At 47.9% G+C, this 126,934-nt stretch overlaps 1 protein-coding gene and 1 long non-coding RNA gene across 7 annotated transcripts; one reads left to right on the forward strand and one right to left on the reverse strand.

The window, feature by feature from the left end:
• The first annotated feature begins 2,177 nt into the window (after nt 1-2,177).
• DYNC2I1 (dynein 2 intermediate chain 1) lies at nt 2,178-82,063 on the forward strand. Of its 6 annotated transcripts, none has more exons than XR_006594729.1 (26): nt 2,178-2,308; nt 9,338-9,391; nt 10,553-10,967; nt 13,818-13,909; nt 15,824-16,132; nt 20,639-20,715; nt 23,102-23,156; nt 25,957-26,019; nt 29,985-30,062; nt 30,627-30,843; nt 31,679-31,781; nt 40,389-40,518; nt 42,771-42,882; nt 43,636-43,721; nt 44,969-45,098; nt 47,245-47,417; nt 48,275-48,437; nt 53,427-53,540; nt 53,636-53,697; nt 54,139-54,190; nt 57,217-57,277; nt 60,430-60,529; nt 60,697-60,828; nt 62,617-62,840; nt 77,700-79,112; nt 79,298-82,063. XR_006594729.1 is itself a non-coding variant. In XM_006929551.5 (26 exons), the coding sequence occupies exons 1-25, from the start codon at nt 2,294-2,296 to the stop codon at nt 65,587-65,589; spliced, it is 3,192 nt and encodes a 1,063-aa protein (XP_006929613.2). In that variant the 5' UTR covers nt 2,180-2,293; the 3' UTR covers nt 65,590-65,600; nt 77,700-77,835. The 6 variants fall into 6 exon arrangements, 5 of the variants coding, with proteins under 5 accessions (XP_019681648.2, XP_006929614.2, XP_006929613.2 ...); XM_006929551.5 differs by lacking the exon at nt 79,298-82,063 and adding an exon at nt 65,415-65,600 and having other exon boundaries at nt 2,180-2,308; nt 77,700-77,835; XM_019826089.3 differs by having other exon boundaries at nt 77,700-82,063.
• On the reverse strand, nt 52,339-54,836 carry LOC105260398. The gene is made up of 3 exons (XR_002154160.3): nt 54,295-54,836; nt 53,392-54,194; nt 52,339-52,922 (listed from the first exon to the last, which is right to left on the reverse strand). It is a non-coding gene; the product is annotated as an uncharacterized LOC105260398 (long non-coding RNA).
• Nucleotides 82,064-126,934: the final 44,871 nt, after the last annotated feature.

The raw sequence follows: 126,934 nt of genomic DNA on the forward strand, positions 1-126,934 counted from the left end.
CTCCCGCTATAGCCCCTTATTCGGCAAATGCGGTGGGGAGAGTGTGAGAGAGGAGACAACATTTGCCAAGCCTGTGAATATGGTGCATCTGGGGAGCTCTCGGTCATTCTGTTTGCTGATGAAGGAGTGTAGTCTGGAAAGACAGCCAAGGTGGAGATGGAAGCAGGGAGTGAGCTGCAAAGGGAGCTGTGGGGAAATAAGGGGCAGAGTCCACACAGGATTATCGTGAGTCTGGTTTCACTTGGGGGGTGACGGAGAAGGGCTTAAGGGCCACATCCAGGTTGGTCGCGCGGTGTGCACGACTTTGTCTAATGCTGTGGCTGTGCTTTATCCTGATGTTCAACAGAATCTGAAGCTGTTCCAGAATCAGCTGTGTTCTTGGCTTACAAAGAGTGACACAGTGGTTAAGAGAATGGACTCTGGCATCTGACTATCCACCAGCCTGGCTTTGTGAATTCGGTCAAGTCAGTTAACCTTTGTGGCCTTCAGTCTCCTCATCGGACAAACGGTAACATGCCTACCTCACGGGGATGCCACGAGAATTAAGTGAATGGTGAAATGGAAAGTTTTAGTTTGGTGCCTCACTCAGAGCAATTCCTAAATATATCATTGGTACCACTGAGACTGCCTTTCCCACCTTCCTTTTGTGTTATGTTCTTCCTAAGTGCTAATGAGTGAAAATGAAAAAGGTAGTAGTGATATGCCCAGACCAGAGTACAATTAAATAGAAAAGGCTTTTGGGATCTGTTATAAATTTCTCTAAGGCAAAAAGCCTGGTAAATGGCTGGAACAAAGTAGATAGATCCATAAAACTGTAAGCTGGTTCCTAACAGTATGTGGTTCAATAATACGACATCTGCTAAACAAATTTTGTATTTACGGGAAAGCATGATATCACAAGCACAGACTATTAATAACATGCTCACTGAGGTACTTCTTAACACATGATTTGAGAGCGTTGTGTGCATGAAAACATGAGTGGAATCTTTTCTTTCTTTTTTAAAAAATGTTTTATTTATTATTTCTGAGAGACAGAGACAGAGCATGAGCAGGGGAGGGGCAGAGAGGGAGGGAGACACAGAATCCAAACCAGGCTCCAGGCTCTGAGCTGTCAGCACAGAGCCCAATGTGGGGCTTGAACTCACAAACTGTGAGATCATGACCCGTCAGCCACTTAACCCACTGAGCCACTCAGGTGCCCCAAGTGGAATCCTTTCTTAGTTACATTTGCATACTAAACAAATCCAAAACAGTTTGTGAAAACACAGCTAAACATCAGTTATAACCTGCATCACTGGAATTGGACCATCCCTCTTCAGTCTTGAATGTTTAAGATCGGCTTTTATAGTAAGTTTCAAAGAAAATAAGTCTGATAAAATAAGTCTGAGATGAAGAATATTTGTCTTAATGTTTCAGTTCTTGTCCCTTGTCTTTTATAAAAAATCATTCTTTCAACAATTACATTTTCAAATACTTTATGATTCCGAGTATCTTACAGGGTGTGTAATATCAAATGATATATATGGGAAAATAATTTCTAAGGTGCAAAACCTTCATACACAGATGAAAAGCTCTTCTCTAATCTGTACATTTGCTAAGTCGAATTTCGGGGTGCTTAATTTTCTTGCTTTTAAGAGGTGGGACGTGAGATTGCTTCCTGATGCAGTTTCAGGACCCGAGAATACCGCCCTCCAGGCACCTGGTCGGTGGGCTCTGAGGATAAAAGACCCCAGAAGATTGAGTTTAGCCGGTTAAGCCGCAGTCGGCTCAGCAGCCATGCCTCAGTTTCCTCGTTGTAGCTCCGGATGTCCAGTGACCCGGCTCAGCTCCAGTCCTCCCAGCCTGGCCGGAGGGTCAGCCCAGTTTAGTCCCCGCGCCAAGGCCCGCGCCCCCCCACCCAACCGGACGCTGACCAGGCAGGGGACCCCGGCTTCGGCCCCTTCCTTAACGCATCACGGGGCGAGGCCCGGGTTGCAGGGGCGGGGGGTGGGGTGGGGAGTGGACGTCAGACGGGCCAGCGATCGCTCGGCCCTCTGCTGCTTCTGCCTGTCAGTTGCTAGGCGCCGGGGAGGCACAGGCGCTCCGGGAACGGCCGCGGGGCGTTCTGGGATAGCGGTGGCCCGGCGCTCTTCTGCTCGTGCCTGCCAAGGGCTAGGGGCCGGAAGAGCGCAAGCACGCTAGGAGCAGGCGCGCGGCATGCCGGGACAGCGGTCGTTCGGCGCTCGGTTGCTCGCGCCTGCCAGTTGCTAGGAGCCGGGGACGCCGGCCCCGCAGCCGCGGCCTGCGAGCGGCGATGGAGCCCGGGAAGGTGGGTGCGAGCGGGAGGCTCGCGGGGCAGGTCCCGGGGTCGCCCGTGGGCCCGGAGCGCAGGGTTGTCGGCGTCCCGGCCTCCCTCCCGCCGCGGTCGCGTCGCGTGTTGGGTGTTGTAGGAGTTGGTCCAGGGGGGGCTGTGGCAGGGTGTGCCCGTCGTCGGGAGCCAGGTGGTGGCGTGGACGGATGGAAGTACAGAGCGGTGGACTCTTGAGTGATGGGACGGTGTTGCTCTGCGGGGGTTCATCCCCTCTTCCTCTGACCTGCGTCGCGCCCAGCTTCCGAGGGCGGGAATGCAGTGAAGTGGCTGGAGTTTGAATTCTGGCTTCTCTACTTCCTTGCATGATGTCTAGAAAATGACTTAACAGGTCTTATTTTGTAGTTCATAAAGTTGGGACGTTAATAATAGCAACTTCATAGGTGTTTATGAGGAGCCAATGGGATTTTGTAATAAAAGTGCTTAGAAAGGTGCTTAAAACAGTGTTACTAACACTCGGTAAATTTTATTTTTCTCGTGTATTGATTCCTGAACAGTAAAAGATGAGGGTTTTAGTTTGCATGCATTTCCTACTTTTCCTTCTTTCTCTTATTTTTTTGCCTTTATCATTTACTTCTGCAATGTTAACTAATATGCTTAAAAAATTTTTTTTAATGTTTATCTTTATTTTTGAGACAGAGAGAGAGAGAGAGAGACAGCAAAAGCGGGGGAGAGGCAGAGAGAGAGGGAGACACAGAATCGGAAGCAGGCTCCAGGCTCTGAGCTGTCAGCACAGAGCCCGACGCAGGGCTCGAACTCGTCAGCTGGGAGATCATGACCTGAGCTGAAGTCGGAGGCTCAACCGACTGAGCCACCCAGGCACACCTTAACTAGTATTCTTTATATCTATTTTGTGTTATGTCAACTTTAGATAGTATCTTTTAACTTTCCATTGGTTAGGATTAGGAAGTTAGTATCCTATGCTACCCTCCATCTATTTTAAAGTCCACCAAATTCCTGACCCCTGTCATCTTCCATACCATTCTCTTATATTTTCATAAGTCATTCTTAACCTACATTCTCTGATTTGTTTGTAGGTTGATTTTGAAATAGAAAACCAATCCACACTGTAATACATGATTAATACATGAGTAGTATTTACTGTAGAACTTAGTAATGTGAATGCACCAACAGAGAAAATACAGTCGTGTATCCCTCAACTCCTGCTGCTCAAGGAACTATGTTCCTGGCATCAGAGTCACTAGATCATATTTTCTTACTTTCAATTAATTGTACCACACGTAGTTTACTTCATATTTGGAGCATGTCTTTCTTAAATGGTTCTTTGGTTTTCCTGTAATTTGTATTTGCCTTCTCTTTGGCAAAAAAGAACATATCCCCTTTTTCTTAACCTTACCACTTACATATTTTAGCTTATTAATCAGTCATATTATCTGTTTAATAAAATCTGCTGTAAAAGATTCTTCTCAGAGTTCTCTGACTTCTGTTCTAATCACGGCTAATTTTTTTCTAGACCTTTTTAGAGCTATTGTCTGGGAATTTCTTTTATGTGTAATTCTGGGTTAGGTCTACTGTTTTTTTGGATCCAGTGTCATCAGCTTTCTTGAAATCCCCCTTTCTCCCCTGGAGTAAATCCTCAACTACCTTTTTAAATGAGAGTATGTAGGAAGAAAGTCTTTAGTATACTGATACACTTGTTTGAGACTTTAGCCTAGCATAGAATTCTAGGATCAGAATTAATTTCCCTGGGACTTTGAAGGCATTCTGCTTTCACCTTCTAGCAACCAGTTTGGCTGATGAGATATTTTTGTAAGTAACATTTTCTTTCTTTCCAGAAGATTTAGGATATTTGTGGTGTTCTGAGCATATATGGCAATGTGTTTATTGTGGGTCTTTTTTTCATTCATTATTTTTGACATTTGATTTTCCCTGTCAGAATGAAAACTCAGGTCTACCTTTACTTCTAGGACACTTTTTTCTTTCTTTCTTTTTTAATATTTCATTCATTTTTGAGAGAGAGAATGCGTGTGCTCACGTAAGGGAGGGGCAGAGAGCAAATCCCAAGCAGGCTCCTTGCTGTCAGTGCAGAGCCTGACACGGGGCTTGATATTACAAACCATGAGATGATGACCTGAGTTGAAATTGAGAGCCAGTTGCTTAACTGAGCTACCCAGGTGCCCCCAGGACATTTTTTTCTATTCTGTATTTACTTCTTTCTGTTTTCTCCGTTCTCTCTGGAACTCTGATTTAGCTGTTAGATGTTGAATTCGTGGCACATATTTCCCATCTCCTTGACTTTATGTTTTCTATATTCTGGTTTCTGCAACTTTAATGTTGACTCCATCTACTTAATTGTTAAATCTAATTTAATTAATTAATTAATTTTTAAAGCAAAGAACTTTTAGGGGCGCCTGGGTGGCGCAGTCGGTTAAGCGTCCGACTTCAGCCAGGTCACGATCTCGCGGTCCGTGAGTTCGAGCCCCGCGTCAGGCTCTGGGCTGACGGCTCGGAGCCTGGAGCCTGTTTCCGATTCTGTGTCTCCCTCTCTCTCTGCCCCTCCCCCGTTCATGCTCTGTCTCTCTCTGTCCCAAAAATAAATAAACGTTGAAAAAAAATTTTTTTAAAGCAAAGAACTTATATTACTTGTTACAAGTAAAGGGATAGGGAGCATGGTCGCCCCTTGGGGCAAGTGCAGGAAGCTTTTTTAAATTTTTTAAAACTAAAAAAAAAAAATAAAAAATTTAATTCCCATAGAGTTAACATACAGTGTTATATTAACTTCTAGTGTACAATATAGTGATTTAACAATTTCATAAATTACTGAATGCTCATTAAGACAAGCACACTTCTTAATCCCTGTCACCTGTTTCACCCATCCCCCCCACCCCTCCCTCCTGCTATCAGTTTGTTCTTTGTAAGTTAGAGTGTTTCTTGATTTCTCTCTCTTTTTTCCCCTTTTGCTCATTTGTTTTGTTTCCTAAATTCCACATATGAGTGAAATTATATGGAATTTGTCTTTCCCTGACTGACTTATTTCACTTAGCATAATACTCTGTAGTTCCATTCATGTCCTTGCAAATGGCAAGATTATATTTTTTTTATGGCTGAGTAATATTCTATTGCATACGTATACATTTTTTCTTTTTAAACTTTTTTTAATGTTTCTTTTTGACAGAGAAAGACAGAGAGAGAGAGAGAGAGAGAGAGAGAGAGAGAGAACATGAGCAGGGGAGGAGCAGAGAGAGAGGGAGACACAGAATCCAAAGCAGGCTCCGGGCTCTGAGCTGTCAGCACAGAGCCCAATGTGGGGCTTGAACTCACAAACTGTGAGATCATGACCTGAGCCGAAGTCTGACGCTCAACCTACTGAGCCACCCAGCGCCACCCCCCCCCCCGCCCACCCATGTTCATCAATCAATAGATACTTGGGCTGTTTCCATAATTTGGCTATTTTAAATAATGCTGCTATGAACACTGGGGGGGGGGGCATGTATCCCTTTGTTTTTGTTTTTTTTTTAATTAATATTTCTCTTTTTTTCTTTGGGTCATTTTATTTTTTTTTCTTACAAGATTTTATTTAAATTCAAGGTAGTTAGCATACAGTGCAGAATCGGTTTCAGGAGTAGAATTTAGTGATTCTCACTTACATATAACACCCAGTGCTCATTACAACAAGTGCCCTCCTTAATGCCCATCACCCATTTAGCACATCCCTCACCCACCTCCCTCCGTCAAACCTCAGTTTGTTCCCTAGAGTTAAAAGTCTTTTCTTTCAGGGTCATTTTCTTTGTTTATTTTTCTTGATTCTTCTCTTTCTTATGTCATTTTTTTCTCAAATGCCTGATTGAGTTTTCATATTTTTGAATGAAGCACCAGATTAATTAAAGTTAAGTTTTTTGAATAGTAGGGGTTTGCTTTGCTCGTTCCCTCTGAGTCCTTTCCCAGAATTGTTTGTAAAACCCTTGTTCTTAACCAGTGAGTTAGGATTCCAGAGCATGGAGATTCCTCAGGCTCTTTACTTCCCCAAACATTTAATTGTCAGACATGTATTTCCCTATTAGATCTTTTCTCTCCGCTGGCTTTCTGTGATCTTGGATGACATAGTTCACCTAGTGGATCACATTTTGCATTGCTTTGGATTATTTTGGGGGTTTTCTAATACATATTTGTAAAATAAACATTTCAAAGTAGCAAAAGCAGCTCCTGAATACCCATATTAGGTTCTCATTTGCAAGTTGGTCATTAACTTTTTAGGAAGTTAATCTCCTGATTATTAGAACTTAGTCATGTGATTATTAGAGTGCTGAAGAATTAGCGTATTTTGTTCCATAAAGTCAAGGGAAGGATAAAGCCTTCATGAAGTGATTGGAATAAAATTGTACTGGACTTTTTGATGTTGTTTAATTTTTTTTTAATTTATTTATTTTGAGAGAGAATGCAAGTGGGGAAGGGGCACAGAGAGAAAGAGAGGGAAAGAGAGAATCCCAAGCAGGCTCCACACCATCAGTGCAGAGCCCGATGTGGAGCTGGAACTTACAAACAGCGAGATCATGACCTGAGCTGAAGTCAGACGCTTAACCGACTGAGCCACCCAGGCGTCCTGATGTTGTTTATTGTAACTTTACCATGTACCAAGCTCTTCTTCGGGTTTGTGTCAGTATGTTTATTTGCTGACATCATAGCTATCACTAACATTACAAGTTTTGTGTTCTTTATTTCTGCTAGGATCATACCAGGGTTCAGTATTGTGTAGTTATTCTTAGAAAAATAAAATTTAATGGCATGTTTGCTGACTACCCTGATAAGGGTAGTGACAGTTTTCAGTGACGGTTCTTTAAAAACACTTTAGTTTGCCTTGCTTCCAGTGTTTATGACTTTTATTTATTTCAGTGCCCAATGAAAATTCTAGAAATTTCTAAATTTTTCTGTTACATACCAAGTAATTGGTAATGTGTGAGTTTATTATTGTCATGAAATTTATTAATCATAGCTTGAAATGTGTAAACATATATATGTAGATATATATGTTTATATTTAGGTTATCCTTAGAAGAAAATAAATTTCTACTTTCTTTTAAATGTTGTTATGAATTAGGAATCTCCATGTTCCAGCCATTCACTTAATGGTAACTGCTGTTAACTGTTCAGACAGGTGTGGGGCTATTTCATTCTGTTTTTCGAAAGGCTGCATGTTCTAGGGCAAGTACACTGAGCTCTCTGAGAATGGTCCTCACTAACCCACTTACGAGGTTCTCCTGCATGAAGAGCCCTAACATTTAGCGGCTCTTGGCAGCCTAAGGCCACATCCCTGTGGTGGCCCAGCCCTCCGGGGCTGCTGTCTGGCAAAGCTCAGGGCGGTGGGAAGAATGGTCATTTTGCCAGCACTTGGATAGGCCTGCCTCCCCTTCTCGTACATTTGCAGTTGTGCACCCTTCCTCTGTCCCTTGGAGATGTCCATGTGTGTCTGCAACCCAGGAGTGTTTCTCCCTAGGACCTGAGAGCCATCCAGGAAGGATGAGGCCTCTGTGGGAAGGTAGGCTGCTGACTTGCACAGCTGCCTGCCTGCAGACACAGCCAGCCTGGCTGCATTTACGCAGACCACCCCTGGGTGATTTTCCCTGCCCTGGCTGCTCCTTTCAGTGCTCCCAGCTCCCCCCCCCCCCACCCCCCACCGTGGGAATGGAGCTCGGCTACCCCCTGCTGTCAGTGGTTTTTCTTTGACCCTCTCCCTACACTGCTGATCTGCAATCCACTCCAGAAGGAACTCAGTACATTTTGTGGTTGTAGTATACTTTGGCTAGAATCTTAAAAGTGATTGCTTTGTATTTATTTCTAATTAGCATACTTATGAACTATTGTGAATGATTTTTCTATTTCCCTAATTTTGACACCAAGATTTTTGGTGGCTTATCCATGAATAACTATTCGTTTTTCATTTGTACTACATTAGCTTTGAATCTGAACCTTACAGGGGTGCCTGGGTGGCTCAGTCGGTTAAGCGTCTGACTCTTGGTTTCAGCTCAGGTCACAATCTCACGATTCGTGGGTTTGAGCCCCACATCAGGCTCTACTCTGACCACACAGAGCCTGCCTGAGATTCTCTCTCTCCCTCTCTCTCTGCCCCTCCTCTGCTCTCTCTCTCTCAAAATAAATAAACTTAAAAATAAAAAAAATTAAAAAAAATCTGGACCTTACAAAAATTTTACCTTTTTTTTGTACCCTCAAAGCAGTGTTTCTCAAAGGGAAAATAAAATAATCTGGATAAATCTCTCTTGTTGTCTACAGAAAACATCCTTGAACAATTTGCTTCATGAGTTTCTTTCATTATTCAAGTATGTCTTGCACGTGGCAGGTGAACTGTATATGGGCCTATGGAGGAGTCATGTTGCTGTGTGCTCAGCCCCTGACAGGGGCAGCCTGCCAGACAGGGACACTTCAGGGGAAGCAGGGACACTTCAGGGGAAACTGCTCCATTGGCAGCTAGAAATGTTGGGCAGTGGGACTAGACATTGACACGGGGCACTGGGTGGGATGGGGAAAGGTGGGGAGTGTGTGTTACCTACTCTTATGAAGTACCCAGAAGAACACATACTATAATCGCTTATAGGTACATTTAGACTAGGGAGTAATTTAAAAAATTTTTTTTAATGTTTATTTATTCCTGAGAGACAGAGAGAGAGAGAATGAGTGGGGAAGGGGCAGAGAGAGAGGGAGACACAGAATCTGAAGCAGGCTCCAGGCTCCGAGCTGTCAGCACAGAGCCCGACGCGGGGCTCGAACTCACAAACCGTGAGATCATGACCTGAGCCGAAGTCAGACGCTTATCCGACTGAGCCACCCAGGTGCCCCAGGAGTAATTTTTTTAAAAGTCTGTATTACTAATGCCTTTCCTTCTAGTAGGTAGTGATTTCTTGCACGTCAATGACTAATTGCCATTGACTTACATGGCCTAATAAAAAAGCAGCTCACTAGAGCGACAAAATTAGTTTTTTAAACTTTAAAAATTCTAACTTTATAATTTTCTTTTTAGAGAAGAACGAAAGATGATACTTGGAAAGCAGATGACCTCAGAAAACACCTCTGGGTAACATGTTTTAAAGATTTGGGTTGGGGTCCTTTTGGACCTTGGATGGTTTCTTGGACAGTTTTATTTGGTTTTCAACACAGCCTAACTTTGCTTATGTGTGGCTCATTTCAGAAGCATTCTCGACTCAGAGATAAAGCTGTACGGTTAATAGCTCTGGAACTGTGGGGGGAACGGGGTTGCCCAGCCCAGGGTCCCACCAGCCCCATCAGGTTTCTGTTAGGGTTCAGGGCGTGTGCCGTGTGTGTCTGTGCATGCACGTGTTAGTGTACACTGTGGGTGCGTATGTGTCTGTGTGGTTTCTCTGTGAGAGTGTGTGTGTGTGTGTGGTATGTTTGCATGTGTGTATTTGTGTGTGCACGTGTGTGCGTGTGTGTGTCTGTGTGGTGTGTGTGGAAGGGGCTTGGGCTGTGAAAATTAATTAAAGGAAAAGGGGGTCGGGAGGCCTGCACTGGGGGGGCTCAGGCACCACCCCTCCACTGTCCACAGCAGACCCGACGGGAAGAGATGCACCTTCCACGTGATACTATTTTGCCAGCCCGGCAGGAGGAAGGAAGGTCTCCTTCTCCCCTGGCGACAGCTCAGCTCACGAGCAGCCACCACACTTCGGGCTCCCAGTTCACCCCTCCCGGCTCCCCCTCCCGGCTCCCCCTTTCCTCTGTGAAAGAGCCTCCTCTCCTCTGTTCTGCAGAATCACCTGTGGTTTTGCCACAGCTTAATTGTCCCAGACGGCAATTCTCTGCCGTTCCTGAAGAAACCCATTTTTGCTGGTAAAATAACTGGGGGTTTTATCTTTAAGATTAATGGGTTGAGATCGAGACCTCCTGAGAGTTTTATCAGGGAGAGTGTCCTTGTTCTTCGAGTGGGACCCAGGCTGTTGCTGTCTCAGAGACTTTAAGACACAGCTACAGTATGCCTTTCTTTTTCTTTCTGTTCGGTATAGTATTTCAGATTTGACTTGCCAGCAAAAGTGAATGTCCCTTGTGAACGGGTGCCCGTTGCCAGTCGTAGAAATGCTCCATCACGTTCCGCTTACTGTGGCCTCAGAGACACGTCTTCCAGGCCCGTCTTGCTGGGATGGAAAGCAGGGGAAGCTAGTGTGAAGACACCTCAATGAGCAGGACTCACATTCCGGATTCTGCTTTCTTTCTCTTGGTTTAGGCCGCACACTCAGGTAATCCCAAGGGAGATAAGAAGCACAGAGAAAAGAAGCTTCGTAAGGAGTCAGAAGTGGACTTCCCTGAAGACAAAGAGCAAAAGCATAGGGACCCAGACCGAGACACCAAGCACAGAGAGAGGCCTGCTGAGAGAGACGGTCACGCGTCCAGAGAGAACCCTCGTGGGGACAGAGACCGAGAAAAGCCAAGGGAAAGGAAAAAGGACTCCAGAGACCGGGACAGAGAAAGGCACAAAGAGAAATACCGAGAGCAGGACGCAGACAAGTCTCACAGTCGAGGAAAAGACAGGGACAAGGACAGAGAGCGCAGAGCGAGGACGGAGGAGCTGAGGCAGACGGCCCAGCACAACCTGCTGGGCTGGCAGCTCCCGGAGCCGGCGGAGCGCAGGGCGCGGGCAGGTGCGTGTCTCTGCCGCAGGCGGCCCCGCTTCAAGCCCCCCGTTCGCTGTGTCTTGTCCACATTTCTCCGTAAAAGAGCTTCCTCGGAGCGGTTGCTCACTCATCATTGTGTTCCCTCTCGTGCTTTTCTAGATGGCTGAGCTTGGGCCTTGAAGGCGTAGGCCTCTGGTGTGTGTGTGTCCTTTTCACTGTTTTCTTTTCAATATTTTAAAAACTCATTCAGTCAGTGAAAGGAGTAACACAGTTTCTCATTTGCTAGAGTTTTACTCTTGAAACTCATTAGATCACCCAAGTAAAGCTGAGTCTACATTGTAAATAAACAAATATAGTGCTTTTTATTTATTTATTTATTTTTAATTAATTAATTATTTTTTTAATGTTTATTTATTTTTGAGACAGAGAGAGACAGAGCATGAACAGGGGAGGGTCAGAGAGAGAGGCAGACACAGAATCTGAAGCAGGCTCCAGGCTCCGAGCTGTCAGCACAGAGCCCGACGCGGGGCTCGAACTCACGGACCGTGAGATCATGACCTGAGCCGAAGTCGGACGCTTAACCGACTGAGCCACCCAGGCGCCCCAAAAATAATGCTTTTTGATAAAAATACCTCAAAAGTGTCAGTTTTATTGTAAGTAAGATTTAAATGTTTTTGTCTAAATTCCCAGGATTCTAAGGCGAAGGTGCATGCCCCCCGCCTTAAAATGGAAGTATTGTATTTTTTAAATTAAACTAGCTGACATAAACAAAAAGGAACATATTTATTACTATTTTTTAAAATCTTTTTTTTTTTTAAGTTCATTTATCTATTTTGACAGACGGAGCATGTGCACACGAGCAGGGCAGGGACAGAGAGAGAGAGAATCCTAAGCAGTCTCCGCGCTGTCAGCACAGAGGCTGAGGTGGGGTTCGATCTCACGAACCATGAGATCACGACCTGAGCCAAAATCAACAGACAGACGCTCAACTGACTGAGCCACACAGGCACCCCACAGAAAGGAATATATTTAAAGAACGTGTAGGAATTGTTAGAATCGTCAGGAAGGCTGGAGATCCTGGTTCCGAAAAGGATGGACACCCAGGCCCTTCATTCCTGTTCATGTTGCACGCTGTCGCCTTCTGCTGGGCCACTTCAGGTGTCGGCACACAGCTCAGCAGCGATGCAGCTATCGAGGCATGAGTGCATTTTTGTTGGGTGAGGTCTACCTAGGGGTGTGCTTACGGGTTAGTGGGTTCACCACTCGGTAAGTTTAACAGCAACTATCCTATCCGTTGCTGCTTTTTAGTATTATTATATTGATGCTCTTGGTATTTATTTCTAATAAAATCTTTTTTGTTCTCGCATCACTCTTTTGTGGTTGCTACCTGGCCTTATTTCTTCAAGGCATTATTGATACGAGTAATCATACGATTAGACTGTTTGACATTCCTTCCCCTTCCTTGGCATTTCCGGGCCCTTCCCATCTCCTCTGAGCCTCCTCTTCTGGGAAGTGTGGCCTTGCTCTTTGGGCCACCTCATCTGCTCCCTCCCTCTGACTGCATCCTTTCTCATGATTTTATACACGTGTCATCTGTTCCTGATTTCCAAGTTTTGGTCCCCAGCTAGGTTTCTTCCCTGAGTTCTGGGCTTACACATCCTCGTGTCCTTTGACATCTGATGGATGTTGCAAACATAATGGGTCCTGACCTGAGCTTCTCAAATCCCCACAAACCCTACTTCCCCAAAGCCTTACCCATTGTAGTTGATGCAGCTGCACCCTTCCCTTCCTCGGGTTGGAAAACCCAGGAGTCACTCTGACCCCACTCTGTCCTGCAGGCTCCCATAACCCGGCCCCTCTCTGCATGCCACACCTGTCTCCCTGACCCTGTTTGGATCTCTTGTATTCCAGGCTCCTAGAAAAGCAATCAGTGCTCCATAAGGACTTTCTTTCCATGTTCTCTGTTTAATTTTGTCCTCATCTTTTAAAATGGTGATTCTCTTAATTTTAAGCCTAATGACTGTTTTTTGTTGTCTGTACAGATTCAAAAGTGAAACTCTAGTTTGACCAGCAGGGAGAGACCTCAAACTGTGGGTAGGGGTGGGTTCTCCTCACCACAGGGGCCTCCCCATCCCCCATCCACTGTGCCCTCGGCAGTGGGCTGCAGGAGTTGTGGAGCTGGTGCAGTTCCCGTGGCATCCCTGAGGCAGGCATTTCTTTCTTTGCAGCCAAGCACTTGGTGATGGCCCAGCTTTTCTCCACGGACTGGGCTTTGCTTCCCTGAGTGCTTCTGTCAGTGACCAGGAACTTAGATGGCATGTGTATTTGGGCTGGTGCCCCTCTTGAATTTCCAGCGGGGCTAGTCTCATATTTTCCAGGTTCCCTCCCTGGCAGTTGGCATTGTGACTTCCCTCTTTAGCCCATTTTAAGTTTAGATTCTAGAACTTTCCATTCTTTTTAAAAAATTTCTTACTTATTTTTGAGAGAGAGAGGGTGCATGTGTGTGCATGCAGGAGAGAAGCTGGGAGAGAGGGGGAGAGAGAGGGGGAGGGGGGGAGAGAGAGAGAGAGAGAGAGAATCCCAAACAGGTTTTGTGCTTATCGCAGAGCCCAATGTGGGGCTTGATATCATGAACTGTGGGATCATGACCTGAGCTGAAACCAAGAATCAGATACTCAACTGATTCAGCCACCAGGCACCCCTAGAAATTTCCATTCTTGATACTGGAGGATGTGTTTTAACTGAAGAATCTGCTTTCATAGGTGTTAATATGTAATAAATAAGTAATATGTACAGTAGAGATTGCAGCAAGATATTAGAAGATCATTTTGATGTGCGAAAGTTTGGAAATGTTGAAAATATGTTCCATTTTTGTAGGCAGCAAAGCAAGAGCGGAAGAGAAGGAGAGGAGAGACGAAGGCTCTGAATGGGGGGACGAAGAGAGGGAGAGGCGGTACCGAGAAAGAAAGGTAGGCCCCAAGCCCAGGAGCGGGTGCTCACGCAGGAGCGTTAGAAACAGTTTGGGAAAGTGTCGGAACAGGATTCAAGGTCTGAGGAAGTTTGCCTCCGCTTTTCCCTCACACGCACGTGTTGTTCTTCTGTTCCAAGAGAAGTACGAGGTGATTTTGGAAAATTTAGGAAATCCAAATAGTAAGAAGGAAATAAAAACAAAGTCCACCCAGAAACAATTATTGATAGTATTTAAGTATTTATCCTGATAGAGTAGGTCTATGTGCATATTTGTGTGCATGTGTGTGTATACACACATGGTTTCTTCACGTGGAGTCTTACTCTTATGAACTGTTTAAACGATACATTTGGAGCAGTTTTCTAAGTCCCGTTTCTCTATAATATTATTTTAATGGCTGCATAATATAACAGTCAGTGACATGGGTGTGTCGTAGTTTTCTTGGCACACCCGCTCTTTTTGACGCTCAGGTTGCTTCTGGATTTTTTTTATCGTAAAGACATGCATGGGGTAAAGTCTTTCCGTTTATTCATAGTTATTTTCTTCTGATTAATTTCTGGAAATGAACTTGCTAGGTGAGAGTAATGTAAACTTACTCCATCTGCTCTACATAAAAGCTGTAATTAGCTATATCGTCAGAGTGTAATTCCCCGTGTCCTAGGCAGCCGCTGGACACGATCATAATTTTTAATCTTTGCTAATTTGATCCAGAACAAGGGAGCACTTCTGAGCATTTTATGAAAGGGTTTCCTGCCCTCTTGTCAGTTATTCCCTGTGTGCATTTGCTTCCTTTCCTAACAGAGCATCTTGTTCTGGGAGGACTTTAAAGATGAACTCCCTGCTAGTTACTTATGTTTCCACTTCTGTTTTGAATTTTTTTCATGGAATCTTTGTTTTTATAAGTAAGTTCAAAGTTATGAGGTAGTCAAGTTTGTCTTTATAGTTTTGGTTGTTGATGTAATGCTTGGAGAGCCTTTTCCCCACCAGCATTATGTAAGTAGTGCCTGTGTTTTGTTTTGGGTCCTTATAATATTTTTTACCCCTTAAGTTTTTAATCCCCATAGAGTTGATCATGGTGACGGGTGTGTGGTAGTAATCTAACTTTACGACCGAGGAGTTTGCCCATATGGTTTCTTTAGGAAGGTTGTCCTGGCAGAGTGAGCAAAGTGGGTGGGAGTCGGGTGAAGGGGAGGAGTCGGGGGGCCGCTGAGCGGCCATGGGGGGTGGTGGGAGGGGGACCACAGGGACAGAGCCCTCCGGCTGTAGAGTGAGCGGTGACAACCTGTTGGCCCTGGTGGGAGGAGAAGGGCATTTCTGTTTGGGGTCCTGGTGAGACATCTGATGATGATACTAAAATTGTGAGCTCGAGCCGGAAATATGACCCACCCACAGCCTGTTCTGCAAATAGCCACGCGTCACCATGGGACAGTGTCACCCGTCGTGGTTTGGGGGTTACAGAGGTGACTAGACAGTGGTGCCCAGTTTTGAGAATCTCCCTGTGGGGGAGCAGACACGTGAACTGCCAGGGACAGGGGCTGGCGGGCACATGGTTCTCTGTTCACAGAAGTCACACATCTCACAGCAGGGAGCGTGGGTCGGTGGAGCGCAGGGTGCAGTCAGAGTTGGGGAGGAGGTGACAAGAATGACCAGGAGAGGCTGCAGAGGAGGGGGCACACCTGCCGCGCTGAGGGGTTTGCACGTGGGTTCCACTTCAGGGTGAAGGCCGGTGTGCTCCGTTGCCTCTAGACTGTGGATTGTGCGGCCGACAGCAGGTGTTTCCTTCCAGAAGCACATCTTCAGGGTCAGGATGGAGGAGTGAGCGGCAGCGCGGCTCCCCTGCCTTCATCACAGCAGGTACGAAGGCCAGCGGCCGTGTTCGTGTGCTGACACGGTTTTCCGTGGGTCCCGTTCACAGCTGCGGTATGGTGACAGTCAGGAAAATCCTGTTCAGTACTGGCTTTACAAAGAAGGAGGCGAGCGGAGACACAGGAGGCAGAAAGAAGCAGATCGAGAGCGGAGACATCGAGAAAAAAGCAGCGTGAGGGAAAAAAGAGACAAGCACTCAAGAGAAAAAAGTAACTCGTTCTCTGACAAGGAAGGGGAAGACAGACACAGAGAGAAGCGTCACAGGGAAGGCGCTCGTCTCGACGAAGAGAGGCACCCCGGTGACACGGGTAGAAAAGAGAGGTCGTCAAGAGAGGAGCTGATGAAAAGAGAGTCCAAGGTACCGTTTCTGACGCTTCGTAGCCTTTGTAGCCATCCCCAGGTCACCACTCTTAGAGAGGAGGTAGATCTCCGTGTGGCCAGATGATAAGACCTGTTGCTGAGAAGTAGTAACCTTGGTAAAGACGTGATTCAGTCTGTGCAGTGTGACCAACAGAGACTGCTGACCTACTAGGAAATAGGAAGTCACGTTTTCTGATTATATCGTGAATGTACTTTTAACATCTATTCAGAAATCTATCATAAAACTGAAATTTTGAAACATTAAAAAGGCAGATTTTTAAATGGCAAGTAAGTGAATCATTTAGCAAAATGTTTGAATCGGAATTAATAGTATTAAGTTTGCAAAACAAAGCCAACAGAACACAAAAATAAAACCATTGCTTGCAAAGGGCCTGATGCTGCAGTTACTTCATATTTTCCCATACTAATTGTATTTTTTGTTCTCGTGTGTACACTGTTTGCTGTGCTGTTTTTCCAGACTCTGAAGCAAAGCGATTTCATTCTCCTGCCTCTTGGCAGTGCTCCCTGTCAGGTGGAAGCAAAGTGAGGGGCAGGTGGTATGAGTCTCGGGGCCTCAGGCCTTCAGGGGCACAGACTGTGGTGGCTCAGCCAAAGCCTGGGACTCTGACTGACAGGTGCCCGTCCACGAAAGTGTGTCTGGTGGAGGAGTGCGTGTTAAGGATGTCCCAAAAAACCTTTGCAGTCGCTGCCTGGCCTCGTGGCCATCCCAGCTGGCTCTTTGCTGCGTGCGATAAATCAGCCTGGTGCCTGCGCCTTCTGGTACCTTCGCCAACACCTTCCCTGTCACCTGCAGCCTCCACCCCTCATCAGAACACTGGTCATGTTTCTTAGCAGTTGTATGACAGGAGCAGTTTTGTTAACCATGTGTGTATGTGTGTATCTCAAGTCCCTGAACCTCCCTTGGATCAGCCTCACTGTGTGTTTACATTCATAGCCATGTACTCATGTCAACAAGCTGAGGGAGGCAGTAATTGAGAAGGGACCCTCACCGAGAGGTATTCATCCCTCTTGTGTTTTAAATTGCTTTCCCTAGGGGCACCTGGTGGCTCAGTTGGTTAAGTGTCCGGCTCTTGATTTTGGTTCAGGTCATGATGTCATGGTTCTTGAGTTCAAGCCCCATGTTGGGCTCTGTGTGGACAGTGTGGAGCCTGCTTGGGATTCTCTCTCTCCCTCTCTCTCTCTATTCCTCTCCTGCTCACATTCTCTCTTTCTCTCAAAAATAAATAAATAAACTTTAAAAAACATTAAAAAAATTCTTTCCCTAGATTAAAATCTTTTTAGTGTGTTTTTCTATTTTTTTATTATGAACGTTCTTAAACATACAGCAAAATCGACAAGTTTCCACCACCTAGATCCTACCACTAACATTGTATTGGACTTGCCTATTTTACGTTCCCTAGATCACATTTAGTTCCTAGAAACAACCTGTTTGGCTCCCCACAGAAATGCCTTTTTGAGACTTGTCACAATATACACATCTGGCCTAAGAAATGGCCCCGTGTTAATAAAACCACTGCCTTCAACAATGCTCTTTCCATAGGGATTAACATAATAATTAGCCCCAGGAGAGACTCTTTTGACAAACTTCTTTCTTTTCAATAATTTGTTCATATTTGTGGATTGGCCACTGTGTGATGGCCTTTGTTCTATGTGCTGAGAACACAGCTGTGAACACAAATTTTTATTTTTGTCGTGTTTAAGTTTCATTGGAGGAGCCATACAATAAAGAAATAAATAAGTATACAGTACATTAGAAGCGATTAGTGAGTACTGTGTATTTAATATTTCTCTTTGCCGTGACTTTCAGGCGCTCAAAATATGCTTTTTAAACTTAGTTACTATGTTAGCCTGGTGATTGATGTAATTACCGCTGAGGTGACCATCAAGTACGAGGGCCAGTATTACTAACTGTGTAACAGGTGTAAGCCAGGACCGTTCCCGGGGGTCGTGTTCTCCGTCATTCTCACTTTCTCTGTATGGTTTTTGGTCTGTTATTTTAACTGTGCGTGACTTTTATTGTGTGCCTCTTCCAGTTTCTCTTTTTTGTTTTTAAAGTAGGCTCCACACCTGAGGTAGGGCTTAAACTCACACCCTGAGATTAGGAGTCATGTGCTCAGGGCACCTGGGGAGCTCAGTCTGTTGAGCTTCCAACTTCAGCTCAGGTCAGGATCTCACAGTTGGTGAGTTCGAGCCCCGCACTGGGCTCTCTGCTGTCAGCACAGAGCCTGCTTCGGATCCTCTGTCCCCTACTCCCTTTACCCCTCCCCTGGTCGCTCTCTCCCTCTCAAAAATCAATAAAACATTTTTAAGAAATTAAAAAAAAAAAGGTTCTCTCCCTTTGCCCCTCTCCTCCACTCATGTGCTCTCTCTTTATAAAATTAAAATATAAAAAGAAAAAACGAGTTGTGTGCTCTGCTGACTGAGCCAGCCAGGGGCCCCCATCCTCTAGTTGTTTTTGTTTTTTTAAAGTTTATTTTGAGAGAGAGAAAGAGAGAGCATGAGCATGAGCAAGCAGGGGAGGAGGCAGGATGGGGGTGGGGAAGAGAGAGAGAGAGAGAGAGAGAGAGAGAGAGAGAATCCCAAGCAGGCTTTGCACTGTCAGCTCAGAGCCCGACTCAGGACTCGATCTCATGAATCACGAGATCATGACTTGAGCTGAAGTCAAGAGTTGGACATTCAACCAACTGAACGACCCAGGCGCCCCACTCTTTCAGTTTTCAGGGACGAAGAAGGCATGGTTAAGCATAATAACTATAACAGAGTGTCTTCTAAAGGTAACTGAGCAATATTGACTTATCTACCAGAAGAATCCCGTGGCCCTAGCCCTCTATTAACCACTGCTGAACATGGACATGCTCCTTTCTGCTTTTGGGGTAGTGACTTCAACAGGTCCTTGTGGCATCTGTTGCTAGCCAGAACCCTCCTGACCAGTCCACACAGCTTGGGAACAAAGCACTGAGCTCATGGCTACCTTTTCTTTGTTTTCTTTTTATCTAGATAGCCATTAAATCATAATTTTTTCCTACCTAGAACTACTGATTTCATTTTCTCCCCATTCCAATGTATTTAGTAGACTGATGCCAGACTGTTCTTCCTGTTAAACCTGTAATTATACTTTTCTCTAATTTTGGAAGAAGTTTTAAATACAGGAAGAAGTAAAAAAAAAAAATTTATTCATGATCCCAGACTCAGAGATAATCAATTTAATAGTAAATATGTATATACTTACAATTCTTTTCCTATATGAAAATGAACTTTATAAATGAACTTTATAAAAATGCAAAATTAGAGTCATGCTATTTTTTCTCTTCATTCTGGAAAATAAATTAAAAAAAATTTTTTTAATGTTTATTTTTTTTTGAGAGAGAGAGACAGAGACAGCGCATGAGCGAGGTGGGGGGGGTGGGGGGCAGAGAGGAGGAGACATAGAATCGGAAGCAGGCTCCAGGCGCCAACCTGTCAGCACAGAGCCCGATGTGGGGCTTGAACTCACGAACCGTGAGATCATGACCTGAACCAAAGTTGGACACTTACCGGACCGAACCACCCAGGTGCCCCTGGAAAGTGATTTTTAACAACTGGATACTTAATGGCCATCTGGTATCCTTTCATATGGTCATAACCTTATTTATTAACAAGTAACCTAATATTGAACATTCAGGTTTTTTGATTTCATAAATATTCTGTGACGAACAGATTTAAAACCTTAATACATGTCTTTGTTTTCTATTAATAATTTCCCAGAAGTAGAATTTATAGGTCGAAGAAAGTATTTGAATATTTTTAGCTATTTTTAAGGCTTTTGATACACGTTGTGTATTGCCCTCCAGATTGTCTTCCTTAGTGAGTGATTTAGTCCTGCCTTCCTTCCGCTCTGCACTCTTCAGGGATCAGTCCCCAGGTCTTGTAAGCTTACCCTGCCCTAAGGAGGTATTCCCCTTGTCCCCTGGGGTCTTGTCACCAGCCAGCTCTTCTCCAGACCCCCCACCCTGCAGGTCTTGCTTCCTGCCCGCACTTATTCAACAGATGCCTCTCTCGTTTCAGTGACCTACCTGGATATGTTGGTTTGCAATCTGATGGTTTTAATTTTATTTTTATAGATTCTCTTAATTCAAGAGAAGATTGTTTACATTCTCTTTTTTGTAGGTAGATGGATCTCTGAAGTAGCCACATTATGTTTGAAAGTGCATAATTTTAAGCAGTGCAAGGGACCAGTCAGATTTATCTGAAAGTAATATGAAATTGATAAGTATAAATTTCTTTAACTTACTGAGGTAATGTATCATCACCTTTTAGTACACCTTTTCTTATCTTCCTTACATTAAGTATACAATTTACTGAAGCTAGCTGGTAAAAACATACTTTAAAAGATTAGAGATGCTTTTGTGGAATTTTGAGTCCATGCTTGTTTTACAGAGTTCACTAATTACAGTTAATTTACTACAATCTATTAATGAATGTCATGGAATTTTCTGTTTCATAGGACAGTGAGCGCAGAAATCGGGGTGCAAGTTCAAGGAGAGATCCAACCAGCAGCCAGGAAGGATCATGCGCTCTCTGGTGACTATTATGTGCACTGTGCTTCTTGAAGAATGCTTTAAAATGATTTTTTCTTACCGGTCCTGATTATAGCCAATAAATGAAAGTGAAGTATGGGTATACTCATGTACTCCTGATACAGCCCCTCCAAATTATATCCTAGGTGCCCTGAAGGAGCTAGGAAGCTTGTTATAAATTATTAGTCTTGTTTTGCTTTTTTAACATCTGCTCATACAAACTTGGAAAGTTAGCGCTGACTTTGGAGTGCGAGCGTGTGTGTGGGGGGGAGCCTCTGCCCTGTAGCACAGCTAGAGAGGGCGGGGCCGCTGCAGGTGGGCTCCTGGCACCCTTCCCTGCCAGCAGGTGCCCCCTGGCCAGTGTGTATAAGTCAGAGCACAAATCAAATATGCCTTCTTTGGCTTTGTAGCCTTGGTGAGGGCCAGGGTGCAGGCACCAACCTGCTGGAGTGGCAGGCCTGCCCCCTCTTGGGACGTTGGGTAGTCCTCCAGAACCTTTTCTCCGCTGGTGAGGGTCTAAGGAGGGTACCTATTTTGTGTGGGTGTTGTGAAGGTTACGGATTAGAGTTTGTGTGTAAAGTCTCGTTTTTGTAAGCTCTAGAGTTTTTAAAAGTTTTTATTTAAATTCCAGCTTAACATGCAGTGTTATATTTTATGTTAAATTCCAGTTAACATATAGCGTTATATTAGATTCGGTGTAGAACACAGTGACTCAGCACTTCTGTACATCACCCGGTGCTCATCACAAGTGCATCCTCGTCCCCAACACCTGTTCCCCCATCCTCCCACCCACCTCCCCTCTGGTGACCAGCAGTGCGTTCTCTGCTTTGTCTCCATTTCCTGGTTTGTCTCTCTCTCTTTAGGAGAAAAGAATTTGTTTCTTAAATTGCACATGTGAGTGAAATTGACCTTGCTGACTCCCTAGCTCCATCCGTGTTGTTGCAAATGGCAAGATTTCATTCTTTTTTATGCCCAAGTAATATTCCTGTGTGTGTGTGTGTGTGTGTGTGTGTGTGTGTGTGTGTGTGTGTGTATCACATCTTCCTTATCCATTCATCACTCCGTGGACACTCGGGCTGTTTCCATATCTAGGCTATTGTAGATAATGACGCTATAAACATCAGGGTGCATGTATCCCTTTGAATTAGCATTTTTATATTCTTTGGGTAAAAACCTAGTAGAATCATTGCTGGCTCTTACGGTACTTGTGTATTTAGCTTTCTGAGGAACCTGCACCCTGTTCTCCACAGTGGCTGCACCAATTCTCGTTCCCGCCAAGAGCGCACGAGGGTTCCTTTTGCTCCACGTCCTGCCAAAACTTGTCATTTCTTGTGTTGTTGATTTGAGCCGTTCTGACAGGTGTGAGGTGATAACTCATTGTAGTTTTGATTTGTATTTCCATGATAATCTGTGATGTTGAACATCTTGCCGTGTGTCTGTTGACCATCTGGGTCTTCTTTGGAGAAGTGCCCATTTTTTATTTGGATTATTCATTTTTCAGGTGTTGAGTTTTAGAAGTTCTGTATATATTTTGGATACTAACCCTTCATCCACTATGTCATTTGCAAATATCTTCTCCCATTCCATGGGCGTCCTTTTTAGTTTTATTGTTTCCTTCACTGTGCAGAAGCTTTTTATTTTGATGAAGATTACAGATTAGAGTTTGTGTGTATGCTCTTTTTGTATGTAAGCTCTAGATTTTAATTTGTTCCCTATGACAACCATATTTTGTAATTCTTTTTCACAGATCAGGGAAACTCAGGTTAAAAGTACTTTCCCTAAATTTTGAAGTTTGAGCAAACCTAGCACTTAGTCCTGGGGGTGAAGGTTCCTAGACTTTGTATCGCAGACCAGCTGGGCTGCCTGGGGCTTCTGCTCAGTTCTCTGTTTCTTTAGACCACATGCTGTATTGAATTGGTGAGTCTAGGTTCTGAAAGTGAAGAATCCATTTAAAATTCTGAAAGCCTTAATTTTAGGTCCTAGCTAACATATAGCATGTGATTAAAAAATAGAACTTATTTCGAGTTAAATCTTTCTTTTGGGAATAAAGATATGTTAAACGTAAAGTAATGTTTTTCATTGACTAATAAAATTACAGGAGTTTTCTAGAACTCTCATAAGGATATAGAGTCATACATAGAACTTTGTTAAAACACATAGTTTTTTCCCTCTGCTGAGGATATTTTCTTTCTAGGGTTGCTGCTAGAACAATGAAAATGTAGGAAGACCTTAGTATTCCTTGCTCTAATGAAGCAGGCTTTGGAAGTTTGCCAGTGTATAGCATTTCTTAGTCATATCAGATATTGCTAAGAGCCTTCATTGAAGTGTAAAATGTTTTAGGTTTCATGTCTTTGTTTAAAATTAATTTTGAATTTGGTCCTACTTTCTAGGTATGCAGAGAGTTTAGTAAGAAATAATGGAAAAGATAAAGACTCAAGAAAGAAGGTAAGACATTTATGTTTATTTTATTTTTAAGTTTATTTATTTTGAAAGCGAGAGAATGTGAACAGGGGAGGGGCAGAGAGAGAGAAGGAGAGAGAATCCCAAGCAGGTTCCGTGCTGTTAGCACGGATCCTGACATGGGGCTTGAACCCACAAACCGTGAGATGATGACCTGAGCTGAAATCAAGAGTCAGACGTTTAACTGACTGAGCCCCCCAGGGGCCCTTATGTTGATTTTCTTAGGCGGCAAGATTAGTCACGAGTGTCTGTTTGTGATTCCCCTTGATAGCAGAGCCTGAGACAGGCCTTGCCAGCAGGGGAGTTTTTCCTGAGTGGGTATTTCAGGAGGACATAGTAGACATATTTAGGTTAAAAGACTCAAATAGATAGAGAGTAGAAAACTGGACAAGATAAAGCATCAGACGGCAAGTGTGTCATTGCTCCAGTGCCTGCCCTAGTGTCAGACAGAAGTGACTCGGAGACAGATAACGAAGGACCTGCATGATGGTACAACAATTAGCTCACAGGAAGATGCCACAATTATAAGTGCACGTGCACCTAACAAAAGAGCCTTAAGATACAGAACTAAAGGGAGAAATAGAGAAGCTCTACGGTAGCAGAGCCTTTGGCGCCCCTGGTCACTAGCGGATAGAGCAGCAGTGTTTCACGCAGTACATTAGGCCACTCACAGGAAGGGACAAGCTCCTGGAGACATAAATCACCGCGGCTGCCTCCGGAAGAGTCGGATGTCAGGCGAGTGAGGGAATTGTGTCAGTATTAAAGTCTTCCCGCAGGGAAGCCTGGGCTCAGACCTCGCCTGCAAGCTCTGTCTGCAAGCTCTGTCCTACATTTGGCGTCAGCACCAGCACACCGCCCACGGCCCCGCCCTCCCGCCGCGGTCTCCGTGCTGGTGAGCGGTTCTCAGTCTTTGTGTTGCAGCCCCGCGTCATATTTCCCATCAGAGGAGTCTTCATGGAGATGATCGCTGCGAAGTGCCGGGCTCTGGGCTTTTAATTATCATCCAACCATTTTCTTAGTTTGTTGTTTTGTTATTATAGGTAATGTGGCAAGCAGATTTGGGTTATTATTTATGAAGAACAATTTTTTCTGTCACTTTCTTTGGTAGTTGTCTGAAACCCGTGACACTGAGATAATCATCTTTAACGTTTGTGCCAAATTTTTATGTGTCGCTTTATTCCATGTACATACACGAAACACATGTACTTTTACATAAATTAGATCACACGGCATGTGTTGTTTTGACGTGGGTTTGTTTTATTCATCCAGTTTTGGGGGCTGGTTGGAGCACTCACCACCTCAGGAAAAAAGTTAGCCTTACAGAGACTGCTTCCCCTGTATTCTTTTCTCTGTGTAATCTTTTACAGCCGTGTATGAATGTTTATATTTGGTAACTGGGGACACCTTTTTTCCTCCATGCACACACACCTCCACTCCCCTGCAACATCTTGTTTTTCCTAGTGCATTGTGGAAACCGTTCAGTTCGAGGGGTGCAGACCTCCCTCACGCTTTTTGTGGGTAAATTCTTGAACTGGAGTTGTTGGATGATAATAATATAGATTTTTTTTTAATGTTTTCCTTCTATCTCCCACTTCTTTTCATGAGCTCTAGATTAGCACTGTTCATTAGAGTTATAACGTGAGCCACATTTGTAGTTATAAATTTTGTAGTAGTCACATTAAAGAAGCAAAAAAAATTCATTTCAATAATATGTTATAATCAATATTTCTGAAATATCTTTTCAACATGTAATCAATATAAAAAATTATCAGTAAGATATTTTACATTCTTTTTTTTTTTTTTTTTTGCCAGTGGAGCGAAATGTATGATTTTTTTTTTTTCCTGAAAGATTCTTGAAGGTATTTGACAGCTTGTTTTGGCTTATGAATTGGGTCATATGTTTTGTAGCATCGATGCTGAGTGTATCTTCGTTGAATTCTTCAGCATTATGGAAAGCCTACAATATGCCAGAGTAATTTTCTGGACACACGGAGAAGTCCTTATTCTCTTCATGGTCATACACCATGCCGTCTCCAGTCTTATGCACTGAATAGTTGTGGGTAGTGATGTCTAGGACTTGTGCCTTCCTGGTGCTGTGACCACTACAGGATTGGAAGTCAGTTTCCTCACCGGTGCAGGGTCACTGGCACTGGGAAGTAGGTCCGGTGGTGCCCCCTTATCCGTGGTTCAGATACCCGCGGGGAGCAACGGGCCGGAAGCAGACGACTGTCTTCGGATGTATCATCAGATGTCAGTAGTAGCCCAATGCTGTGTCACACGCCTGCTTACCCCCCCTCCCTTCGCCTCGTCATGTGGGCATTTCACCATCTCACATCATCACAGGGAGGGGTGAATGCAGGACAGTAGGTGTTTTGAGAGAGACACCAGTGTCACATAACTTTTATTACAGGATATCATTATAATTGTTCTGTTTTGTTATTATTGTTGCTAATCTTTTACTGTGCCTAATTTATAAATTAAACTTAAATTAAATCATAGGTGTTGTATGTATAGGAAAAAACGTGGCATGTGTACGGTTTGGGACCATCCACGGTTTTAGGCATCTATTGGGGGTCTTGGAATGCATCCCTGTGGCTGGGGGGGGGACCACAATTATTCCCATTTCTCAGAGGGGAAAACCGAGGCACAGGATTACTTGCCCTCAGTGACCTTGTTTGTGCACCTCGGGGCCAGAACCCAGGTCTTCAGCCACTGAGGGCAGTGCCTTCATGGGGGACCAGGTGTATCAGTGGTTGGCCTGACCGGCTCTGCTATCTTCCACCAGAGCTGCCAAGAGGGCTCCGCGGTGTGGAAGCAGGCTCTGAGGCCAGGAAGTGCAGAAATTGCGGTAAGGAGAGTATGTCTTTTATATTTTGCCAAAGACATGCTTTTACTCATCATACTTTGCTTTCATAGTGCCTTTTTATCAGGGTAATCATTATTCCATTTATTTATTTATTTATTTATTTATTTATTTATTTATTTAATATTTATTTTGAGAGAGAGACATAGCATGAGCGGAGGAGGGGCAGAGAGAGACGGGTGACACAGAATCTGAAGCAGGCTTCAGGCTCCAAGCTATCAGCACACAGCCCGACGCGGAGCTCCAACCCACAGATCGTGAAATCATGACCTGAGCTGACGTTGGACGTTTAACCGACTGAGCCACCCAGGCGCCCCATCATTATTCCTTTTAGACAGCAGAACATTGGTATGAAGGGAAGGAATAGATTTTAATGACACTTAATTTGCATCTGAGAGTCCTGGGTGGTGCCAAAGGCATCTTGTGTATAGGCCTGGAAGGAGGTGACTGGTTCACTGGGCAGGAGCTTGGATGCCGTGGCCTTCCTCTGTCAGGGAGAGGAGAAGGTTTTGCAAAGAGCGTGGCAGGGAGGAGGTTCCAGCTAAGTAAACAGCCAGCCTTTTCGTCTTTGCTCTGTATTCAAATTCAAGAAGGTTGAGGAGGATTGAAGAAGCCAACTAAAAGATGAGATTCGTTATCGGTGAGACAGAGTCAAGGTAACAGATAATTTTCAGAAATATAAGGCAAACCAGGGAGATCAAGGAAATGGCACTATCCTCTTATAAGAGGAGGTCATTGAGAACTGAGCAGTTCTTTCCAGAACTGACCAGTCAGGCATCAGGCACTGTACTGTCCTAGACTCTGGGCCTAAAGTTCTTTCTTGTCCAGCAAGAAAGCGGGACGAAGGATTAAAATGTGAGAGATGGCTGATGTCTGGGAGGAGACAAGAGCTCCGATTAAGGTCCTTGCTCCGTTTTTATTAGGATCAAAAGGCTTACAAACATGTTGATGGACGTGCACAAAGAGACAATAAATCTGGGAACATTAACTCACGGGCATGAGGAAAAGGGGGTTTTGAAGATATATGGTGTTAGAGGTTTGGGTCAATATAAACCAAAATCCTGGCCCAGGGCAGATGGATGTTAACAGCAGACTTGAGGCACCATGTCTGTTTATCTTACCAGCCTAGGGAACAAGACAGACAGAGCTTGCTACCTCAGGGTCAACAAGGCACCTTTCTTTTGCTAATCAGCTCCATTCTGGGCAGCTTCATCCTGCAGTGGCCTATAGCCCTATTTACCTGTTTACTTAATTTGGTCCTTCCTTCCTGTGAGAGCAGCTTTCTGCTATAGTACTAAATTGGGGGGTGAATCCACCCTGCATACCTAATCTTATTTACTTCATATAGCTTTGTATTGGGGCCTTTGCCCTGCCATCTCTATCCTGGGACCTCTGCCCTCTCTATCCTGGGGCCTGGGCCCCATCCCCTCTATCCTGGGGCCTGGGCCCCATCCCCTCTACCCTGGGGCTTTGGCCCTGCCTTCCCTATCCTGGGGCCTGGGCCCTGCCCCCTCTTTTCTGGGGCTTTGGTCCCGCCCTCTCTCTCCTGGGGCTTTGGCCCTGCCCTCTCTATCCTGGGGCCTCTGCCCTCCGCCCTCCCCCAAACCTCTCCCCCCCCCCCCATCCTGGGACTCCTGTACCTATTTACCTAATCCTGTTTACCCAAACTTGGGTGTGAGCATTCTATGGCTTTGTAATTCTTTATGCCTTGTGAACCCATCAGTGCAGGCTCAGGGAATTCCTAAGCTTATTCCCCACACTCTGCTTAATGCCACTGATGAAGGGGCAGTTGGGCTCTGCTGGTGGTACTTTTGTTGTCATCCTCTCTGGCTGGGTTTGAGCTCTGCAGAGAAGTCACACCTCGGCCCTGCCGACCCCTGGAGGAGAGGCTGGCCCACTCTGAGAGTGTGTTGTTTGCTGGGACGTGTGCAGAGCCCCTGTGGGTGTGGTGTCAGGGGTCCTCGGGAGCTGAACGGGATTGGGCAATGTGATGCCCGAGATGTGCTTAAAACTTCTGCACACATTTTTGTTTCTCTTATCAGTTAACAGGTGTCTTATCTGTTGGTGCAATAAATGTAATGTGTCATTCGCTGTAATGTACAGTGACTTTATATGACAGTGTGCCCAAAGGACCTTTTTACGAGTAGTTTTTCCTATAAAGTATCAGCATAAAGTAACTTCTGCACACTTCCCAACCCCCAGGCAGTGAGGTGTCCTTAATAATCCCGTCAGTCCTGTGCACTTTGAGAAGGTCAGACCAGATATTATCCACTTTGAGGAGCAGCTAGAATGTGTGTGGCGTGAAGTGTTGGTTTTCTGGCACTGTTTACTGCACGGCACTTTATTGGGTTCTAGAAGGCACCCGGCCACGTCACTGAATGCCTCCCGAACTCCATCTTCTCTTGGCTGGCCCTGTCGTCCTCCTCCTGGCTGTCTGTGCTGTCGCCTCCTGGCTGGCCCTGCCGTCCTCCTCCGGGCTGGCCGTGCCGTCCTCCTCCTGGCTGGCCCTGCCGTCCTCCTCCGGGCTGGCCCTGCCGTCCTCCTCCGGGCTGGCCCTGCCGTCCTCCTCCGGGCTGGCCCTGCCGTCCTCCTCCGGGCTGGCCCTGCCGTCCTCCTCCGGGCTGGCCCTGCCGTCCTCCTCCGGGCTGGCCCTGCCGTCCTCCTCACACTCAGCACATCTGAGCCATGCTTCCCACCCTCCCCATGGACTCCCTCCCCTACCTCTGTGCCTCTTCTGGTTGAGGTGCCGGCATCCGCCCAGTTTTCACCCGTGAAAACCTGGGGATCATTTCTTTCCCACCGTCGTCCTGCCCCTCTGCACCCAAGCCCAGAGGGCCCCCTTTATTGGCGCGCTTGCTCCCCCTGGGATCAGAGCTGGAGCGCTTCTGGGGAACGTTTGGTGTGGGGGCGCCCTCCAGCAAGGGTGGGGCTACCTAGGTGTGGACGTGGGTGTGCTGTGGTCACATTTCTCTCTCAGAGGGTCTCTGCGCTTGAGTGAACGGGAGGGCGTGCGGCAGGGAGGGTTTGCTGGGCTGAGGATGAGGGGTGGGGGAGGTGCCTTATCTGTGCCTGCGTGACACGGAGGTGCTGTGTTGCGGGTCGGTAGGATGTGGACAAGAGGAGGAATGGCTTCGGGGTGGGAAGGACGAGTTTTCTAAACACCTATTTCATTTTTGCTCCCCTCTTATCCTGGAAACCCGGAATATGTTTCTACTTGGTTTTCCTGGTAGCCTCTTACTGTCCTGAAGATCCAGACCAGGGTGGCTTTAGGGTGATCTAAGCTCACCTCCTAAACCCCCAGAGCCCGACGGGGCACGCCTCCCACTGTAGGACTTGGAGAATCCTCCTGGTGAGCCCCAGGCCTGGAGGGCAAAGCCACGAGGCAGGAGCGCTCTGGTTCTGCGGGGCCAGTGTTGGCACAGCCTGTCTGCCCTCCGTGAAGAGAACAGGGACGCTCTGAGAACGCCCTGTTACACATCTCGTCAGAATTGTACGGTTTCTCAGAAAGGACGAGTTCGTTAACTTTTGTCTCTTTATGGTCATACTGGTTAGCGAGGTATTTCTTAAAGAATTTGCAGTTAGGTTGTGTTAGTTTTATAAATGCATTTTAAAATTGGGGCGCCTGGGTGGCTCAGTCGGTTCAGCGTCCGACTTCGGCTCAGGTCACGATCTCGCGGTTTGTGGGTTCGAGCCCCGCGTCGGGCTCTGTGCTGACGGCTCGGAGCCTGGAGCCTGCTTCAAATTCTGTGTCTCCTTCTCTCTCTGCCTCTCCATCATTCACGCTCTGTCTACCCTTTCTCTCAAAAATAAGTAAACATTAAAACAAATTTAAATACATTTTAAAGTTAGCAATATTAAATGAATCTTAGAAAACATAGTTTCCCAATCTATTTGCAAAATTCAAATTTGCTATTGAATTTTTTTGTTATGTGTTTTGTTTTTGCCTCCAGGAAATTGAAAAGGAAGACACTGATATAGAAAATGCTGGAACTGATGAATATACACCTTGTTTGGAAGATGATTTTGAAGTTTGTATAACAGTTAAAAATTTTCTCAGCTTAAAAATAATTTGTTCTTAAAATTTGCTTAAGTACAGTAACTTAATGGCTTCATTTCTCTCTCTTTGCTACTTTTACTCCACCTGTGTTTCATTTAGGCTTGTTACCAATAACAGGTGCTGGCGCCTGTCAGTGCCACCAGGTGATGGGGTTGAGTGATTTTACAGCTTAACCCATTAAGTGCACTGCATCCAAACGTGTGTGTATGTTTGAATGAATGTACGTGTGAGTGGAGTGTGTATATTTACTTACACACACTCTCACATTCTCAGCACGAAAACGTTTGTGTGCTTCTGTTGTTAAGAGCTGTCCGTGTATGTAAATCTATACAGTGCAGTTCATTTTTAGAGAATAAGGCAGCAGTCCATACAGATTTATAGCTCAGTGGTGTTGAAATCCGTTAACTATAAAAACCTTTCTTAGCCATAATGAGAATTTTGTCTGTTTTAAGTTCTAATGTATGTTTTGTTTCATATGAGTGTTGTTTAAGGTCGGTTTGTCTTAAAGGTTCCAGGGTGTAATTATCGTTTGTAGGACTACGAAGATGACTTTGAGGTTTGTGATGGAGATGACGATGTCTCAAATGAACTGGAACCAAAAGAGAAAATCGAAGAGCTTCCTCTGGCTAGAAAAAAGGAGATACAAGAAATTCAGGAAGCCATTAATGCAGAAAATGAAAGGATTGGCGAGTTGTCCTGCAAACTGTCTCAGAAGCGAGGTCTGACGGAGGGTGAGAGGGAGGCAGAGACAGGTGCGCATCCGTCTCAGGGGACAGTGGGTGCCCGAGCCTGCACGGTCCTTGTGGGTGGAATTCTTCTAATCTTAGGTGGCAGGTGTGTGAGTGTCCCGTGCTCCCACGACGATGCCAGGCGACTGTAACGTGTGATAGGGACTGTCTTCGGGGAAGACAGCTGCACGCGGCCTCTGGTCAGCGCCTGCAGCCTGCGGGTGGCTGTGAGCACGTGTCCGCCTGTGGGTGCTCAGGCAGGAACCGCCAGTCCTGGACGCGGCCCTGCTCCCCTTTCCCCGTCTGCAGCACGTGCGCTTGTTTTCTGAGGCCACTGTCTTTGACCTTCCACAAGGAAAGCGTGTCAGCAGGAGGCTCAGGGTGGGGGCAGCAGAGCCCAGGGCCAGCTCGGGGAGACGGGTTCAGGAATGTGGCCCTCCGAACCGATCTCGAACACTCCTAAGTGAGCCCTTCTTTCTCGGATTTCCTGTGCAAAATTAGAAACGTGTCCAGCTCAAAAATTCTTGGTATCTCCACGTGATAAATATTTTAAAAGTAGGAGTAAATATTTTAAAGTCACTGAAAGAGAATAAGTAATAATTAGTAATTAATACAACTAATTATGATTAGCAGTTAATATGATATAGTCATCCGAGCGAAAGTTAGGCAGAGTGCTTCTTATGCTCCTGTTTTGCATCCTGCTGCAGAGGTAGCAAAACTGAGATGGCAAGTGCAGACGTATAGAATGTTCTCCCAAGTTTGTAGAGAAACCAGTGTCTCTGAAGCCGGGGAAGCTGTCCTGTGTGAAAGAGGTACTTCAGTTGTACAAAATAGCTTTTTTTGTTGTTTTTTTGTTTAGATGCAAACAGTTCCCCTTCCAGAGCCCCTGTTTGTGGAATTTTCATGGATTTTGCGACAGCCTCACGCCGACAGAAGAGTCGGACTCAGGCCCTTAAGCAAAAGTAGGTGTGTTGGGAATTTGTGAAGGGTATTAATGGAATTTTAATGTACTTCAACATAAAAAAAAACAGAGGCCTTCTTTCTTACTTTCACTACGGACTTTAGGTACATTTTTAGATTTGTGCTCCGCTTGTCCACGTTCAGACACCATGTTGCTAGTTAAGTGTGTGCACCTCTGTTTACTCCTGTGGCACCTGGGGGCTTTGCCCTAGGTTGGCTGCCACAGGGTCACAGTCGCGCATTCTCTGAACGCAACGGACCCTTCTGCCTGTCCGGGGGCCGCTCCCACTCGAGGTCCATCGCCTAGTGCGTCAGTTCCTCGGATGAGGAAGCTGAGGAACCTGGGACGGTTGAGGGTACGAAGGGTCGGTGACACGTACTGAGTGTGACTTTCCTTGCGTGCCTCAGGCACCGTGCTCCCTGTGTGGTAACTGCTTGGCTCCGCCCCTGCAGCCCCATTTTGTAGATGAGGAAAGTGAGGCTCCAGGTTGACATCTGGTGAGTGGTGGAGCTGAGTTTTGAACTCAGGACTACAAGACGTCACAGTCCAAGCTTATAATTACCGTACATTTACGAATCTGTACTATCAGAAATTTATGAAAATCAGAGGAGGTAGGCTCAAGTCAAGGGTCTATCATATTAAATATGATTTAGGAGTAAATGTAAAAATTAAATATGTTTTTAAAAACTGTTTAAAATCCATCATACTATCTAGCTCAATACATAGCCTTAGTAGGTGCTCAGTAAACTTTCCTGAATGAACAAATAAATCATGAATAATAAGTTTTCACATCATTTTTGTTGTCCTCATATTTTGGACCTCCTATTGAGGTAAGTAAAACCAGTTTTTGCCACTATGGCTAGGGTTTGTTTTTCCTTTAATCTCATTCAAGTCTTGGATACTCCATCTGGTTTAAAATAATTTTTATTTTTATTTTTATTTATTTATTATTATTATTATTATTTTAATTTTTTAATGTTTATTTATTTATTTATTTTTTGTGTGTGTGTTTAATTTTTTGGAATTAATTTTTTTTTATATATGAAATTTATTGACAAATCGGTTTCCATACAACACCCAGTGCTCATCCCAAAAGGTGCCCTCCTCAATACCCATCACCCACCCTCTCCTCCCTCCCACCCCCCATCAGCCCTCAGTTTGTTCTCAGTTTTTTTTTTTTTTTTCCAACGTTTTTTATTTATTTTTGGGATAGAGAGAGACAGAGTATGAACGGGGGAGGGGCAGAGAGAGAGGGAGACACAGAATCAGAAACAGGCTCCAGGCTCCGAGCCATCAGCCCAGAGCCTGACGCGGGGCTCGAACTCACGGACCGCGAGATCGTGACCTGGCTGAAGTCGGACGCTCAACCGACTGCGCCACCCAGGCGCCCCATGTTCTCAGTTTTTAACAGTCTCTTATGCTTTGGCTCTCTCCCACTCTAACCTCTTTTTTTTTTTTTTGTTTTTTCCTTCCCCTCCCCCATGGGTTCCTGTTAAGTTTCTCAGGATCCACATAAGAGTGAAACCATATGGTATCTGTCTTTCTCTGTATGGCTTATTTCACTTAGCATCATGCTCTCCACTTCCATCCACGTTGCTACAAAAGGCCATATTTCATTTTTTCTCATTGCCACGTAGTATTCCATTGTGTATATAAACCACAATTTCTTTATCCATTCATCAGTTGATGGACATTTAGGCTCTTTCCATAATTTGGCTATTGTTGAGAGTGCTGCTATGAACATTGGGGTACAAGTGGCCCTATGCATCAGTACTCCTGTATCCCTTGGATAAATTCCTAGCAGTGCTATTGCTGGGTCATAGGGTAGGTCTATTTTTAATTTTCTGAGGAACCTCCACACTGCTTTCCAGAGCGGCTGCACCAATTTGCATTCCCACCAACAGTGCAAGAGGGTTCCCGTTTCTCCACATCCTCTCCAGCATCTATAGTCTCCTGATTTGTTCATTTTGGCCACTCTGACTGGCGTGAGGTGATACCTGAGTGTGGCTTTGATTTGTATTTCCCTGATAAGGAGCGACACTGAACATCTTTTCATGTGCCTGTTGGCCATCCGGATGTCTTCTTTAAGAGAAGTGTCTATTCATGTTTTCTGCCCATTTCTTCACTGGGTTATTTGTTTTTCGGGTGTGGAGTTTGGTGAGCTCTTTATAGATTTTGGATACTAGCCCTTTGTCTGATATGACACTTGCGAATATCTTTTCCCATTCCGTTGGTTGCCTTTTAGTTTTGTTGGTTGTTTCCTTTGCTGTGCAGAAGCTTTTTATCTTCATAAGGTCCCAGTAATTCACTTTTGCTTTTAATTCCCTTGCCTTTGGGGATGTGTCGAGTAAGACATTGCTACGGCTCAGGTCAGAGAGGTCTTTTCCTGCTTTCTCCTCTAAGGTTTTGATGGTTCCCTGTCTCACATTTAGGTCCTTTATCCATTTTGAGTTTATTTTTGTGAATGGTGTGAGAAAGTGGTCTAGTTTCAACCTTTTGCATGTTGCTGTCCAGTTCTCCCAGCACGATTTGTTAAAGAGGCTGTCTTTTTTCCATTGGATGTTCTTTCCTGCTTTGTCAAAGATGAGTTGGCCATACGTTTGTGGGTCTAGTTCTGGGGTTTCTATTCTATTCCATTGGTCTATGTGTCTGTTTTTGTGCCAATACCATGCTGTCTTGATGATGACAGCTTTGTAGTAGAGGCTAAAGTCTGGGATTGTGATGCCTCCTGCTTTGGTCTTCTTCTTCAAAATTCCTTGGCTATTCGGGGCCTTTTGTGGTTCCATATGAATTTTAGGATTGCTTGTTCTAGTTTCAAGAAGAATGCTGGTGCAATTTTGATTGGGATTGCATTGAATATGTAGATAGCTTTGGGTAGTATTGACATTTTGACAATATTTATTTTTCCAATCCATGAGCAGGGAATGTCTTTCCATTTCTTTAAATCTTCTTCAATTTCCTTCATAAGCTTTCTATAGTTTTCAGCATACAGATCCTTTACATCTTTGGTTAGATTTATTCCTAGGTATTTTATGCTTCTTGGTGCAATTGTGAATGGGATCAGTTTCTTTATTTGTCTTTCTGTTGCTTCATTGTTAGTGTATAAGAATGCAACTGATTTCTGTACATTGATTTTGTATCCTGCAACTTTGCTGAATTCCTGTATCAGTTCTAGCAGACTTTTGGTGGAGTCTATCAGATTTTCCATGTATAATATCATGTCATCTGCAAAAAGCGAAAGCTTGACTTCATCTTTGCCAATTTTGATGCCTTTGATTTCCTTTTGTTGTCTGATTGCTGATGCTAGAACTTCCAGCACTATGTTAAACAGCAGCGGTGAGAGTGGGCATCCTTGTCGTGTTCCTGATCTCCGGGAAAAAGCTCTCAGTTTTTCCCCGTTGAGGATGATGTTAGCTGTGGGCTTTTCATAAATGACTTTTATGATCTTTAAGTATGTTCCTTCTATCCCGACTTTCTCAAGGGTTTTTATTAAGAAAGCGTGCTGGATTTTGTCAAAGGCCTTTTCTGCATCGATTGACAGGATCATATGGTTCTTCTCTTTTTTTTTGTTAATGTGATGTATCACGTTGATTGATTTGCGAATGTTGAACCAGCCCTGCATCCCAGGAATGAATCCCACTTGATCATGGTGAATAATTCTTTTTATATGCCGTTGAATTCGATTTGCTAGTATCTTATTGAGAATTTTTGCATCCATATTCATCAGGGATATTGGCCTGCAGTTCTCTTTTTTTACTGGGTCTCTGTCTGGTTTAGGAATCAAAGTAATACTGGCTTCATAGAATGAGTCTGGAAGTTTTCCTTCCCTTTCTATTTCTTGGAATAGCTTGAGAAGGATAGGTATTATCTCTGCTTTAAACGTCTGGTAGAACTCCCCTGGGAAGCCATCTGGTCCTGGACTCTTATTTGTTGGGAGATTTTTGATAACCGATTCAATTTCTTCGCTGGTTATGGGTCTGTTCAAGCTTTCTATTTCCTCCTGATTGAGTTTTGGAAGAGTGTGGGTGTTCAGGAATTTGTCCATTTCTTCCAGGTTGTCCAATTTGTTGGCATATAATTTTTCATAGTATTCCCTGATAATTGTTTGTATCTCTGAGGGATTTGTTGTAATAATTCCATTTTCATTCATGATTTTATCTATTTGGGTCATCTCCCTTTTCTTTTTGAGAAGCCTGGCTAGAGGTTTGTCAATTTTGTTTATTTTTTCAAAAAACCAACTCTTGGTTTCGTTGATCTGCTCTACAGTTTTTTTAGATTCTATATTGTTTATTTCTGCTCTGATCTTTATTATTTCTCTTCTTCTGCTGGGTTTAGGCTGCCTTTGCTGTTCTGCTTCTATTTCCTTTAGGTGTGCTGTTAGATTTTGTATTTGGGATTTTTCTTGTTTCTTGAGATAGGGCTGGATTGCAATGTATTTTCCTCTCAGGACTGCCTTTGCTGCGTCCCAAAGCGTTTGGATTGTCGTATTTTCATTTTCGTTTGTTTCCATATATTTTTTAATTTCTTCTCTAATTGCCTGGTTGACCCACTCATTCGTTAGTAGGGTGTTCTTTAACCTCCATGCTTTTGGAGGTTTTCCAGACTTTTTTTCTGTGGTTGATTTCAAGCTTCATATCATTGTGGTCTGAAAGTATGCATGGTATGATCTCAATTCTTGTAAACTTATGAAGGGCTGTTTTGTGACCCAGTGTATGATCTATCTTGGAGAATGTTCCATGTGCACTCGAGAAGAAAGTATATTCTGTTGCTTTGGGATGCAGAGTTCTAAATATATCTGTCAAGTCCATCTGATCCAATGTCTCATTCAGGGCCCTTCTTTCTTTATTGACCGTGTGTCTAGATGATCTATCCATTTCTGTAAATGGAATGTTAAGGTCCCCTGCAATTACCACATTCTTATCAATAAGGTTGCTTATGTTTGTAATTGTTTTATATATTTGGGGCTCCCATATTCGGCGCATAGACATTTATAATTGTTAGCTCTTCTTGATGGATAGACCCTGTAATTATTATATAATGTCCTTCTTCATCTCTTGTTACAGGCTTTAATTTAAAGTCTAGTTTGTCTGATATAAGTATGGCTACTCCAGCTTTCTTTTGACTTCCAGTAGCATGATAAATAGTTCTCCATCCCCTTACTTTCAATCTGAAGGTGTCCTCAGGTCTAAGATGAGTCTCTTGTAGACAGCAAATAGATGGGTCTTGTTTTTTTTATCCATTCTGATACCCTATGTCTTTTGGTTGGCGCATTTAATCCATTTACATTCAGTGTTATTATAGAAAGATACGGGTGTAGAGTCATTGTGATGTCTGTATGTTTTATGCTTGTAGTGATGTCTCTGGGACTTTGTCTCACAGGGTCCCCCTTAGGATCTCTTGTAGGGCTGGTTTAGTGGTGACAAATTCCTTCAGTTTTTGTTTGTTTGGGAAGACCTTTATCTCTGCTTCTATTCTAAATGACAGACTTGCTGGGTAAAGGATTCTCGGCTGCATATTTTTTCTGTCTAGCACCCTGAAAATCTCGTGCCAATTCTTTCTGGCCTGCCAAGTTTCAGTAGAGAGATCAGTCACGAGTCTTATAGGTCTCCCTTTATATGTGAGGGCACGTTTACCCCTTGCTGCTTTCAGAATTTTCTCTTTATCCTTGTATTTTGCCAGTTTCACTATGATATGTCTTTCAGAAGATCGATTCAAGTTACGTCTGAAGGGAGTTCTCTGTGCCTCTTGGATTTCAATGCCTTTTTCCTTCCCCAGTTCAGGGAAGTTCTCAGCTATTATTTCTTCAAGTACCCCTTCAGCACCTTTCCCTCTCTCTTCCTCCTCTGGGATACCAATTATGCGTATATTATTTCTTTTTAGTGTATCACTTAGTTCTCTAATTTTCCCCTCATACTCCTGGATTTTTTTATCTCTCTTTTTCTCAGCTTCCTCTTTTTCCATAACTTTATCTTCCAGTTCACCTATTCTCTCCTCTGCCTCTTCAAGCCGAGCTGTGGTGGTTTCCATTTTGTTATGCATTTCGTTTAAAGCGTTTTTCAGCTCCTCGTGACTGTTCCTTAGTCCCTTGATCTCTGTAGCAAGAGATTCTCTGCTGTCCTGTATACTGTTTTCAAGCCCAGCGATTAATTTTATGACTATTATTCTAAATTCACTTTCTGTTATGTTATTTAAATCCTTTTTGATCAGCTCATTAGCTGTTGTTATTTCCTGGAGATTCTTCTGAGGGGAATTCTTCCGCTTGGTCATTTTGGATAGTCCCTGGCGTGGTGAGGACCTGCAGGGCACTTCCCCTTTGCTGTGGTGTATAACTGGAGTTGGTGTGCGGGGCCGCAGTCAGACCTGATGTGTGCCCCCAGCCCACCGCTGGGGCCACAGTCAGACTGGTGTGTGCCTTCTCTTCCCCTCTCCTAGGGGCGGGATTCACTGTGGGGTGGTGTGGCCCGTCTGGGCTACTTGCACACTGCCAGGCTTGTGATGCTGGGGATCTGGCGTATTAGCTGGGGTGGGTAGGCAAGGTGCACGGGGGCAGGAGGGGCAGGCTTAGATCGCTTCTCCTTAGGTGATCCACTTCAGGAGGGGCCCTGTGGCAGCGGGAGGGAGTCAGATCCGCTGCCGGAGGTTTGGCTCCGCAAGAGCACAGAGTTGGGTGTTTGCGCGGAGGGAGCAAGTTCCCTGGCAGGAACCGGTTCTCTTTGGGATTTTGGCTGGGGGATGGGCGGGGGAGATGGCGCTGGCGAGCGCCTTTGTTCCCCACCAAGCTGAGCTCTGTCGTCAGGGGGCTCAGCAGCTCTCCCTCCGTTTGTCCTCCAGCCTTCCCGCTTTCCGAGCAGAGCTGTTAACTTATGACCTCCCAGACGCTAAGTCGCGCTTGCTGTGGGAACACAGTCAGTCAGGCCCCTCCGCTTTTGCCAGCCAGACTCGGGGGCTCTGCTTGGCCGGCGAGCCGCCCCTCCGCCCCGGCCCCCTCCCGCCAGTCCGTGGAGCGCGCACCGCCTCGCCGCCCTTCCTACCCTCTTCCGTGGGCCTCTCGTCTGCGTTTGGCTCTGGCGACTCCGTTCTGCTAATCCTCTGGCGGTTTTCTGGGTTATTTAGGCAGGTGTAGGTGGAATCTAAGCGATCAGCAGGACGCGCGGTGAGCCCAGCGTCCTCCTACGCCGCCATCTTGCAAACCTCTCAATGTTTATTTATTTTTGAGACAGAGAGAGACAGAGCATGAACAGGGGAGGGTCAGAGAAAGAGGGAGACACAGAATCTGAAACAGGCTCCGGGCTCCAAGCTGTCAGCACGGAGCCCGATGCGGGGCTCGAACCCACAGACCGCGAGATCATGACCTGGGCTGAAGTCGGACACTCAACCGACTGAGCCACCCAGGCGCCCCTAAAATAATTTTTATAAATTCAGAAACAATCAGAACCACACAGTGTTCTTATGTTTAGGCATATATATAAAGGTTGTATATACGTGTGTGTATATATGTGTGTGTGTGTGTGTGTGTGTGTGTATAAAGTTATATATATGTTTAGGCATCTATATAAAGGTAAGATAAAACTATATTTTACGAAGCAAGAAGATGAATATTTCCAAGTTCTGTATAGTGATTGTCACAGGCTCTAGAGTTAGGGGTGTGTCAGGGAGGGGCCCTAAGTGGGTACAGGCTGCCCCTAGTTTTCGTGGTCCTGACATTGGGCAGCATGTCCTGGGACGTTACCATATCGTGATACCTCATGTGTACACATATCACATGCGTTTTTTAAGCTCAGAAATTACACTAAATATGGGGGACTGGAGACAATAATTTGGGAAGATGGTGACAGTGGCCAGAGAATAAGGTTATGCAAAGGTGGCAGTTACTGGCAGAGCCCAAAATGGGTGCACAAGGAAGAAAGGAGCAGATCTCCTTCGCAAGGTGCCCAGGTGGTGGGGGACCATTCACCACCTGCAGACTGAGCAGCACCTGTGTGGAAATCACAGAAAGGAAAGAAAGGAAACTGTGCCCAGGCCAAGCTCGTATTCCACTGGGGGTGAGCAGTGAAGACAGGGACTGGTCCTGGGCATGCCACGATAGGGCGGCTGGAAGGAGGAGGCCAGAGGGAACCATGTGCCAGCAGTGTCTTGGCAGCCTCACCGGGCAGGAGGGGCGACGGGCCGGGTCACGTGATGCGTGGCCACGTCCTGTCTGGTCATCTCGGAAGAGTGGCCTAAAGGACAGCACACACCTGGCCAGCTGTGCTCTGGCCACAGCCCAGGTGACATCACAGAATGTAACCCTTCTGGTTGAGACATCAATTCATGGAGTAAAGTAATTGCTGTCCGTGAAATTTCTAGAGTGCACATATTGTAACTTTATTTTGTGTTCACTCAGGTGCACTGAATTAGAAGAATCAAAATTTGGTTCGTTCTGTTTTCGCACTGTTGATGCACATGACCGTGTTATTTTTAACAACTATTAAATACCTCAGACTCACACGCACACAAAAACTCGGTCTTTGACACTACCTGCATCTGATCATAAGGTTCCTTGCACTCTCTCTGTCCTTCCCTTTGCATACTATTCAATTTAACTTTTGTCTCATTTCCAATTTTGAAGGGCACGTAGTACAAAACTGCTCCGGCTCATTGACTTGGATTTTTCACTCACTTTCTCTCTCTTGGACCTACCACCAGTAAATGAGTATGACATGTATATCAGAAACTTCGGGAGAAAAAACACCAAGCAGGTTAGTATAAGACGTATTCACGGGGTGACGGAATGCAGGTGGCGCACACTAAGGTGTACTTGAGCCGCCCCGTGTCTCGTCTCCGAACGCTAGAGCTTGGGGGTGGTGTGTGGAGGGGGTGGACTTGAGGAAGAAGGGACCCCTTTGTCACGTGGCTCTCACTAACCCGGAGCCCGTGCAGGTGTTCCCAGGGCTCCAGAGCAGGGGTGTATGGCCCACGTGGGACGGGGCACGCTCCCAGACTCGCAGATGGTTTATTTAAAGTCCAGCAGAACGTTACGTCTGTCGCGTTCCACCCGCCCTCCCACGCAGGTCTCTGGGTGCCAGGCCCCCGTCCCTGTCGGCCTTCCTCTCATTTACCTGTGGGGGCTTCATCGCCCGCATCTGTTCTCTAGGGGACTCCTTCCCTCAGGACTTACGCTGTACTTCTCTCTTATTCCGGTGCTCTCTACCCACACTGCACAACTAGTTACGGAGCCGTCCGACCTCCCAGCAAGGTTGTAAAGTGTCTGAAGTCAGGAATCACCTCTTAGGTTTTCGTTCTGTCCCCGATGGCGTCAGCAGTGAGTGGTGCTTGTGTTAGGTTCCTTCTGTCCCCGATGGCGTCAGCAGTGAGCGGTGCTTGTGTTAGGTTCCTTCTGTCCCCGATGGCGTCAGCAGTGAGCGGTGCTTGTGTTAGGTTCCTTCTGTCCCCGATGGCGTCAGCAGTGAGCGGTGCTAGTGTTAGGTTCCTTCTGTCCCCGATGGTGTCAGCAGTGAGCGGTGCTTGTGTTAGGTTATCATTTTGTCCCCGATGGCATCAGCAGTGAGCGGTGCTTGTGTTAGGTTCCTTCTGTCCCCGATGGCGTCAGCAGAGAGCGGGTCTGGGGTGTGGTCGCCATCTGTCACAGGGTGGCGGGAAGAAGGTCACAGGGTGAAGCTCAGAAAGCTGGCTTCACAGATGGCTCCCTTAGGCCTGCAGTGGAGTATTTAGCTTCTTTGCTCATCGTCCTCGTCTCACAGCTATTAGGAACAAAATGATCTTTGCCGAAGCACGTACCTGTTGGAAACCCGAGTTGTGTTTGGTTTTGCAGAGCCAGTAGGTTCTAAGAGATGTTGGTGTGCTAGGTGGCAGTACTTTCTTTTTGTTTTTTTTTTTAAGTTTACTTATTTCTTTTGAGAGAGAACATGCATGCGTGAGCAGGGGAGGGGCAGAGAGAGAGAGGGAGAGAGAGAGAGACACACACACACAGAATCCCAAGCAGGCTCCATGCTGTCGGCACAGAGCCCAGTTCGGGGCTCGATTGCAGGAACCCTGAGATCATGACCTGACCTGAAATCAGGAGTCTGAGACTCAACCACCGGAAGAGCCCCCCAGGTACCCCTAGGGGGCACTGTTTCCAAACCAAAGCTAAATTGTTTTGCCCTGGATAAGGGAGTGTCTGTGTTGTGTGGACAGAGGTCCAAGCCCTTGGATTCCAGCTGGAAGACTTAAGTGGGGGGGACCTGCGCTCGAATAAAGACTAAGGACGGTGGGAAGGAAGCAGCCATCACGGAGCAGTTTCTTGAAAGGAAAGTTCACTCTCCAGGTGGGAGAGCCGTCAGCTTCCCCGCTGGAACCAGGCTGGAACCGCCCGGGTTGCTTTGGGTTTGGATGTTACTGGTCTCTCCAGGCTGGGAGGAGCTGGGAGTGGCTGGGGCTGCTGCAGGGTGGTCTCTGAGGGTCGTGCTTCCGACCCTTGGGGGAACTCCTTCCCCAGACTGGGAGGGGGGTCATCTGACCCTCGGAGGTTTGTGGGAAACTCGGGGCAGCCTTTCTCTGTCTGGGGAAGGCCTGTGCCCTCAGTGTGCATGCATCATGTCGAGTCTAGGGGTTCCCGGGGTGGGGTGGAGGAGGGCTGCGGGCTCTGGGTCTGTCAGCCCCAAGGCCTTGGAAGCCACGAGGTCGGGACCTTGAGCTCCAGGGTTTTAATGTGCAGCTTTCGCGTCATCACTGTTCTTGCCTCCAGCTGGTGCCTCACCCTTCCCTCCTAGGACTGGGGACTCTGCGTCCCTTCCAGCACCCTTCGCTGGTCTACCTGACAGTCTGGGGTGACTTTCTAAAACATTTGAGACCCAAGTGGTCTTTGCAAGATGGTTATTTATGTCTCGATACTTTTGGGAAAAGCAAGAAGACTCATTATTAACTTTACCATTTTTAATTTTTTTCCAGTAATGAGAAATTGCTCTGAAGTTGAGGTGTGGTGCTAATTCCAGCGTATCTTTTCGTTAAGGCATATGTTCAGTACAATGAAGATAATGTTGACAGAGACACCCAGACCGAAGAGGTAGAGACCAAGGGAGTGTGGAGCCAGCACCCGGCAGAGGGCACGGCCGTGTCAGGGGGTGAGCAAGCCTTTGCTCTTGACCGTTGAAAGGGCCGTGTCTTTACATTAATTTTGGTATTGCGTTCATGACCTTTCTTGTCCTTTCTTCTTAGACCTTTCTCTTGGGTTGGGTGGCTAGTGTGTGACAAGGGCAACACCCAGTATTCTCTACAAGCTTTAGGGAACCACTACCCTTAGTGCGGAGCTGGAGGCCCAGTCTGGGTCTTGACCAGGGTTTATAACACTTTTATTCCTCAACATCGGGAGAGTCCACATTCCAAACAAGCACTTGTAAATGGGCTTTGGAGCCCTTTCTGCTCTTAAGTTGGGGCCAGCCTGTCCTCATGTATTAGGTGCAGTCTGCAGGCGTGTCGCCTGGTACAGAGGGAAGGCCCAAAGGATACACGCCGTCCTGCTTGGGAACAGTTGCTTTCCCAGGACGTGACCCTGCGGCTGGGGCCCCAACCGCCGCTTTCCTCGGTTGAGCTGTGTGGAGAGAAAAGAGGGGACCCGAACATGAGACTTACGTAATGATTGCATTGATGCCTTTATTCTCCTTGCTGCATTTCAGTAGGGTCCTGCGTACAGACTATCTGTAAAACAAGATGCAGTTGTGTTTGAAAAAACTGCGGTAAATCTAGAGAATGCAATGTGAAATTCTTCGACTTTTCCCTCCAGGGCTCTTAGCATTCGTTTCTAACAACTCTTTGAACCCTAAGGCATGTGAAACATGATGGTAGTCGGTTGGTTCAGCACAGCCTGGTCTCTTTAGGGAGTGTCAGTGGAGATCCCTGTGACACCGGTGCCCCGAAGGTCAACACACCCAGGCTGTCCCGCTTCCTTCGGGCCGCTTGTCAGGTACGCACTGCCCTGTGTCCATCGCACCCTGGCCCCCGCGGGCACGTGTCCCACACGTGCGTGTCAGCTGCTTACATTTTAAAATAAATACAGACTAAAAAACAGATAGTAATATTAATTTGTCAAACGAGTAATATTAAATGGTCAAGGCATACACTAGGGTGTTTGAAATTAGTAAATTCATAACTTTTCAACTGATTGTGGAAATTTACAAAATATACACAAAGATGAAGGGAAGGGTCTGTTGAAGCCCATGTCTGTTGTTAGTTGTCACCTCATGGCTGGTGGTCTCATGGAAGCCCCTCCTCACCCCACCCACCCCCAGCTGTTTCTACGCAGGCCACAGTCCCCACGCAGGGGACTCGCTTCAGGGCGAGGCTCTTACAATAGCAGTACTCCTCAGAAGCATCAGGAAGGAAGTCACTCCTATTTCCTCAGTTGTCTCCTGTGTCTGTGTCAGCAGCGAGTGTGGGTTTGGAGTAAGCCTGTGTCCATCTTCCATCTGGACGTATGGTAGTCACTCCCTCCCCGTGCTGTGTTACGGAGGGAGTCTTTGCTGTGGGAGATCGATCGTACTCCCCATGTAATTTTAAATTTTAGGGTGAGTTCACGGGGAGCTACGAGGAGAGCCGTTGTGAGCAGGGTGAAGCGGGGGGGTTGGGCTGGAGCAGGGGTGAGTGAGGACAGAGCGGGCCGGGTCAGGGGTCAGGGCCGGCCTGGCCCTCCCAGCTCTCCTTCCTTTTCTGCGGCTCGTCCTCCCCGCTGGTCCCGTGAGGTCTCCTGACTCTGCCGTGTCTCCCTTTCCCGTCATCACCCTACATGTGACCTGTTAGAGCTGTTCCGCTGACTTCCTGCTCAGCGTGTCCTCACGGGGCCCCGGGAGGTCAGCGTGCTGTGTGTACGACATTCTTTACACCCCTTTCTTAGACAAGACAACGGAGGTGGCCAGCCTTTTTCCTCCTGTTATTTTTAGCACGGTGTTTACTGTAAAGAATGACATCTAACGTTAAATAATAACAGCTGTCCTGTGGAGTTCACATTAATGGAACTTTACCTGTTAGTTTCTGTTATTGCTCGGAAAGGGCAACCTAGTTTGAAGTTTCATTCTGTTCGTCTCCGTGACGTCTTGGAGTTAAACAGTTGTTTTCAGAGACGGCACAACGTTATGATTTGTGTGTTTTGTTTTTTTCTCGTGAGAGTGAATACGTTCGAAACGTTCACGAGAGACCGTCCACTGTCTCTGAAAGGTGATTGCGGTTTTGCTGGAAGAGGACCGTATGGCAGCGGAGCCCAGCTGGAGCCCCGCAGCACAGGACAGCGCCCTGCGTATCAGTGACAGCGCCTCCCAGCTGAATACCAGCCTGCCGTTCCTCCAGAGTAAGGGGCTGACCTCCGCGCGCTTTTAAGTCTAATCCCCAGCGTTTCTGCTGGAATAACCGTCTTTACTGTGGCATCCTGTGTTAGCGTCATGGGAATTAGATTCGGCATCTGCGAACTCTGACGGGCAGGGTCGGTTTTCGTGTAAATGTGCGTTAGAGTCACATGGACACCCGCCGGAGGCGATGGCGGGGGGGGGGGGGGGGGGGGGCGTGGTGCCATAGTTAAAAGTGGAAGCTGAGGTTCTGTGTGTTTGTTTGAAATCGTATTTCTTTTTCAGTCCTGTTCCTGGGCTTCTCTTGGTTTCTTGGAGTGGGGGGGCCCTGGGGAGCTGCACGAGGGGGTGTTCAGTGAGCGCCCTCCGCTGGCCCCGGGGCACCACGTGCTGAGCAGAGGACGCCCGGCCGCCACGCACGTGGGACCGTCTCAGTGACTTCAAACAAGCTGCATTTGCATGGCCACATTTCTGTTTCTTGAGCTGGTCACCTCTTTGCTTTGGTTCCGGCTGGTGAGGCGGTGGCCCCGCCCTGGTCCTGGTCTTTGTGAGGAGGGAGAGGAAGGCTATTCGTTTAGTTTATTAAATAGTTTGTTTATTGTGCCGTACTTACACAGAAATAGTGTGCCTCGTAGAAAGAATAAAAATGTATTCAGAGTTCTAGCTGACAGCAAATAAAACTCCATGTCTTACTCGGGGAGCCCAGCGGCCGGCCTCACCGGGTGCTCCCAGGCCTGGGGGAAGCCTGGGTGCCACTTGATCTGGATGTTTCTTCTGCCCTGCCTGCGGTTTAGACATTTTGATTCACGTTTGTTCCTTTGCATTTAACATTAACAAAAGTGGAATTATTAGTTAAAAAAACAACAACTCATGTTCTTTGGAGTTTTTTGTTTTTAAAAGGTAAGAGTTACTTTACTGGAAAAATAGTGAATCACTGTATCTACAGTGTTCAAAACATGCATGTTCACACTCCCACACCCCTCCTCACCCCAGTAAATGGGAGTGAAAGATGTACTTTTTCTGGGAGCTGGTGAGTGACAGCAGCTTTACAAAAACAGAGGGAGCTTGGGTTATATACATGCATCTAGAACCCTTTGTGAGAGACCATGAGGCACGTTTGTTCTCACAGGACAGGGCCCCTTGGTGTGGTGGGTGCGAGTTGGCCGTGTGAACAGTGTGGCGGTTTTTCTTGTTTGTTTTGTGTTCCAGTGGCATGGATTTTGAGACACCAGAAGGAAAACGGGATTAGATGACAGATGTCTGACAGAGTGAGGAGTTGTCTCACCTGTGAACCTGGGACTTGGTCACATTATGCCCCAGTCTGTTCCCTTCACGGATCCGGGCAGTGCTGTCCTCACTGTTCACACACCCGCCACAGAATGATGTGGCCAACACTGGCCTGCAGTTTCTTTCATCTAAGTGGACGGAAGTCCTGCCCTCCAGTGGGGGGGGGGGGGCAGGTCACACAGACAAAAGCTGGAGAAAAAGTGAATGTGACTCGTCACAGGGGGAAGGAAAACACAGCTGGGAGGAGAGGGAGTGTCCGGGCCGGCTGGTGTGAAATGGCCTTGCTGTGTGAAAGCCACACGCACCGAGAGTCTCAGCAAGGCATGAAAGGGACCCACTGAGGTGACCTGACTCTAGGTCACCTCCGGGTGACGTGGTTCTCTGGGAGTAGCTAGTAGATAAAGCGTGGCCTGCACCGAACGTTAGTAAAACCTTCAGGCCCGCTTGAGCCTTTTTCAGGAAGAGCTGTGGCCGCTTGTTAAAACCCAGATTTCAGGCGCGGCAGCTTTGAGAGGATTATGTTTGTTTCTTCATTAAGGGGGAATTTATTTGAATATTTCTAAAAAAAGTGTTTATTTTGAGAGAGGGAGAGAGAGTCTAGTGCAGGAGCAGCAGAGGGCCAGAGAGAGAGAGAGAGAGAGAGAGTGAGAGAATCCCAAGCAGGCTTCACGCTCAGTGTGGAGCCGGATGTGGGGCTCGATCTTATGACTGTGGGTTCGTGACCTGAGCCGATATCAAGAGCTGGGCGCGTAAGCGACTGAGCCACCCTGGTGCCCCTATTTGAATATTTTTAAGTATGTTAATTGAACATGGATTCTGGAAGACACTAAAATGCAGAAGTACTTTTCTCATTTTTCCCCCCAGATCGGAAAGTGTCCTGCTTATGTGCCTCTCAGGTGCAGAGGCAGACAGTGGTATCTGTCCACGGGCCGCCTGGAGCAGCATTTGATCCCGCGCTGGATGGCAGATACGTGCTGTGTGTGTGGGATATCTGGCAGCCTTCAGGGCCGCAGAAGGTCCTGATATGTGAGTCAGAGGTACAGCTCCGGAAGTTGTAGGTTTGTATGAGAGGAGGGGCGGGGTGTCAGGGGGACAGCAACACAGGACTACAGGATCGTTCAAGGTCATTTCTTTCTCTCCCTGGCCATCCTTAGCTATGTGCAGGTGTGACGGGACACGTGCACGTGTCTGTTTTGACTCTAGAAACTCTTAAAGGATCAACTCAGACTGAAGAGATCCAGGGTTATCACGGCCTTCCATTGGGGATGAAGATGCCGGCCACCCTCGGCATGGCTCTGGGACCCCAAAAGTGTCCTGTTTTGGCTTGCACTGTTTGAGTCATGGATATTTTAGGGGTTTCTTAACGGGCTTAAGGTTTTTGGAGTCTTCGGTCTCCTGCCTCTCCCAGCCCCTCATCACCAGGGCTGTGGCCGAGCTCCACGCGGGTACAGTGGGAGAGCCGCCCTTTTGCATTTTCCTGTTCATCTGCTCCTTGACCTCAGAGTCCTCAATTCTCACCAAGGCTGGTGGAAAGACTAACTTATAGGTGTCAGGTTTCGGGGCTCGAAAGGCAGGTTTTATAATATAGGTTATAAATAAAATGATGAAAGAGAGCTTTGCCATCCTGGGCCCGGCTACTTGGGTTGAATGGAGAGGGGTTGTGGTGCCCAGTTGTGTGTGAGGCCCCCGTGTCTGTGCCCCCCAGTCCTGCGAGGGTGGCTCATCCTCCCCGCTTTCCACCTGGCGCTGATGCGGACTCACGCCTGCTACTGTGAACCCCAGCTTCCAGGTGGAAGGTTCACGGGGGCAGCATGGGAAATGGAGAGGGCTGGTGCTTCTGTGACCATGGCCTCATGTTTTCAGACTCAGGCTTTCTGTGTGTGTGTCATTCCAGGTCACGTGTTGCTGCTTTAGCCCTTTTAAAGCCTTTTTACTGTTTGCCGGAACAGTGCACGGCTCAGTCCTCGTGTGGGACCTACGAGAAGACTCCAGAATACATCACTATGTGAAGCTGGGTGACTGCTTCTGGACGTTCAGGACAGCAACGTTTTCTACTGGTCAGTGACACCCACCTGCCTGTCCGGTGTCTTCTAGAAAAGCCGTGACAGATTTTAGGAACATCTGTAGTTTGTTTGAATTTATTCATTCAGATTGCCCCAGGGGGTGGGGTCTGACCTACAAGCAAAAGAGGCATTTGGCAAATAGTAAAAACAAAAATCCACCTAGGCCCTGCTTAGCTGGTGGCCAACAAGATTGGAATGCTCTTTCATGTTAATTTCTGGATTCCAGTTCTCAATGAAATAACTTTTAGTTTTAAATTAGCTTAAGGCATGTTGGTATGTGTGTGTTCCATGGCTTAGTTAACCCCCCTAATGCTTGAAGTACATGGCAAGTTATTCACTTCTTGGGGGATGAAAGAATCCTGAACATCTGCATCTGCCAAGATCTTCAGATTAACAGGAATCCTTCCTGCTATGCCATTGCAGCCACAGCCAACCACCCCAGCCAACCACCACAACCACCCACCACAACAAACGACCACAGCCACTCACCACAACAGCCAACCATCACAACCACCACCACAACCGCCCACCACAACAACCAACTACCACCACCAACCATCACAAACAACCACCTCAACCATAACAGACAACCATCCACCACAACAACCATCACAACCAACCACCACAGCCAACCACCACAACCAACTACCATAACTACTCACCCCAACCACCCACAATAACAAACTACCACAACCAACCACCACAACCGCCCACCACAACAACCAACTACCACCACCAACCATCACAACCAACCACCTCAACCATCATAACAGACAACCACCCACCACAACAACCAACTATCACAACCAACCACCACAGCCAACCACCACAACCAACTACCACAACCACCACCACAACCACAACAACCAACTACTACAACCACCCCCCACAACCACCCACAATAACCAAGTGCCACAACCAACCAGCACAGCAACCAATCACCACAACCACCACCATACTTGACCACCATAACCACCAAGCCTTGGTAGACACTCTGTGTTCTGGGGCTTCCTCAGTAGCCCTGGTGTCATTTTTCAGACATTGATTGCTTAATGCCTGTCTTGGCTTGCTTCCCCTCTGCTCAGGGGGAGCAGAAGCTTGTCCCCGGTCACACTAACTTCGTTCCAGGGCCTGCGCTCAGACCCCATTGTCTTCAATGTGTCTTTCTTTCTGTTCCTGCCCTGTACTCCACCTGCACTTGGTTTCCCATCTCCCCTTTCCCACCAGCCACTAATCATTCTTCTGTCTCCATAGTTCTACTTTTTCCGGATGTCAAATAAATGGAATCATGCGAATGTAGATCCTTGAGTCTGGCTTCTTTCACTTAGCATCCTGCGTGTATGGGTCATGGTGCTGCTCTGTGCACCAGCAGCTCACTCCTCCACTGCGTGTACCATGTTGTTGACTCGCCCACTGGGTGATGAGCATTTGGTTAATTCCAGTTGTTGGCGACTGTGAATAGAGCGTGCATCAAGGGGCCTGTACCATGCTGCTTGGACCATTTTGCAGTCCCAGCAAACTGTGAGCTCCAGGTACCCACCGTGCTACCAGATTTTTAGCCATTCAGATGGGTGTGTAGTCGTGTCTCATTGTGGTTTTAATGTGCGTTTCCTGATGATATATGACAAATGGAAACTTTTCGTAGTCTTTTCTGCCACGGTGTGTCTTCTTCAGGGACGTGTCCTTTCAGGTGTTTCGTACATTTTTAACAATGATTTGTTGCCTTCTTATTGTTGAGTTTAAGAGTGTTTGTTTGCTTGTTTGTTTTTGGTTTTTTGGTTTTGTTTGGTTTGGGGTTTTTTTGGGGTAACGGTCCTTTATCAGGGGTGTCTTTGCTGGTATTTTTCCCAGGCTGTGGCTTGTCTTCTCATTTCTTACCAAGTGACCTTTAAACTTTCTGTTCCCAGTCTCCCTCCATGAGAGGTTTTTTTTTTTTTTTTTTTTTAATTTTTTTTTTTTTTCAACGTTTATTTATTTTTGGGACAGAGAGAGACAGAGCATGAACGGGCGAGGGGCAGAGAGAGAGGGAGACACAGAAACGGAAACAGGCTCCAGGCTCTGAGCCATCAGCCCAGAGCCCGACGCAGGGCTCGAACTCACGGACCGCGAGATCGTGACCTGGCTGAAGTCAGACGCTTAACTGACTGCGCCACCCAGGCGCCCCCCTCCATGAGAATTTAATACGACACATGCTGCATATCTGTTTACATAGTGTACGCATAACTGTGTTTTATACCGTTTACTGGTTATTTTACCAGTAAAAGATGGGTTTATTCGGGAATGGCAGAGAGTTGCAGTCTAGGACAAGCATGCCACGGCAGAACCATGGGCAAGTCCAACAGAGGAGAGGCACGTTATTTTATGGAGAAGGAGGAAGTTGGGAGGGTCGTTTTGAAGGGAAGCCCGTTGGAGGAAAGCAGGGGTTCAGGGCGATGAGGGGTCTCACTGGCTGAGCTGTGGGAGTGGTGGGTTTCCTGTAGGAGCCGCAGTGCACACTTTCCCCTGGTGGGGCCCGTGCCTGGTGGTTCTGTCTGTGGAGGGTTCTGATGTTGGGTCTGTAACCAGTGGTTGTTCCGTGATTGACACTGAGTGGTGGGCTCCCCCTTCCAGCCTCCCCTCCTGGCCTCCCCAGTCCCTTTATTCATTTTCATAATGCATGCAAAATGTTGTTTGGTCCCCTGACAACCAATTTTTGCATCTTTGGTGGCAATGTTGCTGCTGTTGAGAATGTTTGAGTTATAGGTACCTTATGGGTTTGATGCTGTTACAAAAGTTAGCTTTTAAAAATGTGCATGTTTTTGGGGCGCCTGGGTGGCTCAGTCAGTTAAGCGTCTGACTTTGGCTCAGGTCATGATCTCACTGTTTGTGGGGTCGAGCCCCGCGTCAGGCGCTGTGCAGACAGCTCAGAGCTTGGAGCCTGTTTCAGATTCTGTGTCTCCCTTCCCCTCCTCTGCTCATGCTCTCTGTCTCAATACTAAATAAACATTTTTAAAAAATGTGCATTTTTTCTAATTGTTCTCAATGTTACTAATTAACATTTGAATTGACCATGTTCTAAACACTGAACTATATGTTTTTTAAATTTTATTTTAACATCTATTCATCCCTGAGAGTGAGAGAGACAGAGCATGAGCAGGGGAGGGGCAGAGAGAGAGGGAGACACAGAATCTGAAGCAGGCTTCAGGCTCCGAGCTATCTACACAGAGCCGACCTGGGGCTCTAACTCACAGACGGTGAGATCATGACCTGACCAAAGTCAGACGCTTAACCGACTGAGCCACCCAGGTGCCCCCTGAACTATAGTTTTTAAACTATACGCAGGCAGGGCACCTGGAGTCTGTGTCTCCCTCTCTCTCTGTCCCTGCCCTCCTCTGTCTCTCTCTCTGTCAAAAATAAAAAAAAAAACAAACATTAAAAAAAAATTTAAACTATATACAGAGATGTTACTCTACTAAAACACCTCCTTCATTTTCTTTTGCCAGCTAAATATTGTCACTGGAACCAGCCAAGTTTCACTAAGCTCCCAGTGCTGGGAGAACCATGGAGCTTCTGACCCAGGCTGTGCATGCCACCCCCTCGCCCCAGCATGGCCCCTCCCAGTGTCGTCCTTCTGCAGGCCCCTCCAATGTGTGCCTCTGCAGTGTGGCTCCCTAGTATACATCCTACCCAGTGCACAACCCCCTCCCAGTGTGGCCCCCTACTGTACAGCCCCCCAGTATGTGACCCTGCCAGTGTGCTCCTCTCTAGAATTTTCCCCACCCCCAGCTGGCATCTGTTTAGTGCACAGCCCCCTTCCAGTGTCGTCCCCCTAGTGCACAGCTCCCCCCAGCATGCGGTCCCCCCAGGTCCCCCCAGCATAGGCCACCCCCTTCCTCAAGCTCCGTGAACTGGAACCTTGTCCGTTCCTCACCAGTTTTTTTTCCAGGGTTCAGCCCCAGCTCCCATCTTATTTCTTGCTATTTTCTTTCTTTTTTTCCTTTTTTTAATATTTATTTTTTAGAGAGAGAGAGACAGAGACAGAGACAGAGCATAAGCAGGGGAGGGGCAGAGAGAGAGGGAGACACAGAACTTGAAGAAGGCTCCAGGCTCTGAGCTGTCAGCATAGAGCCCGACGTGGGACTTGAACTCGCGAACTGCTAGTTCATGCCTTGAGCTGAATGAAGTCTGACGCTTAGCCGACCGAGCCACCCAGGTGCCCCAATTTCTTGCTATTTTCTATCCATTTCTATACTGGGTTTCTGATTTCAGGTGTTTTTGTTCATTTGCTTGCTTAAGTACATTTCCAAAAACTTTTTGAAGCGATGTGCTGCAACATGGACTGTTGAACTCTGGGCTTCTGTTCAGTGCTCGTTTGGGGGTGAGAGAATTTTCATCTGCTCAAATGCTTTGATTTGCACTTGTATTTTCTTCTTACAGCAGTTCTCAGTGGAGTTTGTCTTGATTTTTTTCTTACTCTTGCACATTCGGTAGATGGATATTCTAGGTCAAAGGAACTTCATTCCGTTAGTGTGTGAAGTGTCCTTTCTTTACTGGGTGGTGCGCTCTGGGTGGGGCCGGAGAGTGTCCCTGCTCCCTGTGCTGCTGTGGCTCATCCCTCCTGTGGGGCTTCACTTTCCACCCTGCCCGTCCCTGCGGCTGGGGCGTGGCCCCCCAGGCCCTGCCCGGGCAGTTAGATTTACTCTCTGTGGGCGCTTTTGTCTGGTTTCTGTCTGCCTTTGACTCCCTCTCAGTGTCTTAACCTCACGCCTGCCCTCCGTGCCTGTAGACCCGCAGAAACGCTGCGGCTGGTTGGAATCCGTCCCCCTCTCCCTCCTTACAGGTGTTTTGAGGTCTGTGATGCCTCATGGTAGTGCCAGAAGCAGGGCCCACACATCATCTTACTTGTGGTTTTGTGGTATTGGTGGAGGCTGTAACCACACATAACATCTGTTGTACTTTTGTGACTTACTATTCACATGTGGTCCTGTGTGCTTTAAACCCTAGACGGCCTCCTGACTTCAGTAAACCACCGCGGTCCTGTTCAAGCCGTAGAACCCATCTCCACGTCTGTCTACAAAAAACAGAGTTTTGTGCTTTCCCCCTTTTCTACCCAAGAAGGTATGTGATCTTTCACCTCCACAAAACCCTTGCATCAAGTTACAAAATGTGGTTTCCTTGTTCACAAGCCATTTCTCTGTTTCTGTTTCCACTAGAAATGTCAGGTTTGTCGTTCCACATTGCTTCCCTGGAGGAGAGTGGGGTTCTCAACGTTTGGGTGAGTAGGACGTGCCCAGGACGCATGCAGGGCAGCACCAACTGCGTGCACGGGCTCTCTGAGCTGCTAGTTTACGTGGGAGTCCGGGGGGTGCTACGTGCCAAGTGTCGGACGGCCACATGCCTGTCTAGGACGGGAAAACCGAGGGTCCGGCTGGATTGGCTGGGCGCCTCCGACAGGAGTTCGTGGGGGAGTACGAGGAGCGGCTGGGGACGCGGTCTTGGGGGCCGCGCCGCTGGCCAGTGTGAGTGAGGAGAAATGAAAACAGGTCAAAGAAAGGGATTCCCGACATTTAAATACCAGTTCTCAAGGCAGTGAGCAGTCTTGTCTGGAGCAGGTCCGTATTCAGCACCGAATGCCGCACGCTGTCTTGATTGGAGCGGCTCTGTGCTTAGGTTGCACCCTGGCGCCCGGACACTCATTTCCACGCTCTGTTTGCAGGTGGTGGTTGAACTACCGAAGGCAGATCTCGCAGGCTCACTAAGTGACTTAGGTAACTATGAAATACAAAAACTCATTTTAGTCAATGTTTTCTAGAATGAGTAGAGATTAAAGAAAGGTACTGGCAACCACTTTGAAAAGTAAGTACTTCGCTACCTGAAAAAGGAACGTTAGCGTTCTGTATCGCATGACCTTGTCGGCCAGCGGATCGGCCCCTTGGTGTGATTAAGCCATAGTGCTTGCAGCTGACGATGTTCTCATTTCTGTCTCCGCCTGTGTCGTTCTGCTCTGTTCTCTGTGCCCCTTCCGTTCACTCAGGAGTCTCAGTCCTTGAGTGCACATTCAGGCCGTCTTACCTTTGGTTTTGACACGTCAGTCCCCTCGGTACGACTCCCCAGGGGCTCTCAGAGCCCGGCGTGGGTGGAGGGCTCGTCCTGGTGCCTGGGGAGCTGCAGCATTTACTGAGCCAGCCTTGGGCTCGCTGCGCAGGAGAACCGGACGAGAGGCTCCCCAGGAGTCCCAGGCAAGGCTGTACTGGGGCCTGTGCTCCAAAAAGGAGGTGTGTGAACAAAGGTCCTCAGGCTGGCTCCCCAGGAGGGGCTGGCAAGAACTTCAAAGAGACTTTGGTGGGAAATGGGTGCTGTCTGAACAGGCGGGAAGGGAGAGGGGTGGGCGGGGTTGTGTATGGGGGCTTGTGCACTTACAGGTCATGCTTAGAGCTTCTTCCTACACCGTGTATCTAATTAGCATGTTAAACCCCACCCCTGGGTGTGGCTTTTAGTATCATAATGAGGGGAGAGTCCTGAAAGGTCATCGCTGGGGTCCATCTTGGCTCAGACTGGTTTGGTCTGGTTCTCACAGCTGAACTTCCTTTTTTTGTGCTGGAGGGTTAGCATGGAGTCTGAACTGGAGCAGACCGGTCAAAAACCGGGCCTTGGGGGCTTGTTTGGAGCTTGTGGCTTCTGGCATCTGGCTTAGTTTCTGGTGGCAAGCAGCACCTGTAAGCAGGAGTCCTGGTCCCTGGTCTGGCTCAGAAGTGGGCTCATCGGTGGCAGTTTGCTGTTTTCGATGCTGTGGCGTCTGTTTTTCAGTTCCAGCGAGGCTCGGGGACCGGGACCAGGGGACAGTGGAGCCTCGTGCTCCTGGACGCTCTCTTCACATCGTTAGCTCCCCCGCCTGCTTCCCAGTGGCCGGCCCCCTTCACCCTGTCTGTCAGGGGTCTGACCTTCATCTTCTTCCCACTGTCCTGTGTCAGTGCAGCTGGTGCTGCAGGCTTCCTGGTCAGTGTCACAGGCGGTCCTTGGAAGTTACCGCGGGCTCTGGCTTCCTTAAGAACAAGGCGGAATCACTTCACTGATTTCACTGGTAAACGTTTTGAGGCAGAGTAAACGTTTCTCTCAGTGTTTTCTTATAGCAGCCTCTCTGCTTATTACAAAACCATTATACTGAGCCTGTGTGAGACCTTTGGGTGGTTCACAGAGTCTCGGAACGTTAGAGTGGGACAGCGTCTGGGAGGTGGTCATCCCCTTTTTAGCATGGATTCACGGTGGGGCCGGACCCCTGGCTGGGCTCACCCAGGCCTCTGCCCTGACCCAAGAGCGCTGCAGCCTGGGGAGCACAGCTTCAGGCTGTCTGTGTTGCTCACTTGTGCTATGACCAGGGCCTTTTTTAGGAATTTTGGAGGGTAGTAAGGATTAGAGAGTCTCCGCCCATAGTTCGTTCATAATCTTTCTGTGGAGACAAAATCGTCTGGAATAAAAATACTTCATAGGAATATGGAAGTCACACCAAAGTTATTGCAGGACAGTGTGTATTTCATAGCTAAATGTTGCTATAGAAAGACTCCCTCTGTCTGTAGGACCCTAACCCAAACCCTGACCACGTTTCAACTTTGCTTTTAGGAAAAGAGGGCATGACCTTCCTGGAAAGGCTCTGGCCATAGATGTCCGTATGCTTGGGGTGGCTCCCAGCTCTTCTGTGTGCATGACAGTAGTGGCTGGTTGGAGAACTCAGATCATGGTTAGCACTAAGCCTTTGCCATCTTTCCTTCGTCCGTCGATGAAAGTTCTCTGAACAGGCTCGGTCCTGTCTTGGGTGCCAGGGAAGTAAAGGGACAGGCCACTGGCTCTGCCCCAGGGAGTGCAGTCTCCTGGGGAGGCTGGCATGCAAACCACAGCGGTCGCTGATGTGACTGCTAGATCAGAAGTGCTCCTCGGGGGCCGAGCACCCAGGTCAGGGACGTCTTCCCAGGGGAGGTCACATTTGGGCTGAGACTCTCAGGCCTGGAGTTCTTGTAAGAGGACAGCGTGCTGGAGAAAATGGAGGTCGTTTTCAAGTCTGTGACAGCAACATGAACATTCTTGCAGCAGAGTTGGAACTGTGGCAGAACCCATCATACGTAATTACAGTCGCCCTTTTTGTTGTAAGTTGAACTTATCTGTATAGTTAGGGCTTATACACTCCCTAGGTTCTAGGCAGTACCTTGCCCAGAATTTGGGTTTCAATATGCATCAGGTTTTAGTTACCTCCTTTGCAATAATTACAAAAGAGGGGGAGGATATTGGAAACAGGTGGAGGCAAAGCCAGTGAATGGCTGAGGGGTCCGAGTTGTGGCCATAAGTGCTTTGGGAGTCCGGGGAAGTTCTGGTGCAGGGAAGGGGGTGCGGACACTGAAGAGCGGGTGCCCCTGTGCATCCTGCAGCAGAGAGGTGGCTGGGTGCTGGGTGCTCCTGAGGAGCGTGAGACCACCAGGGCACATTTGCAGCTAAGTATTGCTGTTGGGAACTTCAGGGTTTTTTGGTTTTGCTTTTGTTTTGCTTAGTGTCCTGCCATTGTTTTATGCTATCAAATCTAAAAACGTAAAGGCTTCCTGATTGGTTCCACCAGCACTTTTCTCATAAGGCAGTACAGGAGCCTCGGCTGCATTATGGAGGGAATACTCTTCATGGGCCCACGTTTTGATGTTAACTTCCTAACACAGATATTTAAGCAATGCAAAATGATTCGAGGCAACTGTAATTGGATTTTGGTTTAACTTGTATTAAGAGGTACATTTATTTATGGTTTTCCTATCTTTAGGTTTAATACCTGGAGGGAGGATAAAATTGGTGCACAGCGCCACGATTCAGCTGAGCGACAGGTAAGACCGTGTCACCTTGAGTTAGAACACTGCCTTTGTCTCACGAAAACCTCTTCTGCAGAAGGAAATAACATTAGGGAGTTGCAAATAAAGTAAATGCATGGTCAGGTTTGCATTGAAAAATGCAACTTTTCACACAGTATTTTTGCTAAATAGTTTATTTGCTAATTAGTTTAATATTAATGAGTCAGTGTAATAAACACAGTTACCAGGTATAGAGCTAACATTTTTTTCTTTGATTACAATAATTTCTATCTTAGGGGAGCCTGGGTGGCTCAGTTGGTTAAGCATTTGAGTCTTGATTTCGGCCCAGGTCAAGATCTCACGGTCATGAGATCAAGCCCTGAGTCAGACTGTGCACTGACAGTGCAGAGCCTGCTTGGGATTCCCTTTCCCTTCCTCTCTATCCTTCCTCCAAACTCTCGATCTCTCTCTCTCTCAAAACAAATCATCTTTAAAAAGAATAATAATTTCTATCTTATAAGTCGGTACTATTTGACTGTTTTTCATCCAGTTTTAATACAACTCTGAAGTTAAATAGGTAAGTTTCAGGAACCAGAAACACCAATATGAATTTTTTTTTTTTTGAGAAATGTTGATTTCTGCTTTTACTGCTATAACTTAATGTGACATAAAAATTCTTATTCAGTAGACAAGTATTATTTGTGGTATTTCTATATTCCACGTTGATTTGTTTCCCAGGCCTCTTTTTTCTTGTCAATTACTGCAGTTGGAGGCTATCAGCATATGACTTACCCTTGAAAATTTTTTTATATTAGCCTGATTCTTCATCATCAGCCAGACACCTCTGGGTTGTGTTAATAAAGTTGTATACACTCTGAGATTGCAGATCGCCTTTAGTTGGTTTGAATATAATTATTACAGGGAATCAGTTACATTTAAAAAAGTCCCCTAGTACCTTGTAGAACCAACCCCAGGTTCTTGATTGGTTCTGGGCTTGTCTCAGGCCCTTGGCCCCTCCCTGAACCTCCCCAGGAGTTAGGGAGGGGTCCTCTGAGATGGAAGGATGACCATGAGCTTGCTCGATCAGAGGGAGAGGGTGTGTGGGAGGCCCAGAGGCATGAGCACCAGACACATTTAGGAAACTGCCGGTAGGTTGCTGCTGGGGGAAATGCGGAGATGGGGACGAGTCCCTGGCCAGGCCTCAGAGTGTTTGCTGTGCTGAAGGGTCGAGACTTCTCTTGCAGGAGGTAGGGAGCCGGTACAGGATTTTAAGGCAGCGAATAAGTAGCCTGTCCTATTTGTGATCTGGCACGATCGACTTGGCAGCAGTGTGAGATCGGACAGAGGAAGGGAGACTGGAGGTGGGGAGATTGTCAGGAGGCTGTGGCAGGGTTGATAACAAAGATGAGAGTGTGAAGCAGGGTGGCCATTATGCATACGGAAGGGCTGATTTCTGTTAAAGGGGTAGAACTGAAGAAACCTGGTGACTGACAGTTTCAAGGAACTGCCTCTCGCCAGGTGTCTGTCTCAGCTGCTGGGTATCATACACCAGATGAAGGAAGGGGGCAGGATCTGGTCACCGCCTACGGTGGGCTGGGCTCGTGGTGTTTGTGGAGATGACCAGGAGGTAGCCAGCTCCACCGCAGGGATCTCGGTTAGAGGCACGGACTTGGGAGTCCTTGGCTGACAGGTGACGTTTGCAGTCCTGGATGTGGGTGTGGGAGAGAGTGGCCAGAGTCCTGACTTCTGACTCTGGCGACATGGTAGAAGGAGGGGCCATGGGTCCTTTCCTGTTACAGACACATATGCTGTATAGAGTTAAACTAACAATAAACTAAAGAGAGTTTTTCCAAAGAAGAAGAGGACAGTGCCAGGACAGGAATGGAGCTTGGAGTAAGTGTGCAAGATTTTGTGTGGTGTGGAGGCCAAGGTATCAGGTGAGGCTGTCGTAGGCCTCTTGGCTGTGCGGGGCTCAAGCCAGTGATGCATCAGGCTTGCCTGAGGCTGGCAGCTGGAATTGAGAGCCCTGTGCAGAACTCTGGAACTCACGGCCCCTTCGGTGAGAGAGAAACTCAGGAGGCCTCACCCCAGCCCAGGGGAGACAGGGACCATGGAAGACCTAGAACCCCAAGCTCTGGGTCTGGACTGGGGTCCCCAACCGAGAAGCAGCGTCAGAGTCTCAGACCAGTGGCTCAGCATCAAGGCCCTGGGACAGCTGCCTGGTGGGCGGTGTCAGAAGGTGGAGAAGGAGGGACACTGACACTAGTCCCCTGACACTGAGAAGGCGCCTTGAGACTAGGAAACAAAGCAGGCGGCTCCATCGAGTTTACACAGCATTTTATCCAGGGTAACTTAACTAAGAGGGAGGATTGAGCCAGGGACAATCCAGAGCTGCACAGCTATTCTCTGGGAGGTTCAGACCTGAGTCCACAGCTTATGTAGAGTGAGGGATGTGCGGAAAGGCATAGTGGTGAGGTCAGGGGGTTCGCGTGCATCTCGGAGAGTTCGTACGCACCTAATTGCAAGCTAACCTTTAATTCGATCTCCTGGTGCCATCTGTGCACCAGGGAGGGGAGACCCTATGTCATCTTTAACAAATCTGTGGATAGCCAAAGCAAGCCTCCCCCAATCCTGGCCTTAGTGGTCATTTCTAAGGTACGTATCTTCATCTCCGAGGGGCCCAGAACATGTAGCCCCGAGAGAGGATGAGCACAAGATGGAGTCAGTGTCGTCAGCACTTCCCCCTGCAGGGGGGATGCTTCCATAAGCTGGGCTTCCGGGGCTCTCAGAGGATGCAGTTCACAGAGAAAAATTACAAAAACTGTAAGCATGAAAAAAGACCTACCATGGCCTAACAAATAGGGTTAGCACAACAAGAACTTGAGATGATGGTACAATCTAAAAGGCATTTCTAGAAAGAAACTATCATCTCTGAAATTTAAGAGTCAGTGAATGGTTAGGTGAATGAGACCGAGCTGAAGAAAGAATCAGCGAACGAGGGACCAGAGCTGGAGAAGTTGTCTAGCGCCTAGGGAACATACGAAGAAACGGAGAAAGAGCAGTCAAGAATTGCAGAGGAAGCGTGGGATCACCTGTTCCTCTGCGGGCACATGGCGAGGACCGAATGTGTTAAGTGGCATCATCCCTGCCACCTCAGTTCATCTGTTCATCTTTCCGTTTCTTTCCAGCCTTTCCCATAAAGGCTATGAATTCTGGGGGGCCGCACAAACCCTCAGTGTGAAGTTTCTTCCTTCAGATCCTGGTCACTTCATTGTTGGCACAGACATGGTAAGTAATAGTTTAAATCTTATCTGTAACTCATTCTCCTTTCCTGGCTGCCTGTTAACGTATTGTTTGCTTTGATTGTGATGCTGTTTTAATTGTTTCAAGAATAACCGCTTTATCCAGCCTCATACCTAATCCACTTTAGTCACCATTGGTCTTCTTATCACCAGGGTCTTATAAGTCATGGCACCAGACAGGACTTGAGAGTATCTCCCAAATTGTACAAACCCCAGCAATGTGAGATGAGACCAGTCAGAGTGCATGTGATGGATTTTTCACCATTTGGAGAACCAATATTCTTGGTAAGAAAGTCAGTTGTTAAAGTACCACTTCCGTTTGGGTGGCAAAGCACCGGCGGTGACCTCGGGGAATGTCACTCTGGTACCAGTGGGCTGCGTGGGAGAAGGTCCCCTCCGTGCCATCAGAGCGGCTCATTCCACATGGCTGTTGAATGGATCTTAAAAGTCTTTATCTTCACATAGTTTGGGGCTTACAGAAAAGTTACAAGAAGCTGCCCACCAATCACACGTTTCCCTCCGTGGCTCCACCCTCTCTCTCCCAGTTGCGTGTGGGTGTACGCACTTCTCTGTATGAGAGGAAGTTGCACAGATGGTGCTTCATCCCTAAGTAGTGCGGTGTGGGTTTCTGAAGAACAGGGTCATTCTCCTGCAGCCGCAGTCCAGTCCTGACCGCCAGGAAGCTAGCACTGGCGCAGTCCTGTCTTCTGATGGACAAGGCTCTTCCACATTCCACGGCCATCCCAATCATGTCCTGCTGTGTAAGCAAAATAACACCCAGGTTGCGAATCTCATTCGGTTTGGGGACAGTTCTTCAGTCTCTCCTGCCCTTGACATTTTTGAAGTCTTGGAATTCTCCCGAGTTTGAGTCTGTGTGACGTTTCCTCACGATTAGATTCAGTGTTGCTCTGACCTGTGTCTCCCGGCTCCCTCCGCGGTGGAGTCACCACTTTCCCTGTCTGGTTACCGAGTATCTGTGGGGAGATAAAGGGACACTACTTCAGCACCCCACGTACGGCCCCTCCGATCCCCCCGCTGGCCCTGGCATCCCTCGGCGAGGCTTGCCTGCATCTGCTATTGGGGCGATTGGCAGATGGTGATTTTCTAGGCCTTTCCCTTGTCTCCTGCTCAGGTGTGCTTGTGTGTATTTATTACGTGTGTGTGGACACGTGGCTGTTCACTCTCTTCATTGGGTTGCATCCCTCACTGTACTGCCTTATTGATTCCGCTGCTCAGACTGTCCTAGGGATGTGCCTCAGGCTGGTTTTGTGTTTTCTGACATCATTCTGTGAGCCGTTCTTTGCTTCCTGGTACAGCAAACTCAGAATCAGCCTTTTTTGCAAGAGGTCCTGGCTCCAGTCAGGAGAAAAATACCTACAAACCAGAACCTGGGCAGGAAGAAGCGCTCCTTGGACAGGACACAACATCGCTACACGCTCGGATCTTTGTCTGCTTATCATAAACACGTGCTTGTCCCTCATCTTTAAAGCCAGGGTGACTCAGGGCTCCCTCTACCCCCCGACAGTGGGGGACCTGGCTCCTCCGACCCGTGTTGTATGCTTACGTGCTCAACCCTAGGGTACACAGAACATTTTGTGGTTGCTAATTCATGCCTCTGCTCTTTTTGAGGAAGGATGTGAAGGATTAAATATATTGAGTAGAAAGGAATTAAGCTTCTCTTCCTAAGCTTAAAATTTGGTTTTTTACTAAATCAGCCAAGTTTCATTTTATAAAAACTTCAATCCAAGGAGAATATATCACTTATTGGTTCAAATTTATGTACTTTTTTTAAAAAGGCGGTTCTTTATTTCTCTGGAGCCAGTCTGAATGGCCTGTGGGCGAATTAGCAACGTTCAACTTTGTTAAAGATAAACACTGGTTTATATGTTCACTGAATTCATCCTTAGCCATTTGGGGAAGGGGAAGGGTTCAAGGTGTATCAGGGTCTCCAGGGTGGATGCTCACCTTTGTAGTTTACGAGGACAGAGCTAATGCTCTGAGTATCCCTCGCTGCTGAGGTTGAGGGAACAAGAAAAAAGGACCGTGTTGGGCAGTGTCCTTCCCTGTCCCCAGGCTGGCTGTTCCGACGGAAGCATCAGGCTGCATCAGCTGACCAGCGAGCGCCCTCTCCTGCAGTGGGACGGTGGCACCGATGGCCGTGCCATCACGGGCCTGCGCTGGTCCTTGACCAGACCTGCCGTGTTTCTGGCCCAGGATGACACTTCCTGCATTTATATTTGGGACCTCCTGGAAAGCGATTTGGGTCCTGTGGCTAAACAGCTGATCTCTCCGGACAAGTAAGTCTGATGAAACCGCCGTGCCCTCACAGGTAGTTGTTTTCGGAAGCATCCTTGCTGGTCTTTCGTACTTAATTTATGCGTAAGGTTGCTGAGCTTTAAAATGTGGCTATTTATGTTTAAATAGTTTTTATATTTACATCTTTAAGTGATATTTTGAGAACCACTTTAAAATGTGTTATTTCATGTTTCGTCCAGAATAGTCTGTGGATTAAAGAATTCACACTATACTATTTTCCCATGATATCATTGTCTAAATAAAACAAACTTTTTGTGAGCTTCTTAGTTACATTCATTTATTGGTCTTATAAATTCAGTACACGTCTGAGCCACATAGCGTCTACCTTCTAGTTTCGGAGAAGGGTTACCACATGGGAATCAATAATTGACGTAAGTTCACATCGGCGTCAGTTGCTGCCATGGACTGAGGTCACAGTCAGACCGGGCCCCCGCCTGTCTCTGCTCTGATTAACATGAAAACAAGCCCGGTCAGATCCGTCGTTGTTTCGTTTAATCGAAAGTTGAGAATGTATAAAGTGATCACTGTGAAAGACTCTCTCTTGACTCTGCTTTGTCTCTACACCTGTTTTTATTCTTGAGATTTTATTTTTCTCCTCAGTAAACTCTCCTGCTATGAAATGAAGGCTGCCAATGACCGGGGGAGGGCAGGGCCGCTCGGCCGCATCCCACGTTCTTTTGTAGAGGAGAGGGAGGAACAAGCAGTGATCAAAACCGGGACACGGTTTGACCGAACGTTGGGGCGCACCACTGAGACCTGAAAAAATTAAGAACCTCATTTACTTAGTTCAAGTACTAGGTACACTTACGTTATTCTAATTGCTAAGCAAAGACATCATTAAAATCCAGACTGTGATCCACACATAAACACGTAACACGCACACACACTCACGTAGTGCGACAAGTGCTTACGAGCACCTACTGTGCGCCTAGCAGCACTGCCAGCACCAGGGGGCGGTGGTGAACCAGCTGGAGGGCTCGCCTCCTGACTTGGGGCGAGGTGGGTAGTAAACACACTGAAGTCAACTCGCAGCTCCCCACAACCGGTGTGGGGGGGGGCTGGGGGTCTCGGGGCCGGGGACGGTGGGGGCCAGCCAGAGCGCCGGGGTCTCAGGAGAGGGCAGCGAGTGGGCCTGCACAGAGCCAGGGAGCTGCTGAGGCGGAGCGGGAGAGAGGCTTCGGAGAGGGTGGAGTGTCCTTCCCGAGGCCCGTCCCGTCCCTGGTTGGCAGCAGCGTTTAGTTAGAGGGGTGGTATTCACAGAAAGGGCTCAGCGTCTCTTTGGTGTAGAGAACAGAACAAGAAGAAAATAACCGTGTAAACCGTTAAACCGCCTCACAAACCCGAAGAGCGTTTTCCCTGGACAGCGACCGTGCTGACTGGCGTTCCCGCATCTACCCGGGTGGTTGTCATGCGGGTCCGGTTCAGCGGTGCCCGTGGCGCGCGCCTTCGTGTTTGTCCTGCTCTTGTTTCCAAGTTTGTGGCGGTTAAGGGTCCCCTGTATTTTGCGCTGGTGGTCGCACGCCAGCGTTGAAGTACCAGGTAGCGCTAAGTGACCGCTGTAGGTTTTCATGGCTCGCTCACCTGCCCCAAGCTTCTCCAGAGCGCGGCCTGCAGGCAGGTGTAGACTGGCCCGCCCCACAGAGGCTCAGTCAGGTCTCTGTCGGGGTGTGGGGACAAGTTTACAGAGGATTAGTGGGCAGCAGACCCTTGGGGCCACAATGGGTGCCACCTGCGGCCGCCGGCACCCACCTCGAGGGGCTCACTGCTCCCATCCTGTGCCAGTCGTGGATCCCACTGAACGTGGCCCCCAGGTGTGCTGGTGGCCCTGGTCATTACGAGGACACGGGAGGGGCGGGAGCATTGAGGTAGGTGTGAGGCGGGACGGTCTCGGCTCTCTTGCTGAGTAAAGCTGGGATGAAAGTGTGACGGAGGCATTCCCAGGATGCTGGGGACCCTGACCAAATTAGGCACAGTCAGGCCATGTCAGGGGTCGGGGAGGCCCCTGGAGGTGACACCACTCAGCCAGGTGTCAAAGGATAAGAGGAAGATGGGCAGAGAGAGTGTCCAGGTGCCTCGTGGGAACTGGGGTCTGGGTGGCCTTGAGTAGGCCTGGGATGCGCGTTGTTATCAGCAGACTGTGAGGGGAGAGGTTAGAGACAGGCCCCCGTCAGAGAAGCCAGTGGTGACGGGACGGGAGGCGAGGTCAGGGCTGCTGGGCCGGCTCCAGGTCTCTCGCTGGGCACCCTGAAGCCTGCTGGCACCCCCGGTCTCCAGGAGGACCAAGCTGGCTGGGTGGTCTGGCGCCCAGGACATTGACCTGGCCTGGGTACTCAGGTGTCCCAAGGCAGTGCTTCCTGATCAGTGATCCTCACAAACACAGAAATATGTTTTCTAAGTGCTTTCCCCAGAATTTTATACGTTTATTTCTGGTCTAACTGTTCTTTCATGTGACTATGACTGAAATTTTTAGAATTTCCCTTCCTTTTTACTCCTCCCTTGGAGGATAGATGCTTTGGGAGACTCACAGTCACACGGTATGTGCCTCTCGCTTTCAGGCTGGTGGCCATGACGATCGTGGGTGAGGCAGAGAAGGCCAGCGGCGGCTTCCTGGCCCTGGTGCTGGCCAGGGCCTCCGGCAGCGTGGACGTCCAGTTCCTGAAGAGGGTGTGGGCGGCCCCCGTGGGAGACGAGCTCGGGAGGCTGCGGCTGCTCTTGCGGGAAGCCCTGTAGGAGGGGGCGCGGTAAGATGGCGGGTGCAGGCCGCCTGGTGACCGAGCGTGAAAGGTGTAGCTCCGTCTGCGGGCATGTGCGTTGATGTAGATAGAAGACGGGTATTCTGTATGTAACTTACTCTACGAGAATGTCACCTCACGTTCCCGGGAAATAAATCGCTATTTTTGAATGGAAGCAACCAACATTTGAGTGCACACTGAACTTGAGAGGAAACAGTCATGGCAATCATGCTCTTCTCTGAGTATATTTCCACTTATTTTTGGAACAGGTTTAAAATATTGGCACAGTTATATTTAAACAATCCCCCATGACCATGTATCTTAGTGAACAGTTTTCTCAGTCATGCAGAGAAGGACATACACAGGGTGTAGATTAGAAGGAGCACCTTTATTGAAATCACGTCTACCAGTCACGTTTTCTTAAAACCTCCTTGGGCTTCGTTGGCATTATTTGACACATTCTGCATTATGCTTTAGTGTTTAAAATGTCTCTGTATAAAAATAACACAAGTAAATAAATTCTCTCTTGAATGTGGCACTCCGTTATAACAGGGATATAAAGGCGGGAGAAATCTGGGCTGAGATCTGGGAAAGCCGAGGACGGCCTTTGCCAACGGCCACTGTTACCGGCCCCGTGACGGGTGTGGATGGGCAGTGAGGGCCCAGGCCGGGGTTCAGTCCCTCTGGCCACACGTGACTTCTGCCTAGCCAGCCACGGGAAAGTCTCACTGCAGAACTGGAGCATCGTTCACAGGGAGGGGTTCCGGGAGGCCACCTGCCCTTGTCACCCGAAGCCCTGGGATAGTCATTTGTCACCTGTGTGTAAACGTGTGCGTGTCTGGCTTGTTTGGTGGGTGTGCTCTGCCTCCTTCGCTGGCCCGGGAGCTCTGTGGACAGAGACGCGTGCGTCTGCTCACCGTTGTCTCCCAGAGCTGCGTGCCTGCCCTGTACTGCCGGTCGGCGCTCAGCCAATGGTGGAGGAAGGGAGGAAGGGAGGCCCGGTGGTCGAGAGATGGCAGGGAGCTCTCGCTAATGCAGAGCGGGGTCCTACCAGAATGCCATGTTTCATGGCTGGATATGGAGATTTTAATTCTGGAAACAGGCTCGTCCCCCTGTCCCCTCGTCTACCCGTCCCCATCCGCAAATCCTGATTTGTGAAATTTGACCTAAACTGGAACTGAGAGGAATCTAGCTACTCCTCCAGCAATAACCAGTAACCTCCAGCGACCCCCAGAATAAGATAGCATGAGGTTAGCAGTCATACCGGCTCTTCTAGGTTCTAGTAGAGGCTCAGGAAGACACAGAAAGGACAAAGCACTGTCCCACTGATGAGGAACTTCTAGGTGTGAGATTGTTGGATGCCGCTGAAAAGCACCGTGACACCTAGGGATCGAGCGCCTCCCATTGGAGGCTGTGGTTGGACGCAAGACTGTGTCTGCCCCTTCCCATCCCCCCTGAAGGCTGCTTCTCCCTTCGGTGGATGCTGCTCTCGGCTTTTACAGACATAGGCCCCCAACCCCCCCCCCCCCCCCAGCCCGTGCCCACCCTCCATCGGCACCTCCTTCCTCCCCTCCACCTCGAGACCCCAACGCCAGGAAATCCCAGGAGGGAGATGAATGGCAAAATGTAATTTTGCCAAAATTCTCATCGAGGACACGTGGAGATTAGAAGGGTCCTTACTGGAGAAGCCGGTTTTGTGGGGTTTCACTCTTTGTTCAGAGTGTCCAAGAGACATTAAGGAAGAGGAGACCCCATCTGAGTCCAGCGGGTCTGCAGTAGGAAGAGTCTGCTTTGGGCTGGAGGCGTGCACAGCCCGTCACATGTAGTAAGCTCCTTCTCTCGAAGGAGAAGGTCCCACTGAACCCTGCTTGTTGGCGTGCACAGCCCGTCACAGTGTCTACAAGGAGAAGGTCCCACTGAGCCCTGCTTGTTGGCACCCGCAGAGTCTGGACATGACTGTTCTTTGAAGGATGAGCAGACCAAAAGTGAAGAACGCAGTGCCGGGAAATAGATAGCACAGCGAATGAGAGAATATTACGCTGAGGACCCAGAAAGGGAGCAGACCTCCGGAGACAATGAGGCAGAGGAAGAAAAATAGGCAGCAAACCACAGCCAAAGGGTAGGCTGTAAGGACAGATGGCTTCCATGAGAAGGAATAGAAGCCACAGGAGAAAACAGATTTAACAATAAATGCGAGAGAAAATGCGTAAAATAAGAATTAAGATCCGCACTGAAGATGATGAGTGTCTATTTTCTGTAAGGAGTGATGGGTCAGTGATGTGCTCAAGGAGTTTCTCAGGATGCAGAGGGACAAACTGATGAGATATTGGAAGACCCGAGTGCAAGCTAGGAATTACAAGTCTTTTTAAGGAGAATAATTGGAAAAGAAGTAACAATAAACAATGGTAGGAAAACTTCCTGTGTTGATAAAAGGCCTAAATACGCATGTTGGAAGGCTCACTGAGAGGTGATCCATAGGCAGGAACAGGGTCAACATAAAGTATCAGTGTGCTTTCAGAGCCCAGGAAATGGATTTTATTTCTCCTCTTTTTTCTCCCTCCTTACTTAATTAAGCATTTTTTATGATTCTGTTTTATGTCTATCAACTTACCACTTACAGCTCTTTTATTTTAAAAAAACCTTTTTTTTAGCATTTATTTTTGAGAGACAGAGACAGAGCATGAGCAGGAGAGGAACAGAGAAAGAGGGAGACACAGAATCTGAAGCAGGCCCCAGGCCCCGAGCTGTCCGTACAGAGCCCGACACGGTCTGTAAGCTCAAGCTTACAGACTGTGAGGTCATGACCTGAGCTAAAGTCGGATGCTTCAAACGGCTGAGCCACCAGGCACCCCATCTAGTGATTGCCCTGGGGCTTACTACATGTGTCTTTATTGAGCCAGCATGGGTCTCTGATATCACACCTCTCTGTGGGTGGTGTAGGAAGCTTAGCTCCTTCCTCTCATCCTGGATGTGTCTGCCATAGATTTTTCTTCATACGTGCTGTAAACACTCAGTGTGTTGTTATTTTTGCTTTTGACAGTTGTCTTTTCAAGCAATCCCACATCTCAAGAATGAGTTTCATCTCACCCTCCTTTATCCTGTGCTTCCCTTTTCTTTCTGTTGATCCAAGCTGCTGTCTGGTATTCTCTTGTGCCTGAGGACCTTCCTGTAACATTCTTGAAGAGTAGCTATGGTGGCAATGAATCCCTAAGAATTTTGTTTGTCTAAGAAAGTCTTTATTTCTCCTCCACTTTTGAATGCATCTTTACTGGGTGTAGCATTCTAGGGCCAGAGTTTTCCTTCAGCATGTCAAAGATGTCCCTCCATCATCAGCCAGATTTCTGACCAGAACATGCCTAGATTTTCATCTTTGTCCCTGTGTGTGTAATATGTCTCTTCTCTGGCTGCTTCTAGGATTTTCTCTTTGACCTTTACGAACAATATGAATACGATATGTGGGTTTCTTGTCCATCCACCCCTACTTTTTAAAAAACTTTGTCCTGCTTGGTGTTCTCTGAACTTCTTAGATCTTATCATTAATTTAAAAATATTCTCAGCCATTATTTCCTGAAATATTTCTTTTCCCATGTTCTCTCCTCTCCTCAGATTCCAGTAATGTATGCATTAGACCATTTGATATTGTCTTAACAGCTCCTGGATAATCTGTTCTGCCTTTTTTTCTTTCTTCTTCTTTGTCTCCTCCTCCTCCTCCTCCTCCTTCTCCTCCTCCTTCTCCTCCTCCTCCTCCTTCTCCTCCTCCTCCTCCTTCTCCTCCTCCTCCTCCTCCTCCTTCTCCTTCTTTTCCCTCTTTCTGTTTCAGTTTGGGTAATTTCTCCTGATCTATTTTCAAGTTCACTGTTTCCTTGGCTGTGTGGAGTCTAAAGATGAGCCCACTGAAGGCATTCTTTTTCTGTTACTATGTTTTTCTCCTCTGGCTTTCACATTTAGTTAGTTTTTTTTGTAGTTATCATCTCTTTGCCAAAATTATCCATCTGACCTGTGTGTTGTCCACCTTTTCCATTATAACCTTTAATGTGTTACTCATTGTTATTTTAAGTTCTCTGTGATCTAGTCAGCTAGTTCCAGCATCAATGCCATATCCTGATGGTGGTTTCGTCTTTTGGGAGTATGTTGGGTGTTTTCTTGTTTTGTTTTGTTTTGTTTTTGTTGTTGTTGTTGTTGTTGTTGAAAGCTGCTTATCTGATACAGGACAGTGGAGACTAAGGCCTGGAAATGGCTGTGCCTTCTCTTCTGGCAGGCCTTTCATGTGGGGCTTGAGTCACTCTAATCAGGGCTTGGGATTTGCTGTTGCTCTAGAGTTTCCTTGTCGATCCTGTGGGTTTTGGGGGGGGGGCTCATTTATCAGGGTTTCTTCAGTGTCTCTGTGCTCAGCTTTGGGGCTCCCTCTGCACTTTTCCTCAGAGAGGTTGTTACCCAGTAGGTGGCTTGTTGCTTAATGCTCATTGGCCTGTTGGGGGTGGACTTTTGGGTTTCTGTTCTGATGGAGCCTGATCTCAGCAGGTCTTGGGGGTGATCCTGCCGCTTTCCTGGCCAAGTCCCAAGCTTAGCACCTGTTCTTGCCCCCGTCCCCACCAGGGGCCCTGGTTTTTATCTTTCCCTCATAGCTACACCCCCAGTCATCACTGGTGTTGTGAGGGTGAAGCGTGCATCCTGACAGGTTAAGGCTTGTTCTGTAGGAAGACAGGGTGAAGGTCCCGGCCCAGGGGGAGCTCTACACCAGGATGATTCTCTCAGAGCCGTGCTTCTGATGGTTCTGCCTGGGCGGGGGTCCAGGAGAGAAGCCAGGAGAGGCCACCCCCCGCCACAGGTCACTGACCCGTCTCCTGACCTCCCTTGGCCCAGGGGTCTCCCCAGCCCACTGCTGGACCCGGGAATGTGTGCACTCGCCAGTGTCTCTGCGTGTGCCAAGGCCACATGTCACCCATCCTCGTGGCTTGTTGGTGCTGCTTAGAGCTCTCTGGAGCAGGAGTGCGCTCACTCGTGGACGCTGTCACGCTGGGATTCGCAGAAGACACGTGAGCTGTGAGAGGGTGGCCGTATGGGGCAGCAAACATTCGGCCGTCCCTCCATTCCCGCGTCCCCCAACTTAGAATTCCCAAACCACACACACTTGCAAGAGGCAGTGCAGGCAAGAGCTCTCTTCGAAGAAATGTTACTTACAAAAGCCGCCAGAATCCAGTCTTTTGAGGGTGACATCCAGGGGGGATAATCGATCACTTTTATGTTTTGAAAGATCTTCTTCTGTTTTGAGAAGCACTCATGTGGAATACTGAAGACATGCAGAGTTAGGTAAAATCTTTTCTACAGGGAAGCCCTATCCTTCAGTTCTTAGACTTTCTGACCACACTGGGACATTGACCTGACTCAGCAGACGCTCCCGGAGGCCTCCACGCATGGGTGGGCAGACGGCGAACGGTGACCACGCAGAGCCACCCCCCCATTCTGCCGGGGCTGGTCCTCGAGAGGTGAGCCAGCCCCACGGTCTGAGCACGCCTCGCAGTGAGGTCCCGCACCGCTCAAAACAGAACCGCTGCCCTTTTGTCCAGCCATGGCGGGCCAGTCCTCTCTAAGCCTGACGACTGTTTTGCTTGTGAAGCGAAAAGCTGCGGGTCTCTGAGGACTGTCTGCAGGAGGGGTGATTGTGTGGGTGCCGCTGGGAGGGAACTGCAGTCTTCCCTTGCAGCTGTGATGAGGTGTGAGGTGTGGCTTGGGGGTGCAGGCGTCCTGCCCTGCAGGGCCTGACATCTGTGTGTGTGTAGGGGAAATGAGCCATGAGAACAGGAAGACAACCCCCAAGTAAAATGACCCCTAGACAATAGAAAGCTGCCATCAGAGAAAGAATTTGGAATTCTGATCGCTCAGCTTCAAGCTGTAATCACTGCCTTTATAAATCTGTGAAAACAGAAGTCTCCCTAGAGTATTAGAATGTACTACCTGGTCATCACAGTCAAGACTTTTACTTAAAAGCCACCTTTTTTTTTTTTTTTAATAAAACCTTTGCTCATTATCTTATATGCTCAATTCCCAAGCTGAATAATAGGAATTATTGTTATTATAGGAATAAAGAATACTGTCTAACTAATACTTGTTGACATTTTAGGGAACTAAAAAATAACCCCCTTTTCTTCCCTGCTGATTTTGGACTCGGGTGAAAACAGATCAGACATGTGGCTTTTGACTGTGGCCCGTGGGCCTGCTGGCACTTGTGCCCAGAAGTGGACAGATGGGTGTCCTGCTGGGAGCAGCGTCCCCCCGGGCAGCACACAGCAGAGAGAGCAGCCATGTATGCGCTCACTCACAGGTGCACCTGAAATGGGGAGAGGAGGGCGTGGCCAGGGCCGAGAACCACCGTCTCTCTGACTCTCATTTGTTTTTTATCTATTATCAATTATCTATTGTTTTATCATCTATCGATTAATCATCTATCAATATATTACCTATCCATATTTTATCTGCTCAAAGGTAAGGAGAGAGTGGACACCAGAGGTCACATTTTAAAGACAAAATGTGCGATGCAAGGTACTGGTTGGCCTCAGAGAATCCCTGCGGCTGGCGGCCACAAACCACAGCCTCTAGCGCGGCCACGGCTCTGCTCCTGCCGCCTTTCCAGAAGCTCCAGGCACAGGGCCGTCTGGCAGGTGTGGCTGTCCTGGGCCAGGCTCCTGGGAGCCCCCGAGTCCCCGGACCCTCTCGCCTGAGTGCTCCTGTGGCTGGGCCGGCAGCCTGCTCCCCGAGGCCCAGCTCAGCAGGGCTGTTGTGAACGGAGTAACACTGAACCAACCCGAACCTTCAAAGCCATCTCTGTTATTTGATTTATGGTGGTTGGAATAAAGGAATTCTCTCAAATATGATGGCGTCTTCTGAAAACTATACAAGGATATCATATTGAAAGGTTCTTGCTCATGTTGTTACTTGGACAAAAGTATAACCTATTTTGCATCAAGTTTCTACTAAGAGTTTTGGTACTTTACAATTCTTTTAAAAATTAAGTTTATTTCTGGAATTATAAAAAGTAGTATTTGCATCTTGAAGCTAAATGAGAACTACACTAAAAATATAAATGAGAATAAAAGTGTGTTCTCTTCGCATTACTGCATTTAGTCCAGTGTCTTTAGATCTGTATTGTCAGGACACGGGCAGCAAATCTGTTCATGACACGGAAGTTCAGCTTCCCTGCCCTGCGTCTGTCCTCGCTGCAGGTGCCTCCCCTGGCCGGCCTCTTCTGTGAGGCTCCACCTCCTCCTTGCCCCCCGGGCAGCCCTCTCCCTTGGAGAGAGTTAATAGTCACAGTCCCAGACTTTAGCCTCTGCTACAAAGCTGTAATCATCAAGGCAGTGTGGTACTGGCACAAAGACCACAGGCCGATAGAATAGAATCGAGAACCCAGAATTGGACCCACAAACGTATGGCCGACTAATCTTTGACAAAGCAGGAAACAGTATCCAATGGAAAAAAGACAGTCTCTTTAACGAATGGTGTTGAGAAAACTGGACAGTGACATGCTGAAGAATGAAACTAGACCACTTTCTTACACTGTACACAAAAACTAACTCAAAATGGACAAAACCTAAATGTGAGACAGGAAACCATCAAAATCCTAGAGGAGAAAGCAGGCCAAAACTTCTTTGACCTCAGCTGCAGCAACTTTTTACTTGACATGTCTCTGGAGGCAAGGGAAACAAAAGCAAAAATGAACTATTGGGACCTCATCAAGATGAAAAGCTTCTGGACTGCAAAGGAAAAAATCAACAAAACTAAAAGGCAACTGACGGAATGGGAGAAGATATTTGCAAACGACATATCAGATAAAGGGTTAGTATCCAAAATCTACAAAGAACTTATCAAACTCAACACCCAAAAAACAAATAATCCAGTGAAGAAATGGGCAGAAGACATGAATAGACACTTTTCCAAAGAAGACATCCAGGTGGTTAACAGACACATGAAAAAATGCTCAACATCACTCATCATCAGGGAAATACAAATCAAAACCACACTCAGATATCACCAGTCAGAGTGGCTAAAATGAACAGAACAGGAGACTATAGATGCTGGAGAGGATGTGGAGAAATGGGAACCCTCTTGCACTGTTGGTGGGAATGCAAACTGGGTGCAGCCGCTCTGGAAAACAATGTGGAGGTTCCTCAAAAAATTAAAAATAGACCTATCCTATGACCCAGCAATAGCACTGCTAGGAATTTACCCAAGGGATGCAGGAGTGCTGATGCATAGGGGCACTTGTACCCCAATGTTTATAGCAGAACTTTCAACAATAGCCAAATTATGGAAATAGCCTAAATGTCTATCAACTGATGAATGGATAAAGAAGATGTGATTTATATATACAATGGAATACTACTTGGCAACGAGAATGAAATCCTGCCATTTGCAGCAATGTGGATGGAACTGGAAGGTATTATGCTGAGTGAAATAAGTCCAACAGAGAAAGACAGATATATGTTTTCACTCATATGTGGAACTTGAGAAACTTAACAGAAGACCATGGGGGAAAGGGAGAGGGAGAACAGGTACAAACAGAGAGGGAGGGAGGCAAACCATAAGAGACTCTTAAATACAAAGAATAAACTGAGGGCTGATGGGGGATGGGGAGTTGGAGGGGAGGAGGGTGGGTGATGGGCATTGAGGAGGGCACTTGTTGGGATGAGCACTAGATGTTGTATGTAAGCGATGAATCATGGGAATCTGTTCCCGAAACCAAGGGCACACTGTATATGCTGTATGTTAGCTAACCTGACAATAAATTGTATTTTTAAGAAAAAATAGGTGTTGCTGACGCCCTACGTGCGTTCCCATGGGACACTAAGTTCCTCTAGATCGGCTGGTGTTTGGGGTGATTGTAGAAGACAGAGGTGAGGAAGGAAAGTAAGACTGGAAATGTTCCAAAGGATGCTGGGTTTTTAAATATATAATCACTTGAGATGCGCCAAGGAGGCATATTGAAATGTTGCTTCTCCTATCTTGTTAAGAAGGAGGACGTCAGATACATCAGGGCAGCGTTACTTGGGTCTTGGTGAAGCAGACAAGATTTGTCCTGAACGGAACCCCTCCACGTACCTGCCTGTGCTGTGCGCCTATAGTCCTGCACCCACTGCTTCTGGAGGGGGCTCCTGTGTCTGCCTTCGTGCTGCTTCTCCAGAGTGTGGACGGGCAGCAAGGGTCCATGCGCCCGGTCTGGGCTGTGCCTTTGCGGAACAGGTCTCCCCGCCTGCGGAGTGCCCTCCTGGGTGGGGAGCGGGCTGGTTCCGTCTCCCTCTCTGTCTCCTTCGTGAGCCCCCAGTGCCTCCTGGCTTCCTCAGCTGCTTCCTCCTTCCACAGTCGCTGAAAACTTTGGCCTCCTCGGCCTGCGTCATTCAGGCGCGAAGTGATTATGCTGGGATGTTGGTCAGCACCGGACCGTTCCTCTGTGTGTTGTGCGGCTCCGTGTGTTTCCGTGACAGATTTGGTGGACAGTTAAGTGGCTCTTGTCCACGTTAGCTGCTCAGTGGTTGAAATGTGGTCTTTGTGTTACGAGAATTTGTCACGCCAGCCCTTTTCATTTTGAAAATTTTGTGACATATTCTGAGATATTTGGAAATTTCTACTCTCTTTAGTTTTATTGCCTGGCACATGATGGGTAGCCAACTGCATACACAGTAACTTTTTATTTTACTGCATCAGACAGAAGATGTGAAACTACTTAAAATTGTAACAGGGATTGAAATTGGAATGGCAATTATACAGATACAAAATATCTGTAGCAAAGTATCCAAGCACCGAACAGGCCTACAGACAGTGGTCCTGGGAGTGTGTGGGTTTGCACCTGCCCAGCCAGAAATAACACGTCCCTGCTTGACTTCTGTTGGCATTGATTACGAGGTGCATCTTGATTCCAGAAACAACAAAGCTGTGGGTCAGATGCGAGCATACACCTGTTCTGTCTTTAGTATCACCTGACTGTCTTATTCTGACACCCTGGCTTCCAGCCGCTTTGCCGATTGGAGATCCAAAACATAGTTAATCTTTCTTCCCCACATCGGCTATTTTCTGGCATTGAGACTCTTGGCCAGAGGCCTGTTCTGTGCCTTGGCTAGCTGCTGGCATCCGCGGCGACGCTGGCCCCGGGCTGCTGCTGCACAGGACCCGGATGTCCCCCCCCTTGTCTTCCTGACTTGCTCTGCACCCTGCGGCATCTTGGTTACACATATCCAGGCAGCTCTGCATACTCAGCGGTGGGTTTAAATGCATTGAAACCAACCCGAAAACCTCTTGTATAAGCGTTTACAGATAAAGTTCTTCCTGTGACACTCGCTCAGAATTTAGTTCTTGCCACCATTCGGCCAGTTCCAGCCCCTGCCTCTGGCTCATTGGCACGCTCGTTGGACGCCTGTTCGCACCTGCCTGCTGGCTGCTATACGGAGCGGAGCGCACCCTCAGCGCCGTGCCCGCGTTCAGTAAGTGCAAAATCAGAGAGAAAGTGGAGCCAAGGGACGTGTCAGAGACTCACAGACCACTTTGCTGCAAAGACTGAACACCATAAATCCAGAGAAGAGCAATGAGATGATCTCGAGTTTTCTTCTGACTCTAGGATGATTTAGATCACTCACGAGATAAGCGTCTGGTCGGCCAGGAGGAGCGGGGCACGCGCTGTGTGCTCTGTAGCGTCAGAGGAGCTGATGAAGCCCGTGCCTCCGGAAGAGTCCTATTGGGCTCCTCCACACAAGACTGTATTTACAGACCATAAGCCGGTTTGGGGCCGTGGCTCAAAGTGAGTTGCTCTGCTCTGTGCTGAGGCCTGTGGAGAAGAAGGCTTTGTTCTGAGGCCCGTTACAAGTGGCCTTTCCCCGGGCCTTCTGTTTGGCCCCAGAATGTGGCTCATAGCCTCCCCATTTCATCCTGGAGGGACATGTGGACTCAGATGCCACATGCCCACCTGGACAGGACCACCCGGCTCTCTCACACACACTGCTGGCCAGAACCGTGCAGACCCGTCACCCAGTTTATGCAGATGTGACAGACGGCCAGCCTCCTCGGTGCCAGAGCCGCTTGGCGCTTTTCCAGGCTGGGATCCTGTCAGCAGGGTCCTCACGAGCGCTGCTGGTGAGGGGGTTCCTCAGGCATCACCCCACTGATAACCCAGGGGACCTGCGCCAAGCCAGATCTGGATGGTGTCCTGCCATTCGCGAGACCTTAGACCTGGGGGCAATTCTGTGAACAGCCTGGGAGGATGGCAGGAAGAGTGAAGCTTAGAGAGACAGACGAGAAACATCCACAGGGAAGTCAAACATCCACGGGGAAGTCGGGCCTCTGGCAGGGCCGTTTGTGTTTATTTTGCTCCCAATTCTATGCAAAGTAGCTGGCTTTGAATTGCTTGCAGTTTTATTAGTCGAATCTCTATAAAGACCTCCTAATAATGGTGGTCATTAAAGCTTAACCCTGCTTAAGTGTGGGAAGGAGATGAACCAGCTGTTTCCACCAGCCAGAAATCAGTGCTTGGTTGGTATCTCTGTTTTTTGTCATATTTTCTTCTGTTTAACCAACATCACTGTTCGGCTGTTTTGCCATAAACTGTCCATTGAATGGATCTTTCTTCCCTGCAGTTTGCAGAGGCCCCAACCGTTACATAGCTGTGGGTGCTGGAGGGCTGTAGTCACAATCCCAAAGGCTCCACACGTGATTTCCGCACGGAAGGTGCTCGATGAGAACGGTGCTCCAGGGGCCTTGGCTGAATTAGCACGTGTTTATTAAAGCCCCTTCTCCTCATTCTCCTCCTCAGTGCTGTGTCTGTCTTGTAGCAACAAACTGCGGAGTCCAAACATGGAGAAGGACGCGGTCTGGTGTCTTTTAAAATGTTCTTTTATTTTGTCTGCCCAATGCCAGATAATTGAATGACTGAAGCTTTACCTTGTTAGTTTTTTTTCGTAACCTATCACGGATAGAGCCTCTTTTGTTCTGAATTAGTCATGATTTAGTTCTATGCAAATGATCTTGGCTTTGTGAATGGATGTGATTCTAAACCTTCTTTAAATATGTGTTTGGGATTTCAAATCCATTTCTTCCACACCGTTGATGTGGTTCATTCATTTCCAGCTCTGCCCCACTCCATGATATTATGTCGGAGGATGGAGAACCTCGCCAGCATTTACTGTGTTACTGGCAAAGGAAGACTCCCACTGTTGGGAGAAGCCATGGGAGATGGATGTGGAGAATTCATCTGCAGAAATGAAGGTTTGGGGAAGGAGGGGAGCTGCCGCTCCCCGCCCTGCTGCCCTCCAGCCTGCTGGTCCCCGGAGTCACTTTCTTTCTTGATTCCGGCCCGTTCCTCGTCTCCACTGCCTTGGAGACATGTTGGTGCATTTGGCATCTAGTCTGGTGAATATGGTGAGTTCTCAAGTGTGGAATTAATGTTTTCCTTCAGGTCATGGGCCTTTAAACCACAAGGCTCATATTCTTGGAAGACCAACAGAAGACAAACTCCGAAAGCGGTTTCAAAATGGCCTAAAAATGTCCCAGTGCTGTGTTCTCAAGTGTGGAATTAATGTTTTCCTTCAGGTCATGGGCCTTTAAACCACAAGGCTCATATTCTTGGAAGACTAATAAAAGACAAACTCTGAAAGCGGTTTCAAAATGGCCTAAAAATGTCCCAGTGCTAAGTAGTGAAAGCAGGTCACTTAAAGGAAATCACCTTGTGGTTCTGTGGCTCCATCTGGCCATGAGCCCCCAGCTTGGAAGATGCCTGAGGCAGGGTCACCATCCAGTGACTTTAACTCCCCAACCGTTTTTCTCCAGTGTGATCTCAATCACAGTTTCATCTCTGAATCAGTCCAGGCCCTCGGTTTCCTTCAGCTGGGACCTGCCCAGGACAGCTAACCTGTAGTGGGGACTGGCCCAGGTCAGTAATCTGCAGTGGGGACCTGCCCAGGTCAGCTAATCTGCAGTGGGGACCTGCCCAGGTCAGCTAATCTGCAGTTGGGACTTGCCCAGATCAGCTAATCTGGGGTGGAGACCTGCCCAGGTCAGTAATCTGCAGTGGGGACCTGCCCAGGTCAGCTAATCTGCAGTGGGGACCTGCCCAGGTCAACTAATCTCAGTGGGGACCGGCCCAGTTCAGCTAATCTGCAGTGGGGACCTGCCCAGGTCAGCTAATCTGCAGTGGGGACCTGCCCAGGTCAGTAATCTGCAGTGGGGACCTGCCCAGGTCAACTAATCTCAGTGGGGACCGGCCCAGTTCAGCTAATCTGCAGTGGGGACCTGCCCAGGTCAGCTAATCTGCAGTGGGGACCTGCCCAGGTCAGTAATCTGCAGTGGGGACCTGCCCAGGTCAGCTAATCTGGGTGTGGACCTGCCCAGGTCAGCTAATCTGCAGTGGGGACCTGCCCAGGTCAGCTAATCTGGGTGTGGACCTGCCCAGGTCAGGTAATCTGCAGTGGGGACCTGCCCAGGTCAGCTAATCTGCAGTGGGGACCTGCCCAGGTCAGTAATCTGCAGTGGGGACCTGCCCAGGTCAGCTAATCTGCAGTGGGGACCTGCCCAGGTCAGCTAATCTGCAGTGGGGACCTGCCCAGGTCAGCTAATCTGCAGTGGGGACCTGCCCAGGTAGGCTAATCTGCAGTGGGGACCTGCCCAGGTCAGCTAATCTGCAGTGGGGACCTGCCCAGGTCAGTAATCTGCAGTGGGGACCTGCCCAGGTCAGCTAATCTCAGTGAGGAAGGGGTGAAGATCTGTACTTTATCTCCTCCCTCTTCTTCTTCCCTGGCTCTGGTTCTTCCAGGACCCAGGTTGGGAAACACGTGGGAATTTCTGTTCACCAAGATGTGCTCTCTCAGGTCCATTGTCTGTCGGATGCCCTATTGTCACAGGAAGTGGGCTCATTCTGTCTCTGTCCCTGTCTCTCCTTCATGAACCCTCCTGGGCAGTGTCCCCTGAGCTGGCCACACACCCTCAACCCTCCCTTCTCCAGGCGGTCAGCCCACCCAGCAGAGGCCTTCCACGGAAGCTCTGGGTCACCTACAGTGGGCCTGGGGGAGGGCTTGGCTGGTGGCAGGTCACTGGGTCACCCTGGTCCCTTTCTTCCTCCATTAGCCTGAAAGCAGCTAGAAAAAGCCTAAACAGGTGTTGGGCATGAGCACTGGGTGTTGTATGTAAGTGATGAATCACTAGGTTCTACTCCTGAAACCGATACTACACGGTAGTGACAACAGACCTGATTATAGAGACAGATGTTAATGGACTTGCTTGCTAGATACCCTCTGATAAGGGCTAAGACCCGCGTCTCCCGCCGTGACCTGTCCTGCGCTGTGGTCCTGTATGTCTCCAGGCTAACCACACGCCTCCCACAAGCCTCACTCCTGGTACAAGGATTTCCCCCTTAGAGTAGAAGGGGTGCAGGGGAGGAACAGCCTGGCAAGGCGATGTGTGGTCTGCAGGCTGGTCCCAGGTCCGGGCTCTTCTGGTTCCTCCCAGCTGGGGAACAGCTGTCCTGCAGATGCTCAGGGCGAGGGTCCAGGGCTGTCTCTGCAGGACTGAGAGATTTCAGATGAGAATTTTGTCTTCACTCCTTTATGAGTGCTGGACCCTTGTTCTCTGGCCTCTCTGTGCACAGCGCTGCTGGGACCTCTCCTTCCCACCTGTGGGCCGTTTTAACGTGCCTTACCGACCCTCTTTATCTCTGTGCTTTAATCTGGTCGTGTAGTTCTTTACCGACTTGGCAGATCCCTTTGTATTTCCATGGCTAGTTTCTGGACTTTTTGTGTGTCCAGCTGTTGCTTTTAACGGAAATGCTCATGCTTCTCTGTGGTTATGTTATCCTGGGGCACAGTTCATCCATTCTGTCTCCAGCCAGAAACATCTCAGAAAAACAGGACCATTTCCCTCTTTTTCTTCACACTATATTCAAAGAATCATCCAACCCTATTTGATTAGGCTCAAGTGTGAAGGCTGGAGAAGAGAGGTTTTTTTCCCTATAAACTCTAAGCTTTTGCTCCAAACCACACAGAAAAGGCCTAAATTATACGTTTAACAGTGTTTCCCCGGATGCCGTAGTCCTGACCCAGGCTTGTATGTCCTGCAGCCCGGTGCGGCTGCATCACACAGGCACGTGAGTGGCTCTCCTCCATTCACGTCTGCAGCTAAACCACAAAAGCAGAGCTTAGCCCCCAAGTGTGGTGCATGCATAATTGATGGGCCTTAAAATAAATGGCAGGCCGGCTTTGTCCTAACAAACCAAGCAATTTCTCCAGGAACAGGTTTGTTTATGACAGACTGAGATCCGCTGGAATCGATGAAAGGGAACCGTGGGCCAGGACCCGTGAGGCTCGCGCTGGAATTCAGCTCCAGCAGCACGTCCGGGCCAAGTCAGAGTCCTTTCCTTGCAGAATCTTGTCATCACGGGCGCTCTGAGCCCTCATGGAGGCCGCATTACATCAGGTCCCCGCTGCGAGTTGGCCAAGGGAACAGGTGTGGCCTGCCCACAGCAAGACCTGAGCAGTCATCCACTGACTGAGCCACGGTGCCCACGGCCACTCCAGAGCCAGTCTTGCTCCGGGGAGCAGACAGTTGTGCACACGCATGTGTGCGTGTGCACACGTGAAGTTCTGGGGTTTTCCAAAGTCCTTTGTCTCCTGCCCGTGGACAGATGCTCCAGTGTGACCACTAAACTCTAGTTTTTATGAGCAAGATTCTCCTAGATAATCTGCCGTTGAGGACATTCGCCATCTAGACAGCTTTGGGGGAAAGCGACTGACCTTCTCTTCCAGTGTTCAACAACTGCTTTTCTCGTGTTTGAGCCCTGCTTGGTTCTGGTGACTTTCACGTCTCCTTTTGTGTAGATTTACAGAGGTAGGCGTTGGTGTGCAGCTGTGTGTGCATCAAGGCCGACTGTTGGGAAGGGCCCAGAGTTTGAGGTTCATTATGGAGCCTGACAAGAGCTTCTCACCAGGTGACCCACCGCGTTTCTTTCTGACATCAGTGGACAACTGCTTCCCCGAATGTGAGACGCATCCGTTTCTACGTGGGAAATGGCACCTGGGGTTTAGTGACATCGCTAGTTTCGGCCTATTTTCTGTCTTGTTCCAATATCCCGTTTCTCTGAATGTGAAGGGCACGAGATGGCATTGAGCCAGCACAGGGGTAAGAGTGCGGTCTGCAGTCGGGCACAGCAGGGCCGCAGCCACGCTCTGCCCGAGTCTGGTGGGCAGCGTGGACAAGGCTTGAGCCTCCCCTGCTCCGTGTCGCCGTCTGTGACCGCGATCCCTCGAGGAATCGGGTGATGAGCCACGTCCCTCACGGAATGCAGGTCAAATGAGATAGCCCGTGAAGTGTTGAGCACACGATAATCACAAACTGAATAAATGTGAGGCTCGTTGCGCGTCATTTCCGAAGAAGGGTTAGACACATGATTAACCCTGGCTACATATGGTCACTCAACTTGAAAAAAATAAAGGAGCAAATCTGTTCGTGTGTTCTGCTCACGGTCATGCATAAGAAATGTACTTATTAGTCAAAAGGAATCCCGAGTTTTAGTGTTTCCATGGCAACAGAACAACAAACACTGACCCAGAAATAGGAGGAAAGTCAGAAATAAAATTGTCCTTTAAAGGCATCTCTGACCGCCTCGTGCAGGGGCAGGGAGCAAATGCCACCCTCCCCGTGAGGCCGCCCGCCCACCTGGGCGGCGCGCCTGCCCTCCTCGCTCACCTTCCACCTGCAGTGTCCATCTCCTTGCACACCTGGATCAGCACCTGGCATGTAACAGGCGCTCAGTCAATGAGTGAACGGAGCTGAGGAGGCTTGGCTGTTGGCCTGTGACACTGGTCCTTCGCCAGCCCACCGGATATGCTCCAACTTTCCTGCTGGTACCCTGTCACCAAACATTAGAACAGCAAAATGTAAGGAAAAATTAGAAGCGAGAAGTTATGTTCTTTCAGTGTGACACAGGGGGGCATTTTGTAACTCAACCTCTCTTGGCCCTCTGGAAGCATCTTGGTATTTAGTGTAAGGATAAGGAATCCAGATTTTCCCCTAAGTTAAAATGATAAAACACACTACTTTAGGGTTAAAAATGTAGGTGTTTTTCCTGAGAGGAAAGCTTAAATTTCTAGATCACTTCTGTATGGGATTCCTAAAGAAATCACTCTGTGAAAGTTCGCCGTTTAATTTTTAGCACATTTGCATGGTTCCCGCAGGACAGGATGGTGGGCTAAAGAGAGGCATTGGTTCGGTGATGATGGTGTAGATCCTCAAGGGGCACCAAGTAGAGGTGGCCGCGTGCCGACACCTGCCCGCCTTCCAGCTGCTGCCCAGGTGTCCCTGCGTCCGGCGTCCCTAGCGATGCGGTGGTCTTGTTGTGAGCATTCTGTGTGCGAAGAGGTCGGGGCCAGGGACATGGAGCCTCCCAGAGACGCCCTGAGCGGATTCCTGCCGCTAACTGCCCATCTCCCGCCGGAAGCACAGGCGTCTTGGGGGAGGGCTGGCGCCTGACCGAGCTGATGTCCAGCAGAACAGGTGTGTGAGGGCAGCCCCTTTGCCGTTCCCTTCACACCTGCAGCGGAGGCGCCTGTCCTCTGCAGGCACCGGGCCGCGGCCGCGGGAATTGGTGTCAGGATTGCTTCCTGGGGCTTGTGACTGCACGTCCTGGCTCTCAGTAACCGCACTCGGCGCCGCGTGCCATTCCTTCATCCGCTGGCTCCTTTCCCTCGCGCTCGTAACCAGGTCTGGTGTCGACAACACAGGGCAGATGCGAGAATGGTCTGGGGCTTCCTTTTTCTTTCCTTTTCTGTCTTGTTCTGGTTTTATTTCCTCCAGTCATTTGGGAAGCGTGTGCTGATGGAAAGGTAGTGTGATCTAAGGTGAGGAGGCTTGCGGTGGACCCTCATGTGGGGGTGAACCACCCTGGATAGTTGGAATATAATTTGAGTCTGAGCTTTGGACACTCTCCAGAGGTCTGCGGGCTGATTTATGTTATGTTCATAACTAAAGAATGATTACGTTTCTTCGGTGTTTTTAAATGAATGACATTTCCAAATGACATCTGCCACCAATATTACATGGAACCACCTCTGTGGCCAGGCAGGGTGTGGCGGCCCCTCCCGCCCAGGCTGACGTGGCTCACAGTCGCCGCTGTGGGGGTAATGGGCGTAATGGAAGGGGCCGCCTTCTTGCAGGTGCCCTCCCTCCGCCGGGCGCACCGTGCTGTTGGCGTGCCATGGGTGCCACCTTCCCGTGTGAAGCTTGGGGAGGAAGGAGCTGTGTATGCTAGCCCATCTCCCAGGTGCTTTCATTTCTGGAAGGCATTTTTCTCTGTGTAAAATTCTAGATGGAGATTTTTTTCCTTTAGCACTTTACAGCTGTTACTCTGCCGTCTTCTGATTTCCACTGTTTCTAATAAGAAGCAATTGCTCATCCCGATCATTGTTTCCCTCCCTATACTATGTCTCTTTTTCTCTGGCTAATTGTAAGATTTTGTTATTCCTTGCCTTTTATTTTAGCAGTTTGACTATGATATGAGCAGGTGTTTTATTTTTTATTGACTTACTCTTGCCTGGTTTCCTTGATCTTGGCATTGGTACAGGTGCTCAAATTTGGAAATATTTTGGATGTTGTTTTGACAGTGATTCTTTGCTTGTCCAAAATTAGGTTCCTAAACCTGTGTTCTTCCTTATAAAATCTATTTTTAGCAGGCACCCTGGTAAGTCAGTTTACCAGAACCACGCCCACCCAAATCTGAATCTGAGTGGGCTCCTCATCCCCCATCCCCCATCCCCCATCCCCCATCCCCCATCCCCCAGGTGAAGTCCTTCAGCGGGAACCCTGTCAGGTCAGTCACCCCTGATGCTTCCTCTTTTCCTGCCAGCCTGCCTGCTTCTTGGCTGTAAACTCCCACCTGCCCGTGACCACACTGTGTTCAGCCCGATCTCTTTCCCTTATTGCAAAATCCCACTGATGTGGGCCCTACATCTACCGTGATGGCCCTGAATACAGTCTGCCTCACCATCTGTAACAAGGGAATCGAATGTTCTTACCTTTCCAACAAAGTCTTCCAATGTTTTTACGTGCATCATCCCCTCTCTCTCCCTTCCAATCTCTCTCCCTCTCCTCTCTCTGTCTCTGTCTCCCTGTTGCTTTCTCTGTCTCTCTTTCTGGGACTCTAACTGCACATCTGTGGATCACGTGATATTTTCCATAGTCATTTGAGTTCTGTTCATTTTTCAATACATTTCCTCTGTGTGTTTCAACTGGTATGATTTATATTGGCCTGTTTTCAAGTTCACAAATACTGTGTTTTGATGTTGTGTATCTGTGTTTAAACAGATGTTGATCCTGGTCGATAAAGTTTTGATTTGAGATATTTTTCATGTCTAGAATATTCTTTTCTTAAGTTTCTAAATCTCCTACTCTTTCCTGTAGAAACTTTAACACATTTATCATAGTTATTTTAAAGCCCTTTTTACTAATTGGAACTCTGGGTCATTGGTGGGTCTCCTTCTATTGACTTATTCTCCTCTTAGCTAGAAGTCACATTTGCCTGTTTCTTTAGCAACTTTTGGTCGTACACTGTGTAGTGCAATGAGTGATGTTGTAGACTCTGGCTTCTAACTTTTCCTGAAGAGCGTGGAACCGTGTTCTGGGACAGTTGAGTCACTGGTGGATCATGAACTTGTGAGGCATGGTTTCACAGTTTGTTAGGACAGACCTGTGTTATTTTTCTCGTAGTTCTGGAACAAATCCCTTAGCACTGGCTTGTAATCTTTACCTCTGAGGCCTAGTTCCTCTGGGGTTTCCATGGAACATGTGTATTAAGCCTTTGAACTTGGTGAGATCTGTGCTCCAGACTCCCTGTGGTTTGCAGCTGTGAGAAGGGGCACAGGACAGAGGGCACCTCCCAGCTGAGCCAAACCCACTGCTGACACGAAGTATGAACAAATCAGCTGATCATTTTATGCCACTTACTTGTGCTATGATGCACTTTGCAGTGATAGATAACTGACACACTGTGGGTGAATATATTTCAACACATTCTAATATGCTAATTTGAGTATCTTTTTTTAAATGTTTATTTATTCATTTTTAGGGGGTGGGGAGGGGCAGAGAGAGAGAGGGAGAGAGAGAATCCCAAGCGGGCTCTGTGCTGTCAGCATAGACCCGAAGCAGAGCTTGAACTCACGAACCTCGAGATCATGACCTGAGTTGAAATCAAGAGTCAGATACTTAACTGACTGAGCCCCCCAGGTGCCCCTAATTTGAATATATTAATGCTTTTAAAGTCATGATGTGTCCACTAATTCCGTGCATGTCATGGTTTACTTAGCAGTGACTGTTCTTTCTTACTTAGTATACAAAATAGCCATACGTTTTCAAGCAATGGCTTCTTAGATTCAGCGAAATACGGTGAGTTTGGTAAATTCTGGGCTAAAGATAGTTAAAGAGCTTATTATACCACAGGACTCCTCGGAGATTTTAGTAGGTTAATGTGAAGTGTGAATTTCCCAAAGGCAATAGAGTAATAAGGTGACAAAAATAATATATAAATGGTATGTACACATGCACATATAATACTATATGTAAATAAATTAAAAGTAATATAATAAATGAAAATTTCTCAACCCCCAGGTCCATCTCCCACCACTTCTCCTTCATTTAACGCACTAACCTTTCAGGGATGGTAATATTTTGAGGACCCTGGTTCAGGCAGTTGGGATCTAACATCCATTTTCTTGCATCAGACCAGTCAATTACACTGGTTTCCTCATTTATGGCCTCAAATGCCAGAGACCATATTCCAAAGATGGTGCAGAGAAAAGAAATGAAATTTGGAATGGGAAGGTAATGACTTGTTTAGAACAAAAACCACAATGTACGAATCTGAAAGAGAAAATGCAAAAGTTGGTAATTTTGTTGTTAAATATTTTTAAATGTGTTCCCTCCGGCTGACACTAATTGAAGCTTCTTTATTAAAAATGGCACGCGGACCCTTAAGTATCTCGAGTTCATCACAGGTCTTGTCGGTTGGTGACAGGCATAAGCTCACGTTCACAGTGGGAGGAAATTAAAGTTAGCTGCTGGAAGAGGAATCCCAAAGTGAAGGCATTTGTATCCTAGATTAATGAGAATTTAACAACATAATATTAAAAAACGATGTTCCTGGTTAACTTCTCCATGGCCCACAAATTGTATTTCTAATTTCTAATTTATACAGTAGTATTTTTGTAAGCATTGAAGACTCTTCTGATGATGGAAAGTAAATTATATTAAAAATTAAGAATATTAGCATAGGAAGGCACTGTCATAGTCATGTGGTGAATCTCTTCAACAAAATCCCTAACTGGCTTTCCCTGAACCCTCCATGATGAGAAACCCACCATTTCATTATACAACAAGCCTTCTTTACTCAGTTGAGTTTTTTTCTTTATAATTGCAACTTATTTTTAAAATGGCTTACTATCTGTTTTTCTGTTATAAAAATAATTCATGTTCATGAACTATGGAAGGTTTAGAATGGCCGAAAGAAAATGCAGCCTGGAGACTGACTCCCTGACAATGTTCTCATTCACAGTTTGGTGTGCGGTTTACAGCTGCCTGTGCTTCCTACACGAACTGTGTGTACTGATTTGTTTTTATACCCTTATGCTACAATCTAAACTTTGATACAGGCTGGCTCTAAACTTTCCCTTTAACAGCTCCACACATCTTTTTTTTTTTTAATATGAAATTTATTGTCAAATTGGTTTCCATACAACACCCAGTGCTCATCCCAAAAGGTGCCCTCCTCAATACCCCTCACCCACCCTCCCCTCCCTCCCACCCCCCACCAACCCTCAGTTTGTTCTCAGTTTTTAAGAGCCTCTTATGTTTTTGCTCCCTCCCTCTCTAATCTTTTTTTTTTTTTTCCTTTCCCTCCTCCATGGTCTTCTGGTAAGTTTCTCAGGATCCACATAAGAGTGAAAACATATGGAATCTGTCCTTCTCTGTATGACTTATTTCACTTAGCATCACACTCTCCAGTTCCATCCACGTTGCTACAAAAGGCCATATTTCATTCTTTCTCATTGCCACGTAGTATTCCATTGTGTATATAAACCACAATTTCTTTATCCATTCATCAGTTGATGGACATTTAGGCTCTTTCCATAATTTAGCTATTGTTGAAAGTGTTGCTATAAACATTGGGGTACAAGTGCCCCTATGCATCGGCACTCCTGTATCCCTTGGGTAAATTCCTTGCAGTGCTATTGCTGGGTCATAGGGTAGATCTATTTTTAATTTTTTGAGGAACCTCTACACTGTTTTCCAGAGCGGCTGCACCCAGTTTTCATTCCCACCAACAGTGCAAGAGGGTTCCCGTTTCTCCACGTCCTCTCCAGCATCTATAGTCTCCTGTTTTGTTCATTTTAGCCACTCTGACTGGCGTGAGGTGGTATCTGAGTGTGGTTTTGATTTGTATTTCCCTGATGAGGAGCGACGTTGAGCATCTTTTCATGTGCCTGTTGGCCATCCGGATGTCTTCTTTAGAGAAGTGTCTATTCATGTCTTCTGCCCGTTTCTTCACTGGATTATTTGGTTTTCAGGTGTGGAGTTTGGTGAGCTCTTTATAGATTTTGGACACTAGCTCTTTGTCCGATATGTCATTTGCAAATATCTTTTCCCGTTCCATTGATTGCCTTTTAGTTTTGTTGATTGTTTCCTTTGCAGTACAGAAACTTTTTATCTTCATGAGGTCCCAATAGTTCATTTTTGCTTTTAATTCCCTTGCCTTTGGGGATGTGTCAAGTAAGAAATTGCTGCGGCTGAGGTCAGAGAGGTTTTTTCCTCCTTTCTCCTCTAGGGTTTTGATGGTTTCCTGTCTCACATTCAGGTCCTTTATCCATTTTGAGTTTATTTTTGTGAATGGTGTAAGAAAGTGGTCTAGTTTCATCCTTCTGCATGTTGCTGTCCAGTTCTCCCAGCACCATTTGTTAAAGAGACTGTCTTTTTTCCATTGGATATTCTTTCCTGCTTTGTCAAATATTAGTTGGCCATACTTTTGTGGTCTAGTTCTGAGGTTTCTATTCTATTCCTTTGGTCTATGTGTCTGTTTTTGTGCCAATACCATGCTGTCTTGATAATGACAGCTTTGTAGTAGAGGCTAAAGTCTGGGATTATGATGTCTCCCACTTTGGTCTTCTTTAATATTACTTTGGTTATTTGGGGTCTTTTGTGGTTCCATACAAATTTTAGGATTGCTTGTTCTAGCTTCGAGAAGAATGGTGGTGCAGTTTTGATTGGGATTGCATTGAATGTGTCGATAGCTTTCAGTAGTATTGACATTTTAACAATATTTATGCTTCCAATCCATGAGCATGGAATGTTTTATATCTTCTTCAATTTCCTTCATAAGTTTTCTATAGTGTTCAGCATACAGATCTTTTACCTCTTTGGTTAGGTTTCTTCCTAGGTATTTTATGCTTCTTGGTGCAATTTGAATGGGATCAGATTATTTGTCTTTCTGTGCACACATCTGATGGTGCTATAGGCTGAGTGTTTGTGTCCTCCCGAAATCCAAATGCCCAAGGTGATGGAGTTGGGAGGTGGGGCCTTTGAGCGGGGATCAGGTCATGAGGGTGGAGCTCTCGTGATGGAATTAGAGAGCCCACTTGCCCCCAGACACTGCTAGAACCCAAGAAGTAGGTCCTCAGCAGACACCCAATCCACCAGCGCCTTGATCTTGGCCTTCCCACCTCAGATCTGTGGGAAATGCATTTCTGTTGTTCGCAAGCCCCTCCACTCTGGTGTTCTGTCCCTGCCACCGAGCCCACCAAGGGGTTCTCTGGGAGTGCACGTTCTCTGGTAGCCAAGTGTGTGACCTGAGACCGCTGGGGCTTTGCTCTGCGTGTGGAGCCCAACACAGAGCTGTCTGCTGATGCTACTTCTGTCCATTGGGGAAAAAGAAGTTTATTTGGGGAATAAGACCATTTTTCCTGGCTTCTGGTTTACTCTCTGTCACACATGATTGCCACAGCAATAACTCATTCCCTTGGTGAGTTTATGCCTGCCCGACCCCACTGCCCTGGGCCTCCCTGGCCGGCGTTCCTGTTTATTCCCAACCTCCTGGAGGCCTGGCTGCCCACCATGCACCCACTTCCACTGGGGTTCACCTCTGCCATCTCCCCGTGCATCAGGAAACCCCACAAAGGCCGGCCCCCCAAAGCTGTGTGGCCTGATGGCAAGGCAAGGGACAGACCGCCCTCCCCCAATTCGCCCCACGCCCAGTCACTAGGCCCGAAACAACTCTTCTGAATGTGTCTTGAATGGTTCTGGCAACTTCCACTTTGTGCAACTTCCTCCAAGTTGCCTGTGAAATCGCCTATAGCTTCGCATGGCTGGTAGTTTTGTGGAGACTGGAGAGGATGCTGAGAGTATGGGTGCAGTGTCAGGATCAAGTCGGGAGGGACTGCTGTCATTGGTGTGTGATAACATCTTGTCTTCTGCATCTTTCTTGCTCCCCTCATTCTGTTCCCGATGTTCCCTCAGCAGCAAAGGGAGCCTCCTGTGGGCAAAGGGGGCCTCCCGGAGAGAGCGCGCAGGGCCAAGGGGAGAGGGCTGCTTGTCCAAATGTCTGAAGAACTGCTGTGGGCCACCCAGCACCTATGTCCTCGGCTCTGGTCTGTAGGACAGCGAGAGGCACTGGCACAGTTAACGGTGAGTCAGCTGCAGGGAATGTGGAGGGTGTGTTGAAGAGACGTTGACTGGAAATGGCCTTTTCTCTAAATTTCTCTCCTCAAACCCTTGGCTCATGTGTATAATTTGTTTATAAAATGCAATGCCTGATTGAATGGGTCAGATTTTGTTTAATGGGTCAGATTCCCAGCAGGGACACTTGGCACCCTCCACTGGGGCATTTGAGAAGGGGTCACTTCTGAGTGCGGAGACCCTGGTGTGAGGGCACGGGCGGCCTGAGGCCATCTGGCTGGGACTCAACACCCCACCTCCCTTTTCCTGCCCCGAATGTAGCCATGGGCAAGGGCCGGGCGCTCCCACTGGCCACCCCAGGCAGAGAGCGGGGATGGGGGGGGGGAGGTGCAGGCAGGCCTGGAGGGACAGATGGGGATGTGGGTGAGGTAACTTACACCTGACTTTCTCCGTGCCATCTTCATAGTCCTGTAAGTTGAGGCAAGTTCCTTGTAGAATAAGCCACATGAAATCATAGAGACCATACTTTCCAATCCCCCCCAAATTAGGCTCTTTCTGCAAATATCTTCAGTCTTGTGTGTAGGATGCGTGCATCTCCGTGGCTCCAAGTGGCAGAAGAACGGCCACGGCGAGGGGCTGGACGTGGGGTTCTTGAGCTGAAGCACAGTAGACGTGCAGATGGGGGCTAGTCAGGAGAGGGGGGAGAAGACCCCCCCGAGAGGAGGAACCGGACACATTTTTCCATCAGGAATTGGTCTCCAGGACGGGGCAACACCTGCTCCTTGGGCTCACAGGCCAGTCAGAGCAAGAGGGGACAAGGGCTCCGACCCTCCTTGACCCTCCTTGGCCCCACATGCTGCTCCAGCACACCCTCAGACCCACGCGAGAGCCGTGCAGGTTGGTGGACGGGTTGGGAAGTGGGTCAGAAAGGGGAGGCCCGGGGGTGCAGTTGAGAGGGCAGATGTGCTGGCAGGAGGCTCTCACCCCCCCAGGGCACGGGCCCGTCGTCTGACTGAGGAGAGGGGGGGCCCGGAGCAGGAGGTGTGCCGGCAGCACGGCCATTCCGGGAGATGGGCCTACGGGGGCTCTGACTCGGGGTGTCTGCTGATTTCCAGGCTGGTCTCCAGCCGCCAGGGTCCTGTCCCTGCCTGCTTAGCTGGGAAGAGAGCACAACGGACTCTCAGTCAGCAGCGTCTGGAAATGAGCATTGCTGCGGTACTGTTGTTTAATCCAAGTACTTTGTGTGTTGTTTTCTGTCTTTTTCTTCTTCTTCAAACCGGAAGAGTTTCTCAGTCTTTCATGTATTTGCTCTTCCAGGTGAACATTAGATTTATTTTGTTTCAGGAGAGGAGTGGAACTTCGTCCTTTGGAATCATGTTAAGGTAGTAGATTTATGAGGTTCTATTTGACATCTTTAAAAAAATTGTTTTTAATATTTTTTCTAAGAGAGAGAGAGAGAGAGAGAGAGAGCACGAGCAGGAGAGGACAGAGAGACAGAGAGGGAGACACAGAATCCGAAGCAGGCTCCAGGCTCCCAGGTGTCAGCGCAGAGCCCGACATGGGGCTTGAACCCATGAACCGCGAGATCACGACCTGAGCCGAAGTGGGACGCCCAACCAGCTGAGCCCCCCAGGCGCCTCTCTATTTGACATCTTCAACATACAGAGTCTGCCCAACCGTGAACGTCATGTTTCTTTTTTTGTGGCGCTCAGTTAAGTCGCATCATTTTTTACCAACTTGTTCACAGCCAGAAAGACCAAGGCAGAAATTGAGGACGAGTGTGGTGGGCGTGGGCTGAGCTCGGACGATGCCCCAGAACCAGGGTGGCTGTACATGCAGGCCTTCACTAGGCCCCATGACTTTCAGTGTTGGAAACGCACTCAGAGGGCAGAGGTGGAAGAAGTCAGGCTGCCCAGGCACCCCGGTTTTAACCATTTCTAAGGGCACAGTTCAGCGGCATTAAGTGCATTCACACTGTTGTGCAACCATCACCACCACCATCTCCAGGACTTTCCATGTTCCCAAACGGAGGCTCTGTCCCCATTAGACACTAGTTCCCTCTCCCCCTCCCCAGCGCCCCCCCTCTGCTCTCTGTCTCTATGGATCTGGCGGCTCCTGGGACCTCAGATAAATGGAATCACACAGTATTTGTTTTTCTTTTGTGACTGGATCATTTCACCTGGTATAATGTTCTCGGTTCATCCATGTTGTAGCAGGTGTAAGCCCTTGCTTCTGTCTCAGGGCTAAATACTAGTCCTTCACATACGTGCATATCACATCTCTCTATCCGTTCATCTGTCGATGGATACGTCGGCTGCTTCCACGTGTCAGCCATTGCGAACGATGCTGTGTGGATGGGAGTGTACAGATAACTCTTTGAGATCCCACTTTCAGTTCTTTTGGGTATAGACCGGCCACATGGTAATTCTAAGTTTACTTTCTGAGAAGCGGCCGTGCCATTTCCTACGGTAACTGCCGTTTTACATTCCCACCAACGATACTCCAGGGCCCCAGGGTCCACATTTTCACCGGTACTTACATTTTCTGGCTTTCTCTGGATGAGCCATCCTAGTGGGTGTGAGGTCGTACCTCACTGCGATTTTGATTTGTGTTTCTCTAGTGACTACTGACGTTGAGTATCTCTCCCTGACTATTGGCTGCCTTTATATCTTATTTGGAAAAATGTCTGTTTAAGTCCTTTTCCCATTTTTGAACTGTGTTGTTGGCTTTTTGAATTGTAAGAGTTCCTTATATATTATGATTGAGGGCTTATTCTTTGATCCAATAATTCTTAATAGTTTTGGGCACTATATAACCAGATGCTACCATTATTTCGGGTCAGTCACTGGCAAGGTTAAAGCATGTCCCTTGATGACTTAACCCGTGTTTCTAGGTTCATTAACTTGAGTTCATCTTTTAAAATGACAGCAATGTTATTTTTCTTTTTATAACAGAAGGTTAAAAACACTTTAATGAAATCTCCGGCTTTAGTGTTTCCAGGGCCAAGTGCTACCCTGGAGTAAAATGTTCGAGCACAGTGAGAGATCCCTGCATATGTGAGGGCACCTGGGGGGCTCAGTCAGTTAATCGACCCAGGTCATGATCTCAGGGTTGTTAGACTGAGCCCCATGTCGGCTGAGCGCGGAGCCTGCTTAATTAATCCTCTTCCTCCCTCTCTCTCTGTCCCTCCCCGAGTTGCACACATGCTTTCTCTCTCACACAAATTAAAAATAAATTTTAAAAAATTAAAAAGAGAGAAATCCATGGATATACAGAGGTTACTTTTCAAAGGCTGGACCCCATGTGATGGCAGAGTGGAAGTGTTATAGTGGTAACATTGCATCATTTATCAGTGGATACATCTTGTAAACATTTGCTGGAAGCCAGGAGAAACCTAGAGTAAGGACAAGAGATATTCGCCAAAGCAGCAGCTGTGTGCTGAAGAGTGAAACAGTGTCAGCAGCGGGACTGATGTTTGGACCTGCTTTCCCGGCAGCGGGCTGGCAAAGAAAGCCAGAGGGCAGGGGGAGCGGAGGAGGTCCCTGCCCTGAAATCCGTAGGAAAACCACGGGCCCCGCCACGCCTCACCTGGGGCTTCCACATCCCAGGGAATGGATGTTTGCAAAAGATGCACATTTACTGCCCTGTTTCAGAAAGCCTTTCGATCTGCTGTAACAAAAGTCAACATGGACGGTTTTCTGTGCGATGTCCCAAGAGACGGATGGAACATTCCCTGGGCGGCCAGCACGCAGAGGACCTGCTCTCCTATTCACAGCCGAGGCTCACCCAGCACTGGTTTCCTGCCACAGCTCTTCCAGGGGGTCTCGCTTCGCCCCCTCCATCGAGGCTGCTGTGTGCAGGCGTGAATCACGCAGTCTGACTCCTGCTCTTACAGCCCTTCCCAGTAGCTTATTAAACGTACCTTCTCAAGCCCCTCCAGGATCTAGGCACAGGAGGAGCTCTAGATGGGGATTCAGAAACACCCCTGTCAAGCCTCGTTTGGTTCTTGAAGATTCTGAAAGGCTCATTTTTGCAAGGACAGTTCTGTGATGATTTTCCTCCCTGTGACCAACTCTGCGGTTCTTATAGACCAAACTTCACATTATTTTCCACAGATGCTGCTGGATGACAGACAACAAGAAGGACATTTATAATTAGTCCAATCATCTCTAACCTTCTTGGCCGAGCACTGCCTGCGGTGACCCCACAGAGGCCTGTGAAAATTCAGACGGAAACCATAGCAAGTATTTTGCCAAGACCTTCCTTGCAGAGTCCTTATCTCTGTTCTAAGAGAAAGCACAGACTTGAGAAAGACACCCACGTGGGGAACAAATGAGCCCGAAGAGGGCACACGCGTGGTCTACGGGGAGTCCACACCCTCCCGCACCTGTGTACCCGGAGCACAGATTCGGGCCCATTCCCCAGCCTCTGGTGGGGACAGAGTGGGCTCGCCAAGGAGGACAGGGCTGTGGATGGCACCCTTGAAGCTGACGGCGGTGCTGACCTTTGTAAGACAGATTCAAAGGGGGTCATTCCTATAGGGACGGGGGGCCCGTTGGACCTGGCCACTCAATATATTACTACTCTTTCATTAGGCAAGGGTGTATTGATGACCACAGTGTGCCAGGTGCTGTTAGGCCCCGCAGACACAGGACGGACACCTGTGGAGAAGGAACCAAATGTTCTACCGGATGACGTTGCTGCTCTGTCTGGGTCGTCTGGCCACAGGCTGCAGAAGCATTAGCCCAGTTTCCCAGCAGGTGGCCAAGGTTTCCAGATAATTCTGCATCACTGCATGGAGCCTCAGACCGTGATGCCCAAGCCTGGACCATCTACTCTCCGGATTTTATAATCATAAGGATAAGACACACTTCGGAGAAGTGCAGAAAGGGCCACCATGAGAGCTGGGAAGCCAGTGTAGAGCATGGGGTCACAAAAGGCCTGTGGTGGGCTGTCTCAGGATGCAGGAGATGCCTCCTGGAGGCGGGACCTTCTGAGCAGGCCCAGGATGAGGGCGGGTGGGTGGAGCATGAGGGGTGAGGGAATGTGTAGGAACCGTGAGATTTGGGGCCGGGAGAGGTGGGCAGGGGCAGATGGAGGGGGGGTGCTGTGTGCAGGGCTGAGGACCTGGGGCCACCCCACTGGGGACAGGAGCCTTGGAGGAGAGTTAATAGTGAGGCTGTGGTACACTGGAATTTCACAGGCTTTTTCTAGAGGTGAAGGCAAGAGAGGCCTACCCAGTACCGGTGAAAAGCACTGAGGAAGAGACCGTGATGCTCGTTCTGGGGAGTAATTCTCCTGGGAAAGCTGCAGACTGACATCCATACCCCATCCTCAGTGCCCCCCAGACCAACATGGGGTGATGCTCAGACTGCTTGCCAAGATTATCTGACAATATTTAATGCCCCAGTGGAACTGGTGGTACTGGCTGTGCCCTGGAGTCTGGGGTCCAGTGGAGAAGTCACGGGGCCACGTTGAGAGGACAGGCTGGCTCCGTGTTGCCCAACCTAGGTGGCCTTCCTGGTATGTATCTGAGGCTCTGCTCCCCCACTGCTCTCTGGACCCAAAGGATGACCCCAGGACAGTCTCCAGCGTCACACCGGTGAGCCCTCTACTCAGACTAAGTCCACACGTGGATATTTGGATTGGCCAACTGGCTTATGAGGTTTCTGCAAGAAAGTTCTTTAGAAAGTTTGGCAGATCTAAGGGTGAATATAGCCTCTTCACCAAAACCCTTTCCCAAACCATCAACTCCAGATTTTGTGGAGGTATTAAAAAAGATACTGTGGATTCCTGACCACAGAATGTTAGCTTAAGAGTGTTTAGAGGTTTGGTCTAACTTGCTGATTTTTCTGGTGAAGAGACTGAGGCCAGACTGTGGGCAACTGTGAGTGCATGGCCCCATTGGTACTGGAGGCCACCCCAGGAACCGGGCCCACCATACTAGCTGCCCTGAATGTAGGCTAATTTCTGGTCCCAAAGTTCTGAACCAAGGTATTGATGGCCTTCTTGTTTATACTAATGAAAAATCGGGAAGAATGTAAGGGTCTCCCAGTATGGAGGGAGTGAAGTGAATTCAGGTGTGATCTTTCTAGGGGCAGGAGGCAGGCACTGAAGTCCACACAGCTCTTCTAGGATGAAAACCCTTTTGTCTGTCTTGTCATAGACATATCCTTAGTGCCTAACACAGGGTCTGGTGCTTGAGAGACGTTACTAAATATTTACTTCCGATAATGCTGGCAGAAGAGTCTGCATGCAGAATCTTTTCAAGAACCCAAAGCTTCAAGTGGCAAAAGTCAACAAGGCTGACTTGGCATTGGGCCAGAGTTCCCCCTAGGTTGTATGACCCCACCCCACAAACTATCGCCACTGCACTCCTGGGAGGAGCCAAAAGAGGATGGAGGGGAGAGGAAGGGGCCTCAGAGGCAGAGGTCCTCAGGGGGAAAGCTTGTTCTCTCATTTGAACTTGTCCTTTTAGCATTTGAGCGGCCCCCAGGCCATACAACTGATTCGCACACTGTAGAGAACACGGGGCTCGGTCAGCTGCAGGGGTCAGATGTCCAGGTCTCCCCAGGGACTCAGGGTGCTGAAGTACACACTGTGCCTTTGGCTGCAGTCAGTGTCTTCTCAGTACCGCCCCCACGCCCCACCAGGAGCCACAGGCTCATTGCTCAGCGTGACCACCCGCGTTTCCCTCTCCACACCCTCTCTGGACTGCCTGGGCATCTTCTGTGTGTTTTCCTCCATAGGGTAGCTCTCTTGATGGCAATGCAATTGCATCAAGATGCTAATGTTGGAGGTAGAAGGTGTGAGCGGAGTGGTCAGCCCCAAAGAGAAGACAGGTTTGTTAGAAAAGTATAAAGGTCTGGCCCCACGGGGACCCGTCCCTGAAGTCCAAGGCAGAAAGCAGCTCTTGCCAGATGCAGAAGGGTTCTTGGTTCCCTGTGATTGTCCTGCTCTGTCCTGTTCATTAAGGCAGAGCTCAGACTTCATGTGTCTCCTAAATGAAGCTGGGATTTTAATCACTGAGGGAATGCGTCCACACGGATGCCCAGGCAGCTGAAACTTTAATGTGCTCCTTTAATAAAAAATTAATGTTACGAGTTTAATTAAGTGTTCATAATGAATATGCAATTAGAAAATCTCTCGGAGCATTTGGGGACCCATTGCTCAAAATTTCATGCTCTGGTACATTCAGCTCTCCCTCTGAGAGATGTGAAGCAAGTTATTCAGACTTTGGGCCCATGTCTAACATTTTTCTATTTGTCAGCCAACTGCTCCAGTGGTTTCAGAAATGACATCTTGCTATTTATTAAACAAATATTTATTGAATTTTCTCAAGAAGAAATATAATTATACTTGAATTACGGTCTTTGTTAAGTGGTTTAAGTAGGCTTAATTAAACTCAGTAGATGACAGTTCAAAACTCTTTGACAGCTACTAATATTCTAAGGAATTATTTGGATTGTGATTGGGGAAAGCGACTTTACCTTTGGTGCAAAAGGCAATTTAGAAATGTACATATTGGTTTTTGCAGAGGGGAGGACGAGGAACATCCATCATCTATCCATGATCCATCATCCACCAATCAGTCATCCGTCATCCATCCACCCATCATCCGTCATCTATCCATCCATCATCCATCATCTATTCATCCATCATCCATCATCCACCAATCAATCATCCAGCCATCCAGCCATCCATCATTCCCTCCCATCTATTCATTCCCTCTTTTCCCCCTCTTTCTCACCTAAGCTCCAGAGCTAAATTTTCTATTGTTTGTTGATGATTTCACTAAATGTTTTAAAGGCTCTCAAAGTCAACATGCCCAGGCAGAATCCATTATTTTCTTTGGTAATGGATTCTTGCTCTGAAATTCCTAGTCTCATTGAATGACACCACTGTCCACTTAGCCGTCCAAATTCAAGGGTAAGGAATCATTTTGGACTACTTCTGCTTATCATCCACACAAGTCCTGTTGATTCCACCTGTTATACTCTTTTGACTCCGTCTCCTCATCTCCACCGACTCATTTGGAGCCCTCCTCATTGGTCCTACAGATTCCCAGAGCAACATTAGATTATGTTACTTTCCTTGCTTAAAATCTGCAGTGGTTCTCAGCACAAAATCCAGTGTAAAACAAGTGGCTTCATGAACTGATCCTGTGTATATTTATAGCTTTATTTTTCACTGTCTGCCACATGCATCCTGTGATCCATTCAGTCAACATTTGACAATATTTTCTGAGCCTCTGCTATGAGTGAGGTTGCTCTACAATGAACAGGAGTGAGTAAGACAATTCCTGCCCTCAAAGGTGTTGTAGCTGAGACCTCAAAGGTGGAACTATCTGTGGATCCCTTGAAGATTTGTGCGGCGTGATCACCTGGAATGCTCCTGGGACCCCTCTCCTGCTTCCTCCATCTGGACAGCTCCTTCTTGTGTTCTAACACCGTCTCAAGTTGTCCTCTTTGGAACCTTCCCTCTCATACTTGCGGTTCCTCTGGGCTCCTGCAGCCTGATGCACATTCATGTTCCATAGCACATACATCACAAGTACTGACTTTGTAAGTGTATGCTTATTATATTATGTTGATAGGCTTCCCACGGACGGGAGTGTGGTGGCCCTCTGAGAATTAACCCGAAGGCTGTCTTAGTGTGGATCAGAGTGAAGACGTGTAAAGTGACCTTATAGACAAAATGTCCCAGGCAAGATTTATGTGTAACTTGATTAGAGGCTAATATAACCAAAGAAAGGGCTCATCTGTCAAAAGGGGAAAGACAGGGATTTGTTAGCCAAGAAAACCATGTAAAGGAAGGAGCCCAAAGTGACCGTGCTGCCCATGGAGAGGAGCTGAGATCACTCAGCTGGAAGCCTGGGTCTTGGACCCAATACGTCCCTGGAGAAGGTTGGGCTCTCCTGGCACCTGCCATCCCGGTTACCTTCAGATTCCTGGTTTAGGTCCTTGGCTGCAGATTCCCAGTCTCATCTCACACTGCCTTTCCATGGGTTAGCCTAGAGAATGATGCATCGCAGGCTCCGTTCCACTCTGACTGTCAATTAATTCAGTGGCAATCTGGTTTGTGTATATGTCTCTTGTGAATCTGATTTGGCAACTTTGTTTTTCTAAGGCTTATTTATGTATTTTGAGAGAGAGCCACCGCATGGGGGCACAGAAGCATGCGCGTGGTGGGGGGGAGGGGTGGAGGGAGTGAGAGAATCCCAGGGAGACTTCACGCTGTCAGCGCAGAGCCCACAGGGGGTGGGGGTGGGGATTGAACTCACAAATGATGAGATCATGACCTGAGCCCAAATCAAGAGCCAGATGCTTAACAGACTGAGCCTCCTGGGCGCCCCTGACTTGGCGACTTTGTGAGGAGGGTAAAAGCCAGAGGGTAAACTTGGACTGTGAGTTCCAATCAGAAACTCTACTTTTGGGAGCTGCCCTCCCATGTGCTCCCCGCCTGTATCCACGTGCCAGATCCTCAGGGTCTTCTCTGTGTTTAGGACGTTGTCCTGCAGAGAGGGATCAGGCAGACGGCCGTCGTTTCACTCCCACTCCAGGCTCTCCCAAGGCTTACCCAGTGCTTAAATCTCCTGCGTGTATTTACAGCATCACCTGTACCCTGTGCCGGGCTCCCTCTGCCCCGAACCCTCCGCTGGTGGCCCCATCAGGCGTCTTCCATGTGAGTCTCTGGTACGAGGCCTGCCAGAGGCCTGCGTGTGGAAGGGCACTCATATTTCCTTGACCAACAGGAGGTATTTGTTTCCACATACGTCCCTTAAGTTCTCAAGGAAAACTGCTTGCTGTCTGAAATTCTTTCGAAATATAAATGTGAAATAAAACCCCTTTTCCTTGACCTGAAACCTCAGAGCAGGTAAGCTAGCTGACACTGGGGCAGCAGGTCATGTATGGAAACTGTCTTCTGTGTGCGTAAGGCCCTACTCTGTCCCATTCATGCGGAAATACCGATGGATCTCTGGATGCGTGTGCTCACCCACGGCGTGAGGTGTGGTGGTGTCGGCCTTGGAGGGGTTTGTGACCTTCTTTAGCCCCCACTTCCCACGTGGGGCTGAGGGAGGACTTGGGGAGATGATGGCCGGGGTAATGTTCTCACTGACACATAGGACCACATGCACTGGCTTCCTTACATGATGCCAGAAAACCGAAGAATGGCAAATTCTAGTCTAGCCAGCTCCCCACGGTGCTGTTCATGACCACTGCGGTCTGATGCAGTCCTGAGCTGGGCTTGCTGACAGTTTTCCAGTGACTTTGTGTGATTGGATGGTACTCACGAGACATTCCTCCCTCTACCTGGCCGTCCCATGGGTCACATTTTCAAAGAGTCCCCTGGAGAACACAGTCCCTGAGAAGGTTGCAGCTTGCCGATCTTAGATGTCTTGCCTAGATTCCTGTTAGTTTTGATTCCTGGTTTTCCCTTCGTATTATTCATCCTTCAATCCTCTGTCCTGATGGTCAGGGTCCACAATTTCAGGTTCCCTCCATTCTCCAAAGTCTGTCCTGATAGTCAGGGTCCATGATTTTAGGTCCTCTCCATTCTCCAAAGTCTGTCCTGATGGTCAGGGTCCACGACTTCAGGTCCCCTCCATTCTCCAAAGTGGCCTGAATTGTATTTGTTTAGCAGTTGTTTCCTGTGTAGACACACCACCATGGAGGGGACTTGAGTCCCTCCTGCAGCCAGAGCTGAAAGGTGGGATTCCCACTGTCTGTTTGGCCAGTGACTTGTCCATGCTGGATACCCTCTGGGAGGGGCTGTGCAGGTTCGGCGTCGGTAGCAATGTCTGTGCACATGACATCTTGCTGTGCTGAGACTTTTCAGACAGAGCTCCCTGGAGAAGGTTGGTTTTAGAGACGGATCAAATAATGTTGGAAGAGCCCGTGAGCATGCAGCAGCCCTGTCTCCAAAGCCGCGTCAGCCGTAGGCCCGTAGGCATGGCACTGGCTGCCCGCACTCCATGAACGCACACAATAGTCATTCCTGTCCCAAAGAGAAGGTGGCATGGGCCCCACTCTGACCCCTGTTGAGGATGGGTGGGATGTGCTCCTGCCAGGCCAGGAACATCCATGGAAATCGCTGGGAATCCCACCCCCCGGTGGGCGAGGGCGGTGGGGAGGTGGGGCCCTGGGAACCGTTTTTGTGTTAGGAGAGACTTCCATGTGAGGCTGCTACTCGGATGCTCCCAAACAAAAACAGAGCCCCAAAGGGGACGCAGGTACATGCATGCACAGACCGTGCTTTGGCGTGGCAGGGGCAGTTTCTCATGGGCACACACTGCCCTGCAGTGTCCGGGGTCTGGGTGGCTCCCCCTCCTCGCCTGCAGTGCTCCTGCGGGTCCTCCCCTGGGTCTCACCTGGGAAATCGGGACAAGTCATACTTGCTTTGAGACAGGGCGTCAGGGAGGGAGACCTAGGACCTTGCAAGCCTCCCATCTATGGTTGCAAGCAGTTTTCAGAGAAGAGCCTCTGGACGTGTCAGTGTTTCCTGCTCACTGGAGCTGGGGACAGAGGAGGGCTGCGTGCCCCGTCCCCACTCCCAGCAAGCTGGTGGCAGGGACCATGGGGAAGTAAGCAAATCTCTTCAGGAAGAGCCAGATATCCAGCCAGGTCATCTCGTGCTTGGGTAGCTTTTCTGCCTGGTCATTGTGGCAAAGGTTGATGAATGGAGTTGGAAGAGTTGATTGCTTGGTGAATATGTTTTAAAATGGATTTTAATTGTTGGTGTTTTTTTTTTGTTGTTGTTGTTTTTGTTTTTGTTTTTGTTTTTTCTGCTTTTGCCTGAAAGGTCTTTTCTAGCAAAGGTCATAACTTTAGAAGTCTGAAGCAAAATCAGCACAATGGGAAGTTCCCTGCAGTAAACAAGCATGGTGGGGGAGCGAGGGGTGTGGGGTCCGGATGCGGACACCGCCTTCTGCCACACTGTGTTTGAGGGTGGGTGGTCCTCCGGCTGTTTCCCAGAATTCCTAGAGTCCAGTGGAGTGACACTGAAGACAGGAAGTGAGTTAGCTAGAACGGTTTCTTTGTTTTGCACTAAAATGACCTCCGCTGCTGGTGCTAAGGCGTGCTCTTGTGCTGCTGGAACCTGGAAAACCACCTACAAAGCACAGTGGGAGCTTTGTCCGCACTTGGCCTCCAAGCAGGTCGTACACATTTGAGTGTCACATCCTCACATGGCACACGTCTGTGGCTGCACCGTCCACGGGCAGAGAGTTCCCTCGTCGCCTCTGCATGCCAGTGCAGATGGCCCGTCTGTGTCCCGCCCCAATGGATGCGGCTCTTGTCCCCTGCCCCTCCTCCATGCCGACCCCCCCCCCCCCTTCTCTCAGGTATGTCCGTCAGACCATCAGCACTTCCCAGGCAGTTTTCCTTCTTGAGAGTTCGGAAGGCACGCAGGCTACACTTTTTCAGCATCCTTAGGTGTCTGCAGAGAGGATCTTCGGGCTTCCTGGTCTGTGATGTTGGTGGAGCTGGAACACGATGGTCATTGTGCAGCCTGTGTGATAATGAAGTCTGTAAATAAGGTAAACGCCAATTAGCAGGGGACTGGTTAGGCCAAGCCTCAGCAAGCCCTGTGTAAATCGCCAGATAGGCAGGACCCCAGCCACGTATGGTCCCTGCTTTGACTCCTTGTTTTCTTGTTTGCCTGTGTTTTACAACCATTAAAAAATGTAAAAACTATCCTCAGCTTCCAGAGGAATGGTCCTTGAACTAGATTTTGCTCGAGGACCTGCTAGGTTAAACTGTGCTATAGCCATACAATATGATCCTATGTTGTCATTAGAGCAGTTTTATGTGACAGCATTAAATGAGATGACAAATATTGATGCCATGTATTTAAATGCAAAAACATTAATGCATGTCACAAAACATGGAAAATACAATTTCCAATTTTTTAAAAAAATGTTTATTTGTTTTGAGAGAAAGAGAGCGTGAGGAGGGAGGGGGAAAGGCAGAGAGAAGGGGAGAGAGAATCCCCAGCAGGCTCCGTGAGCCTGACTCGGGGCTTGATCTCACCAATGGTGAGATCGTGATCAGAGCAGAAATCAAGAATCCAATGTTTGACTGATTGAGCCACCCAGGTGCCCCCGATTTCGATTTTTCAAGAAGAACCCCTCCTTAAAAACATTTGTGTACACGGGTGCCTGGGTGGCTCAGTAGGTTGAGCGACCGACTTTGGCTCAGGTCACGATCTCACGGTTTGTGAGTTCGAGCCCCGTGTCGGGCTCTGTGCTGACAGCTCGGAGCCTGGAGCCTGCTTTGGATTCTGTGTCTCCCTCTCTCTCTGCCCCTCCCCCACTCATGCTCTGTCTCTCTATGTCTCAGAAATAAATAAACATTAAAAAAAATTTGTGTACAAATATGCAAAAAAAAAAAAAAAAAGACTGAACAGAAACCCAATCTTAACACCATCTCTGGATTGAGGCACTGCAGCCCAGCAGGGGTCACTAATGTGCGAGGGGACACCTGCACTACAGAAGCCACCATGGAATGACACATCAGCTGGCTTGTCTCTGTCTGCTCGGCCGCCCTAACAGAACACAACAGACGGGGTGGCTTGTAAACGACAGACACTTACTGCTCACAGTTCCGTAGGCTGGAAGTTTGGGCTCTGGTGAAGGCCCCCTTCTGGGTTGCAGACAGCTGCCTTCCTGCTGTGTCTTTACATTGTGGGAAGAGAGCGAGCTAGCTCTTGGGGTTCCTTTGAGGGGGGCGCTGATCTCATTTATGGTCCCCTCCCCCCCATAACCTTGCACCTCCCAAAGGCCCCGCCTCCTAACACGGTCACCTTGGGATGAGGGTTTCCACGTATGCATCTGGGGGAGACACATTCAGTCCGTGCGCACCCCTCCATGTTAATACTTATTGTCTCTAGTTCTGGGCCCCAGAGCAGAAAGTCTGCATTTTGGTTCCTCTGAGCCTTTGAGAAAGACTCTCAAGGATGTTGACTTAGATCCGAGGCACCACGGAAATTTCCTGTGGAGGTCGTTAGAGGTTGGTGATTCTAATTTAAACATGGTGTTACCTCATCAAAATAAATTCAGTATTGACCAACGGTTTCAATATAGAAAGTGAAACCAAAAAATCACTAGAGGAAAACATTTTTTTGGTATGTGGTAAAATCATTTCTAAGAATGACAGAAACCGTGAAGCTCATAAAAGAGAAGATTAATAAATACATCGGCTGATGAAAATAGAAAACCGTAGAACAAAAATGCCGTAAATAACACCAAAAGACAAAGTATGAGATGAAAAATATTTGCAACACATCAGACAAAAGTGTATTCTCCTTAAATGTAAAGAAAGCTCAGATCTATAAGATGGACAATGCACTCGAAAATCAGCAGAGACTTAGAAAAGACCGTTCAGGCAGGGAAATACTGATGGCCAGGCAGCACGGCCAAATTCACAACTTCACTACTAATTCAAGGACTGTTTCTCAAGAACAGTGATACCGTTTCCCTCCATCTGATTGGCAAAAATGCTAGAGCCTCACACAACCCAGTGCTGGCGGGTGTGCTCTCAAGTACACCAGCGGAGGGGGTACATAATTCCAGCTCTTTGAAGGTCATTTTGACGTGGTTTGTCAGAATTTAAAAGGCATTGTTGCTTCAAGGAGCTGTTCCCCTGCTGAATTGTTTTCTGTGGCTGCCCTCAGAGCCGTGCACAAATACATACATACACCTCTGTTCGCGGTAGCGTTTTGTGCGACAGCAATTCAGGCGTCTGTCGGTAGGGGGCCAGTTCCGGGAGGTTTTATTACGACCAAGACACGGAGCATGGCGTAGCCATTACGAACAAGCTCCAAAAATGTTAGGTGAAAGCCAGCAGGTTGGTTTGCAGTAGTATGACATGACCTTGCGAATTTAAAACATTAACGCCTTCCTGCGGTCAACAGAGGTGACCTTTGCTGCGGGGCGTGAGGAGCCCTTGTTCTTTTGGCTTCTGCCTCCTTTTTGTATGCGTGGATTCTACAGTTTAAAAAATGACCTTCTGTTATTGAAGGATTTGGATGTCCAGACAAAATTGAAAGTAAATACAAGACCCCCCCACAATCCCCCCAAACAAACACCTCTCAGTGGATCAGAGACTTGGGACGACCCTGAGGCTGGTGCTCCCGGAATCTAACACCAGCTGCTAGGGGAAACTGAACAAACACAAGGAAGCCAAGGAAGCCAAGGAAGCCAGGCTCTCTTTGGCCCAGAGCGAAGGTTCCCTTTAATGATCTAGAAATTTTTATATTAATGTCAAGCATGGATAGTATATTGCACCGTTATCTGTAATAAGAAAATGAGCCATTAATAGTTTATAGTAGGGAGTATGTCTACCAAGCTCCAACTTACCCTAAAAGAATTTAACCTCAAGTTAATATAAAATTGCTGAACCAATAGTCCTGTGAGTTAGAATTCTAGGAGCTCATGTGCTCTGTGATGAGTGTATGTGTGCATGTGAGTATATGTGCATGTTTTGGGGATGGTGGTGGAATAGTATCGAGGTGGGAATTTAGAAAATGTGTTCAATGTGGGACTGAGATAAGAAGTGTACTGAAATATTGAAGGAAATTAACCCAATAGCCAAGAGGTGCTATGAGTGTGTGTGTGTGTGTGTGTGTGTGTGTGTGTTTTCTCCCAGCAAGGAGGATTCAGAGGAGAGGTCCTATTAGTATTTTTAAGCAGGGCATTTAAGAGAATAGTTGTAGTACCCAGGGTAACACTCATTAACAAACCTCAAACATCAGCTGACAGCGTGGTGAGAGTACCTCCCGCTTGGTGCATCATCGGTGGTGGGGCCTGTCCATGTGGTGACTCGAGCTCCAGGTGTCTTCCACTTTCGAAACTGCATTTCGACATAGGACTTCCAAGGAAAGGAGAGGGCAGAGCAGGGACGCAGGCCACTCCCACCCACAGCCACTGACCAGGGCTGGTCACGTGGCTCCAGGCCACTTCCAAGAAGTCTAGAACACAGCGCACCTGTGAGCAAATCTTACCCAAATGTCTGTGGCATCTGGGTTTGTGCTCTCAGGGCTTAAATTCTGAGGAAACACAGACAGCTAAAGACCTAAGACTGTGTTTTCTTTCTTTTTTAAATTTAAATTCAAGTTAGTTAACATATAGTACAGTAATGGTTTCAGGAGTAGAATTTAGTGATTCATCACTTACTTATAACACCCAGTGCTTGTCACAAGTGCCTTCCTCAATGCCCATCACCCATTTGGCCCATCCCCACCCCCCACCCTTCCTCAACCCTGTTTGTTCTCTGTATTTAAGAGTCTCTTTTGGGGTCACCTGAGTGGCTCAATGAGTTAAGTGTCTGACTCTTGATTTTGGCTCAGGTCATGATCTCATGGTTGAGACTGAGCCTTGCATCAGGCTCCATCATGAGTGTGGAGCCTGCTTGGGATTCTCTCTCTCTTCTCTCTCTCTCTCTGCCACTCCCCTGCTCATGCTGTCTCTCTCTCTTTTCTCTCTCTCTCAATAAATAAAGATTTCAAAAATGCATAGGGTTTGTCTCTCTCTCTGTTTTTATCTTATTTTTCCTTCTCTTCCCCTATGTTCATCTGTTTTGTTTCTTAAGTTCCACATATGAGTGAAATCATATGATATTTGTCTTTCTCTAACTGACTAATTCGATTAGGGTAGTACACTCTAATTCCATCCACATTAGTGCAAATGGCAAGATTTCATTCTTTTCAATTGCCAATTCCATTGTATATATATACACCACATCTTCTTTATCTATTCATCAGTCTATGGACATTTAGGCTTTTTCCACAATTTGGCTATTGTTGATAGCACTGTTATAAACAATGGGGTGTGTATGTCCCTTCGAATCAGCATTTTGTACTCTTTGGATAAGTACCTAGTAGTGTAATTGCTGGCTCATAGGGTAGTTTTATGCATAGGGTCTCTTATGATTTGTCTCTCTCTGTTTTGTTTTTTTTTTTTTTTTTTGAAAGAACTTTTTGAGGAACCTCTATACTGTTTTCCAGAGTGGTTGCACCAGTTTGCATTCCTACCAACAGTGCAAAAAGGGTACCCCTTTCTCTGCATCCTTGCCAAAGTCTGTTGTTTTCTGAGTTGTTAATTTTAGCCATTCTGACCAGTGTGAGGTGGTATCTCATTGTGGTTTTGAATTGCATTTCCCTGATGATGAGTGTTGTTGAGCATCTTTTCATGTGTCTGTTGGCCATCTGGATGTCTTCTTTGGAAAAGTGTCTGTTCATGTCCTCTGCCCATTTCTTCAGTGGATTATTTGTTTTTGGGGTGTTGAGTTTGATAAGTTCTTTATAGATTTTGGATACTAACCCTTTATCTGATATGTTGTTTGCAAATATCTTCTCCCATTCTGTCAGTTGCCTTTAGTTTTGCTGATTGTTTCCTTCACTGTGCAGAAGTTGTTTATCTTGATGAGGTCCCAATAGTTCATTTTTGCTTTTGTTTCCCTTGCCTTTCGAGACATGTCTAGCAAGACATGTCTTGCTGCAGCTGAGGTCAAAGAGGTTGCTGCCTGTGTTCTCCTCTAGGATTTTGATGGTTTCCTGTCTCACATTTAGGTCTTTTATCCATTTTGAGTTTATTTTTGTGTATGGTGTAAGAAAGTGGTCCAGGTTCATTCTTTTGGACATCACGGTTCAGTTTTCCCAGCATCACTTGCTGAAGAGACTGTCTTTATTCCATTGGATATTCTTTCCTGCTTTGTGAAAGATTAGTTGGCCATACCTTTGTGGGTCCATTTCTGGTTCTCTATTCTTTTCCATTGATCTGAGTGTCTGTTTTTGTGCCAGTAACATACTGTCTTGATGATTACAGCTTTGTGGTGCCCCCAGCTTTGGTTTTCTTTTTCAAGATTGCTTTGGCTATTCGGGGTCTTTTCTGGTTTTATGCAAATTTTAGGATTGTTTGTTCTAGCTCTGTGAAGAATGCTGGTGGTATTTTGATAAGGATTACATTAAACGTATAGATTTATTTGGGTAGTATAGACATTTTAACAATATTTGTTCTTCCATTCCATGAGCATGGAATATTTTTCCATTTCTTTGTGTCTTCTTGAATTTCTTTAATAACCTCTCTATAGTTTTCAGTATACAGAACTTTTACCTCTTTGGTTAGGTTTATTCCTAGGTATCTTACGGTTTTTAGTACAATTGTAAATGGGACTGATTCCTTGATTTCTCTTTCTGATGCTTCATTATTGTTGTATAGAAATGCAACAGATTTTTGTACATTGATTTTATACCCTGAAACTTTGCTGAATTCATGGATCAGTTCCAGCAGTTTTTTGGTGCAGTCCTTTGGGTTTTCCATGTGGAGTCTCATGTCAAAGACCCGAGACTGTGTTTTCTATGACAGTTGAAAACAGTCACATTTTACAAATTCCTGATTTATTACCTGTGACTCCTCATTTGTCTTTAGAAAATACTGTCAAGAGTTTTTACTTATGATTTCTCTCACACTATTCATCCTCTTTTTATTTTTTTATTATATTCATCCTTTTTTAAAAAGTAGTTTCCAACGTATTTACCAAACCTGGAGTCACTTTAAATATTCCCATCGACCTGTTGCATTTCACTTAGTGAGCAGAAAGCTAACGGCTCTCTCCGACTGGCGAAGAGCCCAGAGACCTGGGCACCAGCACTCCTGAACACCATGATCCTTGGCTTCTTTGGGGCTGGACCAGCTATGATTATCTGCCGTTCTAGTGGCCCTCCTGCATTGCAGAGAGAGCCCTGGGGCAGGGCAGCACTTGTGCTTTGATCTAGGCTCCCCCCAAACTCAGGAAGTGGCTTTTGGCAGGTTGCTTAACCTCCCAGGTCAGTCCTGTGATGTAAAAAATATCAGGAGAACAGGTGCCCTTGTTTCCAATTGCTTTTGAGCATCTCTGCTGGGACAGGCTGGGAAAGTCTAGGTTCATGGCTCATGGGCTGCTGGACTATGCATGCCTCTGTCACCAGAACTAACAGATCCCTCTTCTTTACTGGGATTCTGCATTCCATTTTATTGAACAAAATATCCCACTAGTGTGAAAACCACTGGGGGGGGGGTGGGTATTAAGAGCCCACCAAGCTCTGAGCCTCTGATTCAGAAGCACACTATTCTTTTAGTTGATGGTGTCTCTTCTTCCTGGTTTTGGCTGCCCAGCTTCTGGTTTTTCCTAGCACTTCATGGGTCTCCTAGATGGACAGGTAGGTGGGGGCAGTGGCCCAAAGGACAATACAGATAATCCACTGGTGACCATGGTGAGGGGTTGGAAGGAAGGAAGATGACGAAATTATTTGCAAAAATAAAGGCTTTGGGATATGAACAGATGTTCTAGCATGTGCTCCTGCTGCCTATCTGGAGAAGGAGAGCCGCCCAGCCCCGTGTGCAGAGAGCACAGCAGGAAGCCTGGTGCATGACTGCTGGAGAAGCAGTCAGAAGGCTCCAACTGTCTCCCCATCCCCAGCCACTAGTCTGCCATGTATCCTAAGAGTTACATAATTAATCTCCTTGGCTCTTGGGACAAGGGGGCACTGCTGAGAAGGATGGTGGCCTCCCCATACACTCTCACAGCATCCAACCCTGGAACATGTGTCAGAGTGGCTGGGCGATTGAGGCTGGTGGACGGTTAGGATGGGACTGGCAAATTATGATGGAAATCCTGACAGTGAGATGAGGGCAGGGATCCCTGCTCTGGGGATGTGGAGGGTGGGATGGTACAGGTGGGGCTGGGGGCTGGGGGGGGGGGTGGGCTGGCATCACAGTCCTGGAGCCAACGGGAGGCATATGGCAAAGATGCCCATCAAAGGGCTTCTTGATTATCTTGTTATGCAGGTGTGGAAGCCTGGGAAGCCTGTGTCCTGGTAAGGATAGCAGGATAGCCCAGGGCCTCATGGAAAAGGGAAGAGCTGTTTCCAGGGATTCGGGTCCTCAGCATGAAGTGCGAGCATAAGATGAAAGTCTAACCCCAGTGATTCCTTCCTTCCTTCCTTCCTTCCTTCCTTCCTTCCTTCCTTCCTTCCTTCCTTCCTTCTTTCCTTTGCTTTTCCTTCCTTCCTTCCTTCCTTCCTTCCTTCCTTCCTTCCTTCCTTCCTTCCTTCTTCTCCTCCTTCTCCTCCTTCTTCTTGTTTTAAGCCGGCTTCATGCCCAGCCCGAAGCCCAATGCAGGGCTTGAACTCAAGACCCTGAGATCAAGACCTGAGCTGAGATCAAGACTCAGGCTCTCAACTGACTGACCTGGGTGCCCTTGATTTCTTCCTTCTCAACTGCAGTCAGTGAACCACGAGTGGGTTAATTTGTGTACTGCTTTCTCAGTGTCTTCAAAAATGAAAATTGCTTGTCTCTCTGTCCTGTGATGGAGTCTGTGGATTTGAAAGAGGAGCCGCTGAAATCAGCTCTTGGCTGGTGCCTGGCTCTGCGCTGCGGCTTCCAGGGAGCTGGCCAAGCACTCGCTGCAGAAAAGTGTGGGGAGACTGGGCCGCTGGGCCCCCTCTTCCGCGGCAGAGCAGGTCCTGACCCATTGTTTTCCCCTCATACATCTCAGCGCCTTCCCCAGCGCCACCGCCCTGCGACCTCTCCACAGTTGCCACCACCAAGATCAGCTTGAAAGGTCGGAGAGAAACGTAGTCTCGAGTCTGTGCTGCTCATTGTGACCAGTCTTCAGTGGGCTCAGCCTCTTACTGCTCAGTCTTCAGAAATCAGGCAAACTCAGAAAATGTCAAATCTCTACATGTTGATGGTGAGGATGTGTCACAAGTGTGATGCATTAGACGCCTCAGGACATTTGCTCCCTTCATTTGAAAGGTTAGGTTTCATATGAAAATCATAAAGAAGTCCCCAAAGGCCAGGAATCTTTTTTAGAAAAATCATTTGACCAAATGTTCTCTCATGATAAGAACGATCAATGAATGAGGTATAGACGGAATTCGACTGCTAAAGCCCTAACGTCACACTCAGGGTGGGCACCTAGACCAAGAACGGGCAAGGTGCCTGCACTCACTGCCCCGTTCCACACAGTGCTGGGCGTCCAAGCGGAGCCCGCAGGCACGGCAAAGAAAAAAGAGGCATCCAAACCGGAAAAGAAGTAGGTTGTCCCTGTCTGCGGATGACGTGATTCTGTATGTAGAAGACCCTGAAGACCCCACAAGACGCTATTGGAAGTAACACATGAGTTCAGTAAAGTGGCAGGACACCAAAGTCAGTTGCATTTCTGTATACTAACAGAGAACCACCTGACAAGGAAATTAAGAAAACAATCTCATTTACAATAGCATCCAAAAGAATGAAATACTCAGGAACTAATGTTTTTGTAGAAATGGAAAAAAAATCCTAAAATTTATACGGATCCAGAAAAGACCCAGAATATCCAAAAACAATCTTAAGAAAGAAGAACAAAGCTGGGAGCATTATACATCCAGATTTTGAGATACACTGCACGGCCTGCGGTGAGGGACAGGGCCTAACTGAACGAGCTTACAAGCTGCGTGGGAAACGGCCTGTGCTTGGAAGGAAGCTAGCTATCCCCGTGCTCACGTCACCCGTGTGTGCCACGTAGCAGCCACGCTATTTTCTCGATGCTCCAAATCCTCCTGATGCTCAACTCGGGAACTGCTAATCTTCTGGATTCCAAGAGTTTACGTGTTTGTGAGCTATTACCTCTTGCAAGGATGAGGCACAGAATCATGTGTTGATCCTTTAGAGCTGAGCCAGCATTGAAGGGAGAGATTCCGAGGAGACTTTGTTCTTCAGGCCACCCACAGTTTGATGTTGGGCAAAGGAAAGTCACATTCCTCCTCGTGGGAGGCTGACAAGACTGCTGGAATGCCCCGAGAGAGGCCTGCTGTCCGCTGGCCTCCCCACGGGCCACCCGCATCCAGACAGCTTGTCACACTCCTGAGGCGGCATCTCTGAGCTCCTCCAGGCTTGCGCCTCAAAACTGCCATTTTGACTTAATTATAGATGGCATCCATCTTAGGAAGTGAAGGAGAACATTCACCCCTAATTCCTGCAGGGGGGCCAGCAAGGGACCCAGAGGACCTGACTTGTGAACCAGAACGCCACGGATGCCAGCTCCCTGCTCCCCAGGGCTGGGGGCTGCGGACAGACCGGTGGACAGGGATCTCGTCCAAATCCTCGTCATGGCCTTGGGTGTGACAGGGCCCTGCTGAAACCACAAATCCTATAAAAATCTCCCTCATACACTCTGTCTCTTGATGAGAAGATTCAGAACAGGGCTCTAGCCACTGCCCTTCAGTTTGGGTGTCCATGGTGTCTGAAGGGCCAGCTGGCTGTCATCGGAAGCCATAGCCCCGGGAGACCCCTGACAAGGTGGGTGGAGGGTGACAAGGCACAGTCCAAACTCACCCTCTTCAGGAGGTATGGTGGGTGTGTGTTCTGAAGCACAATCTGGGTCCTGGATGTGTCACTCGGTTATTTACTTGGACTTGTGGGTGTTGTCTTGTGAATCTAGGGTGGAACTTCTGATAGAGAGAGAGTCTTGAGTTTGCTACACTTATAGTTGTGGATTGAAAGTGTTCCCCACATGTCCTTTGATCTCTGGTTGGCGTAGTGCTTGAAACCATCAGGCAGACCTTCCTGCAAAAGTTTTCTTCCTCTGCATCTGAACCTCAGAAGGAGGTGGCCCTCCAGAGTCACTGTCCCCCGCATCTGCCCGCACCCAGCCCCGCGGGGCTCTCGTAAACCTTGTGCTTGCCCTCGAGGAGCTGAGAGCCCCTGAGGGAGGTGAAGAGAATGAATCGACACCCGGCAGCCAAGGACTCTTAAAGACACTGAGGCGTCAGGCCCCGAGAAGAGTGAGGGTGACAGAAAAATATGCACATGTGAGGCAGGGCTGGAGTTAAGCTTGAGGCCGGGTCTTCCTGGGTCGGGGGACAGGGAAGGACGGCAGCATGGTGCCCCTCCAAGGGCCCAGGGTCCAGTCCGCTGGAGCCCAGGACCCCAGTGTGTGCGGCTCCGGCGCGGATTGCAGCCCCTCGGTGTTCTTGGGGCAGGTTACGGGGGTGGGAATGCTGTGTGAGGGGTCCCGCCGGGGGCTCCTCAGTGACGTCTGCCCTGGAGTGGAAGACGGGGAACATGTCTGGCCAGCAGGGCTGTGTCCCTGCAGAGAGCTTAGGGCATGCACGTGAATGCCACGCCGGCGGCAGGCTCAGGAGGGCCGTAGGGTGGGGAGGATGACGTGTGACAGGCAGACGTGCAATGCCTCTGGTCCTGTAGTTCTGGGTTGGATTCTTAAAAATGAGGCATCTGAAGAGTGAAAGCGTCAACAAACAGGCGGGCGGTGCGTATCGACCACACGGAGGGGCGGACTCTTCCTGTGACTCTGTCATTGGCACTCAGGGGTGGATGTGGGCCGGGATGCCTCAGCGCCCTCCTGCTCAGGACACCTGCACAGCCTCACCTGTTCTGGGGTCTGAAGCAAGTGTTGAACCGTCAGGCTGGGGTGTGTGCTCTTTCAGAAGGTGTAGCCTTGTTCAACGGCAAAAGCAAGTCCATACAAAGTTGAATCTTACTATGTATTTATTTAATGCTCTTTCGGAGTTGAGGTAGGTAGGTGGTTACTTACCAATTCTTCCATGATTCCTGCATCTTTCCCCCAGCCCCGGGAGTTATCAAGGCAACACGAGCCCTTTGTCACAGCAGAAGAGCCCTGTTGTCATGTGTCCCCTGAAGGTGGCACCAGGCTGACCCCATTCTAACCTTGGGCGTATGGCTTTGGGTAAAAAAGAAGGAGGGATTTCAGGGGGACAAGCCACGTGTAGGTGCCTAGAGGTGTCATAATGGGGTAGACAGAGTGGGACAGGTGGAGAGACCAGCCTGGCCGCTGCAGTGAGAAAGGGGTGCACCTGGGCCCGATGGGGTGGACCCTTCAAAGTGAAGGAGGGTCTAGATAAAGCCCGTGGAAGCAGGATGCCCCAGACGGCTGGCCTGCCCTGTGGCCACGGAGAGGGGGGCCTCCTCCCTGGGCTCATCTCCTCAAGAGCAAACAAACAGCGTGGGCTGGCTAGGGTCTAAGCTTCCCTCCAGATCAAAAGTGCCGATCATGAAGGGCTGACAATGAGTCCACGACCCCAAAAGGGTGAAAGGCCATCTTTCTCCCAAATCTCCCTTTTTACGTTTCTCATCTAGGGAGGCAGACTTCTAGGGCTGAAGCCACGGGGTTGCTCGCGTTCTGTGTGAAATCTGTTAGACTCTGGCCCCCTCTGCCCCCTGGCCCGAGAATGCTCACAATCTCACCTCTGCCTGCCATCGGGGGAGCTGGGGTTTCTTCTCCAGAGACAATAAAACCCCAGGAGGAGGTATCTATATGTTGGAAATAGGTAGGCAAATATCGAAGGCTCTGACATGAGGCAGAGAGACTGAAATAAACCAACTAAAAATGATCCCAGGGAAAGCAAAGATAAACACAAGAACAGATGTGTTCTTCAAAAGGTTTGAGAGTATGCTAATAAATAAGAACACGATGCCACACACAGAAAATAATCCGGGAATGGAGAAGGGCTCCTGGAAATCAGAGACATGATTTACAAAATGAAAGATCCAGTGGAAGTACTGGGAGGTAACGTAAGGAAACGTCCTGGAAAGTCGAGCGAGATGACAGGACACCTAACAATATCTAACTAGTAGGAATTTGGAAAACGATGGAAAAGAGGAAGGGAGAAATAGCAAAGAAATGTAATAAAAGTTTCCCAGAGTTAAAGGACGCAAGTCTCCGGATTAACTGGGCCCTCCAAGTGAATGCAAAAAAAAAAAAAAAAGCCCCAAACCAAAAACCAAATCAAACAAACAAGAAAACTCAAACCTAGGCAGACATCTAGCATCACTAGGTTTCCAAGCACCAAGAGTCAGGAGAAGACCCTAGAGAGTCCCAGGGGGTGGAGGGCAGAGGGATCGATGGAGGGAGATGAGATTCAGGTTGGTAGTGATTCTCAGCGGCCACAGTGGCACAGGCATCACTTGGGAGAAGGCTTTGCTAGTTCTAGAAGGAATGGTTTCAACCTGAAACAAAGGCAGGTCACCAATGAGATGTAATAGTAGTCGCTTCACATAATCATAATCTCAGGTAATTTTTTTTCTGATGTACTCTTTTTCAGAAAGCTACATGAGGATGTAACCCAAGAAAACAAGGTAGAAAAAATCAAGAGAAAAGACTGGGGCCCCAGGAACTAGCTGACCCTTGAAGAAAGGCCTGACAGCAAATCAGGTCCCTGGGATGATGAGTGGGTAGATGGGGGCGCCCTGGGCGGGGGTGGGGATCTGGGAGAGGGAGAGGAGAAAAGTCTCTCCAGATGATCTGACTGCTCAGTGTAGTCGAGTTTGTAGAGAAAATTAAGAATACACAGGCATGGACAGAGCAAGAGAAGGGGAAGCAGTGTAGAAGCTATACAGCAATGGAAAATTAATCATAATGCTATGCTCAGCTTTACAATGAGCTTTACATTGTTAGAGCGTCAGTGCTGATTGTGCTAATTAAAATCAGGATTTAATTGTCGGCAGTGGAAGGAAAGTTAGGAGGTCTATGAAAGCCAAATCTTTTCACTTCAACAGAAGTCAGTATTTACAATCGATCAGTGGGAAGTCCCATTTTTAAGACCGTCCTCCGGAAATGTGTCAAGTACCAGAAAACCTGGGATGAGGCTTGAGAGTGTCTGCTTTGGGAACCTGTAGAGGAGATGTGATTCGCACCATTTGATATTTCTGATCATGTGTGTACTTTGCATCGATTGCCATGACCCGGTCATCCTGATACTGTTGTTATTTTGTTTTGAGTTCTGCCCCCTGGAGGCTGTGGCAGCCCTCCGCTCTTGGCATCTAGCTGTGTCTCCCAGGTGGTGCAGCTGGCCTTTCACCAAACATCTCTTTCCCCACCCCCGCCCGCCAAGGGGAGGCCTCACCTGGCTGTGAGCCTGTGGCCTGGGCTCCGTGGCAGGCACAGCTGAGCTCCTGTGTCTTCTAGGAGGAAAGCAGGGGGTGGGGGGGTGACAGGTCATTGTGCTGGCATGGTCAGGTGCCCCTGCCTCCCAGCAGAGCCCTTTGACCCCAGTACCTGCTTCTCAGGTGAAGCTACACTTTGACCCCATGCCCGCTCAGGTGACTGTGCTCTCGCTCTCTACTATAAACCCATTCTCTTACTCACAGGGAGGTGGCCAGGACAGCCACCTCTGGGTTCAGCGCCTTGCTCTGCCACTTGCTGCCTGGACACTTCGGGTGAGTTGCCTGTCCTCTCTGAGCCTTGGTGTCTCTGCCTGTAACATGGGGTAATAGTAGCACGTGCAGCACAGACTGTGGGGTGATGAGTGTATTTCCTGTTATGTAGATGCCCTCGGCGAGTGTCACTGTTGACGTCACAGTTCTTGTGGAGCACCGTGAACAGTGGACGGTGTACACGTGGCCCCTCGTCCCACGGAGCCTACAGTCCCCCGGGCCTCACCCTGTACGGGGCCAGTGAGGAGCAATGCACCTGTTAATGGTCTGGTATTGGTGCGCTTATCCATGTAACTGATCCAGATGGAGGCCTTCCATTTGCAAGGCTCTGTTGGATCACTGACTCCAGAGAGGGGGTGGGCGGTGAGCTGGGGTGGGAGCCCCGTGGCTGGGAGGAGGCCAGTGTGGACGTGCAAACCCTGCTCGCTGCTTCCCCATCGCTTCTGCTCGGTGGTCTTCCACGGGCCGTCCTGACGCCCTGCCGGCAGCTAACCCTCTTCCCACATCAGACTTTCATCTTGGTTTGGGATGGAAAATTGTCTCATGCTGTTCTAATTATTCTTCATGCGATGATTTGTAATGTAAGCTGAGAGCTTTGGATCATCTAGGCTCTTTTTGCAGCTCAAGAAAGCTGTTCTCTCTTAAGAAGCCTGCTCTTGAATAAGAAGCCTGGGGTTTTAAGACGCAACATCTGAGAGGAGATTTTAAAAAGTGATTTAGAACCCTAGTTGGCTTTGGTTCTAAGCTTTATGCAAGCTCCCCATCCCCCAACCCTCAGCTAGCAAATCCCATGGCTCATTTGGTTGCTGTGGGGAAACGGAATTTTTAAGGGAAAATAAGTTCTCTCATTTTATCATCTCCCCCCATAGTGAACCTTTGCATTCTGGTAAAGAATCTTTGCTTTTCCTAGCTACTTCCTTGTCCAAGATTATGAGAAACATGTCTCTGTTCTGAACTCCCCCATCCTGGAATAATAAAGAAGTCCCCAAAGGCCAGGAATATTTTTTAGAAAAAGCATTTGACCAAACATTCTTTCATGAGAAGAATGATCAACGAACGAGGTATAGAAGGCACCCAGATTATGGCTCTTGGAGGTATGCCTTGTTTCTGGGTGAAGTTCACGCTCTCCTCCCCTGGTCAGTGGCCTGTGACCTAGCCTGTAGGAGGCAGGAGCACGTGAGAAGGCAGGGTTCTCATACCGAGTGCATGAAAACACTGGGACAGCTTGTCAATGATGTAGACTCCTATCTGTGTCCGTCCATGTGAGGCAGTCAGTCTAGGATGGGTCCCAGGAACCCAGGTGATTCTTATCTTCGACAAATACCAATACATCTGGTGATGACTGGCCAACTCCAACAGAGCTTGTCACTTATGGAGTTTGTAGACAGCAGAGTCCCAGAAGTTGAGACCTGGAGCTAGATGTCGATGGTAGCCAACATCGGAGATGAGGTGGGGTGGTCCGTCAGGCGGCAGAGCAGGAAGAGCGACCCGGCAGGAGGGGAAGCAGAGACGATGGGGTCAGAGTGTGACAGTTCTAGACTTGCCTGCCGATCCCCCTAGCTGCTGTGGGGCTCCCGAGCTCTCCTCAACACCAGATGACACGTGAGCTCCTGTCACACAACGTCGGTGGCTGTTGAAGCTCTTTCTGCCCTAATCTCCTTGTGCTTTCAATAAATTCATTAATCAGACCCTGAGCAGGTGTTTATCGCCTGCCACTAAGGTATCTCCTACCTCATAAATGGATGGATTCTTCTCCGTTGGGTCCAATCGATCAGTTAGGAATGCTTTGGCTCCAAGTGACAGAATATGATAAGTAAAGTCCTTTCAGTTTACTTACCTGGGCAGGTGTACTTATTCCCTATGGAAAGAGGTCTGGGAGAAGGTGGCTGCGGGCCCCGGCCTGGCGATTTGCTGACGCCGGGGCCGAATCCATGCAAGGTTGTCACATTTCCCCCATGATCACAAGTGACTGCTCGGGTCCTCGCATCTGTGTCGTAGGCAGGAAGACACAAGGAAAAGGTGTTTTATAAACTGGGTCGACATCTCCCATTAGCGACGTGAAGTCGAGGAAATTATTCTCAGTGGCGTGGGTGGGGCCTCTCTAATCACTAGAAGGACCTTAAAGCAAACACCAAGGTTTCCCTAAAGAAGATCTCCCTCAGGACTGTGGAGCAGATATCTTGCCTTAGTGTCCAGTCTGCTGGCCTGGCCTGTGGGTTTGGGGCTTTTTGGCCCCATAATTGCATGAGCTGATTCCTTGAGATACCGCCCCCCCACCCCCACCCCATAGACAGTAAACACGGCAGGTAAGTAACCTGAAAGGGTTACGTCTGTTGGTTGATTTGTGTTCTCTGCAGCTATGACCAGAGGATTCGCATTTCAGACGGTTTTCAGATGATTTAAACAGCCCAAAGCTGGACCTCTGTGGTGCTACGTCCATCTGCAGAGAGGAAATCCGAAGACTCGGCTTCAGGCTGAGCCACCTCCACCCCTCCAGCCTTGGCGTCCTGTGTTCAAGTTGTGATGGATCCAGGCCCTGAGCCAGATGACACGCCTCCAGTGCTGTGGACATGACGTTGGCCCTGCAGAAGCAAGGCAGACACCTTTTCGGAAAAACTGCCCTCTGTGGACCCAGAGAAGCCAGCCCTGTGAGAGGGGGGCGGGGTTTTTGATGTCAACTTTATGAAACGAGTTGTTCCAGAAAATGTTCTGCTACGTCGGTGTTGAGTGATCTCATAACTATCAATGCAGGCCAAAACCCACCTTAGCAAATTGTTTTATAATTAGTTAATTCTGTGTGATCAACAAATGATTTATAATCCTTAGAATAGGGCACCCTAATCCAAAAATCAACACCGAAAACCCTAGGAAAAGTACTCAAACAATCCTCGAACAGAATAGAAGTCGCCTACTTCTGGGGCCCGGCTTTCCTGAGATAGGAAGCAAGGCCTGAACCCCAGCCCAGCCGCCCCAACCAGCAGACCTAATGCCTCTCGTCCGCCCTCGGCCTGCTGAGCGGACAGGAGGGGAGCTGTGCTCTGCAGTGAGTCCTCAGGCTGGTGGGCAAGCCTCCCTGTGTCTAGAGCTCCGTGGTGAACAAGGGGTTAATTTGGCAGTCCCTTAGGACCCTCCATGGTAGAGTCAAGGCAGGTCCCTTTCTATTCTTGGAAGACAGTTTTCTTGCTACTATATCTCTGATGATGTTATTGTGGACGTACTAAAATTTATGGTGATAAGTTGGTAAGTGGTTTTTGGCCTGAAAACCTAACTCAAAGTGAAAAGTAAATTAGGGAAAGATATTTACTTTTAGATAATAGAACCTGAGCAGTCCTCCTCAATTTGTCCTCTGAAATTTTCATTACAATTCTGCTTAGAAAGTCATGTCTGTGTCAGTAGGTGGAGTTCGGCACAGGCAGGTTGGGCTCACCAATCTGGAGTCCTGGCTGTCAGCCTGACTCTTCCTTGGGTAGGATCGTATGGGTCTCTTGCTCTAGAAACTATCTGCGGCCTTCTCCCTTATTTACCACAGAAAGTTTTCTGACTCTCCTGCCAAATACGCACCTCTGCCGGCCTGTCAACTTCTGAAGGCTCAGTACAAGGAGACAGAGCAGAGCCTGTCAGGGTGTTGCTGGGCCCAATGTTTGGAGGGTCCATTTACTCACAGACTCTGCTGGAGCACGGATTCCTACCTTTGTTTCCCCAAATGGGCTTCTGGGCATTTCTGGGCATTCATGGTCTCTGAAACTGTGCCCCCAAGCCCCTACCTACATGTCATTTTTCTGGGGATGCCGTGTACAGTAAAACCTTGGTTGGTGTGCAAAGTTCGTTCTGGAAACATGCTTGTGATCCAAAGCACTTGTATATCAAAGCAAATTGCCCCACAAGAAGTAATGGAAACTCAGATGATTTGTTCCAACCCCCAAAATATTCATATAAAAATAATTACAATATTATGGTAAATACAAATTAATAAAGAAAATACAAAATGTAAAGAAAAATAAACAAATTAACCTGCACTTACATTTGAAAGCCTTCGTGGCTGCTGTGAGGGAGACAAGAGAGAGGAGGGTTACTGTGTAGGATGACTTTCACTATCACTAACAGATGTTGACTACAGTACAGTGTTGATAAACTCTTGTCAGAGACTGCATTTAATGTAACTGGCAATGAGGCAGCAGAAGAAAGGGTCTATATCTGCAGGCGGCCTGACCTAGAATGAAGCAGAGGACTGTCCATAGGTGATTGGCAGTGACAAAAAATATACTAGTGCCAGTTGTGGGCACCTTCCGGTGTTCTGAACAATCACTGATTTCTGCCAAACACCATGGCCTGAGACTGAGCATGTGAGCATGGGAGACGATCACCCACAACCCCCCAGAGAGAGAGAGAGAGAGAGAGAGAGAGAGAGCCATTGGCTTAATTGTGATCATGTGACATTTGGCATCATGTACGACTCATATTACAAGACATCACTTGTTTATCAAGTTAAAATTTATTCGAAATGTCTGCTCGTTTTGTGGAACACTTGCGGAACAAGATACTCACAATCCAATAGGTTATGGCTGGCTTGCCTTCATCGGGGATTTCGGTTTCTTACAAAGGCAGGTACTGCTAGAAATGTCTTCGCCCATGACCTTGGAAAGGAAGCATGAATCAGAAGGATGCTGACCCTTTCTGAGTTGGGGCAAGGGTGAATGGGAAGGCCAGACAGAGGGAGGTGTAAATTCATGAGGAAAACATACGGAAGCATCAGAAAAATCATCTCCCTTCTTCCTCAGGATTTAACCATTTTCTTTTTTCTCCAAACTTAGGGAAAAATATTTTCTACTCGAATCTTCAAATGTTTCTTTTGCTTCAAATCTTTACATGTATAATTAGTTCAAAAAATATTAATGGAGTGTCTCCTGTGTGTCAGGCACTCTTACAAATTCCAGGGCAAAGAAAAAGTCCTGCTCTCATGGAACTTGTATTTTGGGTGGGTTGACCAACCAAACACAATTATTTTATGAGTAAACCAAGTAATGAATAAGAGTTTTTTTTTTTTTTTTTTTTTTTTAATGAAGATGCCGGACATTCTTTCTCTCTCCTTCCTCTCTTCTTTCCTTATTTGTTTCTTTTTTCATTCCCCTTTTCCTCTTTCTCTTTTAGAAATGGGCTTTAGACCTATAAACTGAACTCTGGGCAAGAACCTTCCTTTATAAAGAAAGCTTGAAAAAGCATTGTCCAGCTCTAGTTTTCCACCCAAGTTGTGGAGTTTTTGAATTGTCTCGAAGCGTGACTTTGCTGGCAGGAACTCGAGTCCTGGGAGGGGACTGTGCTGTCCCGGGGAAGGAACAGGCCGGGGAGAAGGCCTGGGAACCCAACGGTCTCGGTGGTGCCTCAGCCACTCATGAGCCACATTTCCTTCTAGAATGATCTGGAGAGAACCACGTCCTCAAGATCTGCTCCTTGTTTGGTTGTAAGGGGTCTTTGAGGAAAACACAAACCAAGGCAGACAAACCTTACACTGGAGATGCCCCAACAGGGCTGCGTTTCCCCGAGAACAGTTTATTTTTTGATTTACAGGCCTGTAGAGACCGCTACCTTTTCCCAGGAGGCCAGGATGGGTGCTGGCCCCCGGCACTGGTGTGTTCCCTCAATGTCCGCTCTCCCGTTGCAAAGCCTGGAGTGTTCACAGGGTGGAGCCGAGCCCCAGCCCCTTGGTGGGGACTGAACACTTCTCTCTGTCCTCTGTCACTGTGTTCACACGCGGGTTGGTAAGCCGTGTCGTGTCCTCTAGCAGCGCGTTGGAGGGGCCCTTGGACACAGCAGCTAACATTGGAGCCGCCAGACTCTGGGGCACTCTGACCTCTAAGTGCTGTTCTCTGCTTTCTGGTAAAGAGGCACACGGAGCCCAAACCATCCCCTCTCACGCTCTGAAGTGACGGCTGAGGAGCTAGATTTACATTATTTTTTCAACAAAGATTAATAATTGTTAGATGCTTAAGTAGAGAAACAAAGCAGCAATTAATTAAGTCTCCACTCAGAAATGTTTTCCCAGCCTTTCCCATCGTGAGACGTTGGCTGCAGCCTCTTGTTGTCGGAAGATGAAGTGGGTCAAGCGAGGCATGAAGCCAAGCCCAGCCTGGTGTGCCAGTGTCCCTCCCCGGGTTGGGGTGCACCGCCCTCCTAACGATGTCACTGTCATCAGCGCTCCAGGCTCCGATCAGCTTTACGGGGAATGGGAGGGAGCCCTCCCCCTGAAAAATAGAGAGGCCCGTATGCCTGCCGGACGGAAGGGGGCTATGCTCAGAAGTCCCCCTGTGAAGCCTTTTGGATGCCCGAGCTGAGGAGGACTGGGAGTTGGTGTCACCAAAACCCCCAGTTTGTGCCTGTGGGAAACGAGGCGCCAGGGCACCCGTTGTGGGAAACTTCCCTCAGAGGCTCAGGGACCAGTGCCGCTTCAATGAGCGTGTGTCCCTGGCTCCCTGGTGCTCAAGATGGACCAACTCTGGGGCCCTTCAGATCTAGGAGCCAGGAGGCCCCACGTCACAGCAGTGGCACGCCGTCAGGTGCACAAAAACACTGACGAAAGGCTTTTTTCTCAAAGGACCCACCGTCCTCCCTGCCTCCACCCGCCGTCCTCCCTGCCTCTACCCGCTGTCCTCCCTGCTTCCACCCACCGTCCTCCCTGCCTCCACCCGCCATCCTCCCGGCCTCCACCCGCCGTCCTCCCGGCCTCCATCTGCCTCCCTCCCTGCCTCCACCCGCCGCCCTCCTGGCTTCCACTCACCATCCTCCCTGTTTCTACCCCCCGTCCTCCCTGCTTCCACCCACAGTCCTCCCGGCCTCCACCCGCCGTCCTCCCTGCTTCTACCCACTTCTGTAGAAGTTTTTTTTTTTTAATTAGATGAAAGGTTCAGGTATTTTAGAGGAGTATTTGAAGTTTAATCACTACTATCAGACATACTTTTTATATAGTCTTGATCTGAATTATCACAAAATCCAGTTGTGGAGATCTGAATTGTACTAAGAAGATTTACTCATAAGAAAATACATTTGGGGTGCCTAGCTGGCTCAGGCAGTTGAGCATCTGACTCTTGATTTTGGCTTGGGTCATGGCCCCAGGATCGTGGGGTCGAGGCCCGCATTGGGCTCCACACTGAGTGTGGAGCCTGCTTGAGATTCTCTCTCTCTCTCTCTCTCTCTCTCTCTCTCTCTCTCTCCCTTTGCCCCTTCCCTGCTCATGCACACATGTGCATGGGCTCGCACTCTCTCTCTTTCAAAGAAAAAGAAAATAAAATATACAATTTATTTGGCACTTTGATCTTTTTCAAAATTAGTATACTCATATCATTAATTAAAGAAGCTTTCTTCTTCATTTAAAGCCATGAACATAAAATATTACACGAAAGTTAATGTAAAACATAAATAAAGAGCCAAGGTAAATACTTTTTTTTTATTACCCGAGTCAGTCGAGAGCTTGTCCTTTCCTTCCCCAGTGGTCCTTCACTCTGTGTGGCTCATGAAGAGGAGTAAACCTCACGTTCTGTGCGGGGAGGAAGGGAGCGTCCTGAAGCCAGGCGGAGTCCTACAAGCAAGGCCAGTTCTTGGCAGGTGCTTGTTCCAGGAGACGAAGCCAAAGACGAATCGCCACAAGAGTAATCGTGCAGTTGTGCGTTAAAGCCAAAGCCTGAAATTAAGCTCTTGGTCGGGAATAACTTCATGAGAAGCAAATTATTTTGATCAAAATGGTAAGATTTCATTTCCACTTAAAAGTGTGATGGTGGCTATAACTTATCAAGTGTGTGTTTTGAATAGTAAATTGTTCTAAGTGTTTTATATTCATCATCTCTCATTGTCCAAGCCACACCTCAGGCAGGGTAGGCGGTGCTGTAGTCTAGAGGAGCTAAATTCGTTGCAACATTGCCCCATTGCGAATGGCAGTGTACTTTACGTGATAAGGACGTGCCTGTAACCCAGACTTTCACTATAATGTCTTATTTATTTTTGAGAGAGAGGCAGAGCACGAGCAGGGGAGGGGCAGAGAGAGAGGGAGACACAGAATCCGAAGCAGGATCCAGGCTCCGAGCTGTCAGTACAGAGCCCGATGCAGGGCTCGAACCCACGAACTGTGTGATCATGACCTGAGCTGAAGTCGGCTGCCCAGGCGCCCCTGTAACCCAGACTTTTGGAAGTTTTGTTTCCATTGTGTCTGTTGTATTTTCTCCTTCTCATCACAATATCAGTGCCCAGGTACCTCCACCCCTTCCTAGACCCGTTCTTGTGCCCCTGATTTATACACTAAATGTGGATGGCACCTGCTGCAGCCTGTCCTGATTTGTCTCCTACCAGCCATCTCCCCTGACTGGGAAGCAGGTGCCTTGGAGGCAGGTGCTCTGTTCTGTCCACTTCCGAGTTCCCAGTGTCCTAAGAACACTGCCTGGTAAATACGAGGCATTTTATACATGTTAGCTAAACGCAAAGAAGCATGAGTTTCTGAACTTGAATTAACAGTGCCTCCAGGAATAGCCACCTTAATATTTTGTGTATTTGTTTTTAGTGTTTTTAATGTGTTTTATATGAATGAAGGATTCTATATACAATTTAAGTGCTTTTTTTTAAATTTAACTTCCTAAGCATTATTTTTTATTCATTAAAAGTTCACAGACATCCTTGGTCACATGATATCCCAGTAAATGGGCACATTGGGTTTAGCCTTTTCTCCTAGTTCCAGTCTGTGGGCACAGTTCCTGCCATTGCCATGTGTGCATTTTGTACATAAATATGTGCTTCAAACTGGGTTAATTTGCTTAGGATAGAGTTTTTAAAAAAATTTTTTTAACGTTTATTCATTTTTTTTTGAGAGAGAGAGAAAGAGAGACAGAGCGTGAGTGGGGAAGGGGCAGAGAGAGAGGGAGACACAGAATCCGAAGCAGCTCCAGGCTCTGAGCCCGACATGGGGCTTGAACTCAGAAACCGTGAGATCATGACCCGAGGTTGGATGCTTAACCAACAGAGCCACCCAGGTGCCCCTAGATTCTTAAGAAATAAAACTATTTGGTCAAAGTTTACAACATTTGTAAAGTTATTGCTGTATTTACTGAAATGCTTTCTTGAAATTTTGGACCAATTTTGTCCTATTGGTAGCATTCTATGTTGAATATTACTTATTTATTTTTAGAAATTATTGTAAATATTGGGAAATAAAAATTCATCACTTTACTTCCTTGTGAGGTTGAACAATTTTCACATATTTATTAGGCATTTTTCTTTATACTTTGTCGCTTGGCTTCTTATTCACGGTGTCTGAGCAGTTTGCTTATGGACTGGACCTTAGGAATACTCACTCCTTTTCAGTTCCCACAGATATTTTTCTATATTATTATTTGCCTTTTAATTTAGTGTATTGGTTTTTTTATATGCAGAACTTTAAAATGTGGTAAAATGTAAGAACTTTTGTGTGATAAAATGCAGCGATTTTCTCTGACGTTAGAAAGAACTTTCTCAACCAATGATAGAGAAATTTACCTGTATCTTCTTTTGATCTTTTTTGGTTTTGATTTTTAGTGTATTAACCCCTTATCCATCTGAGATTCATACTCGTGTGTAATGCGGAGCACTATACATGCTTATTTTTTCTTTTTTGGTTTTAAAAGTGAACTCTGGTTTTGTTTTCCTCGAGAGGAACATCGACGGCCCCCTGTTTAGGCGAGGCACCGTCGGCGCCTGGCTGGTGGGGTGCACGTGAGCACCCGTGGACCTCCTCCCCCGCCGGGACCCCAGGGGCAGCGCTGTTCGTTTCCCTCCACACATGTATGCTCTGGACTTGCACCTCCCGGGGGCTGGCGGGGCCTGGATTTGCCATTTACGGCAACAGGCAGCAGCAGAGCTGAGCCGCCCGGTCAGGGGGACATCTGCGAGGACCCGACGGCGGACTCCAGCCGGCTCCACGCCGCCTGCGGGTCCCTGGTCCAGCCCGAGCTCTAGCTGCTCTTCCCCAGGGGTGGCTGGGGGGAAGCCGGATGCTCAGACAGTGTGGCTGCGAAATAGGCGCCTTATTCGACTTTGGCTCCAAACCAGATCCACCTGCCATTTGAGAACAGGATGCTCTTAAGGAAAAGATCCCATCAAAACAAAACCAGGAACTTTTTCTCTGAGGAAGAACTCTGAAATTTCTGGACTGATTATTTTTCATTCCGTACCGGTTGCCACAGCAACAAGTATCTTGTGCTAAGGCAGATAGGAACCAAAGTGACATGCTTGAAAAAATGAGTCACTGTATTTTAAATTAATTTTTGTTCCTTGTAAAATTGAATATTTTCAAATGTATTTCCAAGGAAGTAAGCCCAAGGCCTATATAATCTTGACCTGATCTAGCACGAGCTGCCCAGACCGGCCAAAGCCCGCTACCCACCCCCCCAACCTTGGGGGCTATCCTCATGGAAACTTTTAATAAAAATCTCGAACC

This window comes from Felis catus, chromosome A2 (genome assembly GCF_018350175.1).
Source record: "Felis catus isolate Fca126 chromosome A2, F.catus_Fca126_mat1.0, whole genome shotgun sequence".
Classification (NCBI taxonomy): Eukaryota; Metazoa; Chordata; class Mammalia; order Carnivora; family Felidae; genus Felis; species Felis catus.

What these genes read in the sequence shown, in the direction of transcription:
- DYNC2I1 (XM_006929551.5), top strand. An exon ending in GAAGGATCATGCGCTCTCTG is followed by an intron (nt 20,716 to 23,101) that starts GTGACTATTATG and finishes CCTACTTTCTAG; the next exon opens with GTATGCAGAGAGTTTAGTAA. An exon ending in GTTTGGAAGATGATTTTGAA is followed by an intron (nt 30,063 to 30,626) that starts GTTTGTATAACA and finishes TATCGTTTGTAG; the next exon opens with GACTACGAAGATGACTTTGA.